At 46.2% G+C, this 144,179-nt stretch overlaps 1 protein-coding gene, 1 long non-coding RNA gene and 3 other non-coding genes across 6 annotated transcripts; 2 read left to right on the plus strand and 3 right to left on the minus strand.

Moving 5' to 3' along the window:
- Positions 1–1,744: 1,744 nt before the first annotated feature.
- On the plus strand, positions 1,745–64,499 carry LOC132386240 (NACHT, LRR and PYD domains-containing protein 3-like). 2 transcript variants are annotated; one of them, XM_059958518.1, is made up of 13 exons: positions 1,745–1,769; positions 6,447–6,620; positions 7,930–8,116; positions 24,403–24,495; positions 30,736–30,902; positions 31,799–31,970; positions 32,070–32,135; positions 49,162–50,896; positions 58,588–58,674; positions 62,280–62,450; positions 62,606–62,776; positions 62,930–63,097; positions 63,262–64,499. In XM_059958518.1, the coding sequence occupies exons 4-13, from the start codon at positions 24,435–24,437 to the stop codon at positions 63,347–63,349; spliced, it is 2,886 nt and encodes a 961-aa protein (XP_059814501.1). In that variant the 5' UTR covers positions 1,745–1,769; positions 6,447–6,620; positions 7,930–8,116; positions 24,403–24,434; the 3' UTR covers positions 63,350–64,499. The 2 variants fall into 2 exon arrangements, with proteins under 2 accessions (XP_059814501.1, XP_059814502.1); XM_059958519.1 differs by lacking the exons at positions 1,745–1,769; positions 6,447–6,620; positions 7,930–8,116 and adding an exon at positions 8,510–8,567.
- Positions 64,500–64,698: 199 nt separating this feature from the next.
- Positions 64,699–69,746, plus strand: LOC132386242 (uncharacterized). The gene is made up of 3 exons (XR_009509439.1): positions 64,699–64,765; positions 66,575–66,773; positions 69,711–69,746. It is a non-coding gene; the product is annotated as an uncharacterized LOC132386242 (long non-coding RNA).
- Positions 69,747–107,140: 37,394 nt separating this feature from the next.
- On the minus strand, positions 107,141–107,224 carry trnan-auu (transfer RNA asparagine (anticodon AUU)). Its single transcript has one exon. It is a non-coding gene; the product is annotated as a tRNA-Asn (tRNA).
- A 4,613-nt stretch (positions 107,225–111,837) lies between these two features.
- On the minus strand, positions 111,838–111,919 carry trnas-uga (transfer RNA serine (anticodon UGA)). The gene has a single exon. It is a non-coding gene; the product is annotated as a tRNA-Ser (tRNA).
- A 2,831-nt stretch (positions 111,920–114,750) lies between these two features.
- trnap-cgg (transfer RNA proline (anticodon CGG)) lies at positions 114,751–114,834 on the minus strand. Its single transcript is given in 2 exon segments — positions 114,751–114,786; positions 114,799–114,834. It is a non-coding gene; the product is annotated as a tRNA-Pro (tRNA).
- Positions 114,835–144,179: the final 29,345 nt, after the last annotated feature.

The raw sequence follows: 144,179 nt of genomic DNA on the forward strand, positions 1-144,179 counted from the left end.
CTTTCCACTCCAGTCCTGATGAAGGGTCTCGACCCAACCGCCGACTGTTTACACCCATCCATAGATGCTGCCTGACCTGCAGAGTTCCTCCAGCACCCTGTGTTGCCATGGTTTCGAGAGATCCCTGTGGGGCGGGGGGCGGGGCTATTTGGAAGAAACGACACACAGTATACTTGCGGAATTAAGGTGAGAATAATTCCGCTTCTGATATTTATTTCGGATCTTTATTTTCAGACAACCAGTTGTCTGTGCATTGGATCAGTGATCAGGGAGATATTTTTAAGCAATTCTGGCTCTGGTGCCTTTTGTGTTCCAACTGCTTCCTGCTGGCATGATTTACATTTTCCACAGGTTTCTAGTTCAATGTCTGTCCAGTCTGTATCCCACCACTTCAATGATATATATGAACCGTGTTGTTCAACCTCTGTCCAGTCTGTATCTCACCACCTCAATGATATATATCAACCGTCTTGCTCAACGTCTGTCCAGTCTGTATCCCACCACTTCAATGATATATATGAACCGTGTTGTTCAACCTCTGTCCATTCTGTATCCCACAACCTCAATGATATATATGAACTATCTTGTTCAACCTCTGTCCAGCCTGTATCCCCCACCTCAATGATATATATCAACCATCTTGTTCAACCTCTGTCCAGCCTGTATCCCACCACCTCAATGATATATATCAACCATCTTGTTCAATCTCTGTCCAGCCTGTATCCCACCACCTCAATGATATATATCAACCATCTTGTTCAAACTCTGTCCAGTCTGTATCCCCCACCTCAATGATATATATCAACCATCTTGTTCAACCTCTGTCCATTCTGTATCCCACCACCTCAATGATATATATCAACCATCTTGTTCAACCTCTGTCCAGTCTTCATTGTGACATATTTTATCTCATTTATTTATTTCTGAAATCGGTGTTTGTTACCTGGAAGTACCTGAGGATTTATTGAATACAGCATGAGCTAGGGTAAAGACAGCCACTACAATTTTAGTTTCAATGTTACCAAATGGCTGCTGAGTTGATCTTTGCCAGACGGAACTCCCAGTATTTACAGTTGAGTCTGTTTTGGTGACGTTTGGAGAGGCAATTCCCCTGTTGCCAGGAACAGCCACAGGATCTGCAGGGAGTGGTGCACATTTTTCTCTCTCTGGTCCCTGCCCCTCACTGAGAGTTAGTGGCCTTGGGAGCAGATGTAACTGACTGATAGTGGGGCAGGAAGGATGTTGTGTTCATCAGATCGGAGAGCAACTTGGACAGTCTTATTCTGATACAGGGTCTCTTTCCACAAATCTAATCTGATGAAACAAGAGTCCAGCACTATTATTTCAATTTTATATTAAAAGCGTTTTATTCCTGTTGGCCTACAGGAAATGTGATAGCCAATAGTGCTGGGCAAGACCTCATTTAACAATAAGATAATGATAAATTGAGTTTAGTTTAGCTGCTGGAGACAATGTAAAACGTATCCCCGGTGTCTGTTGACTCACGCCCTGGTTTTACAGCCCGATCATTGGTCCAGCCAGATTATCATGAGGCTCCTGTTCTTCCGTGGGTTGATGGCGTGTTAGTTTTTGAACTCTGATTGGCCGAAACACTGCATCATATTACCGGAGCAAGGGGTCCTGGGAGAGTTGCTGTTCAGGCTGTAATCTTTGGAAACTACTACCGTGTTCTCATTCTCAAGTATTTTGCCGCACGAACGGTGTTTGTTACCTAGAAATAGCAGTGGATTTGTTTAATGCAGGATAAGGTAAGGTAAAGACAAACATTACAATTTTAGTTTCAACGTTATAAAATAGCCCTTGTATTAATGTTATATTAAGACACTTTACAAGAGGCTGTCAGGGTAGCAGTCTGACAACTGTTTTAATTCAAGTTGGATAATGCAACAGTACAATGATCCGAAAGACAAGAGTAAATCGATAGGAGAGTGATTTCAAAAGAAAAATTCGTTTTTGGAATGTCCGCGTCAAAATCCTATTGTTAATCCCATAGGGATGTTGTTGTATAGCTGAAGCAACAGTTCAGGCAAGGAATCCCACCAACATCCCAGAGTTGAAGCAGTTTCGTAACGCGGAATGGCCTAAAATTCCTCCAAGTCGATGTGCTTTAAGATCAACATTTACCAGAAGCACTTGGTTGAGGTTATTGCTGTACAGGGTGTGGGGGTGGGGTGTGGTCGCACCAATTATTGAAAACCAAGGTTCACAGACTTATTTTGAACAAGTACATGTAAAATTGAATCATGTTAATCTTGTCATAACGAGACTCAGAGCGTTTAAAATTGAACCCGTTTCTTACTTTTTCGGTCATTTTTGGAGGGCCTCTTTCTGCATGTCAGAATAACAGCGCATGTGACCAGTAGGGAGTGGTAAACATTTATATCGCTCTCTGTTCACCGTTGCTCAGTGAAAGTTAGTGGACCATGACCACATGTAACGGACTGATAAAGGGGTGGGGAGGATTTGTGAGCATTGACTGTGTGTACTGAATAATTCCTGTGTTGGAATGCAGGGAAAACTAATGATGATCCCTTGTCCCATCTGGTTCCATCTGCTCATTCCCCGCGCAACTTGTTTAAACTCTGTGCAGTCTGTATCCCACCAGCTCAATAATATGTATCAACCACCTTGTTCAACCCCTGTCCATTCTGTATTTCAGCACCTCAATGATATATCTCAAAATTCTTGTCAATTTCTGGCCAGTCTGTAATCAATAATTACAATCTTAGTTGCAACGTTGCAAAATGGCGAAATGTTAATCTTGACAGCATTTAAATTTGAGTCGGGTACTTTAATTTTTTGTCATTATTGGAGAGCCACTTTCTCTGTTGCCAGGGTAACAGCCCATGTGACCTGCAGGGAGTGGTGCACATTGTTATCGCTCTCTGGTCACGGTCCCTCAGTGAGAGACAGCGGCCTCGGGAGCAGATGTAACATAGTGGGGTGGGGAGGATGTTGTAAGCATTGACTGTATTGACTGTATTATCCCTGTATTGGAATGAAGACAAAACTAATGAATATGGGCATTACATTTGTACAACTTTGTTCAGGCCGTCACAAATGTCTTGTAATCAGTCAATAGCTGTGCATAATTTAAAGTAAAAAGAGAGAACATTGGACACATTCAGCAGATCAGGCAGCAACTTGGACAGTCCCAGTCCTGATACTGGCTCTTCCGCAGTTTCTCTTTCCACAAATCTAATCTGGTGAAAAGAGTTTCCATCGCTATTATTTCAATTTTATATTAAAAACATTTTATCCCTGTTAGCCTACAGGAAATGTGATGACCAATTGTGCTGGGTAAGCCCTCATTTAACAATAAGAAAATGATAAATTGAGTTCAGTTTAGCTGCAGGGCACAATGCGAATCATATCCCCAGTGTCTTGTGACTCTCGCCCAGGTTATCGCGCCCGATCATTGGTCCATTCAGATGACCATCAGGTTCCCGTTCGGCCATAGGTTGATGGAGTGTTAGTTTCTGAACTCTGATTGGCGGAAGCACTGCAACATTATACCGGTAACAAGGAGTCCTAGTGTTGAGGTTTGGGCTGTAATTCTTAGTACTTATACAGATGGGACACGATGCTCCTCCTTCCAAATGAATCAGAAGTCTCGGGCATCTGGACATTGGTTGTGGATATATCCCTGAATACACCACTTGCTGTGAGATGTGTGGACGATGTGCGAGGTTTCTGGCGTCGGTAAGTGATCGGTTCAGCCTTGTGACCCTGTGAGGTTAGGTCATGGGATATCATAGTTTTAGCTTCAAGTAAAATGGACCCGGGGATCAACCTGCCCAGGTTTATGAGGTGTTGAGCGAGTATTTCTGGTCTGTGTGTTCACTGTTAAGACCGTGTTTGTAAATCCCCCTTCACTGTCACACGCCTGCCAGGCAGTGGAAATCTAGCAGAAACTCAAGATACTGGAGATCTGCAGTAAAAACTGAAAATGTTTGAAGTAATTGTGACGAAATGTGTAAACCTGAATCGTCAAATTTGTTCTTCTCCCCACAGCTGTTCCTTATCTGCTGAGTGTTCCTGGTAATTCCAGTTTCCTTTTATTACATTCACCCTGGACCGGTTTATATTTCCTGAAATGGACCTGATTTAACCTGGAAATCGAAAAAGCTCGTTGTGTGATAGTAGAACATTAAAGCAAGCACAACTTTTCGCAGTAAATTGTTCTGGTATCAATTTGCCTGTTGTTCCTGGGAATCTGTTCAGTGCAGTTGTTGCTAACAAGGTTCACATGAATAATCTCAGGAATGATCGGTGTTATGTTTGAGGAGCATTTCATGGTTCTGGACCTGTGCTGGATGGAGTTCAGAGGGACGGTGGGGGTGGTGGGGGAATGTATGGTTAATAAACCTACTGAATTCTGAAAAGCCTGAATACATTGGACATGGAGAGGATGTTTCCATTAGACAGAGTTTGTGCTCTGAGAGCACCATCTTAGAATAAAGACGCCTACTTTTAAAATTGTGATGACAGACAGACAGACATACTTTATTGATCCCGAGGGAAACTGGGTTTTGTTACAGCCACACCAAACAAGAATAGAGTTGAAATATAGCAAAATAAAATCAGAAATAATTAAATAATAATAAGTAAATTATGCCAAGTGGAAATAAGTCCATGACCAGCCTATTGGCTGAGGGTGTCTGACACTCTGAGGGAAGATTTGAGAAGTTTGATGGCCACAGGCAGGAATGACTTCCTATGACGCTCAGTGTTGCATCTCGGTGGAATGAGTCTTTGGCTGAATGTACTTCTGTGCCTAACCAGTACATTATGGAGTGGATGGGAGTCATTGTCCAAGATGGCATGCAACTTGGACAGCATGCTCTTTTCAGACACCACCGTCAGAGAGTCCAGTTCCAACCCCACAACATCACTGGCCTTACGAATGAGTTTGTTGATTCAGTTGGTGTCTGCTACCCTCAACCTGCTGCCCCAGCACACAACAGCAAACATGATAGCACTGGTCACCACAGACTCGTAGAACATTCACAGCATCGTCTGGCAGATGTTAAAAGACCTCAGTCTCCTCAGGAAATAGAGATGGCTCTAACCCTTCTTGTAGACAGCCTCAGTGTTCTTTGACCAGTCCAGTTTATTGTCAATTCGAATCCTCAGGTACTTGTAATCCTCCACCATGTCCACACTGACCCTTTGGATGGAAACAGGGCTCACCGGTGTTTTGGCCATTCTCAGGTCCACCACCAGCTCCTTAAATTTTTTCACATTAAGCTGCAGATGATTCTGCTTACACCAGGTGACAAAGTTTCCCACCGTAGCCCTGTACTCAGCCTCATCTCCCTTGCTGACAAATCCAACTATGGCAGAGTGATCAGAAAACCTTTGAAGATGGCAAGGCTCTGTGCAGTATTTGATGTCCGAGGTGTAGATAGTGAAAATAAGGAAGAAAGGACCTGTATAGCCCCAAAGCTGCTTACCACTCTGTCTGACACACAGTGTTGCAAGCGCATGTACTGTGGTCTGCCAGTCAGGTAATCAATAATCCATGACACCAGGGAAGCAACCACCTGGATCACTGTCAGCTTCTCACCCAGCAGAGCAGGGCGGATGGTGTTGAATGTACTGGAGAAGTCAAAAAACATGACCCTCACAGTGTTTGCCGGCTGTCCAGGTGGGCATAGACACGGTTCAGCAGGTAGACAATGTCATCCTCAAATCCTAGTCGGGGCTGGTAGGCGAACTGGAGGGGGTCTAAGTGTGGCCTAACCAAAGGCCGGAGCTGCTTTAGAACAAGTCTCTCCAGCGTCTTCATGATGTGTGAGGTCATTTCCTCCGGTCTGTAGTCATTGGAGCCACTGGGGCGCGGTGTCGTCGGTACAGGGACGAGGCAGGACGTCTTCCACAGCACAGGAACCCTCTGGAGACTCAGGCTCAGGTTGAAGACATGGTGAAGTACTCCATATAGCTGGGGGGGGGGGGGCACAGGCTTTGAGCACCCCGGGGCTGACAACACCCGGGCTTGCAGCCTTGCCTGAGAAAAATCTCTTCAGCCAAAGGATGGCTGCTGTGTGGAAACAGTTGACGCAGACGGTGGTGGAGGCTGCCCTTTGCGCATATTTATGGCAGATTTAAATATGTTCGTGTTTGCTCAGTAGCTTCAGGGTTGCAGGGTGATGGCAGGAATATGGCGTTAGAATAAAAATCATGTTTGAATGGTGGAGCAGACTCGATGGACAGAATCATCGAATTCTCCTCCTACATCTTGTGTCGGGCCATAACTGAACGATAACTCCTTCGTATCCCATATCAGGCATTGGGAAGTGCGAGGGGCAATTTCAGATTTGTTCTTTGAGATCGTTATATTTGTCTTCAACATTTAAACTTCGATAAACAGAAATATTTTTTTTTCTCATTTGTATTGCTAATGTGTTTTATTATCTGTCTAGTTAAAGTTAGACCTGCGATGAGCGATTTATTGGAAGAAAAACCGCAACTGAAAGGAAACCACGACTGAAGACGAGGGAACAGCAACAAGTGAACCAGCCCGAAGACTGAGAGCACCGACTGGACAGAACCCTCCTGACTCAGAGTTTCCATTGATTCGGTCAGCAGAAAGTCTGGTGAGTCTCATTTAGTCAAACACTGGTCCTTTCGACATTGCATATCAATACAAAGGAAGGTAGGAAACAATTGGAATGGGACTGAATGTGCCAGGTATGCCTATGTCAGACCGAGCTGCAATCACTCCAAGTCTGGTAATGTGTTGTCAGCAGCCCAGCTCTTTAAAGCCACTCACATTCCCTCAGTGTTTGCTCATTTCAAGCTTTTGCATGTTTTGAAGTAGATTTTGGTCAGTTCTGAGTGGGAAGCGGGAATAAGAGGTGTTTGTTTATACTTACTGTCTTTCAGAAATGTAATTGCTTGAACTTAATTTGTGCCGACTCACTAACCATATCCTGTACCTTCTGAACCAAATTATCGATCTACACGACAGATAAGAATAGGTGTCACCCCGGGAACATCACTAAGCGCGGAACTCAAGTCCAAGAAACAGCTTCTCACCGTTAGCTTCTGCTTCCTAACAACCACCTGTTTGCAGACTCTGAGGCCCTGTAACAAACCCAATGTTAACAACAAGATTAGACAGTATCTAATATAAAGAGGAACTTGTGCTTCCTGGGGGCAGGTCTGGCACATGTGACGCTCGCAAGGAAAACCTCAAGGAGGGCGATCAGCGGGAAAGGAAGAATGGACGAGGGAGTCGCGTAGGGTGCGGAAGTGTGGGGTTGGGGGGTAAGGGAAAGATATGTTTGTTGCTACTATCCCGTTTGAGATGGCGAAAGCTACGGAGAATTGGGCGCTGGACGCAGAACCTGGTGGTGTGGTGGATGAGGACCAGAGGAAACATCTCCCTTGTGGGGCCGCGGGTGGATGGGCTGAGGGCAGACGCAAAATGGGCGGAATAAATGCGGATTAGGGCAGGATTGCTGGGGAAGAAAGGAAGAAGGAGGACATCTCATTAGTTCTGGAATGAAAAGCCTCATCCTGAGAGCAGATGCGGCGGGGACAGAGGAACTGAGAGAAGGGATGGAATAGGTATAGTGCAGGTAGCTGAGAGAATCAATGAGTTTATACAAGATGTCAGTGGATATACGACCTCCTGAGATGAAGAAAGATAGTTCGAGAAAAGGGTTCGACGAGTCAGTAAATGGACTAAGTAAACTTGACAGCAGGAGCAGGAAGAAGCAGCAATGCATTCTGAAGTGTTGTGTCAGAGGAGTAGGAAAGCGATACTGGTGCAGGCTTGGAACAAGGATTATTCCACATTCCCGGCAGTGGGTAGGGGTTAGGTCGAAGGTACATTGTGCTTATTGTAAATGTTATTGTGTAAGGGAGTGACATGACTTCACTTCTTTGTGCTTTGTTTAGATTGTACCTGTATTAAGGTGTAAAATCCCGCTCCCCATACTAACACTGGTTATCCAGACCAAAGAACAAACTGCCGCAGGAACTCAGTGGGTCGGGCAGCATCTGTGGAGGGAAATAGACCGTCAACATTCCGGCCGAGATCCTCCCTCTGGACTGAGAGTGGACGGGAAATAGTCAGAGAAAAGAGGTGAGGGGTGGGGATGGGGCAAGAGCCGGGGAGTTAGAGGTGGATCCAGGTGAGGGGGGAGGTGGGAAAGTGGAAATAGTGACAAGGGTGGGGGTGTGAGTGGTTGGGGCAACACGAGGCTGCAGAAGATGGAATTTAATTCCATAGAGGATTAACAAAGTGGTTAGAGAGTATTTGTTATAGAGAGTGCGATGAAGATTCTCCGGACTGATCCCTGGAGTGGTGGGTATCGGCAAAGTGAAAATTATTTGGGATTTGATGAGATTTTACCTGGAATATGGTGTAATATCCTGTTCCTCATAAAAACACGGGTTATACAGACCAAAGAACAAACTGCGGGAGGAACTCAGAAGGTCGTGCAGCATCTGTGGAGGGAAATGAACAGTCAACATTTCGGGCCGAGACCCTCCCTCTGGACTGAGAGTGGACGGGAAATAGTCAGAGAAAAGAGGTGAGGGGTGGGTATAAGGATGGGCTGGGGAGGGAGAGGTTGATCATGGTGTGGGGGAGGCCGTGGGGTAGAAGTGGCGACAGTGGTTGGGAACTGAGTGGTGGGGTCAGTACAGAGCTGCAAATGATGGTGCCAAGATGAGGCCACCCTCGCGGTGGACGGTCAGCTCGTTAACTTCCGGCTGGGTTCCCTCACCTCGTGGTATGAATATCGATTTCTCAATTTGGTGATCAACATTTCCAATTTCCACACTTACCCTATTCGCCAGTCTGACCTTTTACTGCTTTTCACCTGCCCACTACTTCTTTGTGGAACCCCTCTTACTTATCTTCAGTCCAAAACGAGGGTCTTGGCCCGGAATGTCCACTGTTTGCACATTTCTATGAATGCTATCTGACCTGATGCCTGCCTGCTGCATTTTGAGGAAATTATTTTCATAGAGTATTGACAAAGAGGTTAGGGAGTATTTGCTACAGAGAGTGCGATAAAAATTCAGCAGACTAATTCCGAGGCTGTTGGAATTCTTAAATGAAGAGCGATCAAATTCGAAAACTCTTCCATTTGGGGAATTGAGGACTGACAAGTGAACACACTGAAATACCAAACATCTTTAAAGAGTGAACTGAGGATCCGAGTCTCTGAGACAGGTGACGACTGTTCGAGACTGAGATGAGGAAATGTCTCCACTTGGAGGGTGGTAAATGTTTGCAAGTCCCCAGCACAGAGGGCGGTGAAGACTCAATGACCTTCTTTACATAAAACAGTGGCCGGCAGATGTGTGGAGCCGAAGGGATCGAGGAAATGAAGATCGGGCAGAAACATGTGGCTGAGATGGAAGAAAAGCCTCCATTTGTTGATGGTTAGACGGGCTGAATGGCCCCTGCTGGTGTTTCTGACTTGATGTTTCAGTGTTCCTGTACATTAAGGCCAGAGGATTGTGAATAGAAATTAGTGTTTATAAACATAGACTGATTTAGATCAAACCTGCATAGTTCCGTTCTGTGTATAAATTCTATGTGAGCCCGGCATGGGGATGAGCTCTTGACTCTATGACCAGGGAAAGCGGAAAGGGGAAGTGTACAGAGCAAAGCGTTGAAATGTATCTGCTGTCAATATGAAATACTGTGGAAAATGCAGCATGTGGGTCGGGCGGTATGTGATGGGCGATCAGCGGAGTCACCGGTTCAGTAAGGAGAACCCCCACAAGTCACCTGATCCCGTTTCCCGCTCCCATTTTACCACAGATCTGCAGCATCTGCGGATCACCCCCCCTCCCCCCCGTGTATGTGTAGATTCATTTTCCGTCCGTTCAGACAAGGCAGTGAGATCCCGATCTGTCACGTTCACTCATTGAAGGCTTTTTTTTTTCTTGACTCCACTCCACTATTATGACCTGCTAAGCGTAGCCAATGTTTCCCGATGTTTGATCGTATTTCTGAGAGAATTAAGCTTTTTCCAATCATCTGGACTTCTCAAAAATTTTTAAACTTCTGTTAAGCCTCCCTCTAGAAGTTCAGAAATAGCAATCTAGGCCGAATACCATTTCCACACGATTAAAACGGGCTATCGGTTTATTAGTTTTCTGTTGTATTTTTGCACTACTTATTTAATTATATACTTATTGCATTTCATTGTGTCCGATATTGTTATGTATTGCATTCTGGTGCTGCCGCAGATTCATTTAAATGCATTTATCAGAAAATGAAGTTTCCCTCCTGAATTTCCAAAGGAAGACTCCAGCTGTCTTATAATTCCGCACAATTAAAATGCGGAAACAGTTTATTATTTTTGTCATGTACCGAGGTTCAGTGGAAGTCTTGTAATCGGTAAAATCCAGGCAGGTCAATACAGTATATTGAGGTGAAATCGGGTAAATCAATAACAGCGTAACAAATTATTGTGGTTAGAGAGTAAGTGCGGTGCAGGTATATATGTGGTGCAAACTCACATCGAGGTACATTGTGGGGTCAGGAATCCATCTCGTCACACTGGGAACATTCAGTTCGCTTATAACAGCAGAATGGACACGGTCCTATGTTTCTGTTCTATTTTATCTTCGACCCGATGGGAGGTGAGAAGTGAGAATGTCCAGGTCTGTGCGGATCTTTGATTATGTTGCCTGCTTTACTGAGGCTGCGGGTAGGACAGAGAGGGTTCATGAAGGGGAGACTTGTTTCTCTGATCTGCTCAGCTGTGTCACAGTTCTCTGCTGTCTTCAGTCCAGCAGGTATCTCATCAGCTCAGTGCTATACTTATATCAACAACGTTTCTTCCAACAGTTGTCTTCATTGTGAAGTATTTTCTTCCGCCTTGTACCTCATTGAGTTTTCCAGGAATTGCTTTTTGTTGGCTAAAACTACCAGAGGTTTAACTGAATCAACACGCGGGGTAAATAGAGCCATTAAAATTTCAGTGTTTCTGTTACAAAATGGCTGCTTTGTTAATCTTTGTCACAATGTAACTCATAGCGGATGATGTGGATTTTGTTATTTCCTCTCTCAATTATCTTTTGGCGAGTTACTTCCTCCGTTTCCACGGTAACAACTGGCCAGAACTGCAACAGGAGTTGCACAATTTTATCGCTCTTTGGTCACTGCCTCTCAGCATCCTGTCAGTGGCCTCTGGAGCAAATGCAACAGAGTGACAGTGGGAGGAAAGGAGGCTGTGGGCATTGACTGTGTGGAATGTATTACACCAGGGTCAGAGTGGACTGAGAACTAACATATTAATGGTTGTGGCGATGGCATTTTCATCACACGGCCGAACAGTTTGGGGTGACACAAACATTTCTACAATCAGATTGTATCTGTGTGTTCAATAGAGAGGAAATACTACTGTTGCAGGGAACTTAAAGCAAGAAGAAGAAAATGCAGGATACGCCCAGCAGGTCGACAGCACCTTGAGCAGCCCCATTTATGAAACCGGGTCTTCCACTATTTCTACTTTCACAGATGTAGCTGAGATCCCAGCATTTTCTATTGCATAATTTTACATTATGAACATTTTGTTCCTGCCACACTGTGGAAAAAATGGCAGCTAACAGTGCAGGGTTAGATCCCACACAGCGATGACACAGGGATCAAATGTGCTCGGTTTAGCTGCTGTGGACAGGCTGAAGGACATCCTCATCCTCTGTACCGACCGGGGAACCAGCCTGAGCACCGGCACCGGCAGAGGGTCATTAGGTTCCAATTCACGATAGTTTGTGAATTGGAAATGTCCAGGAACACCACGGCAAATCGCTGGCACCAAACATCGCAGAGTTGTGTGTTATTATATTGGGACGAAGTCTCTGAGAAAATGGAATGGGCTGTTTGGGGCTTCAGTCCACTTGGTAATTATACAGGTGTTTATTGGGAACTTCTCAGTCTGCAGTGAAGCCGAGGATCCGCGAGATTGGACATTGGTTGTACGGATATCACCGACTACAACACGTTTTATCTGTCAAGCCGACTCGATGACAGGAAGCAGAGAGTGAAGACTGAAGATTGATTTATTGAATGGAGGTTTGTGACGAGTGGCATGCAAGTGATAGCACTGAGGCCTCTATAATTCATTAATCAGGACATTTACTTGAATGTGAATGTGCATGGCATCGTCAGCAAGTTTGATATGAAATTCGGAAGTATGCTTGATATTACAACAGGATACAATGAATTTAAAGAGATCTTGATCAGTTATAGAGTTGGGATGTGGAATGGCAACTGTTTTTCAAATTGGACGAGTGACTGATGGTGCATGATGGACAGTCAGTCCATGGTGGGACTGAAATAGTGAATGGTGGGACACCGAGTGTGTGGAACAGAGAAACCGGGGAGTACAATTGTACGTTTTCCTGAAAGTTCAGCAAAGAAGGCTTTAACCATGCTGGCCTTCATCAGTTGTGGCATTGAGCTTTGGGTTATGGGCATTATATTGTGGTTACATAAATTACTGGTGAGGCTATTACAGGCCTATTCATAGCCAGAGGTTTGGCCAAGCTGGATCTTTATTCCGCTGAGCACAGGAGAATGAGGTGGTATTGTAGAAGTTTATAAAATCAGGAAGGGACATAGATAATTTGGTTGGTCGTGGTATATTCTCTCGGATTCAAGATCCAAGTTATTTAATGTCATTCCAGTACACAAGTGAAAAGGAGAATAACATACTCTGGATCTGACGCAGGAACAATAGAACAAACACAGGAAGATAAAGAGCACAATTATAAAAACACACACTACATATGATAGCTTTAAATATTGATCGTATGTCCATGAAATGATAATAGGAAGAGGAGTGTCTGGACATATGGTGACTGACAGGAAATTTTAAAATAGTGGTGATGGGGGTGTGGAGCGGTGAGTTAGTGGGTGGAGGTGTTGATTTCCTTCACTGTTTGAGAAAATAACTATTTTTGAGTCTACTGGACCTGGAGGTGATGCCACGTAGCCTTTCCTGTTGGGAGTGGGTCAAAGAGTCCATGCGCAAGACCGGGTGGGACTGTTGCCGGCCTCTTTCCCGCATGCACTGCACATAGTCCATTCTTTGCAGCCTTTTTAGAAAGTAGAGATGTTGGGGAGCGAGCATTGTGGAATGTGTTCTGGGACCATGAGGGGTTGTGTGAGATGTGCACGCCCAGGAGTTTGAAACTGCTTCCGGTTTCCACAGCTGCTGATGTAAAGACGTGTGTGAGTGGTGCAAGTTCTCCTGAAATGGATAACCATCTCCTTTGTCTCGTTGACGTTGAAGAAGAGGCTAACCAGTAGTCATTTGCTTCTGAAGGTATAGATTTGAAGACACATGAGTGAAGTGTTGACGATGGCCGTGAAGTCATCAGTGAGCTGGTGTCCACACTGACGGAGTACATGGACTGGGATGTTTTCTGGCCCGGCTGCCTCACAGGGGTTGAATCTCTGCACAGTCCTCTCATCTGCTGTTGTTACATTGTGTGGCTGTTCTCCTCGGAGAGTGCAGCTTTCGTGACTTGCTCGAGTTTCGAGCCTCGAAGCATTGTTTAGAGCGCACGGGAGGGGAACGTGACTCATGCAGTCAGCGCCATTTTTCCCAACGTAGTCTGTAATGCCGTTGATGCCCAGTCAAATATACCAAGGATTCTTCCCCAGGGTTGGGGAGTCCGAAGCCAAAGGCCACAGATACAATGGAGCGGAGAGACCAGAGACACCTGAGAGGCCATCTCAAAACACAGTGCGTGTGAGTATCTGGAACGATCTGCGCAGTGTTTGCATCGTTGGTTCTCTGCCTCTGGTTCAGCTTTCTCACCATGTTTGGAAATTCCCACTCATTTTCAGCTGTCTGTGACTCAAGTTGTAGGAGACCTGAAATCAAATCAGAAAATGTTTGAAGCCATTCCGACACAGCGAGTTGGAGCTGAAACATTAACTTTGTTTCACTTCACAGATATTCCTTATCTATTGACTGTTTCTCGCATTTTCATTTATTTTTAGAACATTACATTGGAATGATTTACGTCTCCTGGGAAATGGAATTGTATAGGACACACAACGTAATCATTCCCTTACAGAAACAGGGCTTTCAGACAATCTAGTCAGTGTCATTCTCCGCCTAGGCCCATATACGTGCACCCAGACCACAGCCCTCAATACCTCCCTTATCCATGTACCCATAGAAAATTCTCTTAAATTTTGCAATTTAACCTGAATTTGCATTCGTGAATTCTGATCGAAATAGTTCCTCCTCAGATTCCCCCTTAATATTCCACTTTTTGCCCTAAATCCATGACCTCACCAAACCTGAGGGGCAAAAAACTACATGAGTTCACGCTATCTATACCATCATAGTTTGTATACCTCAAGCAGGGGTATCCTTTGTAAACCTCTGGCAGGGGTTCGCAGTCTGGGAGCCACGGGCACCACGGTTAATGGTAGGGGTCTGTGGCATAAAACAAGTTTCATCACAATCTCTTGTGCTTCACAGATTTCTAACTTGTTCAATCTACCCCTGTGACTCAGCTCCTTAAATACTAACAACATCCGTGACTGCCAGGCCTCCTGCCGTCTCTACACTTGCCTGCCAAGAGCTATTTAGAGTAAGCTGGTCCATCTCTGACGCATCCGTGCGCTTTCCTGATCTCTCCATCTCCAGAGACAGGTTGTTAACCAACATCTTTTATAAACTTACTGATTCCCGTGATAATCTCAACGATAACTCTTCCCAGCCTATCACCTGTAAATTTTCTCAGTTTCATTGCTCCCCCGGCATCTGTTCACAGGATCCGGCAGTCCTCCCCCCACTATTGATGCAGGCCTCAGTCACATTTACCGTACTTCCGTGCTCACCCCATCTTCCTACCACCGTAACAGTGATAGAGTTGCTCTTGTCCTTACCTACCGCCCCTTCAGCCTCTGCAACTTCCACCATCTCCAAAGAGATCTTACAGCTAAACATATTTTCAACTTCCTCGCCCACCCCAACCTCTTCTTTCAACAGGGATCACTCCCTCCATAATTCCCTTGTTCATTCATCCCTCCTCACTAATCTCCCTCCATCCACTTATCCCTACAAGTGGCCTAAGTGCTACAACTACCCGTACACCTCCTCCCTCCCCTCCATTCAGACACAAAACAGTCCTTCCAGCTGAAGCGACACTTCACCTGCGAATCTGCTGGTGTCATCTATTTTATCGAGTGCCCCCGATGCGGCCTCGTTTACATTGGTGAGAACAGCCATAAATTGGGAGACCATTTTGCCGAGCATCCCTGTATCATCTGGCACAAGGGAGACTTTGCAGCGGCCAAACATTTTAATTCTGATCCCCATTCCGACGTCCCGGTCAATGGCCTCTTCTTGTGCCAAGATGAGACCGCCCTCAGGGTGGCGGATCAACATCTTATAATCCATCTGGGTCCCCTCCAACCTGATTGTATGAATAATGAATTCTCCTTCCAGTAAACAAAGCCCCCCCCTCCCCCCCCCCCATTCTGAACTTTCATTTCTCCCTGGGTCCCCTCATTCCCTTTCTCCTATTGACAACGCTCTGATTCTTTCCTCTCCAGCCCTTGAACTGACCATCACTTGACTTCACCTATCACCTTCCAGCTCCCCACTTTATCCCCACACCCCCCCCCCCGACCTTTGTATTCAGATCACTTCCCCCTCCTGCTCAGGAATGAAAAAGGCTCGTGGTCCAAACTGTGGACAGTTTACTCTTTTCCATAGCCACTGTCTGCTGTGGTGAATTTCTCCAGAATTTTGTCTGTGTTACTCTGGATTTCCAGCGTTTGCAAGCTTTCTCGTGTTTAAGTGTGGCAATGACCGTAAGAATTATTTGGGCTTTGTTAAGATTGTACCTGGAATATGATGTAAAATCCCGCTCACCATACTAACATGGGTTATACAGACAACAGAACAAACTGCCGGAGGAACTCAGTGGGTTGGGCAGCATCTGTGGAGGGAAATGGTCCGTCAGCATTTCGGGCCGAGCCCCTCCCACTGGACTGAGAGTGGACGGAAATAGTCAGAGAAAAGAGGTGAGGGGTGGGGATGGGGCAAGAGCTGGGGAGTGAGAGGTGTATCCAGGTGAGGGGGGAGGTGGGAAGGTGGAAATAGTGATAGGCGTGGGAGGTGAGTGATTGGGACAACACGGGGCTGCAGAAATGGAATCAAATTCTGTGGAAGATTATCTAACAAGTAAGAGAGAGTTTGTTTTAGAGATTCACCAGATTGATTCCTGGAGGACGTTGAAGTCTCAGTGATCGTCTTCACATAAAACAGAGGCCGGCAGTTGTGTGGAGACCGAAGGGATCGAGGAAATGAGGATAGGGTATAAACATTTTGCTGAGATGGGAGAGCAGCCGCCATCTTGTTGATGGTTTGATGGGCTGAATGGCCACCTCCTCCTGTTTCTCACTTGATGTTTCAGTGTTACTGTCCAGTGAGGCTCCGGGGGAATGTGAATAGAAATTAGTGTTTATAAACGGAAAAGTGATTTCAATGAAACCTGCACAATTCTTCTTCGGGTGGGAATTCAGTGTCGGACCGGGATGAGAATTGATCCAGTAACTCTGAGAACCGGGTGGTGGAGCGATGGGGACGGCGAAGATGCAGAGGGAGATATTAAAAATGTAGCTGGGCTAAATATGAAATAATATGTAAAATGCGGCCTGTAGATCGGGCAGTGTGTGAGGGGCGAGGAGCAGAGTCACCGGTTCAGACGGGAAACCCTCCACCCGTCACGTGATCCAGGTTCTCACTCCCATTTCAAACGCAGATCTGCAGCATCTGAGGGTTTCGCTTCCGAAGCCCCGCCCCCACTCTCACAGTCTCCGGATGGGCGGGGGTTTTCGTTCCGTTCTCTGTTGAAGCGGATCGTCGTCTGGGAGCCGGAGGACCGATCGCTTTCTGCGGGAACAATTGATCAAGTTCTCATCGGTGGGTATTGATAACCGGTCACTACGGGTAAACGTGACCTACATTTTCCCATCGGTGAGTACGGAAGTCGATCCCGGGGGAAGTTGGGCACCTGATGATGGGCAGGGAGTCCCGTTAACATCCTCGAACCGGTGGTCTCGTCCCGCTTCCAGGACACAACCTGTCGTGGTCGGTCCAGGTTATGGGACCTTTACACTGAACCGCCTGAGATGAGCTGCCGTTCAGCTCCTGGTGTTCTGCGTCCCGGGAGCGGGATGAGGTGGTGATGCCGAGACTGAACCCATCCATTAAGATGTACCTGGTGAACTTTACCTCCATCACCCGGGCCGGTACTGGATCCAAACTTCACTTGTATGGATGCCTGGGGTCGATAATTGTTTTACATATTTGCAGCACACTGGAAGCGGCCGTTCGGCCTATTGTGTTCTTGCAGACCGCGAGGGTTAACCAGAGTAATCGCACCCTCGGGACACTCCTCCACGTGTCTGAGTAGTTTCATCTTTCCCAGTTCAGACAGGACAGAGAAATCCAGATCTCTCACGTCCTCTCGGGGGACTGGGAAGTTTATTTCCATCTTCTTTCCATTACCACAACTTGCCGAAATGCTGACAGTGTTTCCCGATATCTGGCCCTATTAATGAGAGAATTAAGTCTTGTTCATTTATCTGGGTTTCTCGGAAAAGTGTCCACTCCCTCCAAAATTTCCAAAGGAGCAACCCAGGCTGTCTAATATTTCCACACGATTGAAATGTGGAATGTTTTCCATGTACCGAGGTGGAATAAAAATCATGTCTTTGGTATCATCCACAGAAATCAATACATTGCAGCAGTACATTGAGGTAAAACAAATCATTCTGGTTACAGAGAAAGTGCAGTGCTGGTAGTTATGTGGTGCAAGGTCACATCGATTTAGACTGTGAGGTCAGGAGTCCACTCGTCACGCTGTTCGCTTCTAACAGCAGAATGGACACCGTCCTTGAGCCCAGTGGCATGTCTCTGTGTTATTTTATCTTCGCCCCGATGGGAGGGTGAGAAGTGAGAATGTTCAGGGTTGTGGGGATCTTTCATTATGTTGTCTGTTTTACTGAGGCAGTGGGAAGTATAGACAGAGTCCATGGAGGGAGGGTTGGTTTCTATTACGTACTCAGCTCAATCACTGTTCTCCGCTATTTCATTCAATTAAAGGAAGAGCAGTATCCATATGAAGATGTGAAGTATCGAATGGGATACTTTCTGCGGTGAATTGATAAAGTGTGTCGAGTAGAAAATGACATATACCAAAATTCTTATTGTTTGTTCTGGCTTTGTTATATTGGAATCTGTTATCTACCAGTGTGTACTATTATTATCTATTATCTGTGTATTGCGGGAGGAACATCAGAGACCGCCCTTGATCCCATTCTCCCATCTGGCTCCATCTGCTCATCACCTGCCGATCTGGTTCAACCTCTGTCCAGCCTCTGTCCCACCAAGTCAGTGTTATATATCAGCCATCTTGTTCAACCTCTGCCCAGTCTGTATCCCACCACCTCAATGATATATATCAAACATCTTGTTCAACCTCTGTCCAACCTGTATCCCATCACCTCAGTGATATATATCAACCATCTTGTTAATCCTCTGCCCAGCCTGTATCCCACCACCTCAATGATAAATATCAACCATCTTGTTCAACGTCTGTCCAGTCTGTATGCCATCACCTCAATAATATATATCAACCATCTTCTTTAACCTCTGCCCAGACTGTTCCTATTGCTACAATGATATATTTCTACAAACTCTCTTTTAAACTTTGTCTTCACAATCAAGTTTTGCTTTCCATCTTTTCCAGAATTGTTTTTTTTTTGACAGTTAGGACTACCAGTGGTTTAACTGAACACAGCACGTGGCAGGGTAAAAAGCAGTCATTTCTATTTTAGTTTCACCTTTACAAAATGGCTACAGTGTTAACCTTTGCCATAATGTAACCCATAGCATCTGAAGTTGTGTTTGTTATTTCATTTTTTGTTTATTTTCAGTGAACCAGTTCCTCCGTTTCCAGGGTAACGGCCCCTCAGAGCTGCAGCAAGTGTTGGACTTTTTATCGCTCTGTGGTCACCGCCTCTCAGCGCAGAGACAGTGACCTCAGGAGCAAATGTAACAGAGTGATTGATAGTGGGAGAAAAGGATGCTGTGATCATTGACCGTACGAAATGTGTTACACCAGGGTCAGAATGAACTCAGAACTAACAGAGTGGTTGGGGTGGGATGGTATTTACAGTTTAGGATGGCAATCAGTTACTATCTGTGCATTAAAATGAAGAGGGAGAAAATACTACAGTTGCAGGAAATTTAAAGTAAGGAGGAGAAAATACTGGAAACGCTCAGCAGATCGGCAGCATCTCGGACAGTCTCAGTTCTGGAACTGGGTCTTCCACCATTTTTCCTTTCAGAGATGTATTCTGATGTACTGAGTTCTCAGCATTTTCTACTGTATAATTTTACATTTTGTTCCTGCTACACTGCAGGAAACGTGGCAGCCAGCTGTGCTGGGCAAGATCCCACACAGCAGGAAGATTGTGATCAAATGTGCTCGGTTTAGCTGCTGGGATCAGGCTGAAGTGTATCCGCATCCTCTATACAGACCGGGGAACCAGCCTGAGCACCGGCCCCAGCAGCATTAGGTTCCAATTCCAACTCAGTTTGTGAATCGGAAATGGCAGGAACTCCACGGCAAATCACCGGCACCAAAGCGTCTTTGTATGGGTGATGATATTGGGCTGGTGACTCTGAGGATATGGAACTGGCAGTATACAGGCTTCAGTCCAGGTTGGTATTTCAACAGCTGGGATCGGAATTTTCTGTCTGCAGTGAAGCTGAAATCCCGGGATGTTGGACATTGGCTAACGGAAGATCACCGTCTAAATTGCCCACTAGGACATCATCAGTCAAGTAATTTGGAGATTATTTAAGAGTTAACTAGGGAGTTAGGTGAAGTTGGGCAGTGACTTTGTTCATCTGAACTTTGTTAAAGTCTGTAACAAGATTCCGCATGGCAGCTGATCGGGAAGGTTCGGTCACGTGGGAGTCACGGGGAGCTGGCGAGGTGGATTCACACCGAGCTCGAGAACAAGAAGCAGAGGGAGATGATTGAAAATGGTTTTATCGAATGGAGGCATGTGACCGGTGGGATGTGTGTGTCAGTGTCGAGACCTCTGTAATTAATTCATGACATTGATTTATATATGAACGTACATGGCACGGTGAGCAGGTTTGAATTGAATTAAAATGAATTGATTTCCTAAATCCTTCACATACATGTGGAGTAGAAATCTTTACGTTACGTCTCGATCAAAATGTGCAATGAAAGTAATTTATAATATATTGAACAGTCCATATAATACAGAGTACACTCAATTGAGCGTGTGTTAACTAGTCTGATGGCCTGGTGGAAGAAGCTGTTCAGGAGCCTTTTGGTCCTGGCTTTTATGCTGCGGTCCCGTTTCCCGGATGGTAGCAGCTGGAATAGATTGTGGTTGGGGTGACTCTGGTCCGCAGTGATCCGTCGGGCCCTTTTTACACACCTGTCCTTTTAAAGGTCCTGAATCATGGGAAGTTCACAACTGCAGATACGCCGGGCTCTCCGCACCACTCTCTGCAGAGTCCTGCAATTGAGTGAAGTAAAGTTCCCATACCAGATAGTGATGAAGCCAGTCAGGATGCTCTCAGTTATGCCCCTGTAGAAAGTTCTTAGGATTTGGGGGCCGATACCGAACTTCCTCAACCGTCTGAGGTGAAAGACGTGTTCTTGTGCCTTTTTCACCGCACAGCTGATGTGAACAGACCACGTGAGATCCTCGGTGATGTGGATGCCGAGGAACTTAAAACTGTTCACCCTCTCAACCCCAGATCCATTGATGTCAATAGGGGTTAGTCTGTCTCCATTCCTCCTGTAATTCACAACCAGCTCCTTTGTTTTTGCGACATTGAGAGGAAGGTTGTTACTTTGCCACCACTGTGTCAGAGAGATGACCTCTTCCCTGTAGGCCACCTCGTTATTGCTTGAGAGGAGGCCAATCTATGCGGTGTCGTCGACAAACTTAATTAGCAGATGAGAGCTGTGGGTGGCGACACAGTCATGTGCAGACAGGGAGACTAAATTCGGGAGACCGGCTTATCAGGCAACAGGTGACAATGAATTTCAAAGACATCTTGGTCAGTTATGGAGATGGGCTGAGCAATGCCAAATGGTTTTCAACTTGGACAAGTGAGCGATGGTGCATTTTGGACAGTCAAACTAGGTGAGACTGGTGTAGTGAATGGGAACACAACAAGTGTTGTGGAACAGAGCAACCTGGGAGTACAAGAGTACAGTCACTGAAACTGGACGTGCAAGTATAGAGGGTGGAAAAGAAGGATTTAGTCATGCTGGCCTTCATCAGTTAGGGCATTGAATTCCGGATTATGGGCATTATATTGTTGGTGTGGCGACACAGAGTATTCTGTACAGTTGTGTTGACCCTGCTGCAGGAAAGATACTATCAAGTTGGATCGGGTGCAGACGAGATTGCTGAAGATGCTGCCTGGACTAGAGGGCCGAGTCATAGGAAGAGGTTGGCCGAGTTGGATCTTTATTCCAGAGGAGAATGAGGGTGACATTGTAGGAGTTGATGAAATCAAGTGGCATAGATAATATGGTTAGTCGTGTTATTATCCCCAAGGTTCAGGATTCAAGATTGTTTACAAATGTAAAGGAGAACAAAATAATTGTTATTCTGGATCCAAAGCAAGTCCTTGTAAATTTCCTCTGTGCTCCCTCTATCGTTTCCTGTGGTGAGGTGACCAGAACTGAACACGGTACTCCCAAGTGGGGTCTAATCAAGGTCTTATATTTCTGTAACATTACCTCAATTCCATGGTTGATAACTCAATTCCATGGTTGATAAATGTCAACACAATATGCTTTCTTATCAACACTGTCAACGTGTGCAGCAGCTTTGAGTGTTCAATCGACACGCACCCCAAGATCTCACTGATCCTCCAAATTGACAGGAGTATTACCATTAATATTATATTATCTTGAAATTTGACCGAAAAGAACCACTTCACGCTTATCTGTATTGAAATTCTTCTGCCACTTCTCTGCCCAGTTCTGTATCCTATCGATGTTGACCTGTAACATCTGACAACCCTGCAGACGATCCACAACACTCCCAACTTTTGTGTCTTCAGCAAACTTACTAACCCATCCTTCAACTTCCTCATCCGGGTCAGTTGTAAAAATCACAAAGAGAAGGGGTCACAGAACAGACCCAACGGAACACTATCGGTCATCATCATCCACGCAGAATACAAAATATCTACAACCGCCCTTTGTCTTCTGTCGGCATGCCAATTCTGGATCCACAAAGCAAGGTCTCCTTGGATCCCATCCCTCATTATTTTCTAAATGAGCTTTCCATGGGGAACCTTAGCTAAACTCTTACTGAAATGCATAGACAGTACTTCCACTGCTCTACCTTCATCAGTGTGTTTTGGTACATTTCAAAAAATTCAATCAGGATCATAAGGTGTGACCTGCCTTCGACAAAGCCGTGCTGACTACCCCTAATCAGATTATGTCTCTCCAAATGCTTACTGGTCTATAATTTTCTCAGTTATCTACTCCCTTTCTTAAACAAGCGAACAACATTTGCAAACTTCCAATCCTCTGGCACACCTCCCCACCTCATTGATGATGTGAAGATCGTCGTCAGGGGATTAGCAATCTCCTCCCTCGATTCATACAGTAGCATGGGATTATCTTGTTCAGTCCCAGCGACTTATCTAACTTAAAACATCTCAAAGGATCCAGTGCATGCTCGTTCTTAAAGTCCATACACTCATGTGTTTCAGTCTGCTGTAAGTCATCACCACAATTGCCAGGGTCCTTTTCACTGGTGAAAACTGAAGCAACATACTCAGCATCTCAGAATAATCAAATGATCGGCAGGTTGAGAAACATCTGTTGAGAATGTAGCGGTGAAATGTAACCAAGCTAATTTGCCATTGCTGGCGACCCCCCCCCCCCCACAGGTTTGTTCTACTTACATGACGTGCCCTCAAATCCAATAATGATTGTTACAAATGTCAGTGATAAGTATTCGATCCTTTATTAGAAATCAGTAAACATACAATCTTGAAGCGATGAAACTGATCTGAACCCAAGTTTAAGTTCAGCGTATTTGAGTGGATAATAACAAAATATATGACATCCGTCAGTCCCCAGCTGGGTAGTGTAGACGGCCCCCGTTAGTCTCCATAGACATGGATTTGCACCTTGGGAAGTTTCCAGGGCGCAAGCCTGGGCAAGGTATTTTTCTTATGGAAGACCGGCAGTTGCCCAAGCTGTAAATCTCTCCTCTCCACGCCACCGATGTTGTCCAAAGGAAGGGCATTATGGCTGTGTACTGCATGGAACAAAGCACAAATATATAACTGACTCCCTTTGCGTGTACTACACCCCTACTGATGCAACTAGTTACCATAAAAACATCATAAATACACAACGCAAGATGCAATGCTGATAGAGAACAGATACATGGCTCCTACACACAGGCTCAGCTCTGATACAGGGTCTTCCACCTGAAATATTAACATACTCTCTGTCTTGTTGAATAACTCCAGCATCTTATTTTACTTATTTTAATGATTTTTCCCAACTTGTTGTTCTGGATGTATGGCATATTGACATTGTGTTTACCAAGGTGTTTAACTAACTATCTGAGAATAGCCAGGTGATATGCTCAAAGAAATATTAACCGAGTTTTGGTACTAATAATGGCCTTAAAAGTCCTGCCGGAAAAAAAAAACTATAGTGGTTCAGGACAAGATGTCACGATGCTATAGGTGATATTGCATTGTTCAGGGTGTCAGAGTGTCTCTCTATAGACTCAAATCCTATATTGCCGTAGGTGTCAATGCCAGGCGATGTTAAACTGAAAGGAGACGGTGAGAATCAGGAGTGACTGAGAAATCTGTATAATCCAGTGACGAGAGGAATCGTCAGCATCGTCTCATCAGCAGAAATGTTTCAGCTCACACTGCTGTAACACTTGTCCATTACTCACCACAGCGCCACCAGTAGTAGGAGGACCAATGCAATGGGCGCTGTCTGCTCAATCTGCCTTGCCATTCCGTAGAAGCAACAGTCCTGGTCCGGGACACAAGATTGGTTCCAAAAAGGGAATTGCCTGCAATGCAGAGAGTAGATACCCTGGAGAATCCTGGTCTAATGTACAATGCATGGAGAGATCGGAAATGGACATTGTGTGACTGTGGGTGAATGGGCGCAGGTGGATCAGGCCATGACAAAGCTTCAGTAGATCGGCCCAAGATGTTTGGAAGTGTTTGCCTCCGTTTAAAAACAAAACTGTGTTCTCCTTTAATTAATGTCTGACCCTCCTGTTGTTGTTTTGTTTTGTTACAGAACAGTAAAAATTGATAACACCTGTCCCCAAAATGCATCAAGGTTCCAGCAGTGGAGGAGCTCCAGTGACGTCAACAACGGGAAAGGACACGGGTATGTTGGCGAATTATTTAAATTTATAAATACTCTGCTGATGCTGTGTCTGAGTTTAATGCATTATAGGCAATTCACAAAATATTTGTGAAAACTGAGCAGGGGGATTAGAGAGAGAAAAAGAGAGTTGACATCTCTGGAGGAAGCAGTCACACGTGGAAGGCGTACAGTTACCGTCTGCTCCTGCTCCTCTGACAGATTGTGATGCACATTAAAATAGCGAGTTACTCCAGAAAACAAGACATTCTGCAGATGCTGAAAGTTTTGGGCAACAAAAAGACACACAAAATATTGGCAGAATTCACAGGTTAGGTAGCATCCATGGACAGGAATAAACGTTCAACATTTCAGATCAGGACCACAAGGAATAGAAAGTAATGTGACAATATCTAGAATTTCTGTCTCCTCATTTCCAGTCCGATGAAGGGCCTTGGCCCGAAACATTAATTGTTTATTCTCCTCCATAGACGCTGCCTGACCTGCTGAGTACCTGCAGCATTTTGTGAGAAATCCCAGAGATTTGCTGAGGAAGGGGTTGACCAGGCAGGCAGACAGTAACCCAGAGCAAAGCGGTGGTGATGGGCAGTACCAGCAGAGTGATGGTGATGGGTTACTATATTCTCAGCAATAAGCAGAGTCCTTTCAAAACAGGGAGGTATATTCCTGGGGTCACGAAAGAGCAGACTTCAACAGATGGAACTATACCACCTCCTACACCCCCGTCGACCCCTACCCTCCGGCCCAAACCTGTTCTCTCCCATATATATATCTTGGACTGTGTTTTGTTTTTTTTTTAAAAAAATATTGAGTTTTCAAATGATTACAGAAAGAAAAAAAAATCTACCCTTTCCCCCCTCCCCTTAATCCCTCCCCCCTAACATCCCTATAGAAGAAAAGAAAAGAAAAAGAAGAAAAAAGAAAAAAAAGAAAGAAAGAATGCCTGGATATCGGAAGATCCCCACATGCTCCACAGAGTTCATAATAACTTTAGTATATATATTTATTTATTTCCCCAAATAAACAATGTTTTTTATCTTCGGAGCACCTATATATTTAATCCTGTCTTTTGTAAATAAGGGCGCCAAATGTTCAAAAATGTTTCATATTTATCTCTTAAATTATAAGTAATTTTTTCAAGTGGAATACAGCTGGAAATTTCATTCTTCCGACGATATATACTTAAGTATGAATCCGATTTCCAAGTAACTGCAATAGCCTTTTTGGCTACTGACAGTGCAATTTTTATGAATTCTTGATATTTATTCAATTTGGGTTTTGGTTTTAACCCGTCAATATCGCCGAATAAAAATAATATAGGGTTATGTGGAAGTTGTGTTCCAATAATTTTTTTTTTCCAGTAAAACTCTTAAATTTGTCCAAAAAGTTGAATTTTAGAACAAGACCAGGTAGAATGTAAAAAAGTACCAATTTCTTGGTTACATCGGAAACACTGAGCTGATAAATTTGGGTTTAATTTATTTATTTTTTTGTGGTGTAATATATAATTGATGTAAAAATTACATTGCACTAATCTTAACCAGACATTTATTGTATTTGTCATTCTATCAAAACATAGTCTTGACCAATTTGTTTCTTCAATTTTAATATTCAAGTCACATTCCCATTTTTGTCTTGACTTATGGATTCCTTGTTTAATTGCCTGTTTTTGAATTAAACTATACATACGAAAAATATTTTTTTTAGTTTTTCCTTTTTGAACTAAAGTTTCTATTTCATTAGATTTCGGCAATAACGTTGTCTGACCCAATTTTTCTCTTAAAAATGCCCTTAATTGGAAGTAACAAAAAAGAGTGTTGTTTGATATTTTATATCTATTCTTTAATTGATCAAATGACATTAATATACCTCCTTCAAAACAATCTCCTATTTATCTAATCCCTTTCTGAAAACAATTATATAAAAGTTGATTATCCATTGTAAAAGGAATAAGTCTATTTTGAATTAAAGATCTCTTTGCTAATAAAGATTTCTTTATCTCATCATCAACATTTATCTTATTCCAGAAATCAATCAAATGTTTTCATATAGGAGATTCTTTCTTTTCCCGTATCCATTTAGATTCCCATTTATATATAATATCTTCTGGTGTATTTGCTCCTATTTTAGCTAGTTCTATTCTAATCCATGCCGGTCTATCTTTCTCAAAAAAAGATGCAATAAATCTAAGTTGATTTGCTTTATAATAATTCTTAAAATTTGGAAGTTGTAACCCTCCTAGATCGCATTTCCATGTCAATTTTTCCAAAGATATTCTTGACATCTTACCTTTCCAAAGGAACCTCCTCACATATTTATTTAACTCTTGAAAAAACTTCTGGGGTAATTGTATTGGTAGTGATTGGAATAAGTACTGTAATCTAGGGAATATATTCATTTTTATGGTATTTACTCTACCTACTAATGTTATTAGTAATGTCATCCATTTATCAAGATTTCTTGAATTTTTATCAATAATGGTAAATAATTTAATTTATATAAGTTCTTTATATCATTATCAACTCTTACACCTAAATATTTTATACCATTTATCGGCCATCTAAATTGATTTATTAATCGACATTGTCTATAATTTCCTTTAGTAAGAGGTAAAATTTCACTTTTATCCCAATTTATTTTGTAGCCTTGTAGCGGTGTGCTACACGCAGCACTACAATAACGACACGGAGTCGGTAAACTTTCCCATATTCTTCTAATCTGGAGGATAATTTACGCAACGAGTACAATGGGTTTGTTAAATAAAACAGAACATCATCAGCAAATAAATTAATCTTGTATTCCTCCTGGTTAACTCGGAAACCCTTAATATCTGGGCCCATTCTAATTAATTCAGCTAATGGTCCTATCGCTAACACAAATAAAGCAGGTGATAATGGACAACCTTGCCTCGTTGACCTTGTTAACTGAAATGGTGTTGAAAATTGACCATTTGTCACTACTTTAGCTTTGGGATTAGTATTGAAGGTTTTAATCCATTTTATAAAAGGACATTCCTAATCCATATTTTTCCAATACCTTAAATAAAAAATCCCATTCCAATCTATCAAATGCTTTCTCTGCATCTAAAGCAACTGCCACACTCATTTCCTCCCTCTTTTGAGCCAAATGAATTATGCTAAATAACTGAGTTACATTATCTGCCTATTGTCTATTTTTAACAAATCCTGTTTGATCCATATGTATTAATTTTGGTAAGCATTTAGATAATCTGTTAGTTAAGATTTTTGCTATTATTTTATAGTCAGTGTTTAACAAAGAAATAGGTCTATATGATGTTGGCTTTCAAAGATCTCTATATTTTTTTGGCAGTACTATTAAAATAGCTGTCGAAAAAGATTCTGGAAGTTTATGCATTCTTTCCGCTTGGTGTATTAACTCCATAAAAGCAGGAATTAATAAATCTTAAAATTTTTAATAAAATTGAGGTGGAAAACCATCTTTTCCTGGGGATTTATTATTTTGAAATGATCGTAGAGCTTCTTCGACCTCTTTTAATGCAAAAGGCACATCAAATCGCTTCTGTTTTTCTGAACTCAATTTTGGAAGAGTTATTTGTGATAAAAACCTTTCTATCTTGACATTATCATGTTTTGGTTCTGACTTACACAGCTCAAAATAAAAATTCTTAAAAGTTTCATTAATTTCTAACTGTTTATAAGAAATTTCATTTACTCTTGTTCGAATTGCATTCATCATTTTAGAAGTCTGGTCTGTTTTTAACTGCCAAGCAAGAAACTTATGTGATCTTTCACCTAGTTCATAATATCTCTGTTTAGTTCTCATAATTGCGTTTTCTGTTCCATATGCCTGAAGTGTATTATATTGTAACTTCTTGTTAACAAGTTGTCTTCATTTTTCTTCTGTCATATATCTTTGAGATTCTTTTTCTAATTTTGTAATCTCTTTTTCCAATTGATCTATTTCTATCATATATTCCTTCTTAGTTTTAGAAGTGTAACATTATCTGATCTCTCCAATATGCCTTCATTGATTCCTCTTTATCTATCATTATCAATGTCATTATCAAAGGAGAATGATCTGACAATATTCTTGCTTTATATTCCATATTTTTCACTCTGTCTTGAATATTCATTGTTAGTAGGAAAAAATCTATCCTTGAATAAGTTTTATGTCTATTTTAATAAAATGAATAATCTCTTACTTTTGGACTAATACTTCTCCATATTTCAATCTTTTATCAATGATAAAGTTAATTTTGCTACTTTTGATTTTGTGACAACCTTTGTTGATCTATCGAAAACTGGATCTAGACAAAAGTTAAAATCTCCATCTATTAATATTTTGTCATGTGCGTTAGCCAAATTCAAAAAGACCTCGTATAAATTTTACATCATTTTCATTTGGTGCATAAATATTCATAAGAGTCCATATTTCTGAAAAAAAATTGGCAATGTATAATTACATATCTCCTCGTCAAATCAATTAATACATTTTGTATTTTAATTGGTAATTTTTTATTAACCAAAATTGCAACTCCTCTCGCCTTTGAGTTAAATGAAGCTGCAATAACATTTCCAACCCAATCTCTTTTTAATTTCTGATGTTCTTTCTCTATTAAGTGTGCTTCTTGTAAAAAAGCTATATATATTTTCATTTTTTTAATGTGTGTTAAGATTATTTTTCTTTTCACCGGTCCATTAAGCCCATTAACATTAAAACATTAAAAATATTGTAAATTAGTCAGTATTTTTAATTGGGTTACTCCAATCTATAATAATACCTAATCTTTCAACTTTCGTGGAACCTTGGGGAATCTTTTTAAAATTCTCCATGCTGCTATGTGTGTCCCCACCAAACATCCAGGCAAAAAAAGATAGAAGAAAAATAGAATATAAAGAAAAAAACAAAATTCCCCCCTACAAATGTTGTGGATAAAAAAGAACACAACATTACCCCTATCTGTTGTACGGGTCGTGGCAATCTCCATGATTACACACGTGAATCCCGTAGCAATCGATCCAAAGCTCCTCCAGCTCCCCCGCGACATAGAAAAGTATATACTTAAGAAGAAAAAAAAATTCACTGGGTTAAATTCCTTTTTTCTCTTCAAAAGGTTATAACTTATATCAGGATAGAAAAGAACTGCTTTCCCTTCTATCATCAATGTCTCTTTACTCTTTCTGGCACAGTGGGCAGCCTTCAGGATCTTTTTTTTATCTTGGTATCTTAAGCATTTTATCAAATTTGATTGCGGATTTTGATCAGCTTGAGGTCTTGATCTTAAGGCTCTATGTCCTTTCAATTTCATTTAGACTTTCTTCCATTTCCAAGTTTTCAGGGGTCCATTTTTGAAAAAAAACTATTGGATCATCTCCTTCTATACCTTCTTTAAATCCAACAATCTTAATATTGTTTCGTCTACTAAAATTTTCTAGCTTATCCACTTTTTCCAACAATGGTTTTCTTTCTGATGTCCAGGCAGAGATATTATCTTCCGTTTTGTTCATTCTTTCAACCACGTCTTCGGTTGTGGCTTCCAAGTCTGTAATTCTCTTTCCATTTTCCTGTCTTTTTATCATTTTATCAAACATAATCTCCATATTTACCTTTTTTTGATTATTTTTAATGCGTTTATTTTTTCTAATTTACGCATTATTTGCATTAAAGTTTTTTCTATATTTCCAGAAAAACTTTTACCTCCATCTTCGTCTGATTTATCCAGAGAATCTGAATCTGCCGCAGATTCACTTTCACTTCCGGTTTCAATCGTAACTGGGATTTGTAATTCAATTGCTCGCGTTTGCGCATGCTCCTTCCTTCACGTTTGCCCAGTTCTTGTTGGTCTTTTTCTTTGGAAATGGGCGATGTTGCCGCAGCTTCCTGTTCTGTTTCACCGCAGGTAAAATGTACCTGAGTCCGCGATTCTCTGGCAGCAGCGGGCCTTGATTCTGTTCCAACTTGCGTTGTCTTCACGGTAGTAGTTTTCTTCATCTTCTGTTTGTGAGACACAGTTTGAAACAATCCGAAGTAGTTTATAAGTAACTTTTAGAAAGTATTTACAAACTTTTCTTCACGTAAACATTAATTTACTGATTTTTTACGGGAGAGCTGGTTTCCCGCGTCTCGATCCTACGTCATCACGTGTTCCCCCCTCCCCCGGACTGTGTTTTGTTGTGATCTTTATGTCTTTATGTTCCAGAGAGAAAGTTACCACCCAGTATGGTGTTGAAATTTCTTTAATGCTCCCCATTTTCCCCACAGGTCCGAGCTCAGTGATCACCGAGCTCCTGTCAAGCTGGGACGATTCCCAGCTGCTGCAGTTGACGGATATCTACCGAGACAGGCTGGAGCAGGCGATGGAAGGAGGGGTGCACGGAGTGAGCCTGGCGTTAACGGCCGAGAATCAGTTCAACGGAGAGGAACATCGGGTGAGTGGGAGGGAGAATGGGTTTGAATTTTCACACATCACAGGACTGATGGGTGTCGGGACTATCACTCATTGGATAATAGAGCATAAAAACAAATCAGAAATAAATATATATAATTCCTAAAAATGTGAATCTCAAGCGATGATTGAAAAAGTTGTAAATACCCCTGCTGGTGGCTCAATGTTCAGAGCGAGGCGAGTAGGCAACAGTTCTATGATGTTGCAATAAACAAGCTTAAATGGAAATACGGTAGAAATTTTTATTCCGAGAAGAGTGTACAGTGTGACGGCAGGATTCAGTGAGAACCGGGGCATTACGACTGGATGCCACAGGAGCTCGAGTGTGTTCTGTTCTGGGTGGAGATCATTCTGTGACAATCTGTAATTGCAAACAGTGTGGATCGGGGAATACTGCCATGTTGTAATGTGGAATCTCTAAATAAACCTCCACTGGAAAAGGCAAAGGAAAGGCATCAGGTGTCAGCCGGTAATCCGCTGTCATGTTGGGCACTGGCGGACTGAGGAGATGAATCACATCATCTTCTCTGCAACTTCTCCTGTGACTGCTCACTCTGTTATAAAAACCCTCCTGACTTCTTTCCTCATCTGTCATCGTCATTTTCTGATTTTGTTTTACACGGTCAAATCTGATGAGGAATTATTTCTGGATTTGGAGCCACGTTAACGAAGCGGTCACAGACCAGCCAGGATCTCATTGACTGGTGGACCAGGTTCACGGTGAATGTCCCTCCGTGTGCTCTGCACTCAGAATGTACAGTCCATGTCCAGACAGGATCAGCACCCGTCTGGGTGATCCCGTTACAGAACACATCATTTACTTCTCATTCTCTGTGTGAATCTGTCAGTCCCCAATATGTTCACCGTTACTCTTCACAGAAAATCTCAGATCTCGCTGATAAGGGAGAGCGGGCGGACAGTTCTAAACTCCTCCTGAGCCTGGTGATGGAGAAAGGCTCCCGCGCCCGAAGGGTGATGTGGGAAACCTTTGTGAAAATGCGGATTGGTGTTCCAGAGATGGACAAAATACTGAAAGAAATACAGGAACATGGTGAGATAATATCAGCGATTAATTCAAATTTGGATTGAATACAGCACACTTTAAAATGTTACAAAAATGATTTCCCTCAATTTGTTGATATTTAAACAGGTTGTGATCCTTCCCATCAACCAATTTCCGCTCAACTTTTACTAAAGGTTCTCAGTGAGCTGAAAGGTAAGTGAACGTGCATTGAACATTGAAGAGTATAACACAGGAACAGGCCATTAGGCAAATAATATTGTGCCAAAACAGCTAAGAAATAAATCAAACAAACCTGGTCTAATCTCTCCTTCCTTCACTGTGTCCACATGCTTCCATCTTCCTTACATCCATGTGACTGTCCAAAAGTCCTTTAAAAGCTTCTAATAATTTGCCTCGACCACCTTACCAGGCAGTGCATTCCAGGCAGCCACGATTGTCTAATTTAAAAAATAAGCTGTCCTTCACAACCCCCTTCATTCTACACCCTCTCACCCTCAATATATTCCCTCTGGTAATAGACATTTCAACCGCGGGAAACTGATTCTAAGCCTTTCATAATCTTGTGAACCTGTGTCAGAGCTCCTCTCAGCCTCCGATGAACCAGAGCAAACAACCTAATTTCATCCAGCCTCTCATGATAGCACATGCCTTCTAAACCAGGCAGCATCCCGGTAAATCTCTTCTGCTCCCTCTCTAAAGCTTCAACATCCCTCCGGTAGTGGGGTGATCGGAACGGTACGCAGTGGTCCAGATGAGGCTGAAGCAAATTTCATTAAGTTGAAACTTGAACTCTGTTTCCACCAACGGTTGTAATTTGCGTCCGGCGGTTCAGTTGTTGAGCCAACAGGATCTGACCAGGTAAATGTTGGCACTGTGACAGAGAACACAGTGAGATGCAGGGAAACGTGTTTGCTAGCGGGAGAGTTTTCACACGACATTTGGAGGAAAGAGGCAGAGAGCTGGCGAGTTTGAGGAAAGTGGTCACACCACTCTGGGTCCGGCAACTACAGATCCCCACCGGAGTCTGAGTGGAGAAGGGGCGATCTGGAGAATGGAAAAATAATCTTATATTTCTTCACACCAAAAAGTCAAAACCTTCTGTTGCCAACCACTGCCCCTTCCTGAACAGCCTCATCCTGAACCATTTTCCAAACTCCCCCAGTTCCCGCAGATGATCTTTTCTTAGAGTTGGGCGTCACTGAAGTTCCAGTCACAGAATAGTAATAATAGCATAACTTTAATTAGAAAAGCAGGTAACATCCCAACTGGTCTGTTCAACCACACAGCAGCTCTTACCAGAAATACAAGGAATCTTGGCCAGAACCCTGGCTCAGTCTCTCTCATTTACAATAACAAATCCCAACGATGATAATTTAAATATGGGAGCAGAGATAGACGAATCAGGAAGTTTACAAACTACTCACGTTTCAGGGACCTCTGTAAATATTGCTCCAGTCCACACCCGGTCAATGAAACCCCTCAGTGCCCCTGAACACGGGTTTAGTAAATCGCTACAAGCTTGATCATCATTGTCCTTCATCCTGTTTGCAGACGGAACAGACAAGACAGAGAAATTCCCAAACCCATTTCTGAATATGAAACTGATACACTCCCTGATTGTTGAAGAACATCATTTCTGCCACTGTCACATTCTCGAAAGTGAATATCCAGGATCAGTGTTTTCCTACACTCCCTATCACAGCCCAACACATTGAATAGTCACCCCACACACTCCTGACAGGGTCCTGTCGCACCGTGAGAAACCACACAACTCTGGCAGGGTCCTGACACACAGTGAGACACCATAAAACACTGGCAGTGTCCTGACACAATGTGAGACCCCAGACATGCCTGGCAGGGTCCTGACACACTGTGAGACACCATAAAACACTGGCAGTGTCCTGACACACTGTGAGACCCAACACACCCCTGACAGGGTCCTGACACACTGTGAGACAGCACATAACACTGAAGGGTCCTGATACACTGTGAGACCCCAGACATGCCTGGCAGTGTCCTGACACACCATGAGACCACACACAACTCTGAGAGGCTCCTGAAACACTTTGAGACACCACACACCCCTGACAGGGTCCTAACACACTGTGAGACCTCACACATCCCTGACAGGGTCCTGTCACACTGTGAGACCCAACACACCCCTGACAGGGTCCTGACACTCTGTGAGACAGCACATAACACTGAAGGGTCCTGATACACTGTGAGACCCCAAACACACCTGACAGAATACAGTCACATTCTGAGACCCCACATACCTGAAAGGGTCCTGACACACAGTGGGACAACACCCATCTCTACCATGGTCCTGACTCACTGTGAGAGCCCACACACCCCTGTCAGGGTCCTGTCACATTGTGCAACCACACACACCTGACAGGGTCCTAACACACCAAGAGACACCACAGCCTCCTAAGACGATACTCAGAAACAGTCAGACCACCCACACTCCCCTGACAGGGTCCAGACACACTGTGAGACCCCACACATCACTGACAGGATCCTGACACACTATGAGACACCTCACACCCCTGACAGGGTCCTGACACACTGTGAGATCCCACACATCACTGACAGGGTCCTGAGACACTGTGAGACCCCACACACCCCTGACAGGGTCCTGACACACTGTGAGACTCCACACTCCCCTGACAGGGACCTGAGATACTGTGGGACACCACACAACCCGACAGGGTCCTGACACACTGTGAGGCCCCACACACCCCTGACAGGGTCCTGACACACTGTGAGACTCCACACTCCCCTGACAGGGTCCTGACACACTGTGAGACCCCACACACCCCTGACAGGGTCCTGACACACTGTGAGACCCCACACACCCCTGACACGGTCCAGAAGCACTGTGAGACCCTACACATACCTGACAGGGTCCTGACACACTGTGAGACCCCACACATCAATGACAGGGTCCAGAACGACTGTGAGACCCCACACCCTTTACATGGTCCTAACACACCGAGAGACACCACACACTCTTGACAGGCTCCTGACACACTGTGAGACCCCACACACCCCTGACAGGCTCCTGCCACACTGTCAAACCCCACACATTCCTGACAGGGTCCCGACCGATTGTGAGACCCCACAACCCTTACATGGTCCTGACACACCAAGAGACACCACACACCCCTGACACGGTCCAGACACACTGTGAGACCCCACACACCCCTGACAGGGTCAAGTCCCACTGTGAGACCCCACACACCCATATCAGGAGCGTGACACACTGTGAGATCCCACACGTCACTGACAGGGTCCTGACATACTGTGAGACCCCACAAACTCATCTTAGGTTCCTGACACACAGTGAGAAGCCACACACATCTGCCAGGGTCCGGACACACTATGAGACACCACACACCCCTGACATGGTCCTGACACACTGTAAGACCCCACACAATCCTGACAGTGTCCTGACACACTGTGAGACAGCAGATAACTCTGAAGGGTCCTGACACACTTTGAGATGCCACACATCCCTGACAGGGTCCTGATGCACTGTGAGACACCACACACCCCTGACAGGGTCCTGACACACTGTGAGACCCCACACACCCCAGACAGGGTCCTGACACACTGTGAGACCTCACACACCCCTGACAGGGTCCTGACCCACTGTGAGACCACACACACCACTGACAGGGTCCTTACACACTGTGAGACCCCACACACTCCCTGACAGGGTCCTGTCACACTGTGAGACCCCACACACCCCTGACAGGGTCCTGACACTCTGTGAGACCCCACACACGACTGACAGGATCCTGACACACTGTGAGACCTCACACATCCCTGACAGGGTCCTGACACACTGTGAGACCCACACATCCCTGACAGGATCCTGACACAGTGTGAGACACCACACTCCACTGACAGGGTCCTGATACACTGTGAGACTCCACACACCCCTGACAGGGTCCTGACACACTGTGAGACCTCACACAACCCTGACAGGGTCCTGAAACACTGTGAGACCTCACACACCACTGACAGGGTCCTGACACACTGTGAGACCCCACACAATCCTGACAGGGTCCTGTCACATTGTAAGACCACACACAGCTCACAGGGTCCTGACACACTTTGAGATGCCACAAATCCCTGACAGGGTCCTGATGCACTGTGAGACACCACACACCCCTGACAGAGTCCTGACACACTGTGAGACCCCACACTCACCTGACAGGATACAGTCACATTCTGAGACCCCACACACCTGACAGGGTCCTGACACACTTAGAGATGCCACACACCCGTGATAGGTTTACGATACACTGTAAGATGCCACAGTCCCCTAACAGGGTCCTGACACACAGTGAGACACCACACACCCCTGACACGGTCCTGACACACTGTGAGACCCCACACACACCTCACTGGACATAGTCACATTGTGAGATCCCACACCACTGACAGGGTCCTGACACACTGTGAGATCCCAGACAGACCTGACAGGGTCCTGACACACTGTGAGACCCCACACAATCCTGACAGTGTCCTGACACACTGTGAGACAGCAGATAACTCTGAAGGGTCCTGATACACTGTGAGACCCCAGACACACCAGACAGGATACAGTCACATTCTGAGACCCCACACAGCTGACAGGGTCCTGACACACTGTCAGACCTCCCACACACACCTGACAGGGTCCTGACACACTGTCAGACCTCCCACACACCCCCTGACAGGGTCCTGACATACTGTGTGACCCCACACACCACTGACAGGGCCCTGACACACTGTGAGACCCCACACACTCTTGACAGGGTCCTGACACACGGTGAGATCCCATTCAGCCCTGGCAGTGTCCTGACACACTGTGAGACCCCACACACCCCTGACAGGGTCCTGACACAGTGTGAGACCCCACACCCCTGACAGGGTCCTGACACACAGTGAGAAGCCACACACACCTGCCATGGTCCTGACACACTGTGAGACCCCACACATTGCTGACAGGTTCCCGACCGTCTGTGAGACCCCACACACACCTGACAGGGTCCTGACGCACTGTGAGACCCCACACACCCCTGACAGGGTCCTGACACACTGTGATGCCCCAAAACTCATTTTAGGTTCCTGACACACTGTGAGACGCCACACACCCTTGTCAGGAGCCTGACACATTGTGAGATCCCACACGTCTCTGACAGGGTACTTACACACTGTGAGATCCCTTACGTCTCTGACAGGGTCCTGACACACTGTGAGACTCCACACTCCCCTGACAGGGTCCTGAGATACTGTGAGACTCCACACACCCCTGACAGGGTCCTGACACACTGTGAGACCCCACACACCCCTGACAGGGTCCTGACACACTGTGAGACCCCACACACCCCTGACAGGATCCTGACACACTGTGAGACCCCACACACGCCTGTCAGGGTCCTGACACACTGTGAGAACCCACACCCACCTGACAGGGTCCTGACACACTGTGAGACCCCACACACCCCTGACAGGGTCCTGACACACTGTGAAACCCCACACACCCCTGACAGGGTCCTGACACACTGTGAGAACCCACACCCACCTGACAGGGTCCTGACACACTGTGAGACACCACACACCCCTGACAGGGTCCTGAGATACTGTGAGACTCCACACTCCCCTGACAGGGTCCTGACACACTGTGAGACCCCACACAACCCGACAGGGTCCTGACACACTGTGAGACCCCACACAGCCCTGACAGGGTCTTGACACACTGTGAGACCCCACACACCCCTGACAGGATCCTGACACACTGTGAGACCCCACACAGCCCTGACAGGGTCTTGACACACTGTGAGACCCCACACACCCCTGACAGGGTCCTGGCACACTGTGATGCCCCACAAACTCATTTTAGGTTCCTGACACACAGTGAGACCCCACACACCACTGACACGGTCCTGACATACTGTGAGAACCCACACATTCCTGACAGTGTCCCGACCGACTGTGAGACCCCACATGCCCCTGACAGGGTCCCGACCGACTGTGAGACGCCACACACCCCTAACAGGGTCCTGACACACTGTGAGATGCCACACACACCCCTGTCAGGGTCCTGACACACTGTGAGACCACATGGTCCTCACAGGGTCTTCGAGATGCCACACACCCGTGGCAGGTTTACGATACACTGTAAGATGCCACAGTCCCCTAACAGGGTCCTGACACACAGTGAGATGCCACACAACCCTGACAGGGTCCTGACAAACTGTGAGACACCACACACTCCTGGCAGGATCCTGACCGGATGTGAGACCCCATAATCCTAACCGGATACTGACACCCACTAAGACCCCTCACACTCCTAAACAAGTGAGAAGCCACTCCTGTTTTAGGTTCCTGACACACACTGAGACTCCACACAGCCCTGACAGGGTCCTGACACACTGTGAGACCTCACACACCCCTGAAAGGGTCCTGACACACTGTGAGACCTCACACACCACTGACAGGGTCCTGACACACTGTGAGACCTCACACACCCCTGAAAGGGTCCTGACCCACTGTGAGACCCCACACACTCCTGACAGGGTCCTGACACACTGTGAGACCCCACACACATCTGACTGGGTCCTGACCCACAGTGAGACCACACACACCACTGACAGGGCCCTGTCACACTATGAGACCCCACACACCCCTGACAGGGTCCTGACCCACTGAGAGACCACACACACCACTGACAGGGTCCTGACACACTGTGAGACCCCACACACCCCTGACAGGGTCCTGACACACTGTGAGACCTCACACACCCCTGACAGGGTCCTGACCCACTGTGAGACCACACACACCACTGACAGGGTCCTGACACACTGTGAGACCCCACACACTCCCTGACAGGGTCCTGTCACACTGTGAGACCCCACACACCCCTGACAGGGTCCTGACACTCTGTGAGACCCCACACACGACTGACAGGATCCTGACACACTGTGAGACCTCACACATCCCTGACAGGGTCCTGACACACTGTGAGACCCACACATCCCTGACAGGATCCTGACACAGTGTGAGACACCACACACCACTGACAGGGTCCTGATACACTGTGAGACTCCACACACCCCTGACAGGGTCCTGACACACTGTGAGACCTCACACACCCCTGACAGGGTCCTGAAACACTGTGAGACCTCACACACCACTGACAGGGTCCTGACACACTGTGAGACCCCACACACCCCTGACAGGGTCCTGACACACTGCGAGACCCCACACACCTCTGACTGGGTCCTGACCCACAGTGAGACCACACACACCACTGACAGGGCCCTGTCACACTGTGAGACCCCACACACCCCTGACAGGGTCCTGACACTCTGTGAGACCCCACACACCCCTGACAGGGTCCTGACACACTGTGAGACCACACACACCCCTGACAGGGTCCTGAAACACTGTGAGACCTCACACACCACTGACAGGGTCCTGACACACTGTGAGACCCCACACACCCCTGACAGGGTCCTGACACATTGTGAGACCCCACACACCCCTGACAGGGTCCTGACACACTGTGAGACCCCCCACACCCCTGACAGGATTCTGACACACTGTTAGACACCACACACCCCTGATCGGTTCTTGATACACCACGAGATCCCACACCCACCTGATAGGGTCCTAATACACTAGGATTTAGAAGGATGCGACCGGTTCCGATTGAAATATATAAGATTTTTAAGGGATTGGACTCGCTAGATCAGGAAACATGTTCCCGAGTCCAAAACAAGAGGCCACAGCTAACAATAAGGGGTAGTTCATTTAGAACGGAATTCAGGAAAAACTTTTCACCCAGGTAGTTATGGATCTATGGAATGCTCTGCTTCAGAAGGCAGTGGAGACCAATTCTCCGGATGGTTTCAGGAAAGAGTTAGATAGAGTTGTTAAAGATTGCGGAGTCAAGGGATATGGGGAGAAGGCAGGAACGGGGTAATGATTGTGGATGATCAGCCATGAATTGCCTACACCTGCACCTATTGTCTATTATCAATTGACAAACCGTGAGACCCCACACACCCCTGACAGGGTTCTGACAGGATGTGAGACCCCATACTCCAAACCGGATACTGACACCCACCAAGACCCCTCACACTCCTAAACAAGTGAGAAGCCACACCTGTTTTAGGTTCCTGACACACACTGAGACTCCACACAACCCTGACAGGGTCCTGACACACTGTGAGACCCCACACACTCCTGACAGGGTCCTGACACACTGTGAGACCCCACACACCCCTGACAGGGTCCTGACACACACTGAGACTCCACACATCACTGACAGGGTCCTGAGATACTGTGAGACCCCACACACCCCTGACAGGGTCCTGACACACTGTGAGACCCCACACACCCCTGACAGGGTCCTGACACACTGTGAGGCCCCACACACCCCTGACAGGGTCCTGACACACTGTGAGACCCCACACACCCCTGACAGGGTCAAGTCCCACTGTGAGACCCCACACACCCATATCAGGAGCGTGACACACTGTGAGATCCCACACGTCACTGACAGGGTCCTGACATACTGTGAGACCCCACAAACTCATCTTAGGTTCCTGACACACAGTGAGAAGCCACACACATCTGCCAGGGTCCGGACACACTATGAGACACCACACACCCCTGACATGGTCCTGACACACTGTAAGACCCCACACAATCCTGACAGTGTCCTGACACACTGTGAGACAGCAGATAACTCTGAAGGGTCCTGACACACTTTGAGATGCCACACATCCCTGACAGGGTCCTGATGCACTGTGAGACACCACACACCCCAGACAGGGTCCTGACACACTGTGAGACCCCACACACCCCAGACAGGGCCCTGACACACTGTGAGACCCCACACACTCCCTGACAGGGTCCTGTCACACTGTGAGACCCCACACACCCCTGACAGGGTCCTGACACTCTGTGAGACCCCACACACGACTGACAGGATCCTGACACACTGTGAGACCTCACACATCCCTGACAGGGTCCTGACACACTGTGAGACCCACACATCCCTGACAGGATCCTGACACAGTGTGAGACACCACACACCACTGACAGGGTCCTGATACACTGTGAGACTCCACACACCCCTGACAGGGTCCTGACACACTGTGAGACCTCACACAACCCTGACAGGGTCCTGAAACACTGTGAGACCTCACACACCACTGACAGGGTCCTGACACACTGTGAGACCCCACACAATCCTGACAGGGTCCTGTCACATTGTAAGACCACACACAGCTCACAGGGTCCTGACACACTTTGAGATGCCACAAATCCCTGACAGGGTCCTGACACACTGTGAGACCCCACACTCACCTGACAGGATACAGTCACATTCTGAGACCCCACACACCTGACAGGGTCCTGACACACTGTGAGACCCCACACTCACCTGACAGGATACAGTCACATTCTGAGACCCCACACACCTGACAGGGTCCTGACACACTTAGAGATGCCACACACCCGTGATAGGTTTACGATACACTGTAAGATGCCACAGTCCCCTAACAGGGTCCTGACACACAGTGAGACACCACACACCCCTGACACGGTCCTGACACACTGTGAGACCCCACACACACCTCACTGGACATAGTCACATTGTGAGATCTCACACCACTGACAGGGTCCTGACACACTGTGAGATCCCAGACAGACCTGACAGGGTCCTGACACACTGTGAGACCCCACACAATCCTGACAGTGTCCTGACACACTGTGAGACAGCAGATAACTCTGAAGGGTCCTGATACACTGTGAGACCCCAGACACACCAGACAGGATACAGTCACATTCTGAGACCCCACACAGCTGACAGGGTCCTGACACACTGTCAGACCTCCCACACACCCCTGACAGGGTCCTGACATACTGTGTGACCCCACACACCACTGACAGGGCCCTGACACACTGTGAGACCCCACACACTCTTGACAGGGTCCTGACACACGGTGAGATCCCATTCAGCCCTGGCAGTGTCCTGACACACTGTGAGACCCCACACACCCCTGACAGGGTCCTGACACAGTGTGAGACCCCACACCCCTGACAGGGTCCTGACACACAGTGAGAAGCCACACACACCTGCCATGGTCCTGACACACTGTGAGACCCCACACATTGCTGACAGGTTCCCGACCGTCTGTGAGACCCCACACACACCTGACAGGGTCCTGACGCACTGTGAGACCCCACACACCCCTGACAGGGTCCTGACACACTGTGATGCCCCAAAACTCATTTTAGGTTCCTGACACACTGTGAGACGCCACACACCCTTGTCAGGAGCCTGACACATTGTGAGATCCCACACGTCTCTGACAGGGTACTTACACACTGTGAGATCCCTTACGTCTCTGACAGGGTCTGACACACTGTGAGACCCCACACACCACTGACAGGGTCCTGGCACACTGTGATGCCCCACAAACTCATTTTAGGTTCCTGACACACAGTGAGACCCCACACACCACTGACACGGTCCTGACATACTGTGAGAACCCACAAATTCCTGACAGTGTCCCGACCGACTGTGAGACCCCACATGCCCCTGACAGGGTCCCGACCGACTGTGAGACGCCACACACCCCTAACAGGGTCCTGACACACTGTGAGATGCCACACACACCCCTGTCAGGGTCCTGACACACTGTGAGACCACATGGTCCTCACAGGGTCTTCGAGATGCCACACACCCGTGGCAGGTTTACGATACACTGTAAGATGCCACAGTCCCCTAACAGGGTCCTGACACACAGTGAGATGCCACACAACCCTGACAGGGTCCTGACAAACTGTGAGACACCACACACCCCTGACAGGATCCTGACACACTGTGAGACCCCACACACCCCTGACAGGGTCCTGACACACTGTGAGATCCCACACACCCCTGACAGGGTCCTGACACACTGTGAGACCCCACACACCCCTGACAGGATCCTGACACACTGTGAGATCCCACACACCCCTGACAGGGTCCTGACACACTGTGAGACACCACACACCCCTGACCGGTTCTTGATACACCACGAGATCCCACACCCACCTGATAGGGTCCTAATACACTAGAATTTAGAACGAAGCGACCGGATCTGATTGAAATATTTAAGATTTTTAAGGGATTGGACACGCTAGATCAGGAAACATGTTCTCGAGTCCAAAACAAGAGGCCACAGCTAACAATAAGGGGTAGTTCATTTAGAACGGAATTCAGGAAAAACTTTTCACCAACAGAGTTATGGATCTATGGAATGCTCTGCTTCAGAAGGCAGTGGAGACCAATTCTCCGGATGGTTTCAGGAAAGAGTAAGATAGAGTTGTTAAAGATTGCGGAGTCAAGGGATATGGGGAGAAGGCAGGAACGGGGTAATGATTGTGGCTGATCAGCCATGAATTGCCTGCACCTGCACCTATTGTCTATTATCAATTGACAAACCCTGAGACCCCATACTCCTGGCAGGATCCTGACCGGATGTGAGACCCCATAATCCTAACCGGATACTGACACCCACTAAGACCACTCACACTCCTAAACAAGTGAGAAGCCACTCCTGTTTTAGGTTCCTGACACACACTGAGACTCCACACAACCCTGACAGGATCCTGACACACTGTGAGACCCCACACAGCCCTGAAAGTGTCCTGACCCACTGTGAGACCACACACACCCCTGAAAGGGTCCTGACCCACTGTGAGACCCCACACACCCCTGACAGGGTCCTGACACACTGTGAGATGCCACACACACCCCTGTCAGGGTCCTGACACACTGTGAGACCACATGGTCCTCACAGGGTCTTCGAGATGCCACACACCCGTGGCAGGTTTACGATACACTGTAAGATGCCACAGTCCCCTAACAGGGTCCTGACACACAGTGAGATGCCACACAACCCTGACAGGGTCCTGACAAACTGTGAGACACCACACACCCCTGACAGGATCCTGACACACTGTGAGACCCCACACACCCCTGACAGGGTCCTGACACACTGTGAGATCCCACACACCCCTGACAGGGTCCTGACACACTGTGAGACCCCACACACCCCTGACAGGATCCTGACACACTGTGAGATCCCACACACCCCTGACAGGGTCCTGACACACTGTGAGACACCACACACCCCTGACCGGTTCTTGATACACCACGAGATCCCACACCCACCTGATAGGGTCCTAATACACTAGAATTTAGAACGAAGCGACCGGATCTGATTGAAATATTTAAGATTTTTAAGGGATTGGACACGCTAGATCAGGAAACATGTTCTCGAGTCCAAAACAAGAGGCCACAGCTAACAATAAGGGGTAGTTCATTTAGAACGGAATTCAGGAAAAACTTTTCACCAACAGAGTTATGGATCTATGGAATGCTCTGCTTCAGAAGGCAGTGGAGACCAATTCTCCGGATGGTTTCAGGAAAGAGTAAGATAGAGTTGTTAAAGATTGCGGAGTCAAGGGATATGGGGAGAAGGCAGGAACGGGGTAATGATTGTGGCTGATCAGCCATGAATTGCCTGCACCTGCACCTATTGTCTATTATCAATTGACAAACCCTGAGACCCCATACTCCTGGCAGGATCCTGACCGGATGTGAGACCCCATAATCCTAACCGGATACTGACACCCACTAAGACCACTCACACTCCTAAACAAGTGAGAAGCCACTCCTGTTTTAGGTTCCTGACACACACTGAGACTCCACACAACCCTGACAGGATCCTGACACACTGTGAGACCCCACACAGCCCTGAAAGGGTCCTGACCCACTGTGAGACCACACACACCCCTGAAAGGGTCCTGACCCACTGTGAGACCCCACACACCCCTGACAGGGTCCTGACACACTGTGAGACCCCACACACCCCTGACAGGGTCCTGACACACTGTGAGACCCCACACACCCCTGACAGGGTCCTGACACACTGTGAGACCCCACACACATCTGACTGGGTCCTGACCCACAGTGAGACCACACACACCACTGACAGGGCCCTGTCACACTATGAGACCCCACACACCCCTGACAGGGTCCTGACCCACTGAGAGACCACACACACCCCTGACAGGGTCCTGACACACTGTGAGACCTCACACACCCCTGACAGGGTCCTGACCCACTGTGAGACCACACACACCACTGACAGGGTCCTGACACACTGTGAGACCCCACACACTCCCTGACAGGGTCCTGTCACACTGTGAGACCCCACACACCCCTGACAGGGTCCTGACACTCTGTGAGACCCCACACACGACTGACAGGATCCTGACACACTGTGAGACCTCACACATCCCTGACAGGGTCCTGACACACTGTGAGACCCACACATCCCTGACAGGATCCTGACACAGTGTGAGACACCACACACCACTGACAGGGTCCTGATACACTGTGAGACTCCACACACCCCTGACAGGGTCCTGACACACTGTGAGACCTCACACACCCCTGACAGGGTCCTGAAACACTGTGAGACCTCACACACCACTGACAGGGTCCTGACACACTGTGAGACCCCACACACCCCTGACAGGGTCCTGACACACTGCGAGACCCCACACACCTCTGACTGGGTCCTGACCCACAGTGAGACCACACACACCACTGACAGGGCCCTGTCACACTGTGAGACCCCACACACCCCTGACAGGGTCCTGACACTCTGTGAGACCCCACACACCCCTGACAGGGTCCTGACACACTGTGAGACCACACACACCCCTGACAGGGTCCTGAAACACTGTGAGACCTCACACACCACTGACAGGGTCCTGACACACTGTGAGACCCCACACACCCCTGACAGGGTCCTGACACATTGTGAGACCCCACACACCTCTGACTGGGTCCTGACACACTGTGAGACCCCACACACCCCTAACAAGAGTCCTGACACACTGTGAGACCTCACACACCACTGACAGGGTCCTGACACACTGTGAGACCCCACACACCCCTGACAGGGTCCTGACACACTGTGAGACCCCCCACACCCCTGACAGGATTCTGACACACTGTTAGACACCACACACCCCTGATCGGTTCTTGATACACCACGAGATCCCACACCCACCTGATAGGGTCCTAATACACTAGGATTTAGAAGGATGCGACCGGTTCCGATTGAAATATATAAGATTTTTAAGGGATTGGACTCGCTAGATCAGGAAACATGTTCCCGAGTCCAAAACAAGAGGCCACAGCTAACAATAAGGGGTAGTTCATTTAGAACGGAATTCAGGAAAAACTTTTCACCCAGGTAGTTATGGATCTATGGAATGCTCTGCTTTAGAAGGCAGTGGAGACCAATTCTCCGGATGGTTTCAAGAAAGAGTTAGATAGAGTTGTTAAAGATTGCGGAGTCAAGGGATATGGTGAGAAGGCAGGAACGGGGTAATGATTGTGGATGATCAGCCATGAATTGCCTACACCTGCACCTATTGTCTATTATCAATTGACAAACCGTGAGACACCACACACTCCTGACAGGGTCCTGACAAACCGTGAGACACCACACACTCCTGGCAGGATCCTGACAGGATGTGAGACCCCATACTCCTAACCGGATACTGACACCCACCAAGACCCCTCACACTCCTAAACAAGTGAGCAACCACACCTGTTTTAGGTTCCTGACACACACTGAGACTCCACACAACCCTGACATGGTCCTGACACACTGTGAGACACCACACACCCCTGACAGGGTCCTGACACACTGTGAGACCCCACACACCCCTGACAGGGTCCGGACACACTGTGAGACCCCACACACCCCTGACAGGGTCCTGACCCACTGTGAGACCAAACACTACACTGACAGGGCCCTGTCACACTTTGAGACCCCACACACTCTTGACAGGGTCCGGACCCACTGTGAGACCTCTCACACCACTGACAGGATCCTGACACACTGTGAGACCTCACACACCCCTGACAGGGTCCTGACACACTGTGAGACCTCACGCACCACTGACAGGATCCTGACACACTGTGAGACCTCACCCACCCCTGACAGGGTCCTGGCACACAGTGAGACCCCACACACACCTGACAGGGTCCTGCCACACTGTGAGACACCACACACCCCTGACAGGGTCCTGGCAGACTGTGAGACCCCATACACACCTGACAGGATCCTGACACACTGTGAGATCCCACACTTCTCTGACAGGGTCCTGACACACTGTGAGAACCCACACACCACTGATAGGATCCTGACACACTGTGAGACGCCACACACCCCTGACAGGATCCTGTCACACTGTGAGACCCCACACACCCCTGACTGGATCCTGACACACTGTCAGACCCCACACACCCCTGACAGGGTCCTGACAGACTGTGAGACCCCACACACGCCTGACAGGTTCCTGACGCTCTGTGAGACCCCACACACCCCTGACAGGGTCCTGACGCATTGTGAGACCCCACACACCCCTGACATTGTCCTGACGCACTGTGAGACCCCACACACCCCTGACAGGTTCCTGGCACACTGTCAGAAGCGACACTCCCTTGACAGGTTCGTGATACACCATGAGATGCCACACATGCCAGATAGGGTCCTGATACTCTGGAAGTTAGAAGGATGTGAGGGGATCTGTTTGAAATATATAAGATTTTTAAGGGATTGTACACACTAGAGGCAGGAAACATGGTCCTGATGTTGGGGGAGTCCAGAACAAGAGGCCACAGCTAACAATAAGGGTTAGTTCATGTAGAACGGAATTCAGGAAAAACTTTTCACCCAGAGAGTTATGGATCTATGGAATGCTCTGCCTCAGAAGGCAGTGGAGGCCAATTTTCTGGATGCTTTCAAGAAAGAGTTAGATAGAGCTCTTAAAGATTGCGGAGTCAAGGGATATGGGGAGAAGGCAGGAACGGAGTACTGATTGTGGCTGATCAGCCATGATCACATTGAATGGCGGTGCTGGCTCAAAAGGCTGAATTGCCTGCACCTGCACCTATTGTCTATTATCAATTGACAAACCCTGAGACCCCACACTCCTGGCAGGATCCTGACAAACTGTGAGACACCACACATGCCTGACAGGGTCCTGAAACACTGAGACCCCACACACCGCTGGCACTGTCCTGACAGGATGTGAGACCACACACTCCTAACCCGATACTGACACATGCTGAGACCCCTCACACCCCTAAACAGGTTGACACACTACGAGACTCCACATATTTCTGACAGGGTCCTGACACTGTGAAACACCACACATGCCGGTTAGGACGCTGACAACCTTTACGATCCCACACGCCCTTGACAGTGTCCTGATACACTGTGGGACCCCATATGCCCCGGACAGGGTCCTGACACACTGTGAGAACCCACACACCCCTGACAGGGTCCTGACATACTGTGAGACCCCACACACCCCTGACAGGGCCCTGACACACTGTGAGACCCCACACACCTGACAGGGTCCTGACACACTGTGAGACACCACACACCCCTGACAGGGCCCTGACACACTGTGAGACCCCACACACCTGACAGGGTCCTGACACACTGTGAGACACCACACACACCTGACAGGGTCCTGACACACTGTGCTCTCCCCATACATCCCTGGCAGAGGCCGGACACAGTGCATAACCCCACACACCCCGACAGGTTTCGAACACACTTTGAGATCCCACGCACCCCACCCACCCACCCACAGTTCATGTTCTGATCAGCAAATCTGCTGCTTTGTATTTTGATTCAGTGATGGTGGGAGGGGAGGGTGAGCTGTGATTCCCCGACCTGTTCCTTTGACAGAATGCCCACCACCTTCTACTCTATCTCCATACGCCACATCAACACAAGGGATTAAAAGATACTTCCTTAGGAGCAATGATATCTGTGGCAGTAGTGAGATGTTGTCCAGTACGGAACAGTTGGGGGTCAGTAAACTACCAGGGAAATACTCACCTTCACAGCACAGTTAATGTGAAAATGTGATGATCTGGTGTTTATCTGGAACAGGCCTCTCTGTCCAGTCAGAGGTCTGTTAATCAAATTTACTTTACTGTACGAACAACCATTGACAAATCCAATTAATGCAACAGCTCTGAGCTAACTCTGGTGTGCTTAAATACTGAGTTCTGAGCTGAGGCATCTGACAGTTTGTCCACTGTCTGTTCCCATGGAAGATGTTCAACAGAAACACAAGGAGACTCTGCGGGCACAAACTGAAACACTGAGAGTGAACACGATCCTGATGAGGGAGAAGGTGAAGGTTTTCCAGCTGGTTGATCGATACGCTGAGCTCACGGTCATTTCTACTGTTCGAGACCGGCTAATGGTGGAACATGAGCTGCTGGCAAGAGGCAGAGACCACGAGGAGTGGAGAGAGAAACATCTCCGTGGAAAGCTGGAAAAAATCCGGACTGATCAGTTGTTCCAGAGCAGCTTTTCCCAGAGTTTATCCAAATCTGGGAGTTCGGCAGCAGTGGCCGGAGTCCCGGGGATCGGGAAAACAACAATGGTACAAAAGATTGTTCATGACTGGGCCACGGGGAAAATATACCAACAATTCCAGTTTGTCTTCAGTTTCAAATTCCGCGATTTAAATAATAAATGCAGAATAAATCTGAAGGAACTGATCCTGGATCAGTATCCTTACTTTGGGAATATCCTGAGAGAAGTCTGGAAGAACCCAGAGGGATCGCTGTTTATATTTGATGGTTTGGATGAATTCAATGACCAAATTAATTTTTCTGACGGTCGGAGAGACACGGAAACTCGGTCCACATGCACAGATCCTGAATACAAGTGCAAGGTGTCTGACATTGTGTACAGTTTAATCCAGCACAAGCTGCTCCCAGGGTGTTCAGTGCTGGTGACCACCCGTCCCACTGCGTTACATTTATTGGAAAAGGCTGAGATCGGTACCGAAGCTGAAATCCTGGGATTTTCAGGTGAGGAACGGAAGGAATATTTCATCAGACATTTTGAAGATCAGACGGTGGCGGCAGCTGTTTTCAAACACGTGAAGGAGAACGAGATCCTGTACACTATGAGCTACAACCCCTCCTACTGCTGGATCCTCGCCCTGGCACTGGGCCCCTTCTTCACACAAAGAGTCAGGGACCCGCAGCGAGTTCCCAAGACCATCACCCAACTGTACTCCTACTATATTTACAACATCCTGAAAAACCACGGCCGTGAGATTGAGATCCCTCGTGATGTGTTACTCAGGGTTGGTCAGATGGCCTTCAGAGGAGTGTCCGAGAAGAAGATTGTGTTTACAGATGATGATTTGATCAAGTACAATCTGCAGCCTTCCCAGTTCCTGTCCGGGTTCCTGATGGAGCTTTTGGAGAGAGAGGATTCTGCCCGAAGCGTGGTGTACACATTCCCACACCTCACCATCCAAGAGTTTGTAGCTGCAGTCGCACAATTCCTGAATCCACATTCCAGGAATATCCTGAAATTCCTCACTGAAGTCCACAGCACAACAGATGGGCGGTTTGAGGTATTTCTTCGTTTTGTTGCTGGTCTCTCCAACCCAATGGCAGCTCGGGGCCTGGAGGAGTTTCTGGGTCCATTTCCTCATCAAACAACCTGCCGGGTGATTGACTGGGTGAAGGAGGAGGTTAAACGTCAGAGTGGAAACACAGGGATTGAAGCTGGTAAAAGGAGCCTCCTGAACACATTGCACTACCTGTTTGAGTCTCAGAATCGTGGACTGGCTCAGGCCGCACTGGGATCTGTGGAAACACTTTCATTCAGTGGAATGACACTGACCCCGATTGACTGCGCAGTCCTGTCTCATGCCATCGGACTCTGTGATACAATAAAACACCTCGACCTGGGGAACTGCCACATTCAGTGTGAAGGAATCCAGCGGCTGGGACCCGGGCTGCTCAAGTGCCAGGAGTTGAGGTAACTTGATTTATCTCTCACTCTGATCTCTGAGACTGTTCCATTGTGTTGTTTCAATGGAAAGGAATTTTGCTAAATTTGTAGTAAATCAGATTGTGAAGAATTGTGACAAATGCCCAGGGGATCAGTCAGTAATTCCCCAAGGACGGGAGGGTTCTGTGGTTCCTTGTGAAGGGATGTTCGAGACTTCATCAGATCAGTGAACAATGACCATTGGTTTAATGGTAGTAAATCACAGGAATGGCCGTGTTTCTCGCTGCCTGTGACACGTCCATTAACAATGTTCCTTCTCACTGTGACTGACACCCAGACCGACACTGACTGTAGCAGGTGGGTCAGAGATTCACACCCCCTTCCCGGTGAGGGACAAGAGACCGTCAGCAGACTGTCCCAGTGAGAAAGGAAAGAAATACCATTGTGAGATTGTCGTCCCACTGCCCTTCCCTGTGTGTGACTTTGCTCACTTCCAGATACACAAAGAGCGAGGGCGCATCACCTCTGGGTCTCGGTTCAGACCCAACACACACGTACGAAAAATGTCTGCGTCCTCTCGTCTTGTAGGATTATCGTTTACCCTTGGAATCTTCCTGTGGGACTTCTCATCCCAATCTCCCTTCCATTCTTTGGAATCTCGCCCCCATCCCCATTCCTCCCGTGGACTCTCTATTACTCTTTCCTCATCCTCCTGTGGGATGTCTTGTCCACACACCCCACCACCCTTCCTGTGAGATCTCTCTTCCCTATCCCCCTTCCTTTTGTGGGATCTCTCCTCCCCATCCCTCTTCCTCCTGTGGGATCTCTCTTCCCCATCCCCCTTGCTCCTGTGGATTTCTCTTCCCTATCCCTTCCTGCTGTTGGAACTCTCTTCCCCATACCCTTTCCTCCTGTGGGATCTCTCTCCCCCATCGACTTCTTCCTGTCGGATCTCTCTTTGGCATGCCCCATTGTCCTGTGGAATTTCTCTTCCCAATCCCACTTCCTCCTGTGGGAACTCTGTTCCACATCCCTCTTCCTCCTGGCCGATTTCTTAACCCCTTCCCCCTTCATCCTGTTTATTTTCTGTCTATATCCCCCTTCGTCCTGTGGGATCTCTCTTCCCCATCCCCCTTCCTCCTGTGGGATCTCGCTTCCCCATCCCCCGACCTCCTGTGAGATCTCGCTTCCCCATCCCCATTCCCCTTTTGCTTGTGGGAACTCTCCTCCCCATAGAATCATAAAATCATAGAACACTACAGCACAGAAAACAAGCCATTCAGTCCTTCTAGTCTGTACCAAAACCTTATTCCACTAGTTCCATTGACCTGCACACAGTCCATAACCCTCCGGTCCTCTCCCATCCATGTATCTATCCAATTTATTCTTAAAGCTTAACAGTGAGTCCATATTTTCCTCATCAGACGGCAGCTCGTTCCACACTCTCACCACCCTCTGAGTGAAGAAGTTCCTCCTAATGCTCCCCCTAAACCTTTCCCCTTTCACGATGAAGCCATGTCTTCTCATATTTATCTCTCCTAATCTATGTGGAAAGAGCCTATTCGCATTTACCCCGTCTATACCCTCATAATATTGTAAACCTCTATCAAATCTCCCCTCATTCTTCTGCACTCCAAGGAATAAAGTCGTAACCTGTTCAATCTTTCCCTGTAACTCAACTCCTGAAGACCGGGCAACATCCTAGTAAATCTTCTCTGCACTTTTTCAAACTTACTGATATCGTATATAGTACTGATATAGTTAGGTGATCAGAACCGCACACAATACTCCAAATTTGGCCTCACCAATGTCTTATACAACCTCACCATAATATTCCAACTCCTATACTCAGTACTTTTATTTATGAATGCCAGGGTGGCAAAAGCCTTCTTTACAACCCTGTCTCCCTGTGATGCCACTTTCAGAGAGTTGTGCATCTGAACCCCCAGATCCCTCTGATCCTCCGCACTCTTCAGTGCCCTACCGTTTATCGTGTATGTCATACCTTGATTTGTCCTTCCAAAATGGAACACCTCACACTTGTCTGCATTAAATTCCATCTGCCATTTTCTGGCCCATTCTTCCAGTTGGTCCAGATCCCTCTGCAAGCTTTGAAAGCCTTCCTCGCTGTCCACAACACCTCTATCTTAGTGTCATTCGCAAACCTGCTGATCCAATTTATCACATTATCATCTAGATAATTGATACAGACTACAAACAACGATGGTCCCAGCACAGATCCCTGAGACACAGCACTAGTCACAGGCCACCAGTCTGAGAAGCAATCATCCACTACCACTCTCTGTCTTCTCCCACACAGCCAATTCGAATCCAGTTTACAACCTCTCCATGGATACCTGGTGTCTGGACCTTTAGAACTAACCTCTCATGTGGGACCTTGTCAAAGGCCTTACAAAAGTTAATGTAGACAACATCCACAGCCTTTCCTTCATATGTATTCTTGGTAACCTCCTCGAAAAACACTACAGGATTCATTAAACATGGTCTACCACACACAAAGCCATGCTGACTATCTTTTATCAGCCCTTGGCTGTCCAAATCCTTGTATATCCGATCTCTCAGAACACCTTCCAATAATTTACCTACTGCTGATGTCAGGCTCACTGGCTTGTAATTACCTGGTGTACTTTTGGAGCCTTTTTCAAACAACAGAACAACATGAGCTACTCTCCAATCCTCCGGCACCGCACCCCTGGCTGAGGACATTTTAAATATTTCTGCCAAGGCCCCTGCAATTTCTACACAAGTCTCTCACAAGGTCCGAGGGAATATCATGTCAGGCCCGGGGGATTAATCTACCTTTATTCACTGTAAGGCAGCAAGCAGCTCCTCCTCTTTAAACTCTATATGTTCCATGACACTACTGTTTGTTTCCCTTAATTCCATATCCGCTATGCCAGTTTCCTGAGTAAACACTGACGCAAAAAAACTGTTTAAGATCTCCCCCATCTCGTGAGGCTCCACACAGAGACGACCACTCTGAACTTCTAGGGGACCAATTTTGTCCTTTACTATCCTTTTACTCTTAATATACTTGTAGAAACCCTTCGGGTTTACCTTCACATTATCTGCCAAAGCATCCTCATGTCTTCTTTTTGCCTTCCTGATTTCTTTCTTTAGTATTTGCTTACATTTTCTATACTCTTCAAGTACCTCATTTGTTCCTTGTTTCCTATAGCTGCTAAACACCTACTTAAGCAGATCGCCAATATCCCTTGAAAACCAAGGTTCCCTCTGCCTGTTAACTTTGCCTTTAATCCTGGCAGGAACATGCAAACTCTGCACTCTCAAAATTTCACCCTTGAAGGCGTTCCACTTACTGAACACATCCTTGCCAGAAAACAACTTATCCCAATCCACTCTTCCCAGATCCTCTCTCATTTCCACAAAATTGGCCCTTCTCCAATTCAGAACCTTAACTGGCGGACCAGTCCTATCCTTATCCATAATTAACTTGAAACTAATGACATTATGGTCACTGGACCCAAAATGTTTGCTTACACATACTTCTGTCAGCTGACCTGTCTGGTTACTTAATAGGAGATCAGGTACTGCACCCTCTCTCGTTGATACCTCAATATATTGATTTAGAAAACTTTCCTGAACACATTTGACAAACTCCACACCATCTAACCCTTTCTCAGAGTGGGCGTCCCCGTCAATATGTGGAAATTTAAAATCCTCTACGATTACAACTTTCTATTTCTGACATCGGCCTGCTACCTCTCTGCAGATTTGCTCCTCCAATTCTCTCTGCCTATTGGGCGGTCTATAATACTACCCTTCCCCGTTCCTCAGCTCCACCCAAATGGCCTCTGTAGACAAACCCTCTGGGCTGTCCTGTCTACGCACAGCTGTGATATTCTCCCTGACTGGTAATGCCACTCCTCCCCCTTTCATCCTTCACCTCTTTCATGTCTGAATCAACAGAACCCCGAAATATGAAGCTGAAGGTTTTAAGGAATATAAAAGTGGATAAATCTCCGGAGCCTGACAGGATATTCCGTAGGACCATGAGGGAGGTTAGTGTAGATATAGCAGGGGCTCTGACAGAAATATTTCAAATGTCATTAGAAATGGGGATGGTGCCTAAGGATTGGCGTATTGCTCATGTGGTTCCATTATTTTAAAAAGGTTCTAAGAGTAAACCTAGCAATTATCGGCCTGTCAGTTTGATGTCAGTGGTGGGTAAATTAATGGAGGGTATTCTTAGAGATGGTATATATAATTATCTGGATAGACAGGGTCTGATTAAGAACAGTCATCTTGGATTTGTGCGTGGAAGGACATGTTTGACAAATCTTATAGTTTTTTTGAAAAAGTTACGAGGAAAGTTGACGAGGGTAAAGCAGTAGATGTTGTCTGTATGGACTTCATTAAGGCCCTTGACAAGGTTCCGTACAGAAGGTTAGTTAGGAAGATTGAATCGTTAGGTATTAATACTGAAGTAGTAAAATGGATTCAACAGTGGCTGGATGGGAGATGCCAGAGAGTAGTGGTGGATAACTGTTTGTCAGGTTGGAGGCCGGTGACTAGTGGTGTGCCTCAGGGATCTGTACTGGGTCAATGTTGTTTGTCATATACATTAATGATCTGGATGATGGGGTGGTAAATTGGATTAGTAAGTATGCAGATGATACTAAGGTAGGTGGTGTTGTGGATAATGAAGTTGGTTTTAAAAGTTTGCAGAGAGATTTAGACCAGTTAGAGGAGTGGGCTGAAAGATGGCAGAAGGAGTTTAATGCTGATAACTGTGAGGTACTACATTTTAGTAGGAATAATCCAAATAGGACATACATGGTAAATTGTAGGGAATTGAAGAATGCAGTAGAATAGAGTGATCGAGGAATAATGGTGCATAGTTCCCTGAAGGTGGAATCTCATGTGGATAGTGTGGTTAAGAAAGCTTTTGGTATGTTGGCCTTTATAAATCAGAGCATTGAGAATAGGAGATGGGATGTAATGTTAAAATTGTGCAAGGCATCGGTGAGGCCAAATTTGGAGTATTGTGTACATTTCTGGTCACCAAATTATAGGAAAGGTGTCAACAAAATTGAGAGAGTACACAGGATATTTACTGGAATGTTACCTGGGTTTCAGCACAGAAGTTATAGAGAAAGATTGAACAAGTTAGGTCTTTATTCTTTGAAGCATAGACGTTTGAGGGGGGACGTTAGAGAAATTTAAACTTATGAGGGGGATAGATAGAGTTGACGCGGATATACTTTTTTCCATTGAGAATAGATTCAAACAAGAGGACATGATTTGAGAGTTAGGGGGCAAACGTTTAATTGTAATATGAGGGGTAATTTCTTTACAGATAGTGGTAGCTGTGTGGAATGAGCTTCCAGTTGAAGTGTTAGAGGCTGGTTCGGTATTGTCATTTGAAGTAAAATTGGATAGGTATATGGACAGGATAGGATTGGAGGGTTATGGGCTGAGTACGGGTCAGTGGGACTAGGTGAGAGTAAGCGTTCTGCACGGACTAGAAGGGCCGAGATGGCCTGTTTCCGTGCTGTAATTGTTATATGGTTATATAGTTATTAGTCCTGCCCCTCCTGCAACCGTCTTATTAATAGCAATAATGTCGATATCATCATGTGCCAATCCACGATCTAAACTCATCTGCCTTACCTACAATGCTCCTTGAAATAGATGCACCTGAGAACATTTCCACCACGTACAAACCATTGATATCTGTTTATAAAAGCAGTCCTGACATGTCCTTTATCCTCCTCCACTTCACTATCTGCTCTAACACTCTGCCCCCTTCGCCTGCAATCTAGTTTAAAACCACCGGAGCAGAACTTGCTAACCTACCGACAAGGCTGTTAGTCCCCTCCAGTTCAGGTGCAAACTGTCCAATTCGAACTGGTCACACCTCCCCTGGAAGAAAGCCCAATTGTCCAGAAACGTGAACTCCTCCCTCATGCACCATCCCCTCAGCCACGTATTTAGCTGCATTACCTTCCTATTTCTAGCCTCACTAGCACGTGGCACAGGTAGCAATCCAACTGTGAGATCTCGCTTTCCCATCCCCCTTTCATCCTCTGGGCTCTCTGTTCCCACTCCCCCTTCCTTCCAACTATTGGATCTGTCCATAGCAACCCCCTTCCTCCTGTGGGATCTCTATTCACCATCACTCTTTCTCATGTGGGGCCTCTCTTCTCCATACCCCTTCCTCCTGTGGGTCCTCGGTTCTCATGCCCCCTCAAGCTGTGTGACCTCTCTTTCCCAAACCCATTCCTCCTGAGGTGTCTCTCCGACCCATCACCCATCCTCCTGTATGATCTCTCTTTCCCATCCCACCTCTTCCTGCGGGATCTCTCTTTCCCATCCACTTACTCCTGTAGGGCCTCTGTTCGAATACCCGCCACTTCCTGTCGGATACACCCAGATGCTGTGGGGTCTCTCTTCAGAAGGAAGGGGGAAGGGAAAGGGAGATCCAACAGCAGGAAGGATGGGGCAGGAGATCCCAAAGGAGGAAGGGGGATGGGGAAGAGAGATCCCAGAGGAGGATGGGGGATGTGGAAGAGAGATCCCAGAGTAGGAAGGGGGATGTGGAAGAGAGATCCCAGAGGAGGAAGGGGGATGGGGAAGAGTGATCCCAGAGGAGTATGGGGGAGGGGGAAGTGATCCCTGAGGAGGAAGTGGGATGGGGAAGAGAGATCAATAAGGAGGAAGGGAGATGAGAAAGACTGATGCCACAGGAAGAGGGGAATGGGAACAGAGGCCCAACAGCAGGAAGGGGGACCGTGAAGAGAGAGCCCAGAAGAGGAGTTCAGATGGACGAATGATCTAAAACCAGGAAAGGGAACGTGATTCACTATCCCACTTTCTCCTGTGTGGCCTCTGTTCCCATCCCCATACTTCCTGTGGGATCGCTCTTCCCCATTCCCATCCTCCTGTGGGATTTCCCTTCCTCATCCCCCTTCCTCCTGTGGTCCTCTGTTCTCATGCCCCCTCAACCCGTGGAATCTCTCTTTCCCAAACCTATTCCTCCTGAGTTATCTCTCCGACTCATCACCCATCCTCCTGTATGATTTCTCTTCCCCTTCCCCCTTCCTCCTGTGGGATCTCTTTTCCCCATCCCCCTTCCTCCTGTGGGATCTCTCTCCCCCATCCCCCTTCCTCCTGTGGGATCTCTCTTCCCCATCCCCCTTCCTCCTATGGGATCTCTCCTCCCCGTCCCCCTTCCTCCTGTGGTATCTCTCCTCCCCATCCCCCTTCCTCCCGAGGGATCTCTCTTCCCCATCCCCCTTCCTCCTGTGGGATCTCTATTCCCCATCCCCCCTCCTCCTGTGAGATCTCTATTCACCATCACCCTTTCTCGTGTGGGGCCTCTGTTCCCATCCCCCACTCTTCTTGTGGGATCTCTCTTCCCCATCCCTTTAGCTCAGGTGGGTCTATTTCACTGTGTCCAATTGACATTTCGGCATTTCGGTCAGGAACACTTTTCTCTCCATCGGGGAATGGGACAGAATATGTGGGGTTTAGAGGGTCACACCGACAGACTAAATTATTGACATTTGGTGAATACCCTGGATCTGGGCTGTGAGGGACATTGACAGTGATGGGAACTCCAATCAGTGATTTACTGATGGGTTTAATGTTTCCTGGAATATCCGAGTGAGAGAAATTCCCTCAGACCCACGGTTTGAATCACCTTGTTCATGAATCTGTCTGTTTGTTTTTAGACTTGGGCAGAATGAACTGGGAGATTCAGGAGTGAAGCTGGTGTCTGCGGCTCTGAGGAACCCGGAGTGTAAAATACAGATACTGTGGTAAGTACCAGACTGTGGGAGATTGTGTTTACAGTCACTGGGTGTCTGACACTGAGAATGAATGTGATCAGTGGACACATAGAAAACATACAGGACAATACAGGCCCTTCGGCCCACAAAGCTGTGCTGAACATGTCACTACCTTAGAATTTCCTCGGTTTTACCCATAGCCCTCTATATTTCTGAGCTCCATGTTGCCTTCCTGGAGTTTAAAGATCCGATCGTTTCCGCCTCCACCACCGCTGCCAGCAGCCCATTCCACACACTCACCACTCTCTGTGTAAAAAAACTTACCCCTGACCTCTCCTCTGTACCTACTTCCAAGCACCTTAAAACTATGCCCTCTCGTGCTAGCCATTTCAGCCCTGGGGAAAAGCCTCTGACTATCCACATGATCAATGCCTCTCATTATCTTGTACAGCTCTGTCAAACCACCTCTCATCCACTGTCTCTCCAAGAGAAAAGGCCGAGTTCTCTCAACCTATTTTCATTAGGCATGCTCCCCAATCCAGGCAACATCCTTGTAAATCTCCTCGACACCCTTTCTATGGTTTCCATGTCCTTCCTATAGTGAAAAGACCAGAATTGAGCACTGTACTCCAAGTGTGGTCTGATCAGGGTCCTATATAGCTGCAACATATAACGATATAACCATAACAGCACAGAAACAGGCCATCTTGGCCCTTGTAGTCCATGCCAAACACTTACTCTCACCTAGTCCCACCAGCCTGCACTCAGCCCATAACCCCCTATTCCTTTCCTTTCCATATTCCTATGCAATTTTACTTTAAATGACAATACCGAACCTCCCTCTACCACTTCTATTGGAAGCTCATTCCACATAGCCACTACTCTCGGAGTAAAGAAATTCCCCCTCGTGTTACCCTTAAACTTTTGCCTCCGAACTCTCAAATCATGACCTCTTGTTTGAATCTCCACTATTCTTATTGGGAAAAGCCTATCCATGTCAACTTGATCTATCCCCCTCATAATTTCTCAACTCTTAAACATTACCTCTCGACTCTTAAACTCAATCCCACGACTGATGAAGGCCAATACACCATACGCCTATTTAACTACAGAGTCAACCTGCACAGAAACTTTGAGTGTCTTATGTACTCGGACCCCAAGATCCCTCTGATCCTCCGCACTGTCAAATCTCTTACCATTAACACTATATTCCACCAGCCTGTTTGACCTACCAAAATGAACCACTTCACACTTATCTGAGTTGAACTCCATTTGCAACTTCTCAGCCCAATTTTGCATCCTTTCGGTGTCCCGCTGTGACCTCAGCCAGACCTCCACACTATCCACAACACCTCCAACCTTTGTGTCATCAGCAAACTGACTAACACTACCCTCCACTTCCTCATCCAGGTCATTTATAAAAATCACAAAGAGTAAGGGTCCCAGAACAGATCCCTGAGGCACACCACTGGTCACCAGCCTCCATGCAGAATATGACCCGTCTACAACCACCCTTTGTCTTCTGTGGGCAAGCCAGTTCTGGATCCATAAAGCAATGTCCCCTTGGATCCCATGCCTCCTCACTTTCACAATAAGCCTTGCATGGGGTACCTTATCAAATGCCCTGCTGAAAGCCATATACACTACATCCATTGCTCTACCTTCCGGTCCCGGTGACTTATCCAACTTAATGCTTTCCAAAAGCTCCAACACATCCTCTTTCTTCATATCTACATTCTCAAGCTTTTCAGTCCACCGCAAGTCATCCCTACAATTGCCAAGATCCTTTTCCATCATGAATGCCAAAGCAAATGGTTTATTAAATACCTCCGCTATTTCCTCCGGTTCAATAAGCTCTTTTCCATTGTCACACCAGTTTGGTCCTATTCTCTCACATCTTATCCTCTTGCTCTTCACATACTTGCAGAATGCTTTGGGGTTTTCCTTAACCCTGTCCGCCAAGGCCTTCTCATGACCCCTTCTAGCTCTCCTGATTTCATTCTTAAGCTCCTTCCTGCTAGCATTATAATCATTTTTTGAACCTTTCATAAGTTCTTTTCTTCTTGACTAGATTTACAACAGCCTTTGAGCACCACGGATCTTGTACCCTATCATCATTTCCATGTCTCATTGGAACATACCTACTCAGAACCCCACGCAAATATCCCCTGAACATTTTCTACATTTCTTCGGTATGCTTCCCTGAGAATATCAGATTCCAATTTATGATTACAAGTTCCGGTATGATTGCCTCAGAGTTCCCCTTACTCTAATTAAAGGTTTCCCTAGCTTGCCTGTTCCTATCCCTCTCTAAGCCAATGGTAAAAGAGATAGAATTGTGATCACCATCTTCAAAATGCTCTCCCACTGAGAGACCTGACACCAGGCCAGGTTCATTTCTCAATAGCAGATCAAGTACAGCCTCTCCTCTTGTAGGCTTATCTACATATTGCGTCAAGGAACCTTCCTGAAAACACCTAACAAACCCCACCCCATCTAAACCCCTCACTCTAGACAGCTGTCAATCAATGTTTGGGAAGTTAGAATCTCACACCTCAACAACTCTGTTATTAAAACTCCTTTCCAGAATCGGTCTCTCTATCTGCTCCTCGATGTCCCTGTTACTGTTGGGTACCCTATACAAAACACCCAGTAGAGTTATTGACCCCTTCCTGTTCCTAACTTCCACCCACAGAGACGCCGTAGACAGCCCCTCCATAATGTCCTCCTTTTCTGTAGCCGTGACACTATCTCTGATCAACAGTGCCACGTCCCCACCTCTTTTCCCTCCCTCCCTCCCTGTCCTTTCTGAAACAATTAAATCCTGACACTTGAAGTAGCCGTTCCAGCACCTGAGCCATCCGTCTCTGTAATGGCCACCAGATCATAGCTCCAAGAGCTGATCCACACTCGAAGCTCATCCGTTTTATTCATCATACTCCTTGCATTAAAATAGACACATCTCAAACCATCGGACTGAGTGCCTCCCTTCTCTATCAACTGCATGTGACCACCTGCCTGTAATGCCTCTCTATCACCTCCTCGCTCTCCCTGACCAGACAAAGGTCATCGAGCTGTATCTCCAGTTCCCTAACTTGGTCTGTAAGGAGCTGCAGCTCGACACACCGGGTGCAGATGTTGCCGTCCGGGAGGCTGAGAGTATCCAGGATCTCCCACATCTGACACTGAGCACAGAAACCCAGCCTCACACACATACTCTCTGTCTGTATTGTAAACAGATAACCTACCTCATCTCGACCCTTTATCGCCGAAGCCCCGTTGAGCCAAAGCCTTCCTACTCTATCTCCCGCTCCTCTGACACTCGCTCTGTAAATCTGTCTTCCTTTTAAACTCTTCTCGCTGTTCTCACTGGCCGACTTCCGCAGTCGTGCTGAAGAAAACATCAGTAATTGTATTACTGATAAACACTGGGGATTTGTACAGTCTCCTGTCTCTCTGTGTCCTTCACCCTCACTCTCTCTCATCTCCAGGCTGAGGGAGATTGTGTTTACAGTCACTGGGTGTCTGACACAGAACATTAATGTGATCAGTAATTGTGTTACTGATAAACACTGGGGATTTGTATCGTCTCCTGTCTCTCTGTGTCCTTCACCCTCACTCTCTCTCATCTCCAGGCTGAGGAAGGTCGGTCTCACAGGTTCTGGTGCCGAGGATTTCGCCTCCACTCTCAGTGCAAACCGTACACTTACAGAGCTGAACCTGAGTGATAATAAGCTGGGAGATTCAGGAGTGAAACTGGTGTCTGCGGCTCTGAGGAACCCGGAGTGTAAAATACAGAAACTGGGGTAAGTACCAGACTGTGGGAGATTGTGGTTACAGTCACTGGGTGTCTGACACTGAACATTAATGTGATCAGCAATTGTGTTACTGATAAACACTGGGGATTTGTACTGTCTCCTGTCTCTCTGTGTCCTTCACCCTCACTCTCTCTCATCTCCAGGCTGGACAGTGTCGGTATCACAGATTGTGGTGCCGAGGATCTCGCCTCCGCTCTCATTACAAACCCAATTCTGACGGAGCTGAACCTGAGTTATAATAAACTGGGAGATTCAGGAGTGAAACTGGTGTCTGCGGCTCTGAGGAAACCGAAGTGTAAAATACAGAAACTGGTGTAAGTACCAGACTGTGGGAGATTGTGTTTAGTCACTGGGTGTCTGACACTGAACATTAATGTGATCAGTAATTGTGTTACTGATAAACACTGGGGATTTGTACCGTCTCCTGTCTCTCTGTGTCCTTCACTCTCACTCTCTCTCATCTCCAGGCTGAGGAGTGTCGGTCTCACAGATTCTGGTGCCGAGGATCTCGTCTCCGCTGTCAGTACAAACCCATCACTGACTTGGCTGAACCTGAGATACAACTCTCTGACAGACCGTTCTGTCCCCACTCTCCGCCGCCTCATATTGACCCTCCCGAATCTGAAGCGGATCCGGTGAGTGTTTGTGTTAATGTTCAATGTGATAAAATATCAGCGGATCCGCGGGTTTTCTGGTGATATTTGTCTGTGAGTGTTGTTGAAACATTAACCCCGGTCCCCCGTTACTGACACTGTTGTGTGATCTGTTTATTTCATCTTTATTCTCCCATCTGTTTCAGGCTGGAGTACAATCGGTTCACTGAGACCGGGAGGAAGGAACTGAGATCTCTACAGGAACCCAGACCCGGACTGAGAGTGGATCTGTGAACATCTGAATGTGGTGAATCGGTTCAGTGAGACCGGGATGAAGGAACTGAGATCTCTGCAGGAACCCAGACCCGGACTGATGGTGGATCTGTGAACATCTGAATGTGGTGAATCGGTTCAGTGAGACCGGGATGAAGGAACTGAGATCTCTACAGGAACCCAGACCCGGACTGAGAGTGGATCTGTGAACATCTGAATGTGCTGAATCGGTTCAGTGAGACCGGGATGAAGGAACTGAGATCTCTGCAGGAACCCAGACCCGGACTGAGAGTGGATCTGTGAACATCTGAATGTGGTGAATCGGTTCAGTGAGACCGGGAGGAAGGAACTGAGATCTCTACAGGAAGTCAGACCCGGACTGAGAGTGGATCTGTGAACATCTGAATGTGGTGAATCGGTTCAGTGAGATCGGGATGAAGGAACTGAGATCTCTACAGGAACCCAGACCCGGACTGAGAGTGGATCTGTGAACATCCGAATGTGTGAACATCCCCGCCCGCGGGATGGGGACATTTGGCCGACTCCCCGCCCTCCCCTTTAACTCCCGCCCTTACCTTTAACGGCCGCGCGCCTGGTTCAACTTTCAACGGTTTTAACGGACCCGGCTCGGGCCTCGCGCTGTGTGCGTCGCTCGCAGCGGTCCCGCAGTGACGTGTTTCCGCCTGTTGTCCGGCGGGACAGCTTCCGCCAGAAGTGCGTGTTGGAGACTCCCCACGTGGCACCCCGGGGAATTACCCGGACAGGAAGAGCCCGGGGTCCAGGGCTCAGTCTGGGACACCAGTGTCCCGGGGTGGGGGGGATGATCCCGGGAGAGAATCCTTTTGCCCCCTTTGCTGAGGACGGTGTATTCGGCAGCCTGGCCGATATAATGATGTTAAATGGACAAATCCCCCGGCAGTGACCCTGGATCTGCAGCGATCCCGGACACGGCCCCGAAGTGTGATTTTATAATCATCGGTTCCCCGATGCAGAGTGACGGTGAGAAACGGGACTGATTATTCAACCGGTCACTCGTTGTCGCCGGTCAGTTAATTGTGTGTGACTGTGAGTGAGTCGGGAGCAGCTTATTTATTCCCGCACGTCAGCAGCTCACACATTGTTTCATTCACATTTGTCTTGATGAAATCAATAAACCACTGTAACTTCCTGTCTTGGTGTTGGACTTGAGTCTCATTAGAGGTTCTTTGATGAAATAACAGGCAGGATAGACAAAAGAAATACAGTGGATGCTGTTTGCTTGGATTTTCAGATGGTCTTTAACAAGGTCTTCCACATGAAGCTGCTGAACAGGATCACACCTCATGGTATTACAGGAAAGATACTAGCATCGGTCGAAGATTGGTTTACTGGCAGGAGACGGCCAGAACAATGCAAACCGATTCTGTTTGCTGCCGGTGGCGAATGGCGTTCCGCTGGGTCGGTATTGAGACCGCTTCTTTTCATGTTAAATCTGAATGATAGAGATGACGGAATTGATCCCTTAGTGAGGAACTTTGCAGTTGATAAAAGGATAGGTACGGGACAGGTAGTTTAGAGCAAAGCAGGAGTCTGCAGCAGGTCTTCGGTAGGTTTGGAGAACAGGCAACGAAGTAGCAGATGAAATACAGTGTATGCGAGTGTACGGTCATGTACATTTGTTAGAAGGAATAAGGGCGTAGTAAGACAATTAAATGGGAGTAAATTCAAAAATCGGAGAGGCATAGGTGCTTGGGAATCCTTGAGCAGGAGTCCCTAAAGTTTCGCTTGCAGATTGTGTTGATGAAGGATGACAACTGTAATGTCAGCATATCAGAACAAGGTTGTGACACTATTGTTTTAAAACGCATTGGTCAGATCGCTCTTGGTGTTTTGTGAACAGTTTCCGGCCTTCTATCTGAGAAACAGATGTGCTCGTATTGGAGGGGGGTCCGGAGAAGGTTCGCGAGAATGATTCCAGTAACGAATGAGGAGCGATAGATAGCTTTGACCCCGTACTCGCTGGTCTGGAAGAAAGAGAGGGGATCTGATTGAAACCTATTAAATATTGAAAGGCCTCGACAGAGTGGCCATGAAGAAGATGCACCCTGTACTGTGTGAGTCTGGGACCAGAGGCCACGGCCTCAATATACAGAGCACCCACTGAGAGCAGAGATGAGGAGGAATTTCTTTAGTCAGGGAGTGGTAAATCTTTAGAATTCATTGCCACGGTCGGAGTAGACACCAGGTCACTGAGTGTATTTTAAATGGATGTTCAAGGGTTATGGGGAGAAGGCAGGAGAATGGGGTTGAGAGATAATCAATTGGACACGAAGGAATGGCGGAGCAGACTTGATTGGCTGAGCAGCCCCTGTCTGATATCTCATGCCTCATGGTCTGAAGAAGATGCCAGTGAGGTTGCATTTGGGTTCACATATTGTTAGGGTATCCACGCCTGGATTATTGTATTCAGTTTTGGTCAGTCTGCTATAGGAGAGAGGACGTCAAGTTGGAATGAGTGCAGGGGAGATTTACGAGAATGGTTCCGCCACTCGAGGGACTGAGTTCTGCAGAGAGGTTGGACAGGTTGGGACTTCACACCTTGAAGTGCAGGAGATTGAGGTGACCTTATGCAGGTGTTCCAAACTATCAGTGTACAGAAATGGGGAATGTGTGCAGTCCTTTTCCCCACCTTTGTGGTATCAGCAACCAGAGGGTACCAGCTTAAGGTGAGAGGGGATTGATTTAATAGGAATCCCAGGGGAAAATTAGTAACCCACTCTCTCTTCCGTTTCATTGTTTAACTAACACGATGAGCGCACTATCAGGTTGGAGGAGCAACACCTCATATTACATCCGGGTAGTTTACAACCTGATGGCAGGATCATCGGTATCTTTAACCACTACCTCCATCTTTTCTTTCATCAACCCACATGCCAGTCTCCTCCATTCTGCCTCCTCACTTCTCTCTTCTCCACTGCGGATCGACTCCCTTTGGTTCCTCTTTTACTTCCTTTTCTCCCCATTGTCCGCTCTCATTTCCGATCAGATTCCTTCTTTTCCGTCCTTTACATTTTCCACTTACCACCTCACAGCGTCTCACTTCATCTCCCACCTCGCCCACCCACTCACCTTCGCTCTTATCTGGCTTCACCTATCACCTACCAGCTTGGGCTCTTTCCAGTCCATCTTATTCCGGCTTCTCCCCACTTCCAGTCCTCATGAAGGGTCTCGGCAGGAAATCTCTGCTTTGCTTTATCCCCTCTATAGAAGCTACCGGACCTCCTGACTTCCTCCAACATTTTGTGTCTGTGACTCTGCATCTCCAACATCTGCAGAATCTCATCGGGATGGAGAGCAGATTGCAGAGACTACATCGGGTCTCACTGATGTCGAGGAAAACCTGGAAAACTGGAAACAGCAGATGACCCCAACAGGCACGATGTTGAAAAGTTGCCTCAGATGGAAGGTTCGTTTCGGACCCTAACTCTTGGTGAGGAGTGTAGTTTGGGGCAGGGCTAGTACTTCATCCACGTGCAGAATTGGCTTCCAGCACTCTCCACCCCGCCTTAGAACCGCAAACCTCTCACTTTTGTGGACAACACTGCCACTTGGCGGTGATTTGCCGCAATAACAGGAGCCCCTGATTTGTGGACTCCATTGTCACCAGGTGGCGCTCTGCCGCAATAATTCTGAGAGACAGAAAAGTGACGCTTCAGCCTGCTGAAATCTTTATTCAAGATTCAGGGTTGTTTAATTCCATTTTCAGCAGACAAATGTGATGGAGGTCGAAATAATTCTTACTCCAGCTCCAATGCAACACAACAACACAATAGTTAAAACATATCTCCACAGCTTACATACTGTGCACGGTTTGATTGCATGTTCATAAAGTGAATAAAAACGGGGTGGGTGAGGAAGGATAACTATCGTTCACACTGTCAGAGGGTTGGGTTTACCAGGAGACAAAGACTGCAGGGACGAGAGGTTTTCTTTTAACTAATACACTGTGTGTGGACCACGCTGGCAATTATGGTGTTGTGACCCGAATAGAAACAAACACCACGCTGTCCACTCCACCAACAACATGGCACAGCCGGACACATAACAGGGGACTTTACAGTGGGTCGGGCAGCATCTGCGGATGGAAATGGACCGTCAAAATTTCAGGCCGAGACCGTCGCTCTGGACTGAGAGTGGAGGGGAAATAGTCAGAGAAAAGAGGTGTGGGGTGGGGATGGGCAAGAGCTGGAGAGTGAGAGGTGGATCCGGGTGAGGGGGGAGGTTGGAAGGTGGAAATAGTGACAGGGGTGGGAGGTGAGTGGTTGGGCAACACTGGGCTGCAGAAGATTGAAATTCATTCCATAGTGGATTAACAAAGAGGTTAGAGAGTATTTGTTATAGAGAGGGCAATGAGGATTCACCAGACTGATCCCTGGAGTGGTGGGGTCATCATATGAAGAAAGATCAAATGCGATAACCCTTTCATTTAGAGAATCGAGGACTGAGAGGTGAACACATTGAAATGCACAACATCATTAACGGTTGAACCAGGGATCCCAGTCTCTGAAAAAGGGGGTGTACAGTCCAGGACTGAGATGAGGGGAAATGTCTCCACTCCGAAGGAGATGAATGTCCGTAAATCCCCACCACAGAAGTAGAATCCCCTACCTGGAGATTCTACACCCTCCAACCCGATACAATCTCTTTCTAACGAGTTTATTTAATATTTTACTAAAAAAGCAACACATCCCTACTACCAACAAGACACACAAAATGCTGGTGGAACACAGCAGGCCAGGCAGCATTTATAGGGAGAAGCGCTGTCGACGTTTCGGGCCGAGACCCTTCGTCAGGACTAACTGAAAGGAAAGATAGTAAGAGATTTGAAAGTAGTGGGGGAGGGGGATATGCGAAATGATAGCAGAAGACCGGAGGGGGTGGGATGAAGCTAAGAGCTGGAAAGGTGATTGGCGAAAGTGATACAGAGCTGGAGACGGGAAAGGATCATGGGACGGGAGGCCTCGAGAGAAAGAAAGGGGTTAAGGAAGCACCTGAGGGAGATGGAGAACAGGCAAACAACTAAATATGTCAGGGATAGGGTAGGAAGGGGAGGAAGGGCATTAACGGAAGTTAGAGAAGTCAATGTTCATGCCATCAGGTTGGAGGCTACCCAGCCGGTATATCAGGTGCTGCTCCTCCAACCTGAGTGTCTCGAAGCTCTTCGCTTCTTTTTGGATTCCAGACCTAACCAATTCCCCTCTACCTCCACTCTCCTCCGTCTAGCGGAATTAGTTCTTACTCGCAATAATTTCTCCTTTGGCTCCTCCCACTTCCTCCAAACCAAGGGTGTAGCCATGGACACCCGTATGGGTCCCAGTTATGCCTGCCTTATTGTTCGCTGTGTGGAACAATCCATGTCCAAGTCTGTACGGGTATCCATCCCCCTCTTTTCCTTCGCTACATCGAGGACTGCATTGGCGCTGCCTCCTGCACGCATGCTGAGCTCGTTGACTTCATTAACATTGTCTCCAACTTTCACCCTGCCCTCAAATTTACCTGGTCCATTTCCGATACCTCCCTCCCCTTTCTTGACCTTTCTGTCTCCATCTCTGGAGACGGCCTATCTACTGATATCTACTATAAGCCTACAGACTGTCACAGCCACCTGGACTATTCCTCTTCCCACCCTGTCTCTAGCAAAAATGCAATCCCTTTCTCGCAATTCCTCCGTCTCCGTCGCATCTGCTCTCAGGATGAGGTTTTTCATTCCAGGACGAAGGAGATGTTTTTCATTTTAAACAAAGGGGCTTCCCTTCTTCCACCGTCAACTCTGCTCTGAAACGCATCCCTGCCGTTTCCCGCACATCTGCCCTCAACCCATCCGCTCGCCACCCCACTCGGGATAGGGTTCCCCTTGTCTTCACCTACCACCCCACCCGCCTCCAGGTCCAAATTATAATTCTCAGTAACTTCCGCCACCTCCAACGGGGACCCACTACCAAGCACATCTTTTCCTTCCCTCCCCTTTCTGTTTTCCGCAGGGATCGCTCCCTACGCCACTACATTGTCCACTCGTCCCCCCCCCCCCATCCCTTCCCACCGATCTCCCTCCTGGCACTTGAGGGCAGGGTGAAAGTTGGAGGCAAAGTTCAAGCTGATTCTGGATCCACCATGCAAGGTCTCCTTGGATTCCATCTCTCCTTACTTTCCCAATGTGCTTTGCATCGGGAACCTTATCAAACGCTTCACTGCAATCCAAATACACTACATCTGCTGCTCTACCGTCATCAATATGTCAGTTACATTCTCGAAGAATTAAAACAGGCTCGTGAGGCACGGTCTGCTCTTGACTAAGCCATGCTGACTATTCCTTATCAGGTTATGTCTCTCCAAATGTTCATAGATCCTCGCAGGTTATTTTCCAACAACTTGCCCACCACTGAAGTATGACTCACTGGTCTATAATTTCCTGGGTTATCTCTTCTACTTTTCGTGAACAAGGTAAGAAAATTTGCATCCCTCTAATCTTCGGGTAATTCTCCCGTCCCTATTGATGATGAAACGATCATAACCACAGGCTCAACAATCAGCTCCCTCAATTCCCACTGTAGTCTGGACAATATCTTGTCCGGTTCTGGCGAATGGTCTGACTTACCGCTTTTCGAAGCTTTTCGGTATGTTGTTACTATTGGGGTATATATGAAAGACACCCAGTACAGTTTCTGCCCCTTCCCCTTCTGTTCTGTAGTATTAACACGAATGGGGGTAATGTTGTTTGAATGGTAGTAATCAGTCATATCCAACTTCACTCGCGATCTGCATAGTACCCCAGCTTTATAAAACAGTCCAAAGCTAAATCGTCAATCAGTTTCGAAGAATGAATATTGAAGAAATAGGGAATATTTCTAAAAACAGAGCAGAACGCAACAGTATCTTTGGTACCATATTTTGCTATCAGCTGCTGCCAACAAATGGCGTCAAATCGATCAAACATAAAAGTGATAGTGAACCGGACAGAATATTCAGTGGCTACAACTCTCAGGACAGAGACCACACTGTATAGCAGGGTGATTTCCAAGAAAGTCACGGGTAAGTAATAATAGCTGAGCAGTAAGGTATGATCTCCAGGATGGTTGTAGGTAGATCGCCGATTCCATGGACACGAAGTACCGAGTAGAGCACGTGGAGGGACCGCACTTTCCCAGGGACTGGATCCCAATCCCTGTGTAGTTGGATTTTCAGAAGGCCTTTGACAAGGTACCACACGATGCAGCTTAACAGGCTACGGTCTCATGGTATAACTGGAACGAATGTAGTGTGGATAAAGCAATGGCTGAAAGAATGGGAATATTTCTGTTTGGCTGCCGGTAGCGTCCCACAGGGGTCTGTGTTGGGCCCGATTCTTTTCAAATTAAATGTCAATTATTTGGGTGATAAGATTGATGGCTTTGTTGCAACGTTTGCAGACGATATGACGATACGCGGAGGAGAAGGTAGGTTGTAGGAAGTAGAGAGGCTACAGAAGGACAAACAGGTTAGGTGAAAGGGCAAAGAAATGGCAGATGGAATACGGTGTTGGGGAGTGTATATTGGTAGAGGAAATGAAAGGATAGGGTATTTTTTAATTAGAGAGAAAACACAAAAACCTGAGGCGCAAAGAGACTTGGGAGTGCATGTGCAGGATTCCTTAAAGTTTAATTTTCAGGTTGTGTATGTAGTGGGGAAGGTAAATATAAGTTTAGCATTCATTCCAAGGGGAATTGACTATAAAAAAAGGATGTAATGTTGATGTGATTGCAGACAGAGACAGCGACAGTATTGGTCAACTGATTTCAACCGTTCCTTTAATAGACCGAGGCGCTCTTGCCACATACACTTGTTCGGGTTCACACTAAAATAGTCATGCAAAGACGTCACAGAAAATATAAAGAAATGACCTCAGATAAACTGTCTCACGAGATCCCCGGCTTCAGGATATAATCAGGCATGTCAGTCCACAAAATAAAGAGGTTGTTCCACAGTTTGGATACCAGCTAAGTCGCTTCACACAAACAGCAAGAGAGAATGATTGACTCTAGTCGTTTATTTAAACCAGCAGAGCGGGTGGTAGACGCAGCTTACAGCTTCACACACCACACGATCAATGTCAGTGGTGACTCGTAATCCATTTGAGATTCCTCCCGGTGGAGAGGGGTAAGGATCTCGCTCAGAAAGGTGACTTCGTCGTTCTTGGATGTGTCAGCACCGCCTGTTTGACGTTTCATTTGTTAGAGTACAGACCTTATAAAGCATCGGTGAGATCTCACTTACAGTATTGTGAGCAGTTTTGGACGCCTTAGATCAGCAGTTATGTAATGTAATCACAGAGGGTTGAAAGGTTGTTCACGAAAGTACCTCCGGGGCTGAATGGCATGTCGTATGAAGAACATTGGATGGCATGAATTCACAAGAATTCATAAGAATGAAGGGTGAAAGGCCTTGATAGAGTAGATGTGAAGAAGGTATTTCTTATGGTGGGAGAGTCAACCACAGGACACACCCGCACATCCTTTTATAAAGGAGAAGAGAAGGAATTTATTTAGCCAGAGATCGACGAGCCTGTGAAATGTTTTGCCTCACGTAGCTTGCAGGACAATTCTTTCGGTATATTTAAGGCAGCATTGATAGATTCTTGATTGACACGGCATGAAGGTAAACGGGGAGAAGACAGGAGACTGGATCTGAGAGAAAAAAAATGTATCAGCCATGATGATATGGCGGAACGGTCTTGATTCGTGGCCCAATTCTGCTCCAACATCTTATGCTGTGACAGCTTTATAACCTCCCGACTCCTGAAATCATCCCCTCAGCTGATAAGGTCAAGAATGTCATATGCTTCCTGACGTCACGCTTTCATCCTTTGCAGCCACATTGAGCGAGATGCGGACTCCGACACCAAGATCCACCTGCTCTCCAACGCTGCTAAGGGGCTTGTTATTAACAGCAAGTTGTCCCTTGACATTTGATCTGTCAAAGTCCGACACTTCACATTCGCGCCATGTTAAACACCGTCTAATATTCAGAGAGTTCTGTTTAACCGCGCAGATAGTGGCGGGTGCCTGGAATGTGCTGCCGGGTGTGGTAACAGAGGCAGCTACGTTAGAGTCTCTTTAAAGACGTTTGGATAGGCACATTGACATGAGGAATATGAGATTGTATATGTAGGAGGGATTAGATTTTGGTATGTTTACTTACCTGTTATCTGTTTCGGCACAACATTGTGGGCCGAAGTGCCTGTTCCTGGTCTGTACTGTTCCATGTTCTATGTTGTACAAGGAGATTATTGCTGACTTCAGGGAAATTCTGGCGATATATGTTCACATCCTGACGGGGTGTCATCTCCGCATTTGTGAAAAGCTGGCGCAGAAATTGCAGGGACTGTGGCAGAAATATTACAAATGCTTTTAGCCAAAAGTGATGAGGATTGCTGATGTTGTTCGCTTGTTCACAAAAGGCCCGTTCGGGTAAGCAGGGGAATTAAAGGCAGCTCAGCCTAACATCAGTCGTGGTTAAATTGTTAGCAGGCCTTCCAAGGGATTGGATATAGAAAAAAAAATGGATTTCCTTGGTACTGCGGTGCACTGCATTTGCAGAAGCCATCGAGATTCAGAGCATAGCGGCCAGTGGTCACTGCTGATAGAATTTAATGCAGACATAGAAACATAGCAACATAGAAAATAGGTGCAGGAGTAGGCCATTCGGCCCTTCGAGCCTGCACCGCCATTCAGTATGATTATGGCTGACATCCAACTCAAAACCCTGTACCTGCCTTCTCTCCATGCCCCGATCCCTTTAGCCACAAGGGCCATATCTAACTTCCTCTTAGATATAGCCAATGAACCGGCCTCCTGTGGCAGAAAATTCCACAGACTCACCACTCTCTGTGTGAAGACGTTTTTCCTCATTTCGGTCCTGAAAGGCTTCCCCTTTATCCTTAAACTGTGGTTCCACCTTTCTGAACTTCCCCAACATCGGAAACAATCTTCCTGCATCTAGCCTGTCCAATCCCTTTAGAACTTTAAACGTTTCAATAAGATCCCCCTTCAATCTTCTAAATTCCAGTGAGTATAAGCCTCGTCGATCCAGTCTTTCTTCATATGAAAGTCCTGCCGTCCCAGGAATCAATCTGGTGAACCTTCTTTGTACTCCATTTATGGCAAACTTGTCTTTCCTCATATTAGGGGAGCAACACTGCACACAATATTCTACGTGCTGTCTCACCAAGGCCTTGTACAACTGCAGTAGAACCTCCCTGCTCCTGTACTCAAATCCTTTTGCTATGAATGCCAACATACCATCTGCCTTTTTCACCGCCTGCTGTACCTGCATGCCCACCTTCAATGACTGGTGTACAATGACACCCAGGTCTCATTGCACCTCCCCTTTTCCTAATCGGCCACCATTCAGATAATAATCTGTTTTCCTGTTCTTGCAACCACAGTGGATAACCTCACATTTATCCACATTAAATTGCATCTGCCATGCATTTTCCCACTCACCTAACCTATCCAAGTCACTCCACATCCTATTAGCATCCCCCTCACAGCTAACACCGCCGCCCCGCTTCGTGTCATCGCAAACTTGGAGATGCTGCATTTAATTCCCTCGAATAAATCATTAATATATATTGTAAACAACTGGGGTCCTAGCACTGGGCCTTGCGTACCCCGCCAGTCACTGCCTGCCATTCTGAAAAGGTCCCGTTTACTCCCACCCTTCGCTTCCTGTCTGCCAACCAATTCTCTATCTACATCAATACCATACCCCCAATACCGTGTGCTTTAAGTTTGCACACTAATCTCCTGATTAGGACCTTGTCAAAGCCTTTTGAACAGTTAACTATACCACATCCACTGGCTCTCCCCTACCACTCTATTAGTTACATCTTCACAAATAATTCTATGAGATTTGTCAGACATGATTTTCCTTTCACAAATCCATGCTGGTTTTGTCCGATGATTTCACCTCTTTCCAAATGTGCTGTTATAGCATCTTTGATAACCGACTCTAGCATTTTCCCCACCACTAATGTCAGACTAACTGGTCTATAATTCCCCGGATTTTCTCTCCCTCTTTTTTAAAAAATGGAGTTACATTAGCCGCCCTCCAATCCTCAGGAACTAATCCAGAATCTATGGAGTTTTGAAAATTATCACCAATGCATCCACTATTTCTTGGGCTACTTCCTTAAGCACTCTGAGATGCAGACCATCTGGCCCTGGTGATTTATCTGCCTTTAATCCCTTCAATTTACCTAACACCACTTTCCTACTAACATATATTTCTCTCAGTTCCTCCAACTCACTGGACCCTCGGTCCCTTACTATTTCTGGAAGATTATTTATGTCCTCCTTAGTGAAGACAGAACCAAAATAGTTATTCAATTGGTCTGCCATGTCTTCGTTCCCTATGATCAATTCACCTGTTTCTGACTGTGTAGGACCTACCTTTGTCTTGAGCAATCTTTTTCTTTTCACTTATCTATAAAAAACGTTTACAGTCAGTTTTTATGTTCCCTGCCAGCTTTCTCTCATGATCTTTGTTTCCCTTTACTAATTAAGCCCTTTGTCCTCCTCTGCTGGTCTCTGAATTTCTCCCAGTCCTCAGGTGTGTCGCTTTTTTGCTAATTTATATCGTTCTTCTTTGGACTTGATACTATCCCTAATTTCCCTTGTCAGCCACGGGTGCACTACCTTCCCTGGTTTATTCTTTTGCCAAACTGGGAGGAACAATTGTTGTAGTTCATCCATGCGATCTTTAAATGCTTGCCATTGCATATCCACCGTCAACCCTTTAAGTAACATTTGCCAGTCTATCTTAGCTAAATCACGTCTCATACCTTCAATGTTACCCTTCTTTAAGTTCAGAACCTTTGTTTCTGAATTAACTATGTCATTCTCCATCTTAATGAAGAATTCCACCATATTATGGTCGCTCTTACCCAAGGGGTCTCGCACGACAAGATTGCTAACTAACCCTTCCTCATTGCTCAATGCCCAATGGGTAGAATGGCCTGCTGTCTAAATGGTTCCTCGACATGTTGGTTCAGAAAACCATCCCGCATACATTCCAAGAAATGCTCTTCCTCAGCACCCTTACTGGCTGACTGACAGGAAACAAAGTTTAGCGATTAACGGGTCCCTTTCGGAATGTCAGGCTGTGACCAGTGGGGTACCGCAAGGTTCGGTGCTGGGACCGCAGCTGTTTACGACATCCATTAAAGATTTAGATGAAGGGATTAAAAGTAACATGAACAAATTTGCTGATGACGCAAAGCTGGGTGGCAGTGTGAAATGTCAGGAGGATGTTATGAGAATGCAGGGTGACTTGGACAGGTTGGGTGAGTGGGCAAATATATGGCAGATGCAGTTGAATGTGGATAAATGTAGGGTTATCCACTTTGGTGGCAAGAACAGGAAGGTAGATTACTATCTAAATAGAGTCAAGTTACGAAAAGGGGAAGTACAAAGAGATCTAGGTGTTCTTGTACATCAGTCAATGAAAGCAAGCATGCAGGTACAGCAGGCAGTGAAAAAAACTAATAGCATGCTGGCCCTCATAACAGAGGCATTGAGTATAGGAGTAAAGAGGTCCTTCTGCAGCTGTACAGGTCCCTGGTGAGACCCCACCTGGAGTATTGTGTGCAGTTTTGGTCTCCAAATTTGAGGAAGGACATTCTTGCTATTGAGGGAGTGCAGCGTAGGTTCACGAGGTTAATTCCCGAAATGGCGGGACTGTCATATGTTGAAAGATTGGAGCTACTGGGCTTGTATACACTGGAATTTAGAAGGATGAGAGGGGATCTGATTGAAACATATAAGATTATTAAGGGATTGGACACGCTGGAGGCAGGAAGCATGTTCCCGCTGATGGTTGAGTCCAGAACTACAGGCCACAGTTTAAGAAAAGGGGTAGGCCATTTAGAACAGAGATACGGAAAAACCTATTCACCCAGAGAGTGGTGGATATGTGGAATGCTCTGCCCCAGAAGGCAGTGGAGGCCAAGTCTCTGGATGCATTCAAGAGAGAGATAGATAGAGCTCTTATAGATAGTGGGGTCAAGGGATAAGGGGAGTGGGCAGGAACATGGAACTGATAGCGTACGATCAGCCATTATTACAGTGAATGGTGGTGCTGGCTAGAAGGGCCGAATGACTCCTCCTGGACCTACTGTCTATTGTCTGTTACCAATTTGGTTCACCCAATCTATATGTAGATTGAAGTCACCCATTTTAACTACTGTTCCTTTTTGCACGCATTTCTAATTTCCTGTTTAATGCCATTCCCAACCTCACTACTACTGTTAAGTGGCCTGTTCACAACTCCCACCAGCGTTTTCTGCCCCTTAGTGTTATGCAGTTCTACCCATATCGATTCTGCATCCTCCAGGCTAATGCCCTTCCATTCTATTGCGTTAATCTCCTCTCTAACTAGCAATGCTACTTCACCTCATTTTCTTTCCTGTGTATCCCTCTTGAATATTGAATATCCCTGGATGTTGTGCTCCCATCCTTGGTCAACCTGGAGCCAAGTTTCTGTGATCTCAACTATATCATGTTCATTAATAACTATCTGCACATTCAATTCATCCACCTTGTTACGAATGCTCCTCGCATTGACACACAAAGCCTTCAGGTTTGTTTTTACAACACTCTTAGCCCTTACACAATTATGTTGAAAATTGGCTCTTTTTGCTTTTTGCCCTGGATTTGACTGCCTGCCACTTTTACTTTTCACCTTACTACTTTTTGCTTCTACCGTCATTTTACACACCTGTCTCTCTGCACTTGTTCCCATCCCCCTGCCACATTAGTTTAAATCCTCCTGAACAGCAGTAGCAAATGCTCCTCCTAGGACATTGGTTCCAGTCCAGCCCAGGTGCAGACTGTCCTATTTGTACCGGTCCCACCTCCCCCAGAACTGGTTACAATGCCCCAGAAGTTTGAATCCCTTCCCCTTGCACCATTTTCAAACCACGTATTCGTCTGAAATATCCTCCTATTTCTAATCTGACTAGCACGTGACACTGGTAGTAATCCAGAGATTATTGCCTTTGTGGTCCTACTTTTTAGTTTATCTCCTAACTCCCTAAATTCACCTTGTAGGACCTCATCCCGTTTTTTTTTTAAACCTATATCCTTGGTACGTATGTGCACCACGACGACTGGCTGTTCACCCTCCCATCCCAAAATGTCCTGCAGCCTCTCAGAGACATCCTTGTCCCTTGCACCAGGGAGGCAACGTACCATCCTGGAGACTTTTTTGCGGCCGCAGAAACGCCTATCTATTCCCCTTACAATCGAATCCCCTATCACTATAGCTCTCCCACTCCTTTTCCTTCCCTCCTGTGCCGCAGAGACACCCATGGTGCAATGAACTCGGTTGCTGCTGCCTTCCCCTGATGGGATATCGCCCCCAACAGTATCCAAAACAGTATATCTGTTGAGGAGGAGTATATCTGACACGTGTCAGGTGTTGCCCTGTGGGAGGACCAGCCAGGCTAAGACTCACACAGCGAATGGTGGGGAAATGAGGTGTGCGGGAGAAAGGAGGGATCTGAGAATACAGTTCCGTAATGCCTAGATAGGCTCTTGGGACATTGGCCTTCATAAATCAAAGGGCTGAGGACAAAGATCGTGATGTTATGTTGAACTTGCTTAGGGATTTACCGAGGACATACCTGGAGTAATGTGTTCAACTCTGGTCACCCAACACAGGAAAGATATCAATACACTTGCGATATTACAGAGAAAGTATCTAATTCCAGAGTGCATGTATTTCAGGTGAAAGGGAGAACACTGCATCGTTTGTCATTTTACCACCATTCATGTAATGTTTGATTTCGTCTAATGTTTTCTCTTTGCCTTACAGAGCTACTGTAGGAATCAAGTTATATAAGACAGCAATATTGAATCTGATTCAGAATAATTAACGGAGATGTGTATTGCAAGATTTTCTTTCATACGCATAGTGGTGTGTGTCCAGCGTGAATGCCAGGGGTGTTGGTGGAGCCAGATGAAATAGAAGCTACCATGAATGTGTGGAGATAGGAGGTTGTGGACCTGGTTTAGGCAGAGGGGATTGGTTCAGTTAGGCATGCATTATAGATCAAGTCGTTTACAACAACGCCCTGAGCAGAAGGGCCTGTTCCCCTGTCCCCTGATGTACAGTTCGGTTGCTGAGACTACAGCAGGAGTGTTGTGTGCTTATCCGGTCGGCCGCCTCAGGGAGGATGTGATTCGTCTGGAAAGGCACAGAAATGAGACAGGAGTTTTGCTGCCGGGACCGGAGGACACGAATCAAAAGGTGACTGGACAGTGACTGTGCAATGATCCCAGTACTGATGGCGATGCAACACTGATTCTGCATTCCTCCAGCACAGACCCCACTGTCACAATCCAATTGTAGGGTGATGTTAAAGGTGGCAAATAGCACAAATGGTTCATAATTCACAAACATTGTCTTTAAGATGATGTGTTCGCCGCAAGAGGTAGTGCCTGACATAATGGCGAGACTGTAAGGGGATTGTTTTTGATTTCTTCATAAGTTAAGTAAAGGTCTGCAGATTTTATTTAGCACATAAAACGACTCGACCACGGTCTATTCACAAAATCCTACGAAATCACAGCAAATGTGCACTTCTTCCGGACGGGCCACCCGCCACTGCAGTCGCACAGTGCAGTCGGTAAAACTACGAAAATGAATGTGAATTTCCTCCCCTCCCTTACCTCCAGCAGCACAGTGATTGTGGGTAGAAGTTAGAAACAGGATGTGTCACTCCAGTGGAGCTGCATAATAGACTCCAGCAGTCAGCGTGAAATTGAGACTACCTGAACCTCTGGTAGTTTTAATCGTTTCCATTCGTTTCCCTCCCACTCTCTTAAGTTCCAGGAAATAAAGAGCCATCCTTGCCTACTCCCTATGGATTTTTTCCAGGTTGACGTTCCTCTCTCTCTCTCTCTCTCTCTCTCTCTCTCTCTCTCTCTCTCTCTCTCTCTCTCTCTCTCTCTCTCTCTCTCTCTCTCTCTCTCCATCTCTCACTCGCACACACACTCACACACACAATATCTATCTCGTTCTCTCTATCTCACCATCCCCACACGTACCCCACTCTCGTTTCGACACCTCATTCAGTCATAATTTCACGTCTTCCCTTGCAACCGCGTTCATGTCTCCCCGCTCTGCATACTGTCCCGGTGCTGCCGATCGCTGGGACGATGCGCCCGGGATAAACACCTGTGAGCAGGCGGTAAATCTGGGTTGCGCTCAGGATTTGGCTTTATTAATGAAGTGAAGCACCACGATCACCGGATATTTCACCGCGCTGATCACCTGCTCCCTGAATTTCGACTGAGTCACCGCGTAAATAAATGTGTTCGTGCAGCAGCTGAAATTCCTCAGCAAAACTCCGACGTTGTGGAAGATCCATTCAGAATCATTGAAATCGAATCCTAACCCTTTGATCTCGTAATACATGAAATTTACAACGTTCGTCATCCACAGGAGGATGAAGCTGCCGGAGAGGGTGAAGAGTAAAACCACAGACCTCCTCCGGCTCTCCATCTCCGCGTCACTACGATTCTCCTGGTTGCTCTGACCCCTCAGCCCCTTACGGACTCGACTGGCCGCTAAAATGTGCCTGACTGTCAGAGCGTTGAGCAGCAGAATCACAGCGAAAGGGATGAACGGAGTTAAAACCGTATCGAGCCAACCATTTGCTCTCCACCAGGGGTCATTGGAAATGTAGTCCATGATTATACAGAACCACGGTACATTGTCGATTGTCTCTCTGGGTTCCCATGCGAAATAGCGGTTAATGTTTTTCAGACAGCACAGTACGGAAGTTGTTGTTAGAATCACAGCCGCAGTTTCCCCGGTGCAGTATTTTGTTTTCAGCTTCTGGCAGCAAATCGCTACAAAGCGATCAACAGTGAAAGCGACGGTGAACCAGACAGAACAGTATGTGGCTATGAACCTCAGTACCTCGATAACCCTGCACACAGGTGTAATGTTCAGAAAACTCCACGGGAAGTAATAATCTTTGATTCGAAACAAAATTACCTCGATGACAACGTTCAGTAGATCCCCCGCTGCCATGGCCACCAGGTAGCGGGAGGTGCAGGTAGAGAGGCCGCACTTCCCCCGGGACAGGATCACAATCGCCACTAAATTTACTGTAGAGAAAGAAGTAAAGATGAGAACAAACACTGGGCATTACTGAACACATTCCCCGGCAATTAACACGTGATCAAGAGTGCGAGAGTCGGTTACGGCTGCTAATTTAACATCAGACACGGGTCACACTGTCTTTGACCTGCCACCTTCAGAGCGGTGTTAGAACGATTTGTGGGGAAGAGTGGGCGATAAAAACGATCTGCATGACGAACGGTCCGTGCTGATCCCGATTCCAGTCGCTGATGGGGCCGGTTTCACTGATTTAACCGTGTCTGATCAGGCCTCAGGAAAATCCGCATCTGTTGGGGCTGAGAAGGGATCCAGGGGGACGCAACGCACGGAAAATACAAGAGAAAATCAGCAGCTCTGGCGTCATATAAGGAAAGTTACAGCCACAACATTTCGGGGCGAGAGCCTTTGTTAGGACTAAATGGTGCTCCAATTTACGACAGGTCTCAGAAGCAAAGCAAGGGTCAACTTATTAACCAGAAGCCCGGTGGCTCGCCTAATGGATTAATCCTGCAGCGCAGCTCAACTCGATAACACACGTCAGCAGATCCATGGACACGGGTTCCAGTGATCCAGCTCAATTACTGACCAACAAGCCGAGGAATCTGACGTTGGCAAACTCGAAAGTCAAAGGTGAAACACAGGAGCACGTGTTCACTTTGTTTGATAACTCAGAGACAGTGAACTTACTAAAATATTCCCTGACGCACTTCCTCGCAAAGATGCCCGTCCCTGACATTGGTACAGCAAGGGACAAGGTCACATTAAAACCCTTCCAGTCACATGTTCCCGCAAAGATCCTGTCTCCAGTACTGGGCGAGTTCGGACAAGATCTCATTAAAACCCTTCCAGTCACATGTTCCCGCAGAGATCCTGTCTCCAGTACTGGGCGAGTTCGGACAAGATCTCATTAAAACCCTTCCAGTCACATGTTCCCGCAGCGATCCTGTCTCCAGTACTGGGCGAGTTCGGACAAGATCTCATTAAAACCCTTCCAGTCACATGTTCCCGCAGAGATCCTGTCTCCAGTACTGGGCGAGTTCGGACAAGATCCCATTAAAACCCTTCCAGTCACATGTTCCCGCAGCGATCCTGTCTCCAGTACTGGGCGAGTTCGGACAAGGTCCCATTAAAACCATCCCAGTCACATCTACCCGCAAAGATCCTGTCTCCAGTACTGGGCGAGTTCGGACAAGATCTCATTAAAACCCTTCCAGTCACATGTTCCCGCAGAGATCCTGTCTCCAGTACTGGGCGAGTTCGGACAAGATCTCATTAAAACCCTTCCAGTCACATGTTCCCGCAGCGATCCTGTCTCCAGTACTGGGCGAGTTCGGACAAGATCTCATTAAAACCCTTCCAGTCACATGTTCCCGCAGAGATCCTGTCTCCAGTACTGGGCGAGTTCGGACAAGATCCCATTAAAACCTTCCAGTCACATGTTCCCGCAGCGATCCTGTCTCCAGTACTGGGCGAGTTCGGACAAGGTCCCATTAAAACCATCCCAGTCACATCTTCCCGCAAAGATCCTATCTCCATAACTGGGCAAGTTCGGACAAGGTCTCATTAAAAACCCTGGCAATCTCATTTTCCCGATGAACTGCCTGACCCCATCAATGGGACAAGCCTGCAACAGGTATCATTAAAACTCTGCCAGTCCTTCTTCCACTCAGAGTTGCCTGTCCCAAGCACTGGGGCAGGTTAGCAGAAGGTCTCATTAAAACTCTGCCAGTCCTTCCACTCAGAGTTGCCTTCCCAAGCACTGGGGCAGGTTAGCAGAAGGTCTCATTAAAGCCTCGCCAGCGTTCACTTTCCCGGAGAGATGCCTGTTCTCAGCACCGGAAAATCTCTGGACAAGCTGCCATTAAACACCGCGAGTCTTTCTTCCGCGGAGTGCTGCCTGTCCCCGTTCGTACAACTCTGGAAAACGTTCCATTAAAAACCTGCCGTTCTTACTTTTCCGGAGGGCTGTCTGTCCCTGTACTGTTAAATGTCTGCCAGTATTACAGTCCCGGACGGCTGCCCCCCAGGTAACTGGTAAAGCTCTGGACAAGGTCCCGTGAGGAAGTGCTCATCACACTTTCCCGCAGACCTGCTTGTTCCCAGCGCTGGTACAAACCTGGACAAACTCCCATTAATACCCTGTCAGTCTCCCTTTCCCGGAGACCTGCTTGTTCCCAGCGCTGGTACAAACCTGGACAAACTCCCATTAATACCCTGTCTGTCTCACTTTCCCGCAGACCTGCTCGTTCCCAGCGCTGGTACAAACCTGGACAAACTCCCATTAATACCCTGTCAGTCTCACTTTCCCGCAGACCTGCCTGTCTCCAGCGCTGGTACAAACCTGGACAAACTCCCATTAATACCCTGTCAGTCTCACGTTCCCGGAGACCTGCTTGTTCCCAGCGCTGGTACAGACCTGCACAAACTCCCATTAATACCCTGTCAGTCTCACTTTCCCGCAGACCTGCTTGTCTCCAGCGCTGGTACAAACCTGAACAAACTCCCATTAATACCATGTCAGTCTCACTTTCCCGGAGACCTGCTCGTTCCCAGCGCTGGTACAAACCTGGACAAACTCCCATTAATACCCTGTCAGTCTCACTTTCCCGCAGACCTGCCTGTCTCCAGCGCTGGTACAAACCTGGACAAACTCCCATTAATACCCTGTCAGTCTCACGTTCCCGGAGACCTGCTTGTTCCCAGCGCTGGTACAGACCTGCACAAACTCCCATTAATACCCTGTCAGTCTCACTTTCCCGCAGACCTGCTTGTTCCCAGCGCTGGTACAAACCTGGACAAACTCCCATTAATACCATGTGAGTCTCCCTTTCCCGGAGACCTGCTTGTTCCCAGCGCTGGTAAAAACCTGTACAAACTCCCATTAATACCATGTCAGTCTCACTTTCCCGCAGACCTGCTTGTTCCCAGCGCTGGTACAAACCTGTACAAACTCCCATTAATACCATGTCAGTCTCACTTTCCCGCAGACCTGCTTGTTCCCAGCGCTGGTACAAACCTGTACAAACTCCCATTAATACCATGTCAGTCTCACTTTCCCGCAGACCTGCTTGTTCCCAGCGCTGGTACAGACCTGGACAAACTCCCATTAATACCCTGTCAGTCTCACTTTCCCGGAGACCTGCTTGTTCCCAGCGCTGGTACAAACCTGGACAAACTCCCATTAATACCCTGTCAGTCTCACTTTCCCGCAGACCTGCTTGTTCCCAGCGCTGGTACAAACCTGGACAAACTCCCATTAATACCCTGTCAGTCTCACTTTCCCGCAGACCTGCTTGTTCCCGGCGCTGGTACAAACCTGGACAAACTCCCATTAATACCCTGTCAGTCTCACTTTCCCGCAGACCTGCTTGTTCCCAGCGCTGGTACAGACCTGGACAAACTCCCATTAATACCCTGTCAGTCTCACTTTCCCGGAGACCTGCTTGTTCCCAGCGCTGGTACAAACCTGGACAAACTCCCATTAATACCCTGTCAGTCTCACTTTCCCGCAGACCTGCTTGTTCCCAGCGCTGGTACAAACCTGGACAAACTCCCATTAATACCCTGTCAGTCTCACTTTTCCGGAGACCTGCTTGTTCCCAGCACTGGTACAGACCTGTACAAACTCCCATTAATACCCTGTCAGTCTCACTTTCCCGAAGAGCTGCTTGTTCCCAGCGCTGGTACAAACCTAGACAAACTCCCATTAATACCATGTCAGTCTCACTTTCCCGCAGACCTGCTTGTTCCCAGCGCTGGTACAAACCTGTACAAACTCCCATTAATACCCTGTCAGTCTCCTTTCCCGCAGACCTGCTTGTTCCCGGCGCTGGTACAAACCTGTACAAACTCCCATTAATACCATGTCAGTCTCACTTTCCCGCAGACCTGCTTGTTCCCAGCGCTGGTACAGACCTGGACAAACTCCCATTAATACCCTGTCAGTCTCACTTTCCCGGAGACCTGCTTGTTCCCAGCGCTGGTACAAACCTGGACAAACTCCCATTAATACCCTGTCAGTCTCACTTTCCCGCAGACCTGCTTGTTCCCAGCGCTGGTACAAACCTGGACAAACTCCCATTAATACCCTGTCAGTCTCACTTTCCCGCAGACCTGCTTGTTCCCGGCGCTGGTACAAACCTGGACAAACTCCCATTAATACCCTTTCAGTCTCACTTTCCCGGAGACCTGCTTGTTCCCAGCGCTGGTACAAACCTGGACAAACTCCCATTAATACCCAGTCAGTCTCACTTTTCCGGAGACCTGCTTGTTCCCAGCGCTGGTACAGACCTGGACAAACTCCCATTAATACCCTGTCAGTCTCACTTTCCCGGAGACCTGCTTGTTCCCAGCGCTGGTACAAACCTGGACAAACTCCCATTAATACCCTGTCAGTCTCACTTTCCCGCAGACCTGCTTGTTCCCAGCGCTGGTACAAACCTGGACAAACTCCCATTAATACCCTGTCAGTCTCACTTTTCCGGAGACCTGCTTGTTCCCAGCACTGGTACAGACCTGTACAAACTCCCATTAATACCCTGTCAGTCTCACTTTCCCGAAGAGCTGCTTGTTCCCAGCGCTGGTACAAACCTAGACAAACTCCCATTAATACCATGTCAGTCTCACTTTCCCGCAGACCTGCTTGTTCCCAGCGCTGGTACAAACCTGTACAAACTCCCATTAATACCCTGTCAGTCTCCTTTCCCGCAGACCTGCTTGTTCCCGGCGCTGGTACAAACCTGTACAAACTCCCATTAATACCATGTCAGTCTCACTTTCCCGCAGACCTGCTTGTTCCCAGCGCTGGTACAGACCTGGACAAACTCCCATTAATACCCTGTCAGTCTCACTTTCCCGGAGACCTGCTTGTTCCCAGCGCTGGTACAAACCTGGACAAACTCCCATTAATACCCTGTCAGTCTCACTTTCCCGCAGACCTGCTTGTTCCCAGCGCTGGTACAAACCTGGACAAACTCCCATTAATACCCTGTCAGTCTCACTTTCCCGCAGACCTGCTTGTTCCCGGCGCTGGTACAAACCTGGACAAACTCCCATTAATACCCTTTCAGTCTCACTTTCCCGCAGACCTGCTTGTTCCCGGCGCTGGTACAAGCCTGTACAAACTCCCATTAATACCATGTCAGTCTCACTTTCCCGCAGACCTGCTTGTTCCCAGCGCTGGTACAGACCTGGACAAACTCCCATTAATACCCTGTCAGTCTCACTTTCCCGGAGACCTGCTTGTTCCCAGCGCTGGTACAAACCTGGACAAACTCCCATTAATACCCTGTCAGTCTCACTTTCCCGCAGACCTGCTTGTTCCCAGCGCTGGTACAAACCTGGACAAACTCCCATTAATACCCTGTCAGTCTCACTTTCCCGCAGACCTGCTTGTTCCCGGCGCTGGTACAAACCTGGACAAACTCCCATTAATACCCTTTCAGTCTCACTTTCCCGGAGACCTGCTTGTTCCCAGCGCTGGTACAGACCTGGACAAACTCCCATTAATACCCTGTCAGTCTCACTTTTCCGGAGACCTGCTTGTTCCCAGCGCTGGTACAAACCTGGACAAACTCCCATTAATACCCTGTCAGTCTCACTTTCCCGCAGACCTGCTTGTTCCCAGCGCTGGTACAAACCTGGGCAAACTCCCATTAATACCCTGTCAGTCTCACTTTTCCGGAGACCTGCTTGTCTCCAGCGCTTGTACAGACCTGGACAAACTCCAATTAATACCCTGTCAGTCTCACTTTCCCGCAGACCTGCTTGTTCCCAGCGCTGGTACAAACCTGGGCAAACTCCCATTAATACCCTGTCAGTCTCACTTTTCCGGAGACCTGCTTGTCTCCAGCACTGCAACTCAGATCAATATATCATCATACCCTGCGCACCACACTTTCCCGGAGAGCTGTCTTTCCAGACATCCGAGACAACTCTGAACAATGTCAAGTTGGTCCCCTCGCAATCTCATTTGCCGGAACTGCTCGTCCCCAGATCTGGGAAAGCACTGGTCATGTTGTTGTTAAAGTACCACGTGTTCACTGTGTTGAATAACTCAGAAACAGCGACGTTCACAATGTAAAACCCTTCCCAGGCAGACCTTCCCGGAGAGCTGCCTATGTTCAGCACTGGTACAAGTCTGTCCAGGTGTCAGTAAAGGAGCAGGTGTTCACGCTGATCAATAACTCAGAAACAGCGACGTTCACAATGTAAAACCCATCCCAGACATACCTTCCCGGAGAGCTGCCTATGTTCAGCACTGGTACAAGTCTGTCCAGGTGTCACTAAAGGAGCAGGTGTTCACTCTGATCAATAACTCAGAAACAGTCAACATCCCATTGCCTCACTGTCCCAGTCACACATTCCCGGACAGCTACCTCTCTCCAACACTGTCAGCACTGTGGACAAGATACCATTAACGTTCGAGTCAAACCCATGAATCAAATGAAAAATCAGAATATTCAACTGAAGTATCGATATCACTGACCGATACTTGCGTAATGATCCTCAATTTTGAAGCTGGCAAAATGATCTTCACAGTTTTCACACCGGTTAACACACAGAAATATCAATCATGAAATGCTCTGGTCACTTACCAAGAACTCCCGTGAAGGAAATGACGACATTCAATATTTTATCCACGCTCAGGTATCTATCCAACACTGTAGACATCTCCTCTCTTCAGTGATGTGTCGCCGTGTGCTACAGGCGATCTCACGGAATGAAATGTTGAGGCGGTAGATGCCTGCGATTTTTATTACCATTTAGTGACTCCAGGGGGACAGACTTAAAAATAAAGGTTTGCAAACCCTTACGTCAGAGAGGTGTATTCCCCGCGGTGTAACATTGTGATTAATTTAGTGAAATAATTGTGTAACTGCAAACAATGGAAACTGTGATGTAGTAGTGGCTGTAAATTATGAGAAGCATTCTTCCAGCAGTGGGGATATTGTTTCAAATACCATCAGACCCAGCTCTCCACCTTATCCCGTGTCGGTTCGACTTTTGTCCATCAGTTGAGCAGACACGCCGAGAGTAAACCGGCCGCTCCACTCCGATTCTTCACCAATTGTAATCACATCGCATCTCACTGTAACCTTATCTCCCACTGCCGATTGCCAGCAACCATTCTCAGCTTGTTTGTCTGATGTGTACCAAACGTTGTCCTGGTTCAAAATATGTCTACGTTCATCACCGCTGACAGTAAAGTATACGCTGAGAATAAACGTTGGACCGTCTATTTCTCTTCCTCCTACATAGAACAGAGAAAGGTAACGCACAGGAACAGACCTTTCGGGCAACAATCTGTCCCATCCATGTCTCCATATTAAATGTATCCTACTTAGCAATACTTGATCAGTCTCCCTACATTCCCGGCTGTCCGTGTGTCAACCCTCACAGCAGTAATCTTGGGCTTCTGTGTTTTAGGGTCTCAAAAGCTTTTCGGCCATAGGTGTGTATTAATTGGAACTAACAGAAGTGTCTGAGCCGTCAAAGGTGTCTTGTCAATTACAACGTGCTTCCACTGTAAACATATACTTCAAAGGAAACAGAATACTGATGTAAATTATGTCATTGGAGCTTGTGAAACTGGAACTAGCGGTCATATGTTAAGGGTGAAAGGTGTGACATTTAAGGGGAAGTTCTTCACTCTGAGGGTGGTGCGGGAGTGGGACGAGCTGCCAGCGGAATTGTTGGATTTGGGTTTGATTGCATTTTGTAGTTCTCTGTGACTCTAAACCAAGGGTGGTTGGAGGCTACCTGGGTGAGAAGCGTTCTTGATGGGGAAGAGAAATATATAGGTAACTGGGCAAAATGAGGCGATCAGGGTCAGGAATTTTCAGTTGCTGAAACGATGGAGATTATATGACCTATCGTGGATGTAGATGGGAAGGGACTTTTCCAAGGGCGGTAAAAGAAGTCGAGGAATACGGTCAGGAGTCCAGCCGGACAGAAGCAAGCAGAGACAATGGGCTAATCCGGACAGTCAGTTTTGTGGGAAATTGTGTTTATGACATGGAGTGGCTGCTGCTATTATCTCCCTCGCTCCTTGAATGGCATTTTCACCACAGCCAAAGGCCCTTCCCATTCCTTGTTCAATCTTCTCATGTTTGTTCGGTATGCACACTGCGAGTTCGGTTCTCTGCGCAACTAAGCTCATGATGTTGCTGAATCCCTTAAAGTAGAAAGTAACACATTCCTGTACATGGCGTTTGATTCAGCAGCTACTTTGCAGATATATAGTTAGACGCTCTCTTACCAACAATGCACCAGTTACACAAACACACACACACACACACACACACACACACACACACACACACACACACACACACACACACACACACACACACACACACACACACACACACGAGCACATACAGATACATTGAAACATAGAACATAGAAAAAAAACATGCTGCACAATAAATGTAAGAAGGGTAATGATAACATTGTAATGGGGAATTCACTATGCAAGGAGATTGGCAAAGGCAGGTTGGTGACGGATCGCGAGAGAATATGCTGACTGCCTCTGAGATGACTTTCCAGAGCAGCTTGTGCTTGAGCCGACTCGGGACAAGGCTATCTTAGTTTGGGTGTTGTGAAATAATCCAGATCTTATTAGGAAGCTAACGTAAAAGAACCCTGAGGAAGACAGCTATCATAAGAACAGAAGAACGTAAGAAATAAAAAAATAGGAGCAGGAATAGGCCATCCGGCCCATCAAGCCTGCACCGCCATTTAATAAGATCAATTCTGGTCTGTCCGCAAAATCAGCTCCATCTAACTGTCTTTTCTGAATAACCCTTAATTCCACTATTAGGTAAAGATCTATCTAACTGTATTTTAACTATATTTAGTGAAAAAAAAAACTCAGCTGCTTTCTTGGGCAGAGAATTACAAAGATTCACCACTCTCCGGGGGGAAAAACAGTTTCTCCTCATCTCCGTCCTAAATTTTCTCCCCTGAATCTTGATCCGATGTCCCCTACATGTAGAGTCACCTAAAATGGAAATCTTATCTATCCCGCTCTAAATAAACCCCTCTCATTCTTCTGAATTCCAGAGACTATAGCCCCAGGCGATACAATCTCTCTCATAAATTAATCCTTCATCTCTGTAATCAACCTGCTAAACATCCCCTGCACTGCCTCCAATGCCAGTATATCCTTCTTCAAGTATGAAGATCATTACAGTACACGGTACTGCAAGTGCGGCCTCACCAGTACCCTGTATAGTTGCAGCATGACCTCCCTGCTCTGGGATTCAATCACTCTAGCAATGGACCAAAATTCCGTTTAGCTTCTTAATTAACTGTTGTGTATGCAAACAAACTTTTTGCAATTCGTGCACAAGCACTTCCAAGTCCCTCCGAACAACAACACGCTACAATCTTTCACCGTTTAAATAATATATTGTTCTTCTATTATTCCTTCCAAAGTAGATGATCTCGCATTGACCAACGTTGGATTCTATCTGCCGGACCTTGGCCCACACACTTAACCCATCTATATCTCTCTGCAGACTCTCCTCATCCTCTGTACAATTTGCTTTTCCACTCAATTTAGCGTCATCAGCAAATTTTGTTACTCTGCACTCAGCCCCTCTTCCAAACCATCAGTGTAAATGGTAAAGAGCTGTGGGCCCAGTACCCACCCCTGCGGCACCCCACTCACCACAGACTTCCAACCGGAGAAACATCCATTTATACCAACTTTCTGCCTTCTATTGGTTAACCAATCTACTATCCATGCCAATGCACTTGCTCTGACTCCATGCATCCGTATCTTATTTACAAGTCTCTTGTGCGGCACCTCATGGAACGCCTTCTGCAAGTCCAATTATACGACATCCACCTGTTCCCCTCTAACCTCTGCACTCATTACGTCCTCAAAGAACGCCAGCAAGTTTGTCCAACAGGACCTGCCCATTCTGTATCCGTGCTGCGTCTGTCAAATGGAACCTATTCTTTTCGCTCTTTCTTCCTTAATGACAAATTCAAGCAGTATCCCGACAACAGATGTTAAGCTAACTGGCCTGCAGGTGCCCGCCTTTTGTCTTCATCCTTTTTTTAAAAGGTGTCGTGACATTCGTTGTCTTCCAATCCGCCGGGAACTGCCCAGAGTCCAAAGAGATTTGATAAATTATTACGAACACGTCGACTATAACCTCCGCCAATTCCCTCGGCACCCTGCGATGCATCCCATCAGAACCAGGGGACTTATCAACCTTCAGGCCCTCTAGTTTGCTCATCACTATCTCTTTGGTGACAAGTCATTTTATCGAGCTCCTCACCTCCCATTTCGCTTATAACATCCTCCTTTGACATATTAGACATGTCCTTCACCCTGAAGACTGGCACAAAATAGTCGCTCGATGCCTCAGCCATTTCCTCACCACCGTATGTCAATTTCCCTTTCTCGTCTTCCAAGGGACCTACGTTGACTTTAGCCACCCTTTTCCTCTTTATATATTTATAGAAACATAGAAAACCTACAGCACAATTCAGGCCCTTCGGCCCACAATGTTGTGCCGAACATGTCCCTACCTTAGAAATTACTAGGCTTCCCATGCCCTCTATTTATTAAAGCTCCATGTACCAATCCGGAAGTCTCTTAAAAGACCCTATCGTATCCGCTCCACCACCGTTGACAGCAGCACATTCCACGTACTCACTACTCTTTGAGTAAAACACCTGCCCATGACAGCTCCTCTGTACCTACTCCCCAGCACCTTAAACCTGTGCCGTCTTGCGGCAACTATTTCAGCCTTGGAAAGAAAGCCTCTGACTATCCACAAGATCAATGCCTGTCATCATCTTATACACCTCTATCAGGTCACCTCTCACCCTCCGTCGGTCCAGGGAGAAAATGCCGAGTTCACTCAACCTATTCTCATAAGGAATGCTCCTCAATCCAGGCAACATCCTTGTAAATCTCCTCTGCACCTTTTCTATGCTTTCCATATCCTTCCTGTTGTGAGGCGACCAGAAGTGAGCACAGTACTCCAGCTGGGGTCTGACCAGGGTCCTATGAGGCTGCAACATTACCTCTCGGCTCCTAAATTCAATTCGACGATTGATGAAGGCCAATACACCATAAGCTTTCTTAACCACAGAGTCAAACTGCGCAGCTGCTTTAAGAGTCCTATGGACTCGGACCCCAAGATCACTCTGATTCTCCACACTGCCAAAGACTTACCATTAATACTATATACTGCCATCATATTTGACCGACAAAAATGAACCACCTCATACATTTTCTAGGCTGAACTCCATCTGCCAATTCTCAGCCCAGTTCTGCAGACTATCCATGTCCCCCTGTAACTTCTGACATCCCTCCACACTAGCCACATAAACTCCGACCTTTGTGTCAGCAGCAAACTTACAAACCCATCCGTTCACTTCCTCATCCAGGTCATTTATAAAAATCACGAAGACTAGGGTCCTAGAACAGATCCCTGAGGCACTCCACTGGTCACCGGCCTCCATGCAGAATATGCCCATCTGCAACCACCCTTTGCCTTCTGTGGGCAAGCCAGTTCTGGATCTACAAAGCAATTTCCACTTGGATCCAATGCCTTCCTACTTTCTCAATAAGCCTTGCATGGGGTATCTTATCAAATGCCTTGTTGAAATCTATATATAGAATACATCTACCACTCTTTCTTCATCAATGGGCTTAGTCACATCCTCAAAAAAACGGTCTCATAAGGCACGACCTACCCTTGAGAAATTCATGTTGATTATTCCTTATCATATTATACCTCTCCAAGTGTTCATAAATCCTGTCTCTCAAGATGTTCCGAATCATGTTATCAACCACTGGTCTATAATTATATGGGCTATCTCTACTACCTTTCTTGAACAAAAGAACAACATTCGCAAGCCTCCAATCCTCCGGAACCTCTCCCGTCCCCATTGACGATGCAAACATAATCGCCAGAGGCTCAGCAATCTCCTTCCTGCCTCCCACAGGAGCCTGGGTACATCTCATCCGGTCCTGGCGACTTATCCAACTTGATGCTTTCCAAAAGCTCCAGCACATCCTCTTTCTTAATATCTACATGTTCAAGCTTGTTAGTCTGCTGCAGGTCATCACTACTATCACCAAGATCCTTTTATATAGTGAATACTGAAGCAAAGTTTTCTTTAAGTAGCTCTGTTATTTCCTCCGGTTCCAGTAACATTTCCCCCCTATCACGTCCTACCCTGGTGCTCTTGACATACTTGTAGAATGTCTTGGGGTTTTCCTTAATCTTACCCGCCAATGCCTTCATATAGCCCCTGTCTCCTGACTCCCAGCTGTCTCCTTTTGTGAGCCAGCTGCTCTTCCCAGTCTCCTCAGTTTGGTTTGCAGCCTCCAACAATTCTAGTTTAAAATTTCCCTTACCCTTAGCCTCCCCGCCAGGATATTCGTACCCCTGGGATGCAAGTGCAACCTGTCCTTTTTGGACAGGTCACACCTGCTCCAAAAGAGGTCCCAATTATCCAAAGATCTGAATCCCTGCCTCCTGCTCCAATTCCTCAGCCACACATTTATCTCCACTTCATCCTATTACTATTTTCACTGTCACGTGGCACAGACAGTTCCCCTGGTTACTACATTTGCTATCCTGCTTCTCAACTTCCTTCCTAACTCCCTGTAGTCTATTTTTCAGGACCTCTTCCGTTTTCCTACCTATGTTGTTGGTACCAATATGTACCACGACCTCTCGCTCTTCTCCCTCCCAACGCAGGATATCTTGGACGTGATCAAAAACATCCTGGACCCTGGCACCTGGGAGGCAAACTGCCATCCGTGTTTCTTTCCTGCGTACACAGAATCCCCTGTCTGACGCCCAAACTAGAGAGCCCCCTATCACTAATACCTTCCTCTACCTTTCCCTAACCTTCTGAGCCACGGTGCCGGACTCTGTGCAGAGGCACGGCCACTGTCGCTTCCCCCAGGTAGGCTGATCCCTCACCAACAGTACTGAAGCAGGAATACTTACTGTCAAGGGGTACAGACACAGGGGTACTCTCTAGTACCTGACTCTTCCCCATCCCCCTCCTGACTGTGAACCACTTGCCTGTCTCCCGTGGTTCCGGTGTGAACACCTACCTGTAACTCCTTTCTATCATCTACTCGCTCTCCCTGACCAAGAAAAGGTCATCGAGTTGCATTTCCGTTCCCCTAACACGTTCCCATAGGAGCTGCAGCTCGACATACCGGGTGTAGATATGGCCATCCGGGAGGCTGGGAGACTCCAGGACCTTCCACATCTGACACCGAGCACAGAAAACCGGCCTCACACACATACTTCCTCCTTTACAGGTAACACAGTTAAACCTACCTCGACTCTTCCGTTCAGCCAGAGCCCTATCACTCTGCTGCCTGTCAATCCGCTGCTCACTCCAACGCTGCCCGCTGGATATGGCGATCCCATATCCCTTTAAACCCTTCGCGCTCAACTGGTTGACGTCACGCCGCTGAGCAGTCCTGCCTCTCTTTTACTCCGTGTAGTAAAAACTGCCTTTGCTCCCGAAATTAGCGTTCTTGCTCCGAATCAAAGAACTTCTGTTATCTATTTTTTTATTATTTTGTGCTAATTTACTTTCATATTCTATCTTCCCTTTCTTTATTTCCTGTTTAGTTGTTCTTCCCCACTCCAGTCGTAGCGGGAGCTCATGAGAGCGTGAAGGCTTGTCGGACTTAAGGTCGAGAGGTTATGAAAAGAATTGTTCCCTCCCTGCGCGGGAAGAACGCCAGAGACGAACCCGCCCATAATTTGGAGTAACCGACTAATCACTCTGCTCAATTCTACCTCCTCTTCAAAGGGGAGAAACCCCGGGACCTAGCCTTGTCTTGGGACCCAAAAGTGTCTCAATGTCCTGCCTGGCCTTTTGGACCTGCCGCATGGGTTTGCCCCAGGTGCTAAGAGACCAATAGGGGCGGGGACATCTCGGGACCAAGCAGGGGCAGAGTCAAGTCTAGGCGTTCACAGCCTCTGATTCTTGAGTGGTAACGGACGCTTTTGCAGGAGGGATGGGACATTCTCCGTCTTCCAGTCCGCCAGATCCGTAGCCGCTGAGCTTACGTTTCCAGGAGAGGGAGCTGCTCATGCTCGCTTGCGTGACGTTTCGAGTTGATAGGATGTACAGTTCCCATGCCATACAGCAACGCAACCAGTCAGGATGCTCTCACCTGCGTCCCTGCAGAAAGTTCCTAGGATTTCGGGGCCCATACCAAACTTCCTCAACGGTCTGAGCTGAAAGAGGCGCTGTTGTGCCTTTTGCACTTCACAGCTGGTGTGTGGAGACCACGTGAGGTCCTCGGTGATGTGGATTTCCAGGAACCTCAGACTATTCACTCTCTCAGCCGCAGATCCATTGATGTCAGTAGGGGTTAGCCCGTCACATTTCCTCCTGTAATCCACAACTAGCTCTTTTGTTTTTGTTACGTTGAGGGAAAGGTTGTTATTTTGCCAGCACTGTGTCAGAGAGATAACTTATTCCCTGCAGGCTACTTCGTTATTTTTTGAGATTAAGTCAATCAATGTAGTGTCGTCGGTAAATGTAATTAACAGATTCGAGCTGTGGATGGGGATACAGTCATGGGTATACACGGAGTAAGGGAGGGGACTCGGTATATGGCCCTTAGGGGGCTCATGTGTTGAAAATTGGAGAGGTGGAGGTGAGGGGGCCCACTCTTACAACCTACTGCCGATGAAAGGCAAGGTCAATGACGAGATATGTGAGTTTCCTGTCAAACCTGGAAGGAAATATGGTGTTGAATACTGAATTGTAGTCCAAGATTAGCATTCTGACATAAACATCCTTCTTTTCCACATGTGTAAGGACGGGGTGTAGACAGTGGCTATTGCGCTGTCTGTCGATCGGTTGTGTCGATAGGAAAATCATAAGGGGTTCAGCAACCTCCTTTCCTAAAAGGGTTACATACACTAATCAGACAGGCCCGGGTCATTCACCAAGTAATCTCAATGCCCCGCTGTGTCCCCATAACCTCGTGTCATTCCCCATACCCATCACATTGCCCCACTCTCTGCCCACTGCCCCAAGTCGGGTCCAGATTAATCACTCTATCCGGTCTTATCCCACTGCCCTGTGTCAGTTCCCAAATTTATTAACAGTGGAAGTTTCACGAAGCTGACCTCAGGGTTAGAAAGCAAGGATCACACATGACCGTAGATTTACAAAGTCGCCGAGGACAGACTGAAGAATGGAATTTATGATAACTAGAAACGACTACAAAAGGTCTGCAGTGACTGTAAGAAAACACCCAAGCCATTCTAGATGTATGTGAAGAAAAAGGTGACTAGAATTAGTGTAGGACCGGTCGGGGATAGAAGATGAAACAAGTCGGGACAAGAAGGGCAAATCTGGAAAGAAGACTTTAGTTCAGTATTCACCAGTCAGAGGGACATTTGTGATGAGTGCGTTGAACAGGCCGATGTGCGACAACATATCGAGGTTATGAGAGAAAATGTACTGGAACGTTTGAAAAAATAAACAATTCCTCTTGTGTGATCAGGCGGAATCCTGGTTGACTGCGGAAAGCGGTGAGTCCTACTTCAGTGACCGGCAAATTATTGGAGAACATTCTTAGAAACAGGATTTAAGAGAAGGAGTAACTGATTTTGGAGAATCGGTATGGCTTTGTGAGGGGCATATCATGTCTCACAAGCCTGGATCAATTTATGAGGATGTGACGGTTATACTTACGGTTAACCATGACAGGACCTTTCAGAAGACTTGGTATCAAGTGAAAGTTGTTGAAAGTTGTCTTGTGCATTCAGGACTGACGCCCCAGAAGGCAGGGGATCGTTGTGGATGGAGCGTTTTCTCCCTGGATGCCGGTGCCAGTGGAGTCCTGCAGAGATCTGTTCTGAGACCCCCGGATTTTTGTGCTTTAAAAATGATGTGAATCAGGAAGTGGAATGGTGGCTTATTGGATTAGCAACGATGTAGAATTTGGTGGAATTATGGAGAGCATAGAAGATTATCACAGATTACAGCAGGACGTAGAACAATGCTGAAAAGTTACCGATGGAGTTCAACCAAGAATATTACGGAGTGATTCACTTTGGAAGAATAAACTTGAAAGCAGAGGTGATACTTTCGATTAAGCCGCAAATTACAACAGATTTCATAATGGAAACAGAGTATTAAGACTTTCTCCCATAAACCGACGTCTACAAGCCATCGCTGGAAGTACCACAATAGGCACTGCAGGAGCAGGATGAAGAGTGATTGAAAGATGAGCTTCAGCACATCCGCTGTTCTGCACATACATATGGTGACACTCAAAAGGCAATATATCTGAAAGTAAATCAGGAGAAAAAATACAACTACGTGGCAAATAATAGAACAGCCTGGGAACCTGCGAAGAGTTCAGAGATTTCATTTGCTACTTTTGATCAAAGAGCAAATGGATGGCCGAATAGTGGTAGAATTGTGGCAGGTTTGAGAATATCTAAAAAGTGAAACAGGCTGCACCGCACGTCACGGGTATGAGGTGGTCAGGTCATTCACTGCTGGAGGCCAGGTTCGTGCCAAACTGCGCAAGTGCGCTTTTAAAGTGTTTGGAGGAATATGTGTAGTGTATTTTATTGTAACACATGTCAGCTGTCACTGTGATTTTCATCACTCAAACCGCCCGGAATGACTGGAACGAAAGAAAGAAAAGATGAACGAATGTTCGCCTTTAATAAAGAGGTGTTCTTCATTTCCCCTGCCAGAAGAAACCTCTTCCCTCAATTTCAGAAGCGATTGTGCTCTGTCAAATATTACAAAATAAATCGACTTCAATATGCATGCTTACTTTAACAGCAACACAGATATTAAAAAAATCCTATTTAAATAGCAGAAGCCGGGTATCATGAAAAAATGCCATGGAAAGTCTACATCAAATTTTATTTCAGTAAATAGATTGCAATATCCGTTGAGCAGTCAAATTAATGACCCGGGAACAGTGAGTAAAAATAGTTTAGCGTAGATGTTTCTGCAGTTGGTTGTCACTAATGTCCCTGACGTGACAGCCACGCTAATTGCCTCAGGGGAATTGCTGTCACCTCAATAAAAGTCCGCTAAACCGAACAACAGTCCATCTGAGCAGCTGAAACGCTCCGTACAACTGAACGCTGCTTCTGACGGAATATGGGATATCCGGCGATTTACAACATCGCGGCCATTTTCTATCCCAAACTTGTAGCGGTTGGTGTCCCCGGTAAGATGCCGGAGCTGGTTACTTTATGTATGGTGCCGTCGTTACTCTGCTGCGGTATCCGCACTGTTACTGAGCACAGATGCTGAAACGTGTTTCCGGAATGGAGGATTCAGGCATCTAATGGTTTTATTTCCATTTTCCATACTTTGATCATAGTGTTCTCTTTTATTGATAATGAAGTTGGTGCCGATATTGACATGTTGCATAATTTCACCTCGCTAGGCTTTCTGAAGTGATGCTGGTCTCTGCTTTTCTAGGTCCGAGTCTCTATCAGTGCAGACACTTCGATCTTATAACAACGGAGCAGCTTATTTAAATGACGGTCCAGTCTATTTTCAACACATAGGTCTGTTCTTCTGTAAGTCTGTAAATGCGAACTCGTGCTTTATATCTCCAGGATGCCACTTTGACACCGCTACAAATAATCCTGTCTGTTCGTTCACCTCTAATAATGGAAATGGTGTTGTTTACAGGAGCGACCGACTGCTCACCGGTCCGTGAGTCGTGGAACTCGGATGCCTCGCTCTAAACTGTGGGAAGGTCGCCAGTCCACTGACACTCACATCCGTCATTGTCCTCCAGCCGGAGTGCAGCGACCGAGACCGCACACACTGGATTCCCGCTTTCCACTTCCAAACAGACCATACCCTGCATAGCGTTGGTAGAATGGGGGCTTTCTGGGTGCTGACAATATTTCTATTTTGTTTCCAAATTTCTTGCAGTTAATTTAACGGCGATTGTGATCCTTTCTCGGTGAAAATGCGGACTCTCCAAATGCATCACCCGTTACCTGGTTGGAATGGCAACAACGGATCTGATGGTGGTTATCGTTGTTGCTTTAGTGGAACAGACCAACAATATCTACATTTATTCCAGATCCCTGCTCATCACTCCTGTATGCGCTCTGACTCTTGTATTTGTCGGTTTAGTGACGGACTGTTTCGTTTGGTTCACGGTCAGTTTTACCTTCGATCGCTTCATCGCAATATGTTGCCGAAAGCTGCGGGAGCGATATTGCACCGAGAGAACAGCAACGGTGGTTATCGTGACCGTGGTTATAGTGAGCTGCGAGAAATGTGTCCCGTTATACTTTGCCATTGAACCTTACGTCATCATTGATAACACGCCGTGGCGGTGCACCGGCTCATATGAATATGCTACTTCACCCGTGTGGAGAGGATACGCATTACTGCAGAGCATTTCAACACCATTGATACCAATCGGATTAATCCTGGTGTTTAACGGGTTAACTGTAAGACATATCGTTGTGGCAAATAGAGTCCGCAGAAGGCTTCGGCACAGCAGCGACATTCAGAAAGATGCCGAGGTGGAGAAAATCGATGATTTTGCTGTTTTCTATCTCAGCTAATTTCATATTGTTTTGGATGCCCATTGTAGCCCATTCTCTGAAATGGCAAGTGCAAAACTATCTTTACCAAGACAGATATTTGAGTTCCCCGGTATACATCCTCCAACAACTTGGGTTCATGTCACAATTTCTCAGCATGTGCACCAATACTTGTATCTATACACTGACACAGAGGAAATTCAGAGAAGAACTGAGGAATGGAATGAAGTATGTGTTTACATTAAATGGCCATCTGTGTCGATAACGCCCATGTCCAAATACAATTCAGCGGAGTTTTCAAATAGAGCCGTTTTACAATGAATCGCTTTGCCAAATATGTCATAAATTCAAACAATCACATGTCTGGTCATCCGGAAATTGCAGAATTGGCGGAAGATTGCTTGCTACATACAGTTCAGGTAGGTAGCAATACAAACGTTCAATGCTGCTGCCGTGATTGTCACTTTGGTTGAAGTATGTTTCAAACTATCACAGACACACGACTGTCACAAGGGCAGGAATGGCTTCAGGACTTTTCGGGTTTCAGATGTTTCAAAATGGACAGGGCCGGGTAACAGACTTTAGAGGGAAGGGAGGACAACGTGGAGCGTTCGTTTGTTAATAGACTGTGAGACGAACACAGAAACATGAAGCTCCCATTTGGAGTATTCTGTGCAGCCGCCCACCAGATTAACTAAACAAAATCTGCAACGGGAACAGTGAGTAACCGATCGGGAAGCGGATCTTGGACACGTGCAATGGTATCGGCACGGGTCAGTGAAACTTCTACAATATTCTTTGGTATGTTCCCAGCGTAAAAGGTCTGGCATAATCTCGCAGTTGCGTGCTGGAAGGATTCATGTAAATATAAAAAGAAAGGCGGTCTAGCGAACAGTCCAGACCGGATCTAATATTAGAAAAGAGAACGGATCGGGTGACAGATCTCTCCGCGGGTCAGCATGTCAGAACAATAGGGCAGAACTCCCCTACATTTACCTTACACGGGGATATGACCACGGAGCATGGGATGTACTTAACCGGAGATCTGCGATGTGTGGTGCCACCTGGCCATAACTTGGGAAGTTAAATATGGAAATGATATATTCGGGGAATTGTGCAACAGGTACGGGCAGATTGTTCAGAAAACAATTACATGGGGTTTTCGTATAAGCTTGTCTCATTGAGGCAGGCAAACGGTGATAGTGTATAGTAACCCTTGCTGACAAGAAATATGGAACAGCTTTTCAAGAGGAGGATAATTAAGTTTCAGGAAGAAAGGATCAGATACGGTTATAGCGAGTCGCAATGTAGACAAAAAGGAATTCAACAATGGACTTCAAAGTTAGAAGGCGAGCAGAGATGCACTAAGATGTGAAGAAATGATAGATGACTAGAGTGTTGGGGCAGATCAGAGATAAAAGAGGAAACCTGTATCTGGAGCCCAAGGAGGCGGTGAAGTTGCTCACTGAATAATTTGATGAATGTGAACACAGCGTCAAAAGGCAGATATGCTCGAAAGTGCCGACGCTGAGAAAGAGGATGCGATAGAAGCTTTGAAAACATTATGATAGATGATTCCCTGATACCGGAAGGGATATACTCCAGTTAATTTTGGAAGGCGAGCGAGGATATTGTTACGCTTTTGGACAGGATAGTTGTGTCTTCGCTGGCCACGAAAGTAGAACGAGATGATTGTGGGGTGGAAAATATTATTCATTTGTTGAGGAAAGATAATAGGGATACTATTTGGAATTACAGAATAGGGATACTATTTGGAATTACAGACCAGGGAGTCTTACGTCAGTCGTGAGTAAACTACTGGAGGGAATTATTGAAGAAGGAATTTATGAGTACTTGGAGAGACGTAGTCTGGCTACGTGGAGACAACGTGGCATGTTGTCCTTTATGAGTCAGGCTGAATTATTTGAAAAAGTGAAAATAAAACAAACAGATGAATCCGAAGAGTCGATGTGCATATGTTAATTTTGTTCAGGCGTTTGATCAGTTCCCTATAGTGGACTCATTCAGAAAGTCAGGAGGCAGGGGATCCACGGAAGGATGGCTGCGTTGAAGCAGAATTGGCTTCCTGACAGAAGGCAGATGAAGTGGTAGACAGAGTGAATTCTGGCTGGAAGACCAAGGGCAGCCGTGTTCCGCATGGAGAGTTGAAACTCTGGTACACTGTACAACTCTATTGCGAGTCCGCAGTTTCCAGTGCTATCAGAAATAGGGCTGAGGAAATAACCGATTTAATCTGATCACACAACAGCACCTGGATAATTAATAGAATTAGGGCTGACGACGTAAGCAAATCGCTGAGCGATTGATTACACCAGGGCGTTTTCTGAACTGACCTCTCATTTACATATTACAGGGCAAATGTTCCAATGACGTCAAAGCATCTTTTCCAATGGAGCTCTACAACTTAAAACCAGCATTTCAAAGTGTTCAGCAGCAGATTTTACTGCTCATTAAGAGAACCAGCCTTCCAAAATGCCAATTCCAAATTCCCAATTCAAGTACACACCAAATTATCCTAATGTCAATTCACCTCTGAATCGTGGTTTTATCATACCGGGTGTAGATACGCTCATATTTCGATCAATTTAATCCTGAATCCATATGGCCGGTGTGGGATCCTTGTCTCCCTCCCAAATCAATAATGAATGAAACATGCAAAACTACACAAAGTAAAAAGGCAGCGAAGGCAAAGCAAATATCCGGGCTCGCACTTCTCTTCCTTGAAAACCATCGCAGACAGTTGGAGAATACAGAATAAACAATTTCCAAATCTTCCATCTTCTCATGCTGCAACCACCCATTAACTCAGTCTCCATTATTCAGTTTGTGCAAAGACGGAGAGATCGAAGAGTATCAACGACTTTCCACATTGGTCGTTGCTGTGAGACACCAAAGCTCTAACCCAGACATGCAGTCAGTCAGCCATAGGATACCACAGAATAAAAACGGGGTCTTCAGCCCATCCGGTCATTGAGGAATTATTTAAATTGCCTGCTGCCATCGACCTCACCCGGACGGTGGGCATCCATATCCCTCTCATCCGTGTACTTCCCCAATCATCTCTGAAACGTTGACATCGGAATCTCAATTACCATTTGTGCTGACAACTCTCTGGGTGAAGAAGTGTTCCCTCATGTTTCCCTTAAACATTTCACATTTCACCCTTCACCCTTGATCTCCAGTTGTATTCTCGCCCAACATCAGTGGAGAAAGCCCGCTTGCATTTACACTCTCTGTACTCCTCATAATGATGTATACCTCTATCAATTCTCCCCTCAGTCTTCTACCCGCACGGAATAACGTGCTGACATATGTAATCATCCCTTTCAATTCAAAATATCCAGTCCCGGCAATAGCCGTATAGATTTTTTTCTGTAATCTTTCAATCTTATTTGCATCTGTCCTGCAGGTGGTTGAGCCCAACCGCACACAATATTCCAACTTGGGTTCCAATAAAGTCTGAAACCATAGCAACATAACATCCCAACTCCTACAGTTTGGTCTATGAAGGCCGACGTAAGAAAAGCTGTTTTTACGACCCTGTCTAAATGTGCTGCAACTTTCATTGAATTGTGGACCTGAATTTCCATATTCGTTTGTTCTATCGTACTCCTCAGTGCCCTATTTCTCATTGTGTCAGACCAACCCTGGCTGGTCCGCCCAGAGTTTTGTATGCTAAATGCGATCTGACATTTTCTGACCCATTTCTCCAGCTGTCCCAGATCCCGTTTCATGTTTCGGTAGTCTTCCTCGCTGTCGACTACACGGGCAATGTTGTTGTCATCGGCAAAGCTAACGACATTATTAAACAGATCGCTGATATGGATTACAAATAACAACGGACACAGCCTCGATCCCTGGGACACTCCACTCATCACAGGTCCCCAGTCAGAGAGACGTCCATCCATTACCACACTTTAGCTTCCCCAACAAACCCAATGGCCAATCCAATTTACAACCTCATTGTGAAAGCCAAGCGACTGAACCTTCTCGAGCATCCTCCACTACAGTACCTTGTGAAATTCCTGGCTGAAGTCCCTGTTAGACGTCATCCACCGCCTTGCCTTCAACACCATTCCTGGTAACTATCTCCTAAAGCTCTGTGAGATTGGCTAGACATGACCTACTACTCACTGGCCCATCCTGACTATCGCTCATTTCCCTGTTTGCCCAGATACTTCCCTTCATACCCCATGACCAGCGTAGTCTGAACACCGAGGGCAATTCCTCATTTTGCAGTTCCTGACGAGTCCTTTCCAAGCAAAACTATCGACAACATCCAGCGATCGGCACTCACATTTATGGCCTATTGTTGTTAAGTTCTCCTGCAGTATTATCAGACGCATTGAAAGTAATCTGGAAAAGGAAGGCGTCGTAGCTTTAAATAATTAATCGATTGGATTTAAATAGTGAGATGCGGTACACTAGATAGAGCACAGAACATAGAATATTACAGCACAGTACAACCCTTCGTCTCACAAGGTTCTGACAGCCTTTCAACTAATTTAATTTCAAACTAACACATCCCTGCTGCATCTGAATCAGAATCAGAACCGGATTAATTATCATCGGTATATGTGGTGAAATTTGTCAACTTTACTGCAGCAGTACAATGAAATAAAGTATAAATAAATTTAGAGAAAACAAACCTGAGTTGCAGATGGTGGAGAGGGTGTGTCTGTTCCTGATCGCTGATCGTGACCTTTCCGCCTTCTGTATCTCCATCCCGGTGGTAACACTGTGCTGAGGGCGAGTCCTGTTGGTGGGCAACTTTAATGATGGACGCCACTGTTACAAGAATCACCCCTTGAAATAATGATCAGTGAAGTACAGAGAATATGCATTGGCCAACAAGTAATCTATATTATTTCAACTAAAAAAAACACGTAGGTTCACACACCATCTTCACTCCCTGATAATGTGATACTGGGTGTATCAGTCCCTGATACTGGTAGTGGTACTGCGGAGAAAGAACGAAGACAGAGAGTGGTGAGGTAGCGAGAGATAGAGGAGGGTAGAGAAAGACCGTGGGGAGGGACGCCGGGGAAGTCGAGGGATCTGGTGTGGCGAGAGATTTGGGTTGGTGAAAGATTTTCAGATGGGGAGAGAGATCGGAGTCTGGTGTTTGGTGTCGGTAGAAAGCGGGAGGGGGATAGACTGGAGAGAGATGACGTGCGAGGTGATGCATTTTGTAGGCTCGAGGAAGAGCGGGATGTCTACATTATTGATACGGCTTTAGGAATTTTGAGATTTCTTTATAAATCCAAAGACCCACGATGGCACTGGCGATACACGCGGCGTATTGCCGACAGCTCGCAAAATGTCTGGATGTATTTCTGCTGACCCACTGTAGCTGCAATCTGAAGCACATAATTTCCCTTTAAGAAACGTACTGTTGATCTGTCTAAATTAATCGTCAGTGTAACGAGCTGCTGAAAGACCAGGTGGACTTGACTCTCGGGAATGCAGGTGCGGCACCTTTCAGCGATCAGCGAAGGTCAGCCATTACCATTGCCGGAAAAGAGGTCGGTTCGGAAGACCTCAAGCCGGGCTAAATCGACGGGCTATGAAGCATCCCCTGCCCGGCATCTTCTTAGCCAAAGGCCAATGAGTTGAAAACAAGATGCATTACGTAAGCGCAACATTGCAGTTTCGGAAGGAAATGAGGGACTGCTGTCCTCCCTGTTTCATGGAGATATGGCTCAGTTCGGTGGAACAGCCGGAAGGCTTCTCGATCCACCGTTCGGAGAAGATAAGACGGTATTGTGGTGCAGGGGGTGGGGGTGGATGGTGGATGTTGAACAGCGGTGTTGTTTCATGACTAACTCCTCATGCTCTCCGTATATAGCGGTCTTGTCGCACCCTTGTTCTCCCAATCACAACATCCAATGATTGAGTTCTGTCGGTGCTGCTTACCGAGAGGTTCTCCTCATTGATCCGGACGGCACTTCACATACCGCCAGAGCAGATGTTAAGCAAGCAAACCATGTACTGAGTGCCGCGACCAGTAAACAAGGAACTGCCTACCCAGGGACCCAGGCGGATGGTGAGGAACAAGATTGCAGATGTATCGGCAACGATGTCGCGGGAATCGGTTGGCCGACCACTGAGTTGCTTCGAGGAGATGGACATAAACAAATGTGACCCGGGGCTCATAAGAGAATCTGAATGATACCATCTTTATAAAGACACCGGAGAAGAAGTGTTTCCCATCGATTCATTCAGAGTCCAGTGTTCCATATCCAGAAGCACTGGATGAACAAGTGATTTACAAAGTGCTAAGAAACAGATTTGTGGCACTATTTATCACATTCATTCATTATTATTATTTATCCATTGATTTTGTTTTGTATTTTTCTGATTTGATAGTATCTATTTCTGTGTACAGCACATCATCAGCTTCGCTGGTGGTCTAGAGGTTAGGATTAGGCGCTTTCACCGCCGCGGCGGCCAGGGTTCGATTCCCGGTCAGGGAATTAAGATATTGTCAGCTGTAATTTAATGCGTTTATTTTAAATCTTCGTCTGTATTAACTTGCTGCCACAGACACCTCATTCCTGTCTATGCTTAACCCGCATCCGCCTGATTCAGCAGCATAGGACCACAAAATATAGGAGCAGAATTAGGTCGTTTGGCCCATCGGGTTTGCTACGACATTTCCTCTCAGCCCCATTCTCCTGCTTTCTACTGATATCATGTCATGCCCTGATCAATCAGGAATCTATCGATCTCTGACAAATATGCAAAGAGACTCGGACTCCACAGGGGCCTGTGGCAACGAAGTCGACAGGTTCGCCACTCGCTGACTGAACAATTCACTCCTCATCTCTGTTCTAAAAGGATGCTAGTCTATCTCGAGGCTGCGTCCGTTGGTCTTAGATTCTCCCACCACAGGAAACATCCTCTCAACATCTGCCCTGTCAAGGCCTTTCCCCATTCGATAGCTTCCAATGAGGTCCCGCGCAATCTACTGAAATCCAGTGAATGCAGACCCAGCGCCATCAAGCGCTCTTCATATCATTAGCCGTTAAATCCCAGCATCATTCCTCTGAATCTCCTTTCAACACTTTCCAGCTTCAGACATGCTTTCTCAGGTAAGGGAACTAAAACTACTCACAATACTCCAAGCGAGGCCTCGCCAGTTCTTTATAAAGTCTCTGAATCACATCTTTGCTTTATATTCCGGTCTTCCGGAAATAAATGCGAGCATCGCATTAGCCTTCCTCATCACAGACTCAACCTGCAAAATAACCTTTGGGACGTTATGGTGTCGGTGTGTACGTCACAATGGGAGGCCTGTATACGGACTCCCGAGGCTCTTAGCACCTCCGTCTTCTTGTGTGCATTTTCTCTCCTCTTAAAAAGTCTGCTCCTCCATTTCGTATATCAAAGTGTCTGGCCATATATCTCCCTGCACTGCATCTCATTTGCCATTTACTTCTCCATTCCCCAACCTTCTGTAGCCTCTTTATCTCCGAGAAGGACTTACTGCTCTTTTCGCACTGAAAAATGTGCATGTGGTGAGTGGTGTCATAGCAAAGTCTCCCACATCGAGCTGACTACCACACATCCTCACTTGCACCCGCCCAACTCTTGCCCATTTCTTAACTCCCCATACCGGTCATCTGCTCTCCACGTTCTGTTCAGCGTCAGTGTGTGGATCAGAAAAGTGTACTATCTCTCTCCGTCCACAAATGCTACCTGACCCGCTGTCCACTGTTTCTTCAGCGAGCCGTTATTTGTCAAAGCTGGCGAGGAGAAGCCAGGAGAAATGGGTTGAGAGGGTTAATATATCTGTCATGATGGAATGGCGGATAGATGAGATGAGGCGAATAGCCTAATTCAAATCCTATATCTTGTGGCGTTGTGGCCAAATTTGATGAGGGACTAATGGTGAATATTGCTTTTCATGACCCAACATACCAACCTGTCTGGCGCCTCTGAGACAAAAGTTGGAGGTTCAGAAATTTTAAAGTGATCGTTTCAAAGATAGTCTCCCAGATAAACACCTCGCTACGAGGATGGGATTCGAACCCACGCGTCCAAAGCACAATGGATCAATAGTCCATCGCCTTATCCTCTCGACCACCTTGTCTGTTCTTCGTGCTCTTGTGATTATTGTTCTGAATTTCTTCAACACGTACAAACACGCTGAATGAACTCAGCATGTCGGGTAGCATCGGGTGAAAAGCGACAACTGTCATCACTCCTCTCTCATGTTCCAACTTCACTCCCTCTGAACGCACTGCCCTCCACTCTCTCCGCACCAATCCTAACCTCACCAACAAACCTGCAGACAAAGGTGGTGCCGTAGTAGTTGGCGGACGGACTACTACCTCACTGTGGCCAAACGGCAGCTCTCTGACACCTCGTACTTACCCCAGGAACAGAACCTCACCAAAGAACATCAAACCATTGTCTACTCATTTCAACGGATGCTGCCCGACCTGCTGAATTCATCCAGCTTGTTTGTACGTGTTGATTTGACCACAGCATCTGTAGTGTACTTTGTTTGTACTATCTCTTTCCGTCCACAAATGCTGCCTGACCCGCTGTCCACTGTTTCTGCAGTTATTCGTTATTTGTTCTGTATGAACAAGGAGAACATGACTTTGAAAAAAAATATCGCAGTTGCAGTCTCAATAAAGCTGGAAATAACTTGCGAGGTCTTACAGACAATAACTTTCAATGGATACAGTGTAGATTTGATCTTCTTCACTCCTCACTGTACCTCAAACCACTCAGAGATGCTGTCTCTCTGTAGAAAAGGGTAACCATACATTTCCCATATTGGACTCTGGTCCTACTCACTCAGTTTGCTAACATCACCTTGACTCATCTGCCCGGGGTCATCTCTGCTCAAATCTCAGTAAGTATTGTCAGGTCCGGTCGGGGTTATTGCCGTGTGCAGAGGGACGGTGAGGAACAGGTACAATGAAACACTTGCAGCGTCATTGCAGGCTCGAAAAGACAGACAGTACGCAGAACATAAATTGTACAAATCTGCATCATTAACAAAAGATAGATATAAATCTTGTGCCAGTTTCAGTCTTCGAAATGATTCCTCAGGCAAACTGATAACAAAGATTTCGATCTATTATATCCACGAGGTAGCATGCAGACCCAAGAAAGGCCTGTTTATTCATTTTCTTTAAACAGACAGGCAACAGAAAGAAGGGAGAGTCTCTAGTCCTCTTCAGCCAGCCCTGGCATTCAATAGGATCAGGCTGGCCCAGAATTTTTCTCAATCCTCCTCCGCCCAAAACTGCAGTTGCCGGTCAAAAGTCGGCCGCTGTCCTCCACTAAATCTTCAACAGTCTCCCCCGGTGAGAGGAGATATACTTCTGTCGCCCGCCTTTATTTCGACGCCGTGACAGCGCCCGCAGCAGCGATCAGAAGCATATGGATATGAATGTTATATAATGGGAAATTGTTCTGAGTTTTGCTCAGTATTGACGGGACTTTGGGGAGGCAGAAGCAGTCAGGGTCTATGGGAGGGAACAGCTCTTGGGTGAAAACCTTTTTGCAATTGGATAACACATTGGATTGACATCTGCATAAACGAATGGGAGCTATGTAGGTTGCACGTCATTTGACGAGATTGGTTGATGTCAGACAATTACACCACGTCAGTGACAATTGGCGCGGGTGATTTTGACGGAAGGTCAGCGAACCGATTTGTCTATGGCAATAGGCGGGGTCGCTCGGTAGACCAGAGAGCAATGCGGAGTTTGTACAGTGAGTGATATGAAACGGCGAAAGCTTTTCGCGTTCAGAGACCATGTTGCCCACTTCAGTGAATCAGTCACAATCTCAATCTCCCCTCTTCCAGCCGCAGCTGAAAAACATTTCTTATCGGATATGTAAATATTTTTATCAGTGGAAAATTCAAGTGTTTTCAGCTAACTGAAATTTCACATGGTGGTCGTGTCTTAATGGAGCACTGAACCAAAGTCCAGGAGCAGATTTGTTTAAAAAATCGGTTCTCCTTCATGGCATATTACCTGTTCGCCCCGACATTTCAGCAACAGTTTACACCCACTCCCTTACGCTCCACCCGAGCTGTCTAGTAAAAGAAAATATATAAATGTCCCACCACATTCACGCAGTCCTTTCACTAAACACGAATATTGATAGATAAGCGTTCGCTTCAACTTGTGAGGAAAGTGTGGGAGTGAGGAGATCTGGAGAGAGAGAGAGAGAGAGAGAGAGAGAGAGAGAGAGAGAGAGAGAGAGAGAGAGAGAGAGAGAGAGAGAGAGAGAGAGAGAGAGAGAGAGAGAGAGAGAGAGAGAGAGAGAGAGAGAGAGAGAGAGAGAGAGAGAGAGAGAGAGAGAGAGAGAGAGAGAGAGAGAGAGAGAAGGAGCGGGACATGGAAGTGAGGCAGGGAAGAGAGTCACATCGTAGCAGGACAAGCGAGATAAACGGGGAGTTTGATAGGCAGTTCAAGAGAGAGCGTTACACGGCAGTTTACCAATTTCATGTTCACTTTCGGCCACTGTTTTCCTTACAGTGTTTTCTTGACCACATTCAACAGAGGCACTCTGTACTGCTTGATGCCATTCTCCGTTACTTCAATTATAAATGCAATTAACATTATTTTAGTGTCATTAATTCTTAAAACTCCAATGTTAGTTTTGATTTGGATGCAAGGGTTCTGCCTCGATCGATAAATCGTCCGCTGTCTAACTTAAGGAAGTACGTTGGTGAACGAAGCGAGGCGCTCTGCATCCGTACAGTTGTACAACACACCGGCACCAATCGCCCTGTTTCTACTCACAATCTATTCATAGACACCCGGCTGCAAAGTAAAAATATTGTAGATAAATAAACTGCATTGGCCTGTCGATTTGGTTAGTTTCCACCTGTTTTCACCCATCAGCACGTACATTTTTCATTGCGCTTGTGTGTACATATAGATGTTCGCATAAATATAAATTTGAGTTCATTTTGAGGTCATCACCAATTACGTATAATGTATGATCCCGTCGGTTAGATCCGTCACCAGATACAGATGAATTGAATCACTCTCGGTTATTTTCCCGTAGTAGAAATTCAAGACGTCGACCAGCATATGTGGGTGTGTGGGGTGTGTGGTGGAAGAAATTATCAAACTTTTGCGTTGAAATGCTGAATCAGGGCCTTCAAATCTGGTACATATTCTCAGCTAAAAATGCTGCGAGAATTGAACTGACAGAAATATTGGATGTCAACTCCACAAATTCTCGAATCTCCTCAGCCGAAGGAACAGGATTTATTGAAGAACGTGTTACCGGTTCCAGATCTGTGCTGGATACGGTACCAGAACTCAATACCTCGAAATCCATGTCGTTAATGAAAATCGAATCGGGAAAGTACCGCGTTGAACAGAGAATCAGGATCAGGTTTATTATCACCGGCATGTGACGGGAAATTTGTTAACTTAGCAGCAGCAATTCAATGCAATACATAATCTAGCAGAGTGAGAAAATAATAATAATAACAACAAATGAAATAAAACATAATGATAAATAAAGAAGTAAATCAATTACCTCTATTGAATAGATTATGAAAAATATGCAAAAACAGAAATACTGTATACTAATAAAGTGAGGTCGTGACCAAAACTTCAAAGTCCATTCGTGATTCTGATTGCAGAGGGGAGGAAGCTGTTCCTGAACCGCTGAAAGAGCGTTTCTGTCTCATACCGTTAGACACCCAGGTTCAAACCTGATATCCGGTGCCATCTGTGTCGACGTTGCTCCTTTGCAGACTGTAGGAATTTTTATCGGCAGTGTCATGACGGTCTATTATCGTCCCTCATTAATGAGCTGTCCTTACTGTGTCAGGCTGATGACGTGACGTAGCCGGACAGCGGGTTGCAATGAGAATATTTAGGCTGCAATTGGGTCTTTCAGTGAGGGCGCAAACTGGACAAAAGTGTTTATTGCTGGAATGGGTGAGGTCATGTACTTCGTTGAGATTGGTATTAAATAAAGGACGATCGGTTGGGGTGAGACTGTCAAAGGAAACTGTTCACGAAAGAGAGATGGCGAGTCGATGGGTGGATCAGGTATTTTGGAAGGCCACTGCAGATTGTAGGTCATTGCAACTCGATTGGAAATTAGAAATAGAGGAAACATTGTGATACATCTGTACAGGTTTCTGAGGTTGGCTCTGATGCGGTGACGGTAATTTCACTCCCCATATATGCTGAAGGGTACAGTAGCACTGGAGAAGCTCGGAACAGTTTAACTGACTCAGCTCCAGTGATGAATTTACATCCTCTGACGAACAACTGAAGTTAAAACTGTTCACTACAGGATATAGAATATAATGACCTCCGGTGGTCTCTGCCACAACTACAGTAACACAGGAATCGAGTGAGATTAGAATCTGACAGAGGATGAAAATACGTCGCCATGCGAATCGTAGATCGAAAGGACGATGTCCACTTCTTTACACTGACGCTGAAATACCCGTTCTCCGGGTTTGATTCTTTTAGTTTAACAAGACAGTAAAATTCCGCACTGCAGAGAGTTTAAGCTGCTTCCAGGGGATTGATCAGAGTCGGAATAGAAATTAACATTGCACAATGAGTACAAATGTATTGTATTGAATTGTATTGAAGAGTGTAAAAATACGCAGTTCTCAACTGAACACAGAGGGTGCTGCGCTCAGACAGCATCAAAGGTGTTAAATTTTATTGGCAGTGGGATTGTTGGTGTGAGCGCTGCGAGCAGGGTTCGAACCTGCGCGGGGAATCCCCATTGGATTTCAAGTCCAACGCCTTAACCACTCGGCCATCGCAGCGTTAATGTTCAGCATCGCCGAAATGTTCAGCACCCACCGTAGCACTGCCATTGACGTGAGGGTTTTACTTGATTTCTGTTTAGTAATGGAAAAGGTGAATCATTATTCCAACACGAATAGTATAATTGGACAGCTCTGGAATTTGTTTCAACACCGTTAGTATCAACGGGAGTATGGAGGGGTAACACTGCCGTCAGTATCATAAATGAAGGAGATTTCCAGTATTAGGGATAAAGAACAGGATCGGAATTTGGTCTATAATGACGAACATATGTCAACATTACATTGTTGTTTCATATTCTACTCCTCCTGGACTGAATTTTAACATTGCATTTGCCTTCCTTTACCACTGACTAGGCCTAGAAGTAAACATTTCGGGAATATTGCACAAGGTCTCTTTGCAACTCTGATTTCTGAAGCCTTCCCCATGTAGAGACTTTTTTAATCCTTTCTTCCAATGTGCATCACCGTACCACACGATGATCTATTTGACAAATCTTCTTGACAAATCTTTCTCCTCAACGGTCTTTGATCTTCAATGTGCTTTGAATTTTTTGAGTTTTTGAACACGTTGAAGTCAGGCTACATTTCTTATATTTTCCTTTCTTTCCCCTAACTTCCTTCAGAGTGGAGTAAGAATCGCGGTTTTCCAACCATCTGGATCTATTCTAGAATATCAAGTCAAGTTACTTCTTAATTGTCATTTCGACAATAACTGCTGGTACAGTTCATAGTAAAAACGAGCCAACGTTTTTCAGGACCATGGTGTTACAAGACACAGTACAAAAACTAGACAAGTCTACGTAAAAAACAACACAGAAAAACAATCTACACTAGACTACAGACCTACCCAGGACTGCATAAAGTGCACAAAACAGTACAGGCATTACAATAAATAATAAACAAGACAATAGGGCAGTTAGGCGTCAGTCCAGGTTCTACGTATTGAGGAGTCTGATAGCTTGGGGGAAGAAACTGTTACATAGTCTGGTCGTGAGAGCGCAAATGCTTAGGTGCCTTTTCACAGACGGCGGGTGGGAGAAGAGTTCGTATGGTCCTTCATAATGCTGTTTGCTTTGCCGGTGCAGCGAGTGATATAAATATCCGTAATGGCGGGAGGAGAGACCCCGATGATCTTCTTAGCTGACCACTCTATCCGCTGCGGGGTCTTGCGGGCTGAGGTGCTGCAATTTTCGAACCAGGCCGTGATGCAGCTGCTCAGAATGCTCTCAATGCAACCACTGTAGAATGTGATGAGGATGGGGGAAGCTGTACGAAGCTGGCTGGAGTTTGGAGTTAATGCTTTGGCTCTTGGTACGGTCACTCATGCCAAACAAGTCAAATGGAAGACGGCAGATGGAGACTGTCCACCGGCCCTAGAGTTTCGGGGGCTTACCTCAGAGATAACAAGCTGAACTGGTCAAAGAAAACTTCAATGAAACGAAAATCAAGAGTCCGTCTACATATGTATCTGTCGATATTTCTGAATCGCTATCCGGGACTTGGCAGGCAATTGCGCAAACCGAGCGGAAGCTACTGACACGATGAATGAATCCCTGAACGTCGCCGACTGACAGGGATGGAGGGTCTTCATTGCTGCCCCGAAAGGCCAGAGACTGGCAGTAAGTTATGAAATTAGTCAGCTCCGCCCTGGGGACAAGCCTTCGTTGTATCCAGAACATCTTCAGTGAGCGGTGCTTCAGAAAGGCGGCGAACGTCATTAAGGACTTCATCAACCTGGGCATGCCTCTTCTCACTGTTACCGTCAGGAAGGAGATACAGAAGCCTAAAGCCAAACACTCAGCGATTCAGGAACCAATTCTTCCCCTCTGCCATCCAGTGTCTAAATGGACATTGAACCCATGAACACTACCTCACTCTTTTATCTCTTTTGCTCTATTTTTAATTTAACAATTTAATATACATATATTTACTCTAATTCAATATTTGATTGATTTTTATTTCTATATTTCTCACGTATTGATTGTACTGCTGCCGTTAATTTAACAGTTTTCTCGATAAATGTTCCAGATATTAAACCCGAATCTGATTCTGATTCTGAAGTAAGTCACATCCGTAAGACAGATGCTGGTGTAGTTCGGAACTGAGACTCTCAATCCGGATCAGCAGAAAATGAGTTCAGTGGGAAGATTCCAGCTGTCGAAATCCCGAGCGTTTGGCACAACAATGTGACCGGAGTGAGCAGTTTCGCTTGTCACCTAATTTCTGCCTGCACCGATTCGAAACCCTATGAAATGTATAAGCCGATATTGTATGCAATGTATATTCTATCCTATGAGATATATAAACCGATATTGTATACAAGTTAGAGGCACTTGTGTCCTGGTCTGGAAAAGGGAAGTGGTTAAACTATGTAAGTTCACTTGCCAGTTTCTCGTTCTTTGACATTAATGTCTACAGCGCTCATGAACATGCAGACCCATCGTTTTCCAAAAACTGCTGCGCTGTTACCATTTTACACGTATTTCCACAACAGAGTTCAACAGCAACACAGTCTCCCAACTCCTACACTGATCTCCTGAGGCCAGCGCGCCGAACACCTTTCCCACAGTCTCTCTGCACATGAGACGGGTTTCAGCAAACTATGCCCTTTTACCTCACTCTCTCCCTGCTGATTGGCACTCTCCGGTGCTCTATCATTCCTCGAATAAATACTCAGCTGGTTTGACATTCCAAAATGTGACACTTCAAACTTACCTGCCTTGAAAAGTATTTCCAATTCCTTCTTCAGTGTTTCTGTTTGATATTGCCAATTATCCAGAGAGTCAATGCAAAAGTCGTGAAGCAAATCGCTGATAATTTCCAATAGCGGGCTCGTCCGGGATTTGAACCCGAGACCTCTCGCATGTGCTATTCCACCCGAAGCGAGAATCATACCACTAGACCAACGAGCCCACATTCGCAGATTGCGTCAAGACTGAACTCCGAAGCCATTTAAATTTAATTGGTGGAAAACCCATTGTCCTTTCCGTTGTTGAGAGGAGAGTCTGATGTCGAAATGTGCTGAGCCCGTATTCCTTTGAGATTACAAGAATATTCGTTACTTGATTCAGTCTAAATAAGAATATAACTGACCCTGATGTATTGCACGTCAGAATACATTTGCCAATGGAAAGGAGCCAATCAAAGGACACTAGTTCAAAACGCAAATTCCAAGCATAGTTTTTTCACATAAGGTGATGCTTCTCAGAAATTTCCTGTCCCGGCGGCAGGTGGACGGTGCATAATTAGAATTATTCAGGCGCGTATACAGAAGTATTTTGTTCCATGAACAGCGGAGGCGTTTGATAAACGGCACACAATAAGAACTTTATTCAGGACAAATTTTCACACGTCGATGCTGTCTGGTCCGCTGAGTTCCTCCAGCATGTTGTGTGTGTTTCGCAAGTTCGTCTAACATTCTGCTGATTATCCTTTCACTGAGAAGCATTGTTCGGTCACGTGACCTTCGAACTCATGTCACGTCACCTTCCGAATTTACTATCTGCATTTACCTCTTTTCGGTGTACTCGCAAGAGGATTCCAATTCGAACTGTAAAATCTACCATCCACATTCCCACATTCCACAACATCACCGATGACATCACCATGTTGCTGTTTGGGTAAAAACTGGTATGGAGATGGAATGAGACAGTGTGCGTAAAGGATGACAGCCGAGGGGAAAAGGAGAAGATGGTGAAGGGCAACAGGATATGGATATTTTCTCAATGACAGAAACTTTCCTTCAACAAAACTGGGTGTAGAATGAAGAAAACAAAGAACGAAAGGGAGGAACAATGCCGAATTGTCATGGACGGGACTGGAAACTACCTCTCCAGTGGAAACTGCGACCTTAACACAAAAACTTAGGCCACTAATCTATCCTGGCTATGTGGTTGATCTTGTGGTTAATTTCACTACTTCAGCCAAGCAAAGGATTAATGCGCTTTCAAGTTTCCGGGGATGAGGTCGGAGAAAAGAAACTCTTTTTCAGCTTGCTGCTACTGTTTAGAGGGAGGTGTTGTTTGTTTTTCGGAGAAGCTCAGAATAGAATTAAATGGACGGTGCGAACAGATAAGATTAGTCTAGTTTACGATTGTGATCAGAGAAGACGAGATGATTTGAAAGGTCCTGCCGACGGTGTTGACCACTGTTTTAGTCAAGATTACTACTGCCGACGTTGTTGACGGTGTTAACTAGTTTTCCGCAATTAGTTCCGCCTATAGTGTAAACGTCGGATACATTGTGTTTATTTATAATACGCTCAACAATGTGATACTTCTCTGAGCTTCACTGTGGGACTGGGCAGGATATGGGACAACACAGCGTCCGCCCACCTCAGACAGAACTGTGACGTCTCCAACCCTATCAGTCTGTCATCGCCCATCATTCTTCCATCAAGGGTGCCACGCTTCCGGTTTCTCTTCTCGTCACTCTCCTTCTACACGTATCCCCCTCTTGTCTCAGGCCCCGTACTTGTCACTCGCTCCTTCTCAATCTCTCCCTCTCTCCCGTGTTTCTCCCAGTCTCTCTCTTTCTTCCGGCGCTTCTCTCTTTCGCTCCCCGTGTCTCTCCCCATCTCTGCAAGACTCTCGTCCACTAGTCTCTCTTTCCTCCTAGCCTCTTTCCTCTGCCCCCTCACTCACTCTATAACTCTATCACCCACTCCCAGTCTCTCTCCAACCAACCTTCCTCCGCCAAAGTCTTTCTACCCATTATCCTGTTGCAGAAGCCATCCTCTTTTCATCTTCAGTTTTGTTACAGACGGGATGATGTTTGCTTCCAGAATTTGCTGGTATTTAATTGAATTCGTTCTTCCCTTCAGGCAGAGGGAAATGTTTCCTGTGCCACTTGCCTACAACCCAAGCCTAAAGCGTGATCGGTCCACCCCTGTGATCATGAAATTCTGCACCCAAACATACCTTTGCTCATTGAGAGCAAGAAAATCTACTTTAACGTCATCAGTCCACAGGACTTGTTTCCAAAATGCTTCAGGCTTGCTTAGATGTTCCTTTGCAAACTTCTGATGCTGAATTTTGTGACGAGGACGCAGGAAAAGTTTTCTTCTGATGACTCTTCCATAAAGGTCATATTTGTGCAGTTGTCACTGCACAGTAGAACAGCGCACCACCACTCCAGAGTCTGCTAAATACAGGAGGGGGCGGGACACTCTCCCATTCCCAGTCCGGCGCAATCGTAGCTGGTGGGGTTTCTCTCCCCGGAGAGTGAGGTGCTGCTGCTCGCTTGCGAGGCGTTTCGAGTCGATAGGCTCTTCAGACCGAAGGGGCTGTGGAATGATGGGCGAAAGTTGGGGACTTTCCTCGTCTCTGTGGGTCTGATCCATGGGGGAGCGGCGACCCGGTAGCTGGAAGCTCCGTAGTTCCGGCACTGGTGGGTTTGTTCGTGCTCCTAGGCTCGGGGATTCCACGGTCCTGAGGTCAAAGGAAGGGTGTTGCGAGAGCGCGGAAATACCGGGTTACGCCACTAGTGGGAGCTCTTAGATGTTTTTAATTTACTGTAGTTCTATACATCAATTTAACTACTTATGCAGTAATAAAAAAATAACTCTTTAGAAAATATAATAAAACTAATATTTCATCGTGCTTCAGTCTGAAATGAATTGAAATTAACTTAATTTCTTATATCCTTCACATACATGAGTAAAAATCTTCATGTCACGTCTCTATCTAAATGTGCAATCATAGTAATTTATAATAATTTATAGTAAATAGAATAGTCAATGTAGTATAGAGTACAAACAAATCAGCGTGAGTTAATCACTGTGATGGCCTGGTGGAAGAAGCTGTCTCGGAGCCTGTTGGTCCTGGGTTTTATGCTGCGGTACCGCTTCCCGGATGGTAGCAGCTGGAATAGATTGTGGTGGTGCTGACCAGGGTCTCCAATAAACGTTCTAGTCCTTTTGACACACCTGTCCCTGCAAATGTCCGGAATCATGGTAAGTTCACATCTACAGATCTGCTGTCCTGTCCACACAACTCACCGTAGAGTCCTGCGATTGAGGGAAGTACTGTCCCCATACCAGGCAGTGATGCCGCCAGTCAGGATGCTGTCAATTGTGCCCCTGCAGAAAATTCAGGATTTCTGGGACATACCAAACTTCCTCAACCGTTTGAGTTGAAAGAGGCGCTGTTCTGTACAGGCCACGTGAGGTCCTCGGTGATGTAAATGGCAGGAACCTAAAGCTGTTTACCCTCTCAACCGCAGATTCATTGATTTCAATAGGGGTTCGCCCGTCTCCATTCCTCCTGAAATCCACAGCCATCTTCGTTTTTGCTACATTGACGGAGAGGTTGTTTACTTGACGACACTGTGTCAGAGAGATAACTTCTACCCTGTAGGCCACTTCGTTATTTTTTGATATTTGGTCAATAAATGTAGTGTCGTCAGCAAATTTAGTTAACAGATTGGAGCTGTGAGTAGCGATACATCATGGGTATAATGGGAGTAAGGGACGGTTCTCAGTACATGACCTTGAGGGGCTCCTGTGATGAAAGTCGGAGGCGTGGAGGTGAGGGAGCCCACCCTTACAACCTGCTAGCGAACTGAGAATCAGGTTCAAGGACGAGATCTCTGATCTTCCTGCCGAGCCTGGAGGGGATTATGATGTTGGAGTCCAAGAACAGCATTCCTACATAAGCACAATTCTCCAGATGTGTAAGGACGGTGTGTAGAACAGTGGCTATTGCACTGTCTGTGGATCGGTTGTGTCGTTAGGCAAATCATAAGGGGTCCAGCCCCCTCCTTTCGTAAAAGGGTTATATATACTAATGACACAAGCCCGCGTCAGTCATCAAGTAATCGGAATGGCCCGCTGTGTCCCCACAACCTCGTGTTATTCCCCATAACTATCCCATTGCCTCACTCTCAGCCCACTGCCCCTTGTCAGTGTTCAAGTTAATCACTCTACCCACTCTCGTCCTATGGCTCTGTGTCATTTCCCGAAGTAATTAACTGTGTAAGTGGAATTATGAAGATATTAGGCTGGAACATCAAAGCATAAATCAGGAACGGATATGTCCTGTAAAATACACAACGGAAATGTGAATATATTTTAGGCTGCACTTACATGGGGTTCTGGAGAGGTTTTCCCCATTCAGACAGGGGAAGGACGGTAGGGTGAAGGTACCATGGTTGACAAGAAATGTGAAACATCTGGTCAAGAGGAAGAAAGAAGCTTCAGGAAGCTGACCTCAGGATTAGAAAGCAGGGATCAGGCATGACTGTAGATTTACAAAACAGCCGGGGACAAACTGAAGAATGGAATTATAATAACTAGAAACGACTACAGAAGGTCTGCAGTGATTTTAAGAAAAACTCCAACCCATTCGAGATGTATGCAAAGGAGAAGATTACCGGAAATGAGTATAGCACCGGTCGGAGAAATAAAATGAAACAAGCCCCTGAGGTCGGGGGTAGAAGGGCAGGTCCTCAATGAAGACTTCAGTTCAGTATTCACCAGTCAGAGGGACATCTGTGAGAAAAGCTTTAAAGGGTCGATGAGCGACAAGGTTCCAGGGTTAAGGATGTACAAGGATGTACCGTACGTTTGAAAAAAAATCTGTATAGTTAAGTTCTCTTGTGTGATCGAGAGAATCCCTGGGTGACTGACGGAAGCGGTGTGTCCTAATTCAGTGACTGGCTAATCATTGGAGAACATTCTTAGAAACAGGATTTACGAGATTTTCCAGAAGCAGTATCTGATTTGCGAGAATCAGTGTGGCTTTATGAGGGGCGGATCATCTCTCACGACCCAGGTTCAATTCTCTGAGGATGTGACGGTCATCCATCGGTTAACCATGGTAAGACCTTTCAGAACGTTAGAGAACTTGGTGTCCTGGAAAAGTTGGCTTATGGATTCAGGACTGACGCCCAAGAAATCAGAGAATATATGTGGCAGGTGTGTTTTTCCCTTGGATGCTGGTGCCAGTGGTGTCCTGCAGAGATCTATTCTTAGACCCCCGGATTTTAGTGCTTTAAAAATGATGTGAATAAGGAAGTGGAATGGTGCGTTATTGTATTTGCAATGATGTTGAAGTTGGTGGAATTATGGATAGTATATAAGCTAGACAGAGTTTACAACAGGACAGTGACAGGACGCAGAGCAGCGCTGAGAAGTTACAGATGGTACTCTGCCCGGATGTCATAAGGGGACATGGAATGGACACAAATGCCGGACGCAGGCACCGAAGTACTCGGGGCAGAACGGGGACAACTAAAGGATAGAACAAGGTGAGGTGACCGTGGCTGAGGGACGTGGCATTCAAAGGTGATCCTGGGGCTCAGAGATAGTTCAGGCAAGACAGGAGGAACCCAGAGTTCAGGCATGGCAGGAGGAAGGCGGGGTCTTGGGGGTCCGTGCCGACGCGGGGTCTTGGGCGTCCGTGCCGACGCGGGCTCTAGGGGGTCCGTGCCGACGCGGGCTCTCGGGGGTCCGTGCCGACGCGGGCTCTCGGGGGTCCGTGCCGACGCGGGCTCTCGGGGGTCCGTGCCGACGCGGGCTCTCGGGGGTCCGTGCCGACGCGGGCTCTCGGGGGTCCGTGCCGACGCGGGCTCTCGGGGGTCCGTGCCGACGCGGGCTCTCGGGGGTCATGGCGAGTCAGGATCTTGGAGAGGCTAGAGGATGGGTCTTTGGGACAAGGAATGCAGGGAAGAGAGCCCGCTGGGCGGGCCGCATAACTGCTTGCCTGGGCCGCCTCCCAGTCATGAACACAGAGGCATGGGCAAGACGCGGGACACCTGGGCAGTTGCGGCGTACCACTCGTTGGAAGCGAGGTGTAGGAAAAAGACAAAGTCTTCCGCCAGGCAACGGCAATCTGGCCTGGCTTACCCGACGGAGGCGAGGGGTTGGAAGGGGACTAGCTCCAGGGTGACTACGAGACTGAATCACAGAACTGGTTGATTAGCGGTGGGTACTCCAAGCCGGGGCGAACAGGACGCACAGAACGAAACCGGGCTAACAACGCAAGCAGGGCAACCATGATGAACGGGGAGAAATGGATAGGCAAACAGCGCGACGGCGCGAGACAGGCGAACCGGAAAGAACAGCGGGACCAGCACGTACGAGAGAGACAGGACGACCCCCAACTAGGTTCAATCCCAGAGCTCCTTATATACACCTTCCAGCCGACGGGCATCAGGTGCGCCTCCTTGAGTCCAAACAAGCCACAATGATCCACAGGTGTGACTTATTGGCTCAAAGGGTGAAAGGAGGGACTGCTACAAGACCCGGAGTCCGCGGCCCGGATCAAAACCCGGAATGCGGGCTCTGGACCGGAGCATAACACCGGAACATTACGGAGAGATTCACTTTGGAAGGGTGAATTTGAATGTGTTCACTGGAAAACCTGCTCTTCAAACTGTCCACAGCCCTCGCTAATTTCCTGAAGAAACGCTCCCTTTTTGATCAAAGGTTTCTGGAATATCGCTGTGGAACTTTCAAAGTGTTTGTAGGAATATGTGCAGTGCATTTTATTGTAACACATGTCAGCTGTCACTGTGATTTCCATCACTCACACCACCTGGAATGAATGGAACGAACGAACGAATAGATGAACGGAAGTTCCCATTAAATAAAGAAGTATTCTCCATTTCACCTGCCAGAACAAACTCCTTCCCTCAATTTCAGAAGCGAACGTGCACGGGCAAATATTACAAAATGAATTGACTTCAAGATGAATGCCTGTTTTAAAGCAACAGTGGTATAAAATATGCTACTTAAATAGCTGAAGCCAAGTACCATGGAAAATAACAGGGGGGAAAAAAGCACATCTTATGTCGCTTTAAATTAAGACTCCCTTGAGGAGTCAAATTCACCATCCCGGTCAAAGTGAGTATAAATAGCTTAAGATAAGTGTTCGTGCATTTGGTTGTCAGTTATGTCCCTGACGTGATCGCCACGCTAATTACCTGAGTGGAATTGCTCTCACCTCAATAAAAGTCTGCTAAACCGATCACCAGTCCATCTGAGCAGCTGAAACGCTCCGCATAACTGAACGCTGCTTCTAACGGAATACGGGATATCCGGCGATTTACTACATCGCGGCCATTTACTATCCCACACTTGTAGCAGTTGGTGACCCCGGTAAGATGCCGGAGCTGGTTACTTTATGTATGGTGCCTCGTTACTCTGCTGCGGGATCCGCACTGCTACTGAGCACAGATGCTACCGTCGGCTGAAACGTGTTTCCGGAATGGAGGATTCAGGCATCTAGTGGTTTTATTTTCATTTTCCATACTTTGATCGCAGTGTTTTCTTCTTTTGTTAATTACGTTAGTGTCGGTATTATCGTTGTTTCATAATTTTACCTCGCTAGGCTTTCAGAAGTGATGCTGGTTTAAGCTTTTCTAGGTCCGTGTCTCTATCAGTGCAGACACTTCGACCTTATAACAACATGGCAGCTTATTTAAATGACGGTTCAGTCTATTTACGACACATAGGTCTCTTCTTCTGTAAGTCAGTAAATTAGATCTCATGATTTATATCTCCTTGACTGCTCTTTCTCCTCTAATAATGGAAATGGTGTTGTTTACAGGAGCGATCGACTGCTCACCCGTACGTGTGTCGTGGAACTCGGATGCCTCGCTCTAAACTGTGGGAATGTCGCCAATCCACTGACACTCACATCCGTCATTGTCCTCCAGCCGGAGAGCAGTGACCGAGACCGCACACACTGGATTCCTGCTTTCCACTTCCAAACAGACCATACCCTCCATAGCATCGGTAGAATGGGGGCATTCAGGGAGCTGACCGTATTTCTATTTTCTTTCCAAATTTCTTGCAGTTAATTTACCGGCGGTTGTGATCCTCTCTCTGGGAAAATGCGGACTCTCCAAATGCATTACCCGTTACCTGGTTGGAATGGCAACAGCGGATCTGATGGTGTTTATCGTTGCAGCTTTAGTGGAACAGACCAACAATATCCACATTTATTCCAGATCCCTGCTCCTCACTCCTGTATGCGCTCTGACACTTGTATTTCGGACTGTAATGACGGATTGTTCTGTTTGGTTCACGGTCAGTTTTACCTTCGATCGTTTCATCGCAATATGTTGCCAAAAGTTGTGGCAACGATACTGCACCGAGAGAACAGCAACGGTGGTTATCGTGACCGTGGTTATAGTGAGCTGCGGGAGATGTGTTCCGTTTTACTTTGCCGTTGAACCTGACGTCGTCATTGACAACACGCCGTGGCGGTGCACCGGCTCATATGAATACGCTACTTCACCGGTGTGGAAAGAATACCAATTACTGGACAGTATTTTAACACGATTACTACCAATCAACTTAATCCTGGTGTTTAACGTGTTAACAGTGAGGCATATCGTTGTGGCAAATAGAGTCCGCAGAAAGCTTCGGCACAGCAGCGACAATCAGAAAGATGCCGAGGTGGAAAAACGCAAAAAAGTCGATGATTTTGTTGTTTTCTATATCAGCTAATTTCATATTACTTTGGATGTCCAATGTAGTCTATTCCCTGAAATGGCAAGTGCAAAACTATTATTACGAGGACAGATATTTGAGTTCCCCGGTATACATCCTCCAACAATTTGGGTTCATGTTGCAAATGCTCAGTGTGTGCAGCAACACTTGTATCTATACACTGACACAGAGGAAATTCAGAGAAGAGCTGAGGAATGGAATGACTTATATGTTTACATTAAATGGCCATCTGTGTAGATAACGCCCGTGTCTAATGACAATTCAGCGGAACTTTCAAATAAAGCCCTTTTACAATGATTAGGTTTGGCAAATTTGACATTAATTCAAACAATCGTATGCCTGGCCATCCGGAAATTGCTGAATTGGCGTAAGATTTATCACTTTACTCAATTCAGGTAGGTAGCAAATACAAACGTTCAATGCTGCTGGCGTGATTGTTCCGAATATCTTCAGGTCTTTCGGTGTTTTCGATGTTGAAAAATGGACAGGGTCGGATAACAGAGTGTAAAGGGAGTGCGATGGGAAACCAGGGACTGTATCGCAGCTGCAGAAAGGGAGGACAACGTGCAGCGTTCGTTTGTTCATACACTGTGAGACTAATACTGAAACATGAAGGGCCATCTGGAGTATTTTGTATAGCCGCCCACCAGATTGACAAAAGAAAACAAGCACACACAACGGGAACAGTGAGGAACCGATCGAGAGCGGAACATGTACATCGACCAGGTTACTGGCACGGGTAATTGAAACTCCCCTAATCTTTGTTGGCACTACCTCAGGTTTAAAGGTTTAGCTATGGCATAATTTCTCAGTTGTGTCCGGGAAAGATTCATGTCACTATATGAAGAAAGACGGACTAGCGAGCAGTAAATACCGGATCTATTATTAGAAAAGGAACCGTGTAGGGTGACAAATCTCTCCGCGGGTCTGCATGTCAGAGCAATACGGCATGTCAGAGAACTCCCCTATATTTACCTTGCACAGGGTTAGGACCAGGGAGTATGGAATTTGGGCTCTGCGAATTATGGCGCTACCTGGCAGGAACTTGGGAACGTACATTGGGAAATGATGTACTCAGGGAAATACGCAACAGATATGTGGAGATTGACATGGGGTTCAGTATAGGCTTATCTCAGTGACGCAGGGAAAGGATGATACCGTAACGTAACCCTGGGTGACAAGAAAATTTGAACGAGTCGAGAGGAAGACAGAAACAAACTTAAAATTTTGGAAGAAGGGATCGGGTAGGGTTATGGTGAATCGCAGTGCAGACTGGAGAGAATGTTAAAATGGACTGAGCGGAGATAGAAGGGGACTTTAGAAGTTCTTGGCGAGTTGCAATGTGAAGAACAGGAGAGTGACTAGAGAGAGTCTGTGCAGGTCAGAAGGAAAAGAGGAAAATATGTGTCTGTAGTCCAAGAAGGCAGCGAAGCTCCTTTATGAATACATTGATGAATATGAACACATTCATATTCATCAGGCACATATGTTCGAACTTGCCGACGCTAAGAAAGAGGATGTGCTGGAAACTGAAAAGCATTATGATAGACGATTGTCCGGTGCCAGAAGGGATATAGTCCAGGTAATTTTGGAAAGAGAGCGAAGATATTGCTGCGCTTTTGGAGGGGAAGATTGAGGTGAGGGTGCCAGATGTTATCCTATTACCTTTGTTGACGAATGGGGATACTTCTTCGAACTATAGACCAGTGAGACTTATATCAGTAGTGGATAAACTATTGCAGAAGATTATTGTAGAGGGAATTTCTGAATAGTTGGAGAAATGTAGCCAGACTACTAAGAGTCAACATGGCTTTTTGAGTGGCATGTTGTCCTTTATGAAAAGGAAACAAACAGAAGAATAAGATCAGTCGATGTGGGGGCATTAATCTCGGTCAGGCGTTTGATCAGTTCTCCATAATAGACTCATTCAGAAAGTGAGGAGGCAAGAGGATCCAGGGAAACCTGGCTGCGTTGATTCTGAATCTGCTTACTAACAGAAGGCAGATGATGTAGCATACAGAGTGAATTCTGCTTGGAAGACAGCGGGCATCCGTGTTCCGCACGAACGGTTAAAATTATATTTTAACTATATTTGGGCTCTGCAGTAACAGAGGGAAATATCCATTAGCCCCGATAATATACAACAAAAGAGACAGAGAGAGACTGAGGGGTAGAGGGAATGACTGTAGATTCAGACAAACTGATGAGGAAGAGACGAGGAAAAAAAATGCGGAACGAGAGAGACGAGGAAGGGACATTGGGGAGCGACAGAGAGGGGGTAGAAGGCGGCCGAATCTGGGAGACAGAGGGTCCGGAGTGCTGAGGAGAGAGAAAGTGGCGAGGGAGAGTGAGGCTGAGGATTGAGAGAAAGTGCAGGGGGAAAGAGAGAGAGGACGAATGGGGGCAGAGGGCGGGCTGAGGATAGAGACCTGGGGAAGAGATGGTGAGAAAGTTCGGAGTGTGGAAGGAAATTGGGGTAGGGAAGGTACTGGAAGTAGAGAGGTCACGTGAAAATAACGATTGGGATGGTGGGACTCCAGGGGCAGACAGCGAGAAAGTGTGGGGGAGCGGGAGTGGAAAAAGAGAGAGAGAGAGACGCGTGAAAAAGGCGGACTGGAGAGAGAGCGAGACGGGGTTGCGAAAGAAGAGAAAGAGACGGGGAGAGAGAATATCGGTGGAAAACGAGAACGGAGGCCGCACGGAGTGATTTGTCGCGGGTTGACGAAACATTTGCAGCGAGACCTCAGGGCTGGAGAGAGACAGAGATGAGTGGCTGTGAGGTGAGAGACGAGCAGAAAGCCTGGTGGAGGCGAGGCGAGAGACTTAGTGAGAGCCGGCAGAGCAGAACAGTAGGGGAAGCAGATAGAGAGTCTGGGGGCTGAGAGACAGACTGGGATGAGGGAGGTTGGGGCATTCTGAGTCAGAGAAAAGTTTCTGTATCGTGCGTCATTTGAGGGTTTTCAGACCCGCACGCCATTTTAGAATTGTACAACTTCCATTGTAAAATCACTTTGAAACATCCATCCAACCCTTTCCGTCTCGGTCAGACTCCTCTCTCTCTCTCTCTGTCACATTGATCACACACTCCACCCCTTTTCGCGATCTCCATCTCTAACCAATTTCGCGACCACCCTCCCTTCCTCTCCCGAACACACCCACCTAGATCCCCTACTCCGACCTAAACCTCACTCTCTCTTTCTCTCCGACCTTCCGCAGAAATCGTCTTCCCTACCCTTTGTGGTGTCCCTTACCCTCCCCGGACGGGACGGTGCCTGCCTGCCGACAAGAGGTGGCGTGCCCCAGCGAGTTCACGGACGGGCTACAGCCAGCCCTCTTTCCAGTCTGCAGTCGGAGCTAAGTGCAGTCTGGAGCCGGGCCGAACTGGAGATGGGTACGCTCCAAGAGAAAATGTCCCCTCCCAGAGAGAGAGAGAAACCGTCCCGTGTTCCCGTCGCCGTGTTCCACCACCACCCTCCCGCTCCTTTTACTTCCTATTCGGTACTGTGATTCGCCGGTGCCTACCCTCATCCGGGCACAAAACGCCCGAGACCTCCTGCCTCAGTCTCAATTGGTGAGGGTGCTGGAGGCGCAGGAGCATCCCCATTGTGTGTACCGAGGGGTCTCGCTTGCGAGGCGTTTCGGGTCGAGAGGTCCTGAGGCCGAAGAGGCTGTAGGAAGGTAAGGGAAGGTTGTAGATTTACATCACGTCTGTGACCCATGGGGCAGAGCCGGCCCGGTGGGTGGGTGTACAGAACATCCGGCACTCGTGTGTTTGGCGGTGCTTCTGGGCTCCGGGATTCTGTAGCCTGGAGGTCAAAGGAAGGCTAGACTGAAAGCATGGGAATGCGCGGCTGCGCCTTTAGGGAAAGCTGCTGGACGGAGGGTTGGGGCGGGGAAGCTCGAGTTTTCATTTTAACTATTTATGGAATAACACAAACCTAAGACTTGTGATAAATACAGTAAAATTTGTATTTTTGCGTGCTTCACTCTGTACTGGCACCCACCTTTCGTAAACACTAATCCCAGAGGCCTGTGTCAGTACCAAAATAATACCACCATCTCGCTGTCTCCCCAGCTTCGTGTCACCCCAAACTAACCCCAGTGCCCCGTGAAATCCCAGCTTATTCCCCATAGCCCTGTCAGTCCATAAAGTAATCCCTCTGCCCCACTCTCTTCCCACAGCCCTGTGTCAGTCCTTAAACTAATCCCGCTGCTCCGCTCTCTCCCCACACCATTGTGTCAGTTCCCAAACGAAACTCGTTACCACAATCTCTCCCCAGAAAACTATGTTAGTCCCCAAATTAATCACACTGCCCTGCTATCTCCCCACATCCGCGTGTCAGTACCCAAACGAATCCTGTTACCGCGATCTATTCCCTATGAACCTATGTCTGTCCCCGAACTAACCACACTGTCCTGCTATCTCCCCGCAGGCCCGAAGTTTCCAAAGAAATGAATTGGCTAAATGTAATTGTGATCCTTTGGGCTGGAAAATAGTTTTCTCCATATATGTTGGAAATGGTTAAGGGCTCTTTTGTGAAAGGTGATTTACCCTCTACTTTTTATGAGGCTTCTATTACTTTAATTCTTAAAAAGGATTAAGATCCGACTAATTGTTCCTCAAAAAGACCTATTTCATTATTGAATGTCGATGCTAAGATCCTGTCAAAGATAATGGCCAATCGGTTAGAATATAATTGGTGAAAATATTTTTAAAGATCAAACAGGATTTATCAAGAGTCGTTATTCCATTTCAAATGTTCGGAGATTATTTAATCTTATATTTTCGTCTTCGTTCAAAATTCCAGAATGCATCGTCACTTGGGATGCTGAAAAAGCGTTTGATCGAGTCGAATGGAAACAATTATTGAATGTTTTAGAATAATTTGGTTTTGGTGTTCATTTTAATAATTGGATTAGAATGATATATAAAACTCACATTGCTACAGTTATTACTAATAATTATAAATCATTTTGTTCAGCTTTCACGGGGAATAAGGCAGGGTTGTCCATTAAGTCCTTTGTTATTTAACTAAATATTAGAACCCCTTGCTATTGCTCTTCGTGAAGCTAAAGATATTCATGGGATTCTTGTGAGATTCATAAGATTTCGCTTTATGCTGCTGATTTACTGGTTTATATATCTAATCCCGAGGAATATATCGATGCATTGATGAAATTATTTTATTAATTTGGAGATTTTTCAGGATATAAAATTAATTTGAATAAAAGTGAACTGTTTCCTTTAAATGAAACTGTCTATACACATGATAATACTCCTTTCCAAGTTATGGATTCCTTTAGATGTCTGGGCATTATATTCACTAAAAAAAAGGATCTTTATAAAGCTATTTTTCCCTTGGTAGATTCTATGTAGTACTTATTTAGCTGATGGAACCCACTTACATGTTCACTTGTTGGCCGCATCCATATAGTCAAAATGATGATATTTCCAAAATTTTTATACATTTCATAATTACCCTTTTTTGACTAAGAAGTTTTTTGATCGAATTGATTCTATTATCTCATCTTTTATTTGGAATGACAAAAGACCAAGAATTCGTAAATATCACTTACAAAAATTGTAAAAAGATGAATGTCTTCTTTTTCCTAATTTAAGAATGTATTACTGGGCTGATAATGTGCGATATATGTCCTTTTGGTTCTATTGGGTTGATAAGAATGTGCGGCCAACTTTGGCAGATTTGGAATTGAAAGCTGTGAAACAGCTTCATTTAATCTCGTTATTGGGAGAGGCTCTACGGGAACAATTAAATAAATTTGTTCATTCTTTACAAATTTCTGTCCAGTTCCGTTTTTTTTAATCTTAAAAAATGTAAACTTTTCAGTTTAATTTATCAAAACTATTTTTCAGCCTTCTTTGAGAGATCCATTTTTTTTATTTTGGAAAGATAATGGTATTAATTATTTTTGGGTCTATTTAAACAAGATAGACTGATCTATTTTGAACAATTAGTCGATAAATACTCTCGTTCATATTCACACTTCTCACAATACCTCCAATTTTGACATTTCTTACAAAAATATTTAAGTAATTTTCCTTGCATATTAGAGGCCGACCTGTTAAATACTATTATGAATATGAACCCTTTGATTAAGGGTTCCACTGGAAGAATTTATAATTTATTATTACAATGGGACAAGCGCCATTTTTTTTGAAAACATTAAACAAGTTTGAGAAAAGGAACTTAATTTGACTTTTATAACGGAGGACTGGATGCAGATCATGAAGTTGGTGAACTCTTCCTCGATTTGTGCTAGGCAGTCATTGATTCAATTTACAATTGTCCATCGTTACTCTTTGACAAAGGAGAGGTTGTCTAAAATCTTTCCAAATGTTGACAGTTATTGTGATAGATGTAAAACTGAGGCAGCTACACTGACACACATGCTTGGTCTTGTTCTATACTGGAACAGTCTTGGAAGTCAGTTTTTTCTACAATTCCTAAAGCACTTAAAATTAATTTACAACCTAACAAATTAACTGTGCTCTTTGGAATGATACATCAAAATATCCGCGGTATTTGTTTGTCTGACCAACATGGTATTGCGTCTGTTACATTGATAGCCAGGTGGGCGCCCACTCTGTCACAATGGATTTCTCAAGTGACGTTATGTCTTAGTTTGGAGAAAATTAGAAGTCGAACCTTCGAACCGATGTTTGATTTTGAGAAACGGTGGGGTTCATTTGTTCGTTACGACCATCTGAGTTAATAGGTAGATTTCCTCCACAATCTAACTGTGAATTTTGGTATATTATATATTTGTTTACTTGGTGGTTTGATGTTTACAGTTAGAAGCTTTTTGTATGACACATGCCTCCGGGGTTCAACAGCTGACGGGTTCATTTTTTCACACCATTTTCTTGCTTTAGTAGATTTTTTCTTTTGCTCTTCGTATTTTTCAATCCTTAATATTGCTTTTTTTAAAATTTTGAGACATTGTGAATGTTACTTACTTCGATGTACTCTTGTTATTTTGAATAATAATAATTTTAAAAATGAAAGGAAGAAGTCTCTCTCTCCACGCCACCGATGTTGTCCATTAGGGCATTAGGTGTCGTCGCAGATTAATGTGTTGTGAAGTGTCTTGCTCAAAGACATGCGAAAGCTTCAGCCAAGGCTCGAACTAGCGACCATCAGATAACTAGACGAACGCCTTAACCTCTTTGCCACGCGGCAACAGCTCTGAGGAAGAGATAGACTGGGTGTGAAAGAGAACCTTGGTAGCAAAGAGAGAGACAGACTGTGGGGTGAGAGAAAACGGAGGGTAAGAGGAAAACCGTGAATTAAAACTTTAAACGTGTTTCGGGGCACATAAGTGCAGTGTTATTGTAACAAATGTCAGCTGTCACTGTGATTTCCATCACTCAAATAGCCTGAAATGACTGGAACGAACCAAAGAAAAGAATGAACGAATGTTCCCCTTTAATAAAGAAGTGTTCTCCATTTCACCTGCAAGAACCAACTCCTTCCCTCAAATTCAGAAGCGAATGTGCTCCGTCAAATGTTACAAAATAATCGACTTCAAGATATATGCCAACGTTAAAAGCAACACAGTTATAAATATATCCCATTTAAATAGCTGAAGCCAGGCATCATGGAAAATAACATAGAAAATTCGCATCATATTATGTTTTAACGTAAATAGATTGCAATATCCCTTGAGGAGTCAAATTCAAGACATGGGAACAATGAGTAAAAAATAGTTTAAGGTAAGTGTTTGTGCAGTTGGTTGTCACTGATGTCCCTGACGTGATCGCCACGCTAATTGCCTCAGTGGAATTGCTCTCTCCTCAATAAAAGTCTGCTAAACCGATCCCCAGTCCATCTGAGCAGCTGAAACTCTCCGTACAACTGAAAGCTGCTTCTGACGGAATATGGGATATGCGGCGATTTATTACATCGCGGCCATTTTCTATCCCACACTTGTAGCGGTTGGTGTCCCCGGTAAGATGCCGGAGCTGGTCACTTTATGTATGGTGCCGTCGTTACTCTGCTGCGGTGTCCGCACTGTTACTGAGCACAGATGCTACCGTCGGCTGAAACGTGTTTCCGGAATGGAGGATTCGGGCATCCAATGGTTTTACTTCCATTTTCTATGCTTCCATCGCTGTGTTTTCTCTTTTTTTTTCAATCAAGTTCGTGCCGCTATTGTAAATGTTTCATAATTTCACCTCGCTAGGCTTTCTGGAGTGATGCAGGTCTCTGCTTTTCTAGGTCTGAGTCTCTATCAGTGCAGACACTTCGACCTGATAACAACGTGGCAGCTTATTTAAATGACGGTCCAGTCTATTTTCGACACGTAGGTCTGTTCTTCTGTAAGTCTGTAAATGCGAACTCGTGCTTTATATCTCCAGGATGCCACTTTGACACCACTACATATAATCCTGTCTGTTCGTTCACCTCTAATAATGGAAATGGTGTTGTTTACAGGAGCGACCGACTGCTCACCGGTCCGCGAGTCGTGGAACTCGGATGCCTCGCTCTAAACTGTGGAGATGTCGCCAATCCACTGACACTCACATCCGTCATTGTCCTCCAGCCGGAGTGCAGCGACAGAGACCGCACACACTGGATTCCCGCTTTCCACTTCCAAACAGACCATACCCTGCATAGCATCGGTAGAATGGGGGCATTCTGGGTGCTGACAATATTTCTATTTTGTATCCAAATTTCTTGCAGTTAACTTAACGGCGATTGTGATCCTTTCCCGGGGAAAATGCGGACTCTCCAAATGCATCACCCGTTACCTGGTTGGAATGGCAGCAGCGGATCTGATGGTGGTTATCGTTTCTGCTTTAGTGGATCAGACCAACAATATCTACATTTATTCTAAATCCCTGCTTATTGCTCCTGTATGCGCTCTCACTTTGGTATTTGGGATTATAGTGACGGATTGTTCTGTTTGGTTCACGGTCAGTTTTACCTTCGATCGTTTCATCGCAATATGTTGTCGAAAGCTGCGGGAGTGATACTGCACCGAGAGAACAGCAACGCTGGTTATCGTGACCGTGGTTATAGTGAGCTGCGGGAAAAGTGTCCCGACTTTCTTTGCCCTAGAACCTTACGTCATCATTGACAACACGCCGTGGCGGTGCACCGCACATATGATTACGCCACTTCACCCGTGTGGAGAGGCTACGAATTACTTGAGAGTATTTTAACACCATTGCTGCCAATTGGCTTAATCCTGGTGTTTAATGGGTTAACCGTAAGACATATCGTTGTGGCAAATAGAGTCCGCAGAAGACTTCGGCACAGCGGCGACAATCAGAAAGATGTCGAGGTGGAAAAACGCAGAAAATCGATGATTTTGCTGTTTTCTATATCAGCTAATTTCATATTATTTTGGATGCCCTATGTAGCCCATTCCCTGAAATGGCAAACGCAAAACTATTTTTACCAGGACAGATATTTGAGTTCCCCGGTGTACATCCTACAGCAATTTGGGTTCTTGTTGCAAATGCTCAGCGTGTGTACCAATACTTGTATCTATGCACTGACACAGAGGAAATTCAGAGAAGGGCTGAGGAACAGAATGAAGTATGTGTTTACCTTAAATGGCCATCTGTGTAGATAACGCCCGCCGCCAATGGCAATTCAGCAGAGTTTTCAAATAAAGCCGTTTTACAATGAACAGGTTAGGCAAATATGTCAAGAGTTCAAAAATCATATGCCTGGTCATCCGGAAATTACAGAATTGGCGGAAGATTGCTGACTTTATACAGTTCAGGTTGGTAGCAATACAAACGTCCAATGCTGCTGGCCTGATTGTCATTTTGGTTAAAGTATGTTTCAAACTATGACAGACACTTAACTGTCACAAGGGCAGGGCTGGCTTCCAGGCTTTCCGCATTTCAGATGTTCCAAAATGGACAGCGCCGGGTAACGGGGTGTGAAGTGATTGCGATGGGAAACCAGGGACAGTATCGCAGCTACAGAAAGGGAGATCAGCGTGGAGCGTTCGTTTGTTAATAGATGGCGAGATTAACGCAGAAACATGAAGGGCGCGAACACCCCAATTGGTGTATTCTGCACAGCCGCCCACCAGTTTAACAAAAATACTGCAATGGTAACAGTGGCAACCGATCGGGAAGCGGAACCTGGACATGTGCAATATTATTGGAACGGAAAACTAAAAGTTCCACAATATTACTTGGCACTTCCCCAGGGTAAAAGGTTTAGGTCTGGCAGAATTTCTCAGTTGTGTCCAGGAAGGATTCAGGTCACTATATGAAGAAAGGCAGACGGGTGAACAGTACATATCGGATCTAATATCAGAAAAGGGAACGGATCAGGTGACAGATCTCTCCGCGGGTCAGCGTTCCACAACGACAGGGCAGAACTTCCGACATTTACCTTGCAAAATGTCAGAACCAGGGAGCATGGAGTGTGTTTAATTTGGGGGTCTGCGATGTGTGGTGCTACCTGGCAAGAACTTAGGAAGGTACATTGGGAACTGATGTACTCAGGGAACATGCAACAGGTATGTGGAGATTAGTTAGGGAGCACTGACATGGGTTTCAGTATAGGCTTGTCTCAGTCAGGCAGGGAAAGAATGATGGCGTAAAGTAACCCTGAGTGACAAGAAAATTGGAACGAGTCAAGAGGAAGAAAGAAAGATACTTAAGATTTAGGAAGAAAGGCTCAAGTAGGGACAGGAAGGAATTTAACAATGGGCTCAGAAGACTTAGAAGGGGATTTTGGAAGTGCGTTGCGAATTGCACTGTGAAAAACAGAAGGTGAATGGAGAGAGTGTGGGCAGATCAGAGGTAAAAGAGGAAAACTTGTGTCTGGAGTCCAAGGAGGCGGTGAAGCTGCTCACTGAATATATTGATCAATGTGAACACAGTGTTAAAAGGCAGATGTGCAAGAACATGCCGACGCTGAGAAAGAGGATGCACTGGAAACTTGGAAAACATTATGATAGATGATTCCCCGGTGCCGAAAGGGATATAGGATATAGTCCAGGTAATAGATGATTCCCCGAGACCGGAAGAGATATTGTCTAGGTGATTTCGGAGAGCGAGAGAAGAGACTACTGAGCTTTGATAAAGGATATTTGGGTCTTCACTGGCTACGGAAATGCAACTAGAAGACTGGAGGGAGGCAAATGTTATTCCTTGGTTGACGAAAGATAATAGGGATACTCCTTTGAATTATAGACCAGGGAGTCTTCCATCAGTAATAGGTACACTATTGGAGAAGACTATTGTAGACTGAATTTATGAGCGTTTGGAGAAACGTAATCTGGTTAAGGAGATTCAACAAGGGTTTTTGAGGGGCATGCTGTACTTTATTATCTAGATTTAATTATTTGTATCAGTGAAAAACAAACAGAAGCATCAGAACAGTCGATGTGGGTGCATTAATTTTGGTCCGGTGTTTCATCAGTTCTCCATAATAGACTCATTCAGAAAGTCAGGAGGGATGGGATCGAGGGAAACCGGGCTGCGTTGATTCAGAATTGTCTTCTTAACAGAAGACAGATGATGTAGTAGATAGAGTGAATTCTGGATGGAAGACAGCGGGCAGTCGTTTTCCGCACCAAGGATCGAAATTTCCGCACACTTTACTACCATATTTGGACTCTGCATTTCAGAGAAACAGGGCTGAGGGAAATAACCGATTTAATCTGATCACGCAGCAGCACCTGTTGACTGCTCAGCCACGTTATTTAAACTGACCTGCCATTTACAAATTATAGGGCGGATGCTACAATGAACGCAAAGCAATCTTTTCCAATGGGTCCCTGCAACTTAAAACCAGCATTTCAAAGTGTTCAGCAGCAGCTTTTGCTGCTCATTAAAATCACCATCCTTCCAAAATGCCAATTCCAAATTCCCAATTCAAGTACACACCAGTTTATCCCAATACTAGTTTACTTTTGAATCGTGGTTTTATCATATCAGGTGTAGATGCGCTCATATTTCGATCTATTTAACCCTGAATCCACATGGCCGGTATGAAATCCGTGTCTCCCTCTGAAATAAATAATAAATGAAACATACGAAACGACACAAACTGAAAACGCGGCGAGAGTAAAGCGAATATCCGGCTCACACTTGTCTTCCTTCAAAACCATCGCAGGCAATTGGAGAATACAGAATAAACAACTTCCAAAGCAAAAGGCCTCAGCACGTATTCTAAAGAATTTAGGAGAGTGAGAGATGGAGGGCTGAGGCTCACAAACACTAGCCCTTCACAGAATTCCGGAAAGATACGCAGCCTTCGAATTTCGCATCAGGTCCTGGAAATCACTTCCCGCAAGGTGCGCAATTTTTTTGCCACATGTATGGTGAAAAAGTAGATGAATTCAATCATCCCCCAACACAAACTAAAGAACACACGACTCACATAAAACCACTTATGGCAGCAGTCTTTCGCTTTCTCTCTCAATTGCACTCACTTATGTCCAAATCGTATGCTATAATTTAAATCCGCAATGCCTTCATATTTGTAAAACATTGCAGAAAATGGCATGCCCTTGTTTGTTGAATAGTTAACAAACATCTGTAATTGCAACCGTACAACATTTAATAAAGCCTTTCGACTTCAAGACAAACAGACGCAGAAAGCAATGTATTGTATTCAATTAATATTCGACACAATTGTAATATGACGTCTCCACAACTCCAAGCACCCAACGATTGCCAAGATTTCCCACCTCCAATTTCTTTAAGGATAGGATTCGGATGAAATGACCTCTTTGGTGTATAGTATAGTATCGGGACGAATGATCCCCATTACCACAGCCGAAGCAACTGATTTGTTCACTGTACACGGACCACTAACACACCCACCTCCAGCCCGGAACTACTGTCTTTACTGAAGGAGTGAACGTAAATTCCTGTAGGGTGATACTCCCTTTATCATCTCACATCTGCACTTCCATCTCCTCATGCTGTAACCATCCATTTACTACCTGGTAATTTTACTCAAGTCTCCATGCTTCAGTGTGTGCAAGGACAGAGGGATCGAACAGTATCAAGGACTTTCTAGATTGGTCGGTGCTGGAAAACACTAAAGTTCTAACCCGGACATGCAGTCAGTCAGGTTTAGGGAACCACTGCACAGAAACAGGGTCTCCAGAACGTCAGGGCTGTGAAGAATTATTTACACTGCCAACACCATCGACCTGCACGCGGACCGTGGCCATCCATGTCCCTCTAATCCATGAACTTATCCAATGACCTCTAAAACTTTGAAATCGGAATCTTAATAACCACTTGCGTTGGCAGCACTGTCTACACTCTGACCACCCTCTGGCTGAAGAAGTTTCCCCTCATGATTCCCTTAAACATTTCACCTTTCACCCTTCACCCATGATCTCCAGTTGTTTTCTCGCCCAACATCAGTGGAGAAAGCCCGCTTGGATTTACACTCTCTATACGCCTCATGATGTTGTATACCTCTATCAAATCTCCCGTCAGTCTTCTACCCGCTCGGGAATAAAGTGCCAACATATGTAATCTGCCCTTCTAATTCAAATCGTCCAGTCCCGGTAATTGAGCAAAACCGTACACAATTTTATTTTCCAGATTAGGCCTCAATAAAGTCGTAAATAGCATCAACATAACATCCCAACTCCTGTACTCAGTACTTTGCTCTATGAAAGCCAAAATGCGAAAAGCTGTTTTCACGACCCTGTCTAACTGAGCCACAACATTCATTGAATTATGGACCTGAATTTCCAGATTCGTTTGTTCTACCGTACTCCTCAGTGCCCCATTTCTCATTGTATCAGACCACCGCTGGCTGGTCCTCCCAAAGTGCAACATCTAACACTTGTCTATATAAAATCCGAATCGCGTTTTGTCAGCCCATTGTTCCATCTGGTCCAGATCCCGTTTACGATACCATGCTCCGGTACTCTTCCTCGCTGTCAACTATACAGGTAATGCTGGGAGATTTCAACATGCAGGTGAACTAGGAGAATCGGGTAGGTGCTGAACCCCAGGATAGGGAGTTTGTGGAGTGTCTAAGGGATGTATTTTTGGAACAGCTTGTGCTTGAGCCAACCAGGAACGAGGCTATTTTGGACTTGGTGATGTGTAATGAACAGGAATTGATAAGTGATCTTGAAGTAAAGGAGCCATTAGGAAATAGTGATCATAACATGATAAGTTTTTATCTACAATTTGAGAGGGGTAAGGGCAGATCAGAGGTGTCAGTGTTGCAATTAAATAAAGGAGACTACGGAGCCATGAGGGAAGAGCTGGCCAAAGTTAAATGGGCGGATGCCCTGGCAGGAAAGACAGTGGATCAGCAGTGGCAGATATTCTTGGGGTTAATACAAAAGATGCAAAAGCAGTTCATTCCAATGAGAAGGAAGGATTCAAAGAGGGGGAAGGGGCCACAGTGGTTGACAAAGGAAGTCAGAGATTGTATAGCATTAAAGAAAAACAAGTATGACAGGGCTAAGATGAATGGGAATACAGATGATTGGGAAAGTTTTAAGGAACAGCAGATCTTAACTAAAAAAGCAATACAGAGAGAAAAAATCAGGTATGAGCTCAGTCTAGCCAGGAATATAAAGGGGGATAGCAAAAGCTTTTTTAGCTATGTGAAGAGAAAGAAGATTGTTAAGAACAATGTTGGCCACTTGAAGAATGAATTGGGAGAAATTGTTATGGGAAACAGGGAAATGGCAACAGAATTTAATGTGTACTTTAGATCTGTCTTCACCAGGGAGGACACAACCAATCTCCCAGATGTATGGGTGGGCCAGGGTCATAGGATATCAGAGGAATTGAGACAGATTGGCATTAGGAAAGAAACTGTGATGAGTAGACTGGTAGGACTGAAGGCTAATAAATCCCCGGGTCCAGATGGTCTGCATCCGAGGGTTCTAAAAAAGGTGGCTCAGGAAATTGCGGATGCATTGGTAATCATTTTCCAATGTTCCTTAGATTCAGGATCAGTTCTAATGGCTAATCAGTTCAGTGGCCAATGTTCCTTAGATTCAGGATCAGTTCTAATGGCTAATCAGTTCAGTGGCTAATGTTATCCCACTTTTCAAGAAGGGAGGGAAGGAGAAAACGGAGAACTATCGCCCTGTTAGCCTAACGACAGTCGTGGGGAAGTTTCTTGAATCCATTATTAAGGACGAAATAGTGGCACATCTTGATGGCAGAAATAGGATTAGGCCGAGCCAGCATGGATTTACCAAGGGCAAATCATGCTTGACTAATCTGTTGGAGTTTTTTGAGGGTGTAGCAAGGATGTTAGATGAGGGTCAGCCAGTGGATATTGTGTACCTAGATTTTCAGAAGGCATTCGATCAGGTGCCATATAGGAGATTGGTGAGTAAAATCAGAGCTCATGGCATTGGGGGCAGGGTTTCAACATGGATGGAAAACTGGTTGACAGATGGAAAGCAAAGGGTAGCAGTGAATGGGTGTTTCTCGGACTGGTGGAGGTGACTAGTGGGGTACCACAAGGCTCTGAAGTGGGACCACAGCTCTTTACGATTTATGTCAATGATTTAGATGAGGGCATTGAAAACTATATCAGCAAGTTTGCTGACGACACTAAACTGGGTGGCAGCGTGACATGCGAAGAGGGCTTTAGGAGAATACAGGGAGACTTGGATAGGCTGGGTGAGTGGGCAGATACTTGGCAGATGTCATTCAATGTGAATAAATGTGAAGTTATCCACGTTGGAAGCAGGAACAAGAGGGCAGAGTATTGTCTGAACGCTGTAGAGTTAGGTAAGGGAGAAATGCAAATAGAACTAGGAGTCCTAGTTCACCAGTCAATGAAGGTGAATGAGCAAGTGCAACAGGCAATGAAGAGGGCAAATGGAATGTTGGCCTTTGTTACAAGGGGAATTGAGTACTAGAGCAAGGATGTCCTTTTGCATTTGTACAGGGCCCTGGTGAGACCACACCTGGAATATTGTGTACAGTTTTGGTCTCCAGGTTTAAGGAAGGACATTCTGGCAATTGAGGAAGTGCAGCGTAGATTCACTAGGTTGATTCCTGGGATGGCAGGGCTGTCTTACGCAGAGAGATTGGAGAGATTGGGCTTGTACACGCTGGAATTGAGGAGATTGAGAGGGGATCTGATTGAAACGTTTAAGATAATTAAAGGATTTGATAGGATTGAGGCAGGAATTATGTTCCAGATGTTGGGAGAGTCCATTACCAGAGGGCATGGATTGAGAATAAGAGGTCAGTTATTTAAAACAGAGTTGTGGAAGAGCTTCTTCTCCCAGAGAGTTGTGGAGGTGTGGAATACACTGCCTCGGAAGACCGTGGAGGCCAATTCTCTGGATGCTTACAAGAAGGAGCTAGATAGATATCTGATGGATAGAGGAATCAAGGGACATGGGGACAAGGCAGTGACTGGGTATTGATAGTGAATGATCAGCCATGATCTCAAAATGGCGGTGCAGACTCGAGGGGCCGAATGGTCTACTTCTGCACCTATTGTCTATTGTCTATAATTGTCCCCTCTACCAGGTTAGACGGGACTTCTGTGAGGAGGATGGGTGAAGTCTGTACTGAAGGGGACACAATAGACTCACAGGAATGTTTGCCGGAGCTGTGCTGTGGGAAGCTTAGCCTGTGACATGTCCGAAGTACAGGAGGAACCAGAGCGACAAGTCAGCATCAAGTCGCATCGGGCAGAACGTGAATGAATGCCTAAAGGAAGTCGCAGTGGTGGCACGTCTATGAGCCCGGTCACACCGAGGGACAGAAGTGAGTTTATTTCAGTGCAGGGTGTATAACAGTTAAAACAGACGTACATAGACACAGGATTATTACATGAAGCAGTAATGCGATAAAAACAGAGAACCGGTATGAAGTAGGACAGGGTCAGCGGCTGAACATTTTAGCATACAGATAATTCAGACAGTCTAGTGGGAGGATATACTTAGAACTAGGATCAGTACGTGCCACAGTGATACATGCATGGCATGTAGCTAAACATTCCATCACTTAAATTCTCAGACAGCCTCGGGTGTTGAGAAATGGATTGGGGAGCTGCCCGCTGTCCAGGCAGAAAGTCAGAGGGGCATTGTCATCCCAGAGGTACAACCAATAAGCCTATGTGCGTGGAGTTCAAGAATAAGAAAGGTAAATTCGCTGTTATAAGATTATATTAGTGGCCACACCCAGAAAAGTCTGTAAGAAAGAGCAACCGATATGGCAGCAGTTTATGGGCTGTTGCATGAACAATAGAATAAACGTAGTGGGTGAATTATCACCACTACAGATTCGGAGATTCAGGATCTTAGCATGATGAGAAATATTGCATTTAGTTACACAAATAAGAGGAGCCATATGTAAATTTTAGAAAGTTGAAATTGGACAGGATTTGGAGGAACATAGATGAATATAGAAACAAGTCACACTGTGAATCAGGAGAGTGAACAGTGAAAAGGAAATATCCTCAGTGAGAAGAATTAATGAGAGTCCCAACGCATTGAATGCATGCACTGGAAACATCAGCATACTGGGGACAGCACAGGGCCACTTGAACAAAGAACGGAGTTTATGACTGGAGCCCGAGTTAACAAGCGAGGTCCAAAATTAACTCGTTGCATTCGTTGGTGTTCAATAAGGAAAATGACATGGAGGAAAACGAGATCGGGAAAGGGCCATGGTGATATTCTCAGACATGCTTATACAAAAGAAGAGGTAGTGTTGAACTTTAAGGTGTGGAAATCCTTGAGGGATTCATTCCATTGAGGACACAGGCCACATACCGGCAAATCTGCAGTTTAAATTGCCAGCGTAATATGCACACAGAGGGAGCAGAGGGTACTGTTCCCCTGCTGTGCTGTTCATTGTTTATTGGTCAGAGATTTGAGGCACATTGTGCAAAGGATCAAGGAGCATGTTCCGTTATTGTTATTTCTACAATAACTGTTGTTCTCAGTCAGACAGCTCAAAGATGAACTGGACAGGCCGTTTCGAAGAAATAACCTGCCGAGCTGTGTGAAGAGAGTGGGAAACGGGGAATGATAGCAAACTTTTTCTCTAGTCTCCAGGAGACTGCTAATCTACCTGCGCCTACAAGACCAATTTGTGTAAAAAGAACAGACTTCTGTAAAGACACTTACATTGTATTTCAAGCACTCAGAACTGCTAGAGCACAGCACTGACCATTGAAGTCACAGACAGGTACAAGACTCTAATACAAGAAATGTAATTCATCAAAACGATATACTGATAACCCAGATCTGAACAATCTGTGTTTTGCGCTGTAACTCTGACTAACAAACATCAGTAGACTGATATTGTAGTGGCACAAGCAATTACAACACGACGCATCTTACTGCCGACACAACAGCAGGCACGAGACTAAGGACAGACATATCTGTAATAGTCGGCACCACACTGTAAGGAAATAGACCTTTCCAGCAGCTGGCCCAATCTGCAAGGCACACATCTTTAAAACAACGGCACCGTATTGTAAGGATAACGATACTTACAACAACGGCCACCGTAATATGAAGACGGAAATCTTTACTACAACCACCACCATGCCGCAAGGGTACAGACCTTGATGACAGCTCGCACCAGCTCGCACAGATCTTTGCAACAGTTCGCAGAATGTTCCAAGAAGACACTTCTTTACAAAGCTGGACATGCAAAGACCAGCACAGACCCGGAATAAGGTGAATGCCGATTGGATGTTTCAAGTGCTTGGGGTGTCCAGAACTAGAGGGCGCAGCCTCAAAATGGAGTGGCGATCTCTTAAAAAGGACATGAGGAGGATTTGCTTTCAGCCAGAGGGTAGGGAAATTGTGGAAGATTCTGCCACAGACAGCTGTAGAGGCGAAGTCCCTGGGTGTAGTTAAAGCGAAAGCTGACAGTTTCCTGAATAGGCAGGGCATCAAAGTTTATAGAAAAATGACAGGTGATTGGAAGGAGGCAGATTAGGATTCAGCCATGATCTGATGGCTGAGCGAAATCGTTGGGTGAATGGACAAGGCCTACTCCTATCTCTTATGGTCTTATATGATCGATATGGACGGTCAGGGATTCTTATAATTGGTGTATAATAAGAGTCAATACAATTCTTATCAGACACCAATAATTAACTAGCTTTGTATTGGCTGATCACAGACCTTGGAAATTGCTACAATGAGCAGAAATTTAACAATAATGCATACCCCAGTCTGTTCTGTTCTCTATGACAAGTCCACAGAGCTGACTTAACCGAGCTTCAAGAAATGGAGTCAGAGATTTCCAGCACCAGCCATTAACAACCTGACATTGCACCGTGAAGACACCGACCGACACACACATGCACACACAAACACAGACACAAGTGCACCAGACACTTCTAAACTGGAGGAACAGCGACCTGATAAAAAAGCACAGTTCTGGACTTTGTGGACACAGACCAGCGTAGCTTCCGCACTGCACAACATGGAGGAAGATAGGTGGAAATTAAACACAGTAACGAATGGATAGAAATTGCTACAACTCAGCATGATGAAGAAAGGGAATGGGTATCTCTGCTATAAACATGCCTGCATATGTGATCGTACAAGTTCAGTCGGCAGTTGATTACAGGGATAATGGAGTACAATGTCTAGACCTTCATTAGCAGGACACAGACCTATAAATTTCTCAGCACTTTGCAGTGACCACAGAAGCCTGTACACAGCCAAACCCGAACTGCTCTCTTAATCACTATTACAACCCTAGTTTTAAAGGACAGAGAAATGTAAAAGCGTAACACTGGACTGCAGTTCACGGATACTATCAATCACCTCCCTCCCACCGGGAATCTTTCAGGCTGTGACAGAGCATTGATAAAAGAGAACTTTGAGATGCTGTGTGCTTCAAGGTCCAAAGGTGTTGAAATGCCAGCAGGAGAAAGAGGAACTAACCTGAAGGTAGGTTAGGGAGATGACTAAAAGGAACAGGGTAGAGTGTGACTGCAATTCCTCCTGTATTGTCTTGGATTTTCCAAGTGCAGATGCTTAGAGGAGCAAAATTTGCTGGTATCCTGGAGAGACTTTCCAGCACTTACAGCTTCTACGACGTATGTTTTTGAAGAGATAGCACGTCATCTAAAATCTCTGACACACTTATGAAGATGTACAACATAGAATATACTAACTGGTTACATCATGGTCTGCTGTGAAAGCCCTATTGTCATTGAATGGAATATCTAATGGAATGGAGCCAGTCCATCACAGGTAAAGCCTTCCCCACCACTGAGCATATCAAGCAGGAAAGCTGTCAAAGGGAAACGGTGTTTAACATCAAAGATGATGATCATCATCACCCCATCATCCACCTGACGTTCGCTTCCTGAAGGAGTTACAGGAGTCTCAGCTCCCTTAGCACAAACTTCAGGAACAGCAATGACTCCTAAATTATCGGCTGTTGAACCAAAGGTGATAATTTCACTGATCCGAACCATGAACTCACATTCAATGAATCCAAAACTCTTCTTTCATATATTTGATGTCTTTGATATTTTTTTTGAAATTTGCAGCTTGTTCGTCTTCCCTTTGTGCAGTTCTTCCTTGATACAATTATGCTTCTTTATATGTACTGCGTATGCCGGCAAGAAAGTGTATTTCAGGAGAGTAAATGGGGAGACGTATGTACTTGGACAATAAATTTACTTCCAACTTTGAAGTTACGACAGCATGTCTGGTGAGGATAGGTTGAGTAGGATCAGGCCTTTCTCTTTGGAGAGAAGCGTGATGGGAGCTGAATTCAAAGAGAGATACAGGATGCCTACGTCGAGTGGACAGACAGAATCCTTTTCCCAGTGATTCTCAAGGTCGTTGTCGGGC

The sequence above is a fragment of the Hypanus sabinus genome, unplaced genomic scaffold (assembly GCF_030144855.1).
Source record: "Hypanus sabinus isolate sHypSab1 unplaced genomic scaffold, sHypSab1.hap1 scaffold_1070, whole genome shotgun sequence".
In the NCBI taxonomy this organism is placed as follows: domain Eukaryota; kingdom Metazoa; phylum Chordata; class Chondrichthyes; order Myliobatiformes; family Dasyatidae; genus Hypanus; species Hypanus sabinus.

Coding starts and splice junctions, on each gene's coding strand:
- LOC132386240 (XM_059958518.1), top strand. CDS start 24,435: ATGCATCAAGGTTCCAGCAGTGGAGGAGCTCCAGTGACGTCAACAACG. Junction 24,496..30,735: donor AACAACGGGAAAGGACACGG/GTATGTTGGCGA, acceptor TTTTCCCCACAG/GTCCGAGCTCAGTGATCACC. Junction 62,777..62,929: donor TGTAAAATACAGAAACTGGT/GTAAGTACCAGA, acceptor TCTCATCTCCAG/GCTGAGGAGTGTCGGTCTCA.